At 34.6% G+C, this 144,179-nt stretch overlaps 1 protein-coding gene and 1 pseudogene across 1 annotated transcript; both read left to right on the forward strand.

Annotated features, from left to right (window-relative positions):
• Positions 1-18,500: 18,500 nt before the first annotated feature.
• On the forward strand, positions 18,501-79,886 carry LOC149562468 (isoflavone reductase homolog A622-like). The gene is made up of 2 exons (XM_089827984.1): positions 18,501-18,968; positions 79,710-79,886. Exons 1-2 carry the CDS (start codon positions 18,501-18,503, stop codon positions 79,884-79,886), a joined length of 645 nt encoding a protein of 214 aa, XP_089684110.1.
• A 14,653-nt stretch (positions 79,887-94,539) lies between these two features.
• LOC149562469 (sugar transporter ERD6-like 4) lies at positions 94,540-99,240 on the forward strand (annotated as a pseudogene).
• The last annotated feature ends 44,939 nt before the right edge of the window (positions 99,241-144,179 follow it).

Raw genomic sequence — 144,179 nt, forward strand, 5'->3', positions numbered from 1 at the left:
GAGAGGAGGTGCTAAAAGGAGAAATATTCTCCAGATTTATGCTATTGTAAGCCCACAGGGCATGTTTTGAGTTTATTTTCTCTGCACTGTTTCTACCAGCTTATTTTCTTAGTTAATGTAATTCCCCCTTTCTATTGTGTCTATTCTGGTTGTTGGGTTGTGTCCCCATCAATTGGGAAGGTAGTCCTACTAAATGTAAGATTACTTTTGGATATTGCTTTAGTCTAGGATTTGGTATAGTTTTTTGGTCTAGCAAAAAATAGACTTCAATTGTATTAAGTTCCACTGAAGCAAAATACATTGTATCTTCTTTGGGCGCTAGAGAAGTGGTATGGCTATGGAAGTTGTTAGAAAATTTGTTCAAAAGACCTTTGAAGCCCACTATGATTCATTTTGATAATCAAAGTTGCATCAAGCTTTCAACCAATCTAGTTTTCCACAATCACTCCAAACATATTGAAATTCCTTACCACTACATTCAAGATATGGTGAATTGAGGAATCATTCAACTCGAGTACATCAGTAATAATGAGAAAATAGTTGATATCTTTACCAAGCCTCCTACTAAAGTGAATTTGAAATGCTTCAAAGAAAAAATTGGTATGATTAATTTGTAATATTGAATATTGAATTTAAAAGTTTCAATTCATGTGATTTTATGCTTCTATTGTTGTTTAGTCGCATCATATATGTAATGAAATGTGATGATCTTTCATGGACATATTTATTTAGAAGGTAATTATTTGTAAGGTGACAATCTTGCAAATGATAGACCTGTTATTGTGGACATCTCTAGATATTGCTTCGGACAATTAGAGATCATAGATAATGAACTCATTTGTTACCATGAACATCTCTAGATTTTGTTTCCGACAATTAGAGATCATGAGTAATGAATTTTTATGTTATTACTATGGAAATCTCTAGATATTGCTTTGGCCAATTAGAGATCATACATAACATATTCATTATGATTACTCTAGATATTGTTTCAGACAATTAGAGATCATGATGTACATTATTATAGTGTTCATAGCTTGGTGATTTTTATTATCTCACTAGTCATTGTTTCAAAGTGTTAAGATCAAATAAAGTAATCAGATATTCTATTCTAAAATCTAAGGTATATTAATTCTCCCTTGCTAAGAGGGAGTGTTGATGTATACCTTCTATAGAAGTAGTCATTTGTATGCAAACCAGTATCATATCTATCTAATTATTATTATTGCTCTCTCTCTCTCTCTCTCTCTCTCTCTCTCTCTCTCTCTCTCTCTCTCTCTCTCTCTCTCTCTCTCACACACACACACACACACACACACACACACACACACACACACATATGAGTTGTTAATGATTACCATAAACATGTGATTGATATTCTTATTGGTAGATTATATAATCGACAGACTAATTTATATTGCCATTGTGTTATTACCAATGGAAGTGATATAATATCGATGGCATTGTGTTATTGTCGACTACTTATACTACGCAGTATTACTTTACACAAACTAATGTTTGTTAGTCATGCCACTATAGAGGCATTACTCTTCATGGCCAAAGGCCACGTAGAGTAATGACTCTACAGTGGTCATGACCATTCACCATTGTATATATAGATAGGCAGATCATTGTGGATATACATTAATACATGGCATAATAAGCCCCAGTGATCTGCACTATCATTTCAAGATTATTATAAACTCTCTCCTTCACACTTCTTGCTGAAAGGTAAATATCACAAGCACTCTATAGTACAGACTATTCACAAAAATCTTTGAAGATCATTGTCATATCAACAGTCACAAAATAGCCACCATTTAAGAATCAAATTGAATTTGCAATTATAAAAGTAAGAGTATTCATCTATATTTTTGTAATAGTTTTATCTATCAGAGATCTATAAAACTAACAAATAATTCTTAAATACCTTCATCCAATTAGTTCAAACTAACTCTTGATGGTTATGAATGTTGGAAGGTTAAAAAGGACTTTTATGACAACTTTTCAAAAATTGCATTTTTACGTTTTTTAATTTTCTTGTTAAACATGACAACCTTTGCATTTTTTTATCCTAATTGATGCCAGATGATCCCAAACCTTTAGGAATGGAAGGAAATGTATATTCTAAATTAATGATTTAGAGAACTTTTAGGAGTTTAAAAGTTTTGAACTACTGATTTAACCCTTCCTCCTCTTATTATGCTCTTTAGAGTTAGGTTATGTTTTAAGAGTTTGTCATAGGTTTAATTAGAGTTTTCATTCCCTATTTAGTACATATTGAAGGAAAATCCTTATTGGTGTATCCTGACAAATCTAATTTGTCAATGAAATGCAAGGAATTATATTGTGTGTGTTGGAATTCTTTTAGAATAACTAGGGGGTGAATCAGTTATTCAAGGTCTAGATGTACAAAATAAAACTTTTCACAATTCAGTGAACCCATAAAACTTTTTCAACCATGCATGCATTCATTGTATGTTAACCAAAGCTGATATGCTACTGTAACATTAACATGCAAAAATGTAAAGTATAAAACACAAGACATCCATCAGCACACTTGACACAATGATTTAATGTGGAAACTCAATTTGGGAAAAAACCACCAGTAACATGCTACTCCTTTTTCATTCTTCTAAAGTGATGCCCTATTAAAGGCCAACCCTGTTAAAGGTTACAACACACACTATTAAATGTGACCCTATTAAGGGATTTCAATCACCTTGTTAGAGGACTTTAGGTCATTCACTTGGAATGCCACCATGTTAAAGGATTTTCCAATTGTTATTAAGTCAAACTTTCCCCTAAGGATTTACCCTAATCTGATACAATTGTTAGAAAAGACCTACAAGATGAAATATAAAAACCCATCATAAAATATAGCACACAAAATCAAATTCAAGGGTTATAATCATGAATTTATGTCCTATGACAAATTTAGAAGGGTAATCATTTGAGAAATTTGTCCTAATTTTCTAGGACATTTGGTTTAAATGTTAGGATTTGGACTCAAGAATTTATCTCTCCTCTCTTACCATTGAGATATTGTGATAGGGTACACTCATCCTAGCAATTCAGGGAAGTTGATACTCAGTACCTACAATCTGCATAAAATCCATGCATGTACAAACACATATATTCTAAACTGTATAGGCAATAGTAAGAAGTGGTGCATCCTATAGATCCTAACTAGCAAGTGACTACAACTCCCTTCCTTAACCACTTCAGAAACATCATACATAAAGAAAACATACAGGCACACTACACATGCAGTATGGGGTAAGTATCCATAGAAAACATGTACAAATAATCTATCTAGCTAACATCATCAAATAACTGAAACCATTGTAAATAATCATCATCAAAGTATAATCACACATACATGAAGTAATTAGTATTAAAGTAGTCTCATCATAAAATCAACTGAGTATGAAAAGAATATCTAATAATCTAGAAAAATAATGCTACTAATCATCAAGCATAAGCATAAACTGGCCTAAAAGAGTTCGGCAATAAAATCAAAAAAGTTAACTATGGGTAGGCACTACACAAATGTGAAAAGGAGGTATAAGAAATTTCAAATTGGAGATGACATCATGGTTCATTCGAGAAAGGAGCATTTTCCAATGGGTACATATAATAAGCTGAAGATGAAGAAGTTTGGACCATGCAAGATAGTGAAAAGGCATGATTCTGGAAATGCCTATGAAGTGGAGCTGCCTGCTGAATTGAATATTTCACTAGTGTTTAATATTTTAGATTTAATAGAGTATTATGAAGGAGGTGATGGGGATGAAGTTGCAGAAGTGCAGTGGAGTATTCCAATAGCTAGTTTGGCTACAAAGGAGATTGAGAAGATACTAGACAGTCGTGTTGGAAAAAGTACAAGGAATAGAACTTATAAGGAATACCTAGTCAAATGGAAAGGGAGGCTAGTAGAGGATTCATCATGGCTAGCAAGGGAGGAGATTCACCATCTTGGTTTTCCTTTGAATACCTAAGATGTGATGGAGTCACTTCTCAAATTAGCTTGGGTGTTTGATGCAGGAGCATCCTAGGTGTAAGAGCAATCTTACATCACCCAAAAATATTTTATTTTCAGCCTTTTCTATTTTAATAAGGACTAGTAGATAGGGTGGTTACTATTTATGGGAATTTTCTATTTTTAGTAAGTTTTTCATATGAGCTCGAAATGTCCTCATTTTCTACAGGAAGGTTCATTTTAGAGTTATAAACCTAGCATAAAAATCTCATTGCTCCAGGTTAAGTATCAAAGAAGTTATTGCAGATTTTTGATGGAAAAATTTGTAGAAAAATCTTCAAGATCATCGTTGGAGGCCTTAGAGTGCTTGGATGAGATCTGAAAACTCGATGGTAGGGTGCTCGCACTATTTTGAGCTTGTAGATCAAGAGCTAGCATTTTTTAAAAGTGGTTATAATAGTCAATCAGAGCAAAGGTTTGAGAGTTATGGCCTTCAGAAGTTGGGCTACCCGAAATATCTGAAATAATTGTCAAAGATGTATTTGGCCAACTCTATATGTATTGTTAGGGTCTGTCAACCCTACATATTAAGTTTCATTGTCTAGAACCTTCCTGGGTGGCATAAAATTGCCTATTTAAGAAAGGCTCGAACATTGTTTAGGATAGCTCTAGGTAATAGTTCATAGCTTAGTCTTGCAAATTACTGTAGTGAAGGTGCCCATGTGGGTTTGCATATTGTACTTGTGAATTTTGTAATTTCACATTTGTAGCATAAATAAGAAGTCTGTGTTTTGTTCTCGCATTTGTTGTTGTTTCTTTGTTTCTGTTATGAGTTTATGGTTTTAAGGGGAACACCCTTCATCACATAAACCAAATAATATTTGTTGACATCAATGACAAAATCTTCCATTAATACAACATCTCTGCAACACTCTCAAGTGCCAACAATATCATTTTTCTCTAATATTGCCTTATCCAATCATCATGTCTTGAGTTGTGAGAACCCCATGTAGCTCATCCATTGTGAGCTTATTTAGATCCTTGATCAATTTAATAGAATCAAATTTAACATCAAATTTTAAGGGATGAGACCTCAATATGTTTTGTACAATATTATTTTCTTCTATCATCTTACCAAAACCTCTTATATTATTGACATTTTCATCTACATGAAATAGATATGATGCAATTTTTTCATGTCATCCTTCACTTTTAAGCTTTCAACGGTCTTGCATCCTTTATTTTTAAGCTTTCAACAATCTTCTATATGTTTTGTGGTTGTATTTCTTTATCTTATTGAACCATTCATAGTTTTATTTTAAAAATTCCCAACATTTTTTTCATTGATCCACAATGCATCATTTTGACATATTCCAATTTTGATATCTCAAAAACTTTGCATTTATAACTTTGGCATTATTTTCACTTCTCTTTTTTTAAGCTAAATATTTTAGTGAAGATGATGGAGCTATATACCCAATTGCCACGAATTTCCAAATATCAAATTGAAGTGCCATTGGGTACTATACACTTTGTTAAGATATAAAAAAGAGCAATTTGTTTCATCAAACAATAGAGCCATGTTGGAGGACAATACTTCTTGGTAAACCATGTGTTCTCTTAAGATCTTCAAGAGAATAAGCTATAGTGTAAATGAATGAAATTTGATATGAATTGATGAGCACAAAATTATATTAAGAGCCAGGGTGGGGGGGGGTTGAATTAGACAAGACATAAAATTACTGTTTCAATTGTATTAAAAGTCTAAATACAATAAAATATCTACCGCTAGGATCATAAGGTTTGCAACTCATATGTTCATTTCAATAGATTGTATTCAAACTCAAAACTCCAAATATTACTTTTGTCGACATAGAGTCAACCTAAGTGTTCTCATAGTTTCAAAATTCTCACATCGTGGATATATTTAAAAAGTCAAATTTTGGACACTTGTCATTAGATGTACTAATGTGGCAAGTTGTGTAATGAGTCACACCTTGAAACAATAGATATAGATAGGGGAAGAATATCAATAGCCCTTACAACTAACTTCATCTACCTTGTGCTCCTAAGCAATACATTAGATATTAACTTTTTTAATGTTTAAAATATTATAGTGACTCAAGAGGTTAGAGCTCATGTTTTAGTTTCTAAGTAGTTACAACAAATATGTGAGAATTTGTTATATTTGCAAGGGTCAAAAAATGGTTAGTTGAGGTGACACTCGAGAGAATTTTTTTATTGCCTCATTAACAGTTCACTTTGACCATCATAAAATTTGCATAATTTATCCAATACACACACATGGCCCAGTAATCATGCATTGTATACCCAATAAAGTGGCACAAGCTATCTTATTAGTAATTTATTTCTTAACTTCTAGGTAAGAATTGGCATTTATTATTTACAACACATTAGATAAATATCCAAAAGCTTGTGGTTTACACTATGCATGTTACACAGTTTGGATCCTACTCAACCTTTTCAACCCAATAATCATGTGATGCGGGTGCCAATAAAGTTACACAATTCCTCTATTTAGTAACCTTTGCATTAATTTTCCACAATATGTTAGATTAAGGCTTTAAAAATTTCTAGTTTACATTGTACATGTTGTTTTCTTAACATTTCATATCACACACAATAGAATAGCTATGTAGCCCTTAGCATGCACCAATATACAAGTTATGGTGCATGAGAGCAATTTATGTATTGGTGCATCCTAGGGGTTTGGTGTTTGTTTCCCACACTCAATGGTCCATCATTGAAAAAGATCACACACAACATAAACTACAGGGTTTTTCATCCTAAGTGCTTATAGGTATACAAGTGAGTAGACATTGACCCACTAATTTCTTTGATTGTTAACTTTTGTCTCAACCACTAGAGAGTAGTTGACATTGATTTTCTACAATCCATGTCTTTTTGCCTAGTTGACATTAATTTTCTAGAATGCCTACTTTTTATTGGACATTTCCTATCTCACTCAACCAAACATCTATCCAACCCTTAACATGCACAAATACATTTTGTATATATGTATTGGTACATCATAAAGAATGGCTAACAACTTCTCACACACAATTGATCCATTATCAAAGAGCATGTACACCTCAAGTACTAGCTCTTGCATCTTAACTATTAAATATAAAAAAAAAAATTATTGACCCACTGGAATAGATTAACACATACGACAACGGCAACTAGATCCAAAGATAATCCTAACGATTCATTTCCCTGCTGGAATAGATAATGTACGGCGCACTTCCACCTTGGACCTATCCACGTCAGATCTATCCTCAAACATTCTATTGCACAAACACTGACCTACATGGATATTATTCACATGCCAACTCTCATTTTAGCACATGGCATGCCGAATGAACTGGATGTGATGAATGGTCATGGTCATGTATGCACATGTATGATCGATCATATAACATTTTTAAGGATAAGGACGAATCATATTTATGGCAAGAGGATTGTGCTGACTCAGATTTGATAATCTTACACATAGATTGCCTTAGATTTTCCTCTTACAAGCATCACACTTTCCTGCTGCCCCTTTAACGGCAGAGGAAGTCCACCTCAGCAGCATAAGACTTTTGGCCAACGTGTCAAGGACCGCAACTTGCCAAATGTGAGAAATAAATAATATTGGGAAGTGATCAAAACAATTATAAAAGCAAATTGAGAAACAATTATTATATATTAGTATATTGTAAATATAATATAATAACAGTTCAAACAAACATGTATATATATATATATATATATATATATATATATATAAGCAAATTGAGAAATAATTATTATATATTATTAAATTGAAAATATAATATAATAACATTTCAAACAAGCAAACATAAACAATAGCAAATATCTCTTACATTTCCCTGGTGGAGTTACGAACGGATGTATTCCAGCCAAAAATTACATTGCATCTCCCTCTACAAAGTTGTTATATCATATTTTTTTTGAAACATGCAAAAGCAGCCCTAAATAAAAGTATTCGCAGTATGTTTTGGTGTATTTAATTTGTAGCTATCTTTTCATCACTTTCTAGCAAATTACATTTAATTGCCTCTATCCTCATTAAGTAACGGAGCATCCATGTGTCTTTTTACACAGTTTTTTTCTTATTTTGTTTTCATAAAAAATCTAAAAACCCCAACGAAATTCTCATCAACCAATTGAAAAATAGAAAAAATAGCTCAAAAATCATTTTAAATAATCGCACCTTAAAGCTTAAGCTTACCATAGACTTGGAATTTTACGTCATACCAAAATAAATGGAATTGTGCATTCGAGAACATTAGTTCCCTGGTAGGGACTAATAATAAATGATAAATATTTAATATTCTTTATATGATAAGTGATGAAAACCAATCTCTTGGCCCATTTGTCATGGCTTATTTGTCTTGATCTAATTTACTTAGTTCTAAATAAATAAGACTTAAGTTTAATATTATTAAATTTGATTGGTCAACTTCTAGTTTATATTGTGTAAGAGTTAACCAACACTATGAAAAGATTCAAAAGAGTTTTGAAGATTTAGAAGGGTGCAAGGGTTGGTTATATATATATATATATATATATATATATATATATATATATATATATATATATATATATATATATATAGCCAATTTTCTCATATTATTTGTTGCTATACATTAAAACATTTGATGGGATAATTTTATTTTTATTGTTCCATACATACAAACTAATTTTATTTTATTTTGCTTGTGTCATTTAATTTAGGCAAAATTAATTGTATATGTATTGTTTTGCATATTGGAGTACTTATTGAAAGTGAAAGCAGGTTGAATTTTATATGTTTGGTTCAAAAAGTTTCATAAAAAAAATCAATGCTTGATTGATTATAATTAATACTACAATATGCACATTATTTAAGGGAATGCTTTCCACATAGAACTAACTGTGAACTTCATGATATGCACTAGACGTTTCAAGTAATCTCTAAAACATAAAATAATTTTATAATTATCAGTAAGATTCAAAGTTATTATCAAATAAATAAAATAATGCAAATCACTCCAAAAATAATAAATTACCTTATAGTTTTTCTTAAAATATGAATTAACTCTTCACAAATTTCAAAATTATATGTGAAACGAAAATCTTAAGAGTATATAAAGAGCAAACCATGGATTAAGAACATTGGTTAATGAGAACAGTAAACTTATTATTCAAATGATTTAAAATTTTCACCAAAATGCACTTAAGTAGTGAATAAGAAATCTACAGTATGCCTTCAAATGCCCCACTTTTTATATCACTCTAATAAAAATTATTAAATCATTCCAAGATAAAGAGAAATAAATAAATATATAATTCATTCATTCAAGATAGAAAAATGATTGGTACTTTTAGATAAATAGGCAACTTATTGATAAATACCATTGTAAAACTTAAATTTTTAAATTTTAATTATCAATCCCAACTATGAACTACTCAAAGATTAATTTATATTGTTATATGGGTGAATGAAGCTCTCCCAATTGTATTGGACCAATCTATCAATTTCCCCTACAGTTGTAGCTAGATTCAAGGTAGTAACAATAACTATATGAGATGCAAAATTGTTCCCATTGATAGAATTTTAGGGCTTCCATTAAGGAACCCACATCCCTTATATAGTCAATTGGCACATATCTAACTACACATTAGATAATTCTAAGAAAAAAGACCCTTCCTATAGAATGGTGGGCCCTTTAAAATAGTAGGGCAATCAAGTGAGGGTTAACCTTACATTAACTTATTTCATTCAAGGAGGGATAATCTTAGAATAATAGAGCTAAGGGGACTCTATGCATATTCTTGTGGTTCTTGTAGAATTTTAGGATCAACACCATGTCACTCAGTTTTACCCACAATATTTGAGTCATCACCAGTAAAACAATAATTAGCCTAGGTTGAATCATTACCCAACTCTTAACTGAAAAGTTTATGATCCATACCCATTCATTGTGGATTGAGAGCTAGCACCAAAGCAAAGCTGACATCCAAGGTCTCATTCCCAAATTACATTGGCATCTAGACTTTCATCCTATATAATTTTATAATAATTGTAGGGAATTCACATGGAGAATGGAATAAAGAATTTTTTTCAACTATGATTACTAATGCTACCATCCCCTTTCCACTTATAAAATCACTTTGTTCTTTTGATATGATACATGGAATTAGCTTCATCAATTTTGGAGAAATTATTAGTAAGAATTTTTGTAAATGGTGTTACAAAAACTTATATATATATATATATATATATATGAGTAAACTCTATAAAGCTAGATGGAATCCACTTATTAGATATGTGTGTAATATAGGTGATGTTGAGCTCTTTCATTTCTATGTGATTCCTATAAGGGCACGCAGATATATCTACAAACAAAACACCAATATTTTTATTAGAAGATTATTGTAAAACTATTGGAATCTAAGGCTTTGTTTGGAGAGAGAGGGTAAAATTACACTCTTAACTTCTTCCAAAATGAAAGAAAACAATAACACTTTATTATCCTTGGGCATGACTACCTTTGAAATGATCTATTTAACGCTTTATGCTCTTTCTCTTCCTTACAACCTTCAATTGTCTTTAATTTTTTTTAAATGATACAATATAAAATTTAACAAATAATGTCTCCTAAAATTATGGTGAAATAGTAGGACACCATCTATTTGTGTCCCATTTGAAGGATCTATATTGATATTCAAAGTCCCACACTAACTACAAAATAAAACAATTAATAATTAATAACAATAATATGTCAAATTTGTGTTGCAGCAAATGACCTTAGAAAGAGCTTCATAAAAGTTATAATGGGATTATAAGAGATTAACATCTCAAATAGAAATTATACCAAAAAAGGAATCAATCAACCCAATGTGTGCACAATTATAATACTTATGGATACTTTCTTTTAACAAAGAAAATAGATTGTCCAATATAATATTTGCTTTACTTGAAGAAAAATGTAGATGCTCATTCAGAAACCAAATAAGTTATAAAAATTGACAAACTTCTCATAAGAAACAATTAGGATATTATTATAAAGTATGTTATTTAGATTTGATTTATAGTACCTTTATTCCATAATTTAGATCAATAACACTGATATTTTATGAGCTATAAAATATTTCTTGATATATGTCCTTCAATGCTATTGTATTCAGCTAACACATATAACATTCTTATTTATGAACATGTGGTAGATTGGAGCATTTTTGGTTATGCTACTTCATCCTAATTATCACTTCATTGTAATAACATTGTGTGTGGGTTATGGACACAATTGATGGACTGATGTTGAGCGATGTGAGCTATTAAATCAATTTCCACATTTTCTGGCATCAATTTTCTACACTTCGCAACATAAAATTGTTGGATTATCTGAATATTCTAGTTAAAGTCTTCCAAGGAGAGAAGCTTGCCATCTTTAAAATAATTATATTTGACTAAAAATTATTAACTCCAAAATATTTTTTATTATTTTCAATGTATAGAACTTTTTTTTTTGGGGGGGGGGGGTAGGGGGGGATTTCATTTTTAAATGGCAAGAGTAATCAGGTCCAATGTTGGTTATGCTAAAAGGGTTGGCTAGAGTCTTTACTAATTCATACCCAATCCTCATGCTTCTCTTCAATTTGGAGAATCATTCCATCTAGCACACTATGGGAGATATGGAAATAAAGGAATAGATGAACCTTTCAAGACAAAACTAAGGCTCTTCCAAGATTCCTAGTGAGATTGGAGAAGGCAATTCCTAGTATTGTTTCTAATGTAATAGCCTGACCTTTGCTTCCTTTTAACCAAAAAGACTCCTTCATTTAGAGAAGATGTACTATGATCAAATATAGGCCCATTCATGGACCTTTGAGAGTTAATTATGTATTGAACAAGCAGTGTGTCACATGGTCTCCACCTGACTAGGGGTGGGTGAAGATAAACTTTGATGGAGCATTCAAAGGAAATCTGAGACCCTCCAGAATCAATGTGGTAGCCAGAGAAGAAGATGGGATCATTTTGTATTTCTATAAAAATAAGCTGTGGGATGGAACAAACAACCAAGCAGAGTGTTTGGTTGTGATGGATGCAATACTTTTGGGCCTAAAGATAGGTGCTCGAAAATTGCATCTTGAAGGAGTCTCCCAAATCATGGTTAATGTTATTGGTAAAAGTAGTTTATAAGTGTGGCATATGGGCAAGTATATCAAGAAAATCTAAGTGTTTCTTAATGAAGTGAATGATTTCAAAGTGTCTTGTGTGCTTAGGGAAGCTAACACTATAGCTGATAAACTCTCTAATGTTGGGGTGGCGGGCTCATTAGGATTTAAAAATTTGAAAGGTTTTAGGAATATTTGACATGATGATTTGAATTTAAGTGAGAATGAATAAAGATAAAGGTTTCATTGGGATTAATTTTGAATCATTTTAGGATTCATCTAAAGTGTACCCCCATTAATCTTGCACATAAGGTGTAATCTACCTTCATTCATGTGTGGGATCAAAGCCTCATGGAAATGCATGCAAAGTCATTATGACCAAACACTAGAGGTCTCTTGGTAACCATAGTTCACAATCTTGGGAATTTTTCTTTATGGAATGGGAGGCAGATGAATAGGTGGCAAAAAGCCCAATGCATTTGGAAAGCATGGATTTTGTGTGCTATGAACACTCTCATCATTACATGACACTCTTTCTAAGGGAATTAGGTATTTTTTAATCATGTGGTTCAGACTATTGTTTTGCTTCATCGATATTGGGTTACAAAGTGCAATAACAAGAAATTGGAGGAAATTCTTTTTCTTAAAACTGCTTGTCAAATTTAATCTTTTGAAGGCATCTTCATAGTTAAATGGTTGAGGAATCTGTTTAAGTTGGATGGCAATGAGTTTTGGGAAGCTCTTATTTGGTGAAGAATATTTAAATAATGACCTAAGGTTGAGCTCAAACTTTGAATTTTCATCACTTTTCATGGCCTTGGGATTGATGGTGTCTAGATAAAAAATGGAGGTAAGTATGGTGGCAAGGGAATTCTTTTTTTCTAAATGGGGTGTGGGCTTTGATGATATCATTCGTCAAGATGAGATTCTATTATTGGGTTGCATATGGGAAACCATCCCTAGAGGCTGATTGGTGGTGGACCAGGTGAGCTTCAACCCCAATTGATTTGGTTAACCACTGACCTGCCTGAGGCACACATGCTAGTGGAAAGAACTAGGTGGTGGAGGTTGGTTGCTTTCATTTTTTCCTAGATTCATGCCTATGGTCTTAGTGTTGAGACAAGCTTCAAAAAGAGGAAGAAGACTCCAATCAAGTATGGTGCTCCATAGGATGAAATTTTTGGAAGTCTTTTTGTGAAGTGAGATACTACAAGGGGGGATTGAATCAAGATCTATGAAACTTTTAACTTCTTCAAACAAATAAAACATATTTACCATTTACCCATCTCATAGCTAGATCACTAAACATATAACTATTATGTTGTACTAGATCTAAGTAAGCATCACATCCATAAACATGAAAGAAAATGTACACACATAACACAAGATATTTTTTACCTAGAAACCCTCCAAGGTGAAGGTAAAAATAGGGTGGGGATGACACCCAAAAATCTTCACTATAACTACAATAAAGTGTTTATGTTAAGGCTACAATATTTAATCACTTCTGGTGATCTACCCTGTGAGGGGTATGCCTTGTTAGGAGCTTACAAGACTTATTCAATCTACCTTGATTAAAGGATTTCAACTTAAAACTAAGTAACCATTTTGTTAAGAGTTTTGAATATGCCTGTTAGGACCACTCGATTAAGAGATTTTCCCTAATACATTAGCTAAAACGTTCCAGTGCCTAATACTTTGGTTAGTACTCTATTGCTAGACTATGGATCTTCACTTTTCAATCTTGAGTTGATCTTCTTATCAAATATATTTTGTTCTACTCTTCAATTCTATGTGTGGTTTCTCTACCTAATCTCTTTGCTTCTCATAAACATAGCCTAATTTTCTATCACTTCATCTCATCTCACATCCTTAGCCCATCCTTATGACTTAGGGTTTGTATCCTTCTTTAAATAAATAATTGGTGAACCTTCTAGATAAAGAGAAATGATCTAGATTCATCCATTTTTTCATTTAGTCCTTCCATTTTTTAATTGGTTGATCACCTCACATAGGGATCAATGATCTCTAACAAAACATGTAATTACCTTCTTAGTTGACTCTATAATTCATAAATAGTGTAAAAGTTGGCCAAAAATGGTTTACATAAGCATTTGTGCCATCACAAGCACATATGTAAAAAATAGTTAACTCAACACTTAAATGTCCTAATGCTTGGTCGATACTAATATTCATGTTGTCTCTCATCTTCTGAATGTTCGATGGTAATTGTGTCACTCGGCATAAACTATCTCTTATTCACTCAATGTCAACTAACTTCTGACACGCTTGACATACACTTTCACTTGGTCAAAACTAGAGTACTTAGCAACCAAAGACCTTCTCTTCTCAAACTAAAATGTGAACAATTCTATCATACATTACTCAGCCTATATTGGATGGCTCAGTTGTAGTGATCACTAACCAACACTGTCTAGGAAAAAACTAAGTGTTTAACACTAATGGGCAACATGGCTTACAGATCAACAATCTTTCCCTTTGGCTTTAGTGGCAAAAATACTTTGTAATGACCTATCATTACATCAAAAATTAAAAAATAAGTACTCCCCCTACTCAAAAATTTATTTGCCCCTTGTTCTTGATATGTGATTTGTACTTGTGTTTCCTTCTCAATTTCCCCATTTTTTCATTTCAATTTTTCAATTTCCCACTTGTTTTTGACACTTTTGGCTACTAGGGTGTTGGGTTCAAATTATATTTTTCAAAAACAAAATTATGAACCTAAAAAATAATTGCAAATACATAATCCCAAATAGATATGATTGATTCCAAAACTTGAATCTTTACTTCTAACTAGGAGTAGCTAGATTAACCAAACTATCTATTATAGAGAGATGATGATCTCTCTTAACCAATACTTGTGTAGCTGAAAGTTCCTTTTGCATCACCTCCACATGAGGTAGTAAAATGGACTGAATGGAGAGAAATTTGACTCTCAATTTGTAATCTTTAGCTTGTAACTCAGCTAACCTTCTTGTGCAAAAGTCAATCTATTGAAAGGAAAAAAGCTTGAACTTGCATCCATGTTCAAAGAATTTGTTGATGACTTCAAGTTTTCTTGAATTTGATCAATAGATTTTTTATCCTCCAATGTGAAGAACTCAACATCACTAAGTTTTCTATACAAAGAATAAATACTCTGCAAAACTCCTATACTATGTACAAGATTTGAATGTTCAACCTATTTTATGGCTATTTCTATTGAAACTTTCTCCATAACTTTGTGCTCAATTTTCTGTTCAAACCACTCCATAACTTTTTGCTCAATTTTATTTTCAAACCATTTCATCAATTTCTCATTAGACTCAACATCATCATTGTTTACTTTCTCAAAAATATAAATTAATTGATTGATTATTGGTTTTTGTCCATTCATAGTATGATCTACAAAAATGTCTTTTATTTCATGAAACACATGTCATTGCCGAAGTTCTCTTCTCATCTCTTTTTTTTTTCTATCTCTTCAAGATTTATTTAAAAATTTGTATTTGTTCAAAAGTAATTATGTTTGGGTCATACTTTGGAATAACAATGAGCTCGTCCAATGTCATTTTTTTCCCAAGTGACTTAACCTTTTTCTTCATCTTTTAAGATCTTGGTACGCTAACACTTAGAAATATAATTTGCAATGGTGTAGCTTCAACACTCAAACCTTGTATATGTTGTCATGTAGTAGAAATATCATTCAAAGTGGGTAGGAAATGTTGTTTAGGTGTAGCAAGCAATGTTTTAGTATATATAGGCATAACACTTGGTAGTTGTACTAGAGCTTGTATTGCCTCTTTCTGCTTTTGAGACCCCTTTAGTCTGCTACTGCTCAGCCTCCTTTATTCTATCAATGTGAGGACTTAAGGTATTATTTGTGTATTTATCTATTTTCTCTTTCTCTTCTTCTTCTTCTTTGTGAATAACAAGAGTGGTCACAGGGGTTGGATATTGAATCATAATGAGAGCTTTGCCTTGTTCCTCAACACTTACATCTTGTTGACCTTTGTCCTCAATTATGATTGATATAATTTGAAAACCATCAATTCTAGAGGTCATAGTTTGTGCACTCTCAATCCTTGGGTAATCCTTGATTTGTATCAACATGGGATTGGTGTGTGGCAGAGGATTATCTGAGGTTGTACTTATCAATGCTGCATTTTTTCTTCTTAGTCAAGAAAATTCAATTTTTTTGTGTTTCATCATGAATATCTTCAATGGTGAAAAAATCTTATTATCCACTCTCCACTTCCTTTCTTCTTATATACTCTTTCAGATTGACTAGCTCCATTGATTCAATTTATTTTTCCTCTTCTCTGTTGTTGGTAGAGTCAACAACCCAAATGCCTTTTTCTACACTAATTTACTTTATTCCACAACCTCTTCTATTTAATTTTTCAAAATATTATAGGCTCTTGTTTTGGGCACAAATTTATTTGCAAAATCTTTTAGGGCCATAGACATTTGAGTATTCCCTAAATCTAGCATGGATTGGGCTAGAGTTGTCTCCCTTATTTGTCTTTTTGTAGACAATGCCCATTGCCATTTTGCATCTAATTTGTTATGTACAATTCTTTGGTTATACCTTTACCTATCTCTACAGGTGTGTATTTGAAATTTTTCATCATATTTGTCATTGATTGTTCAATAATGTCTTTATCTAAATATTCATAATCAATATATTTAGATTGACGGAGTGATGGTTGGCGATGAGCATCTGAGACACTGTTCAAGCTAGGGCACTCGTGCCCTAGCTCTATGTGTTTTCTTTCTATGCTGCGAAGGCTAGGTTTTTTTTGTTGCAAGGTGCAGAGTGGGTGGCTCTACTATTAGGTCGCAGATTGGGCTAGATTTCCAGTGGTCAAGCATTCAAATCAGTGCAGGTGGAGGGTTGTGCATGGAGAGTTTTGTCTTTTTTGTGCTGCAGATTGGTCAGTCTGAGGCATGGTGTGTTGGGCCAAGGCTTTGGTCTGCCCCCTTTGCATGGTTCAGGTGGACTACTGGTGTGGGGTGATTTATGGTGGGTAAAGGCCCTTTTCCCATTCTTTGTTTGTAAGAATGGTGGATGCCAAGGTTACGATGGTTGGAAGTAGTTCCCAAATGGATTTTTGGGTGGCTGTAGACCTTAAGGTTCTAAGTCAAGGGATGAAGACCTTTGACAACAATCTATTCATCTCGAAATCCTTGAGGCATTCGATACCCCAAAATCACCAGTGTGGGTTTTCTTGCCGAGATTTTTGGTGGAATGCTGTCGAGAAGATGTGTTACACCTTTTGGCCTTGGTGCTTGGAAAACCTGTTGGGACATCATCACAAACCTTGGGTAAAAAGGTAATGACTTTTGTATGCATTTGTGTTGAAATTGACCTAAGGTTGATCCGTAGCATGCTGCCCTTTCATCCTTGGATTTTGGCTAGAGATTTCAATGCTATTTGTGATTTAGTTGAGAAGCACTGAGGAAATGGGAGGTTGGATCCATCTGCACTATTGCTCTGAGATAATATCAATGCCTTGAACCTCGTGGATATCAAACCCAACAATGGTTAGTTACCTAGAACAACCGTCAGGTGGGAAAGTTTTGTATTGCAGAAAGGTTAGATCAATTTTTAGTCTCTTGTTACTAGGTTGGAGGAATGTGGACTTCTTGCTCTAAAATTTTGGACTGGAGAGGTTCAAACCATTGGCCTATTAAATTATGTATGAAATCAGCTTAGATGCTTCGAAAACCTTCTTTTAGGTTCTAGATTATGTGGTTACGGGACTCATCTTTGTATGACTTGGTTTCTAAGTGGTGGAAGAAAGGTAGACTAGCTTATGGCACCTCAATGTATGTCTTTTCTAAATTACTTCAATATGTTAAATTTGAGCTCAAATAGTGGAATCATTTGCATTTTGGGAACATCTTCCATGAAAAGGCTTTGGCTTAGGCAGAGTTGGATGGTGTCACGCGAAGGATAAGGGAGGAAGGGGTAACTGTTGAATTGCTTCCAGAGGAGGCTCAGGCTAACAAACTGTTGGAAGAGTGGGAGTTATGAGAGGAATTGTATTGGAAATAGAAGGCACGTATTGAATTGCTTTAGGAGGGGGACAAAAATACAGCTTTCTTCTTCAACTTTGTGAAAGCCAAGCACCATGGTAACTCTATTTTTGGATTGGTGAATGATAGGGGAGATTTTCTTTCTTCCTTTCTTTATATGTCTAGGGAGGCAGTGGAGTATTTTGAATCCCTCTTTTGTGAAGACTCACAAGGGGGGTCTCCTAAGGAAGAACAAATTCTTTCTTGTATTCCATCTCTTATATCTGGAGTTTTGAATTAGCAACTCATGAAAGATATCTCGCTGGATGAGCTTGAAGGGGTTGTGTTTAATATGAAGAAAGGGAAAGTGTCGGGGCCAGATGGTTTCCCAATAGATTTTTTCCAAGAATTCTGGGATATAATCAAGCTTGATCTTCTCACAGTGGTTCAGGAGTTGCAACACAATAGGCAGATGTTAAGGGCTCTGAATGCTACCTTTCTTACCCTTGTTCCCAAGAATGAGGGGGCTAATAAGTTAAGCCAATTTTGGTCCATCTCTTTATGCAATGTTATCTATAAAATTATTGCCAAAATTATTGCAGATAGGTTGAAGAAGGGGCTTGTGGAACTGATCTTTGAAGAGCAAGGTGGTTTTGTTGCAGGTAGGCAAATTTTGGACGAAATTGTTATTGCAACTGAGGTTATCCATTCTATGGCTAATTCAAATGAAAAAGCAATTTTTATCAAGCTTGACATGGCTAAGGCTTATGATAGAGTGAGTTGGTCCTTCCTTCATCAAATTTTGAGTGCTTTTGGTTTTGCGGAGCAATGGATTCAGTGGGTTTGGAGCTGTGTAACTTCAGTGTCCTTTTCGATGCTTATTAATGGAAGTCATTCTGAGCTTTTTGAAGCTTCTAGAGGGCTTTGTTAGGGAGATCCTCTTTCCCCTTATCTATTCATTCTTTTGGTAGAAGGCTTGGGGAGGTGGATTAAGCAGAATGTGGAGGATGGCTTCATTCAAGGTTGGAAATGGGGTGGCACCTTACCTACGCAGACTCATCTACAATTTGTAGATGATACTGCTTTGATAGGGATGGCTATTATGCGAGAGGCCTTTAATCTATGAAGGATCTTGGATGTTTATTTGGTTGCTTCTGGGCAGCAGGTTAATGAAGGAAAATCTTCCATTTTCTTATTTAATACTTCGGGCCGCATTCAACAAAGGATTTGATCGTACGTTAAGATTTTCGATCAGCAACCTCCCTCTGACTTACCTTGGTATTCCCATCTTAGTGAGGAGACTTCCTAAGGAGTCTTGGAAGATAATTTTGGATAAGTTTTGGGTTAAAGTTAATCACTGGACTCATCATTAGCTATCCTTTGCTAGTCAGGTCTAGTTGATTAAGTCAGTTGTACAGGCTTTGCCCATTTATGGATGCATGCTTCAAGTTGCCCCTGTTGGATTCCTGAAAGACCTTGATTCTGTGGTGAGACAATTTTTATGGGTGAGTTTCTTGGAGTCTTCCAAATGGAGCTTGGTTATTTGGGAAGTGGTTTGTATCCCGAAACAATATGGTGGGTTAGGTCTGAGGCAATTAGCTATGACTAGGGAGGCCTTGGCTGCTAAACTTTACTGGAGGTGGTGTAATGAGTGGGATAAAAGCTGGTCCAAAATTATCTCCTAGAAGTATCTCCCTGGGATTTCTCAACTTGAAATCTCTAGGTACCCCCTTGTTGGTAATGGATTGGTGATATGGGATACCCTTAAGAAAGGGGCCATGCTTATTAAGGATGGATTATTCTAGATCTGCAAGAGGGGGTCAGAGGCCCAATTTTGGTTTGATTCTTGGGATGGTTTCCCTACCATTGTCTCCCAATTTCCCAACTTAGTGGGTCTTTGTTAGAGATTCCTGGAGGCTGGTTGGTCATGAGTGAGCAATTTTAAATCTTCTGTCCCCTCTGGTCAGCTGGAGGTGGCTAGTTGGAAGTCCCCAGAGGAGTGGCCAGTTGCAGGCTTGCAGGAGGAATGTGCTATGTTGCAGAACATCCTTTAATGTAGAAGATGTTTCTCTCTCACAGAGGATGATGTGCTTGCCTGGTCCCCCAATCCAAAAGGGATCTATACTATTACATCTGGTTATGATAGGTTATTATCTCAGAAGTTGGTTGGGCTTGAAATTCAGTGGTGGAAGAAGGTATGGAACAAGCTTTCCTAGCCAAAATGTAATTGTTTTGCTTGGATGTTGGCTTGGAATAAATGCTTGACTTGGGATAACATTTGGAAGAGAGGTTTTCTCGAGCCTTTTTTTTTTATTATGTGTGGGGCTAGTGAGGAGGATTCTTCCCATTTGTTCTTCCACTGCTCCTTTTCCCTATAGCTTTGGCAACTTTGGTGGGATGTTTGGAAAATGCCTTGTGTTCATGCTTCTTCATTGATTGAGTTTTGGTAGGGGATTGGCCAACTTCCTTCTATGGCACCTTTTTTGTAGGAGGTTTGGTTTGTGGGTCCTATTTCCTTATTGTGGCAGATTGGCTAGAACGCAACCGAAGGATTTTTAAAGGAGAACAAAGACTAGTGCAACAAACTTGGCAAAGGTTATTAGGTATGGTTCAAGAGATAGTGGGAGCTAGATGCAATGTGGAATTCCCTTTGTGGAAAAGGGACACAGAGTTGGTGGAAAGATTGGGGATTATGGGCTCTTCCTTGGCCTTGTCTTGTGCTAAGAGAAGGGCTCGGGAGAAAAATAAAATTAATAGGAATGGTAAATGGCAATTTCCTCCCTATTGCATTTTGAAGATCAATACTAATGGTTCCTCCAAAGGAAACCTGGGGCCGGCTGGTATTGGTGGGATAGGTAGGGATTCCCTGGGTTTAGTGATCTTTCTCTTTTCAAGATATGAAGGAATACAAACTATCAACCTGGTGGAAGGGTTGGCTATCTTGGGCACTCTTGAGAGAGCGTATGCTTTGGGGTGGCAGAGAGTTGTTTGTGAATCTGATTCATAGGTGCTAATCAATTTGCTTATTGAGTAGAAAGTAGCTGATGTGAACTGGCAGTTGGCTAGTGTGGTGCAACAAATTTTATGGGTTGGTTCTTTGATGAACATGGTGACTTTTGTCCATATCCCTAGAGAATGGAATAGGGCAGCTGATTGTCTGGCTAAATGGGCTTCAGAGCGTGTTGAGGGTTGGAGAGTTGAGGAGTGGGAATCATTTCCTAGGAGATCCGCATAGATTTAATGAATATACTTGATGAAGATAAGGCTGAAAATGGCCACAATTGATGTTGTTGGTTCTTTTGCTTTTGCCTTTCTTTGGGACTTCGTTCCCTTGTTTATTTTGTAATGTTTTTCTCTTATATTCAATACATTTTTTACCCCTTTTTTTAAATAATCAATATATTTAAAACCTAAAATTCCTATTGAATTTCATATATTTTAACATACTTGATCAACACTCTTAGGAGATAGTCTGGGAACAATTTGAAGTTTTCTCAAATTACCAAACTCACTTGTCTCTCCTCTATCTTATTCATTATAAGGCATGATAGATAATGTCCTCCTCGATTTCTTTTGTTAACCCTCCTCAATCTCTTTTTTCTCTTTGGTGTGTCTTTTCCCTTAATTGTCTTGGTTGTCTGTTCTATGCTTTTCTTTGGTGCATCTTCAAGGCGTGTTGTTTTGATCCTTTTCTTTTTATCCTTCTTTGAGGTGTAGAGGTAGGAGGTATAATATTTTTATTCAAATCCCTCTTGACCTTAGGATCTACTACCATAGTTTTATATTGTATTGTTTCCTTAGGCTCGACAACTACTGATCTTCTTCTTCTTCTTTCCCTTCACCTTTAGTAATTTGTAAGGGTCCTTCACAAAATTTACCCCCAAGATTAAAATCTTATTCTTCTTCTTTCTGTCCATCTTTGGCAAAAAAAATTGCATCATCATTTTTATCTTTGTTGTCTCAAATGTGTCTAATGGCTTGGCATTTGTGTCAATCTCTTCAAATAGCAAGGTTTTCATAGATGTAGATATTTCATCTATATTTACCTCATATTGCATAGGCCTTATCCATGACACCCTTGGTAGTATAGCTTGTGCATATGTATAGTTAGTGTCCACCATGAAACAAATATCATTAGAATAGTGATCAACAACTAGGGAATTCTCAACCTGTTCCTCATTTTTCCTTTAAACTCCTCAAAGTAATCATCCATAACTACCTCAAAATTTTCTCCCAATCATTCAATACAATAATTGATTTGCTTGATCATTGGTCTTCTCTTGTGCCACACTATAGTACCTACTATTGGAAATGAATTTTGCACATAGAAAAATATGCACATTAGAAGTGACCCAAACTTACATGATTTATTTTTCTCTTTCCTGATAGCTCCAAGTGGTGTTAGGAGGAATGAAGTAACTAGGGCTAAGGGCACACCTAGCTATCCAAACCACCTTGCAGAGGTTACAAAATGGAAGTAAACAATAGAGAAAAACACCAAGGAGAGAGAGAACAAAATACTTTTATTGATTTTTCAAGAAATCAACATACATGCACAACTATAAGGCCTTCTAGGTTATGACCGGATACAAAATACATTCAAGATCCATGATCCAGCTTCAAATTTGCACATTTAAACACATATTCCTCCCACTTTTGAAAACATCTAAGTTCTTCTCTTAACACAAGCCTAAGCACTCTATCTATACTTTCCAAAGAGGCTTATAGAAGATAAGGAGGAATGGAGTAACAAAGTCCAAGGGCACACCTAGCTATCCAAACCTCCTTATAAACTTAACACAATGGAAGGAAACAATAGAAAAAAGCACCAAGGAGAGAGAGAGAGAGAGAGAGAGAGAGAGAGAGAGAGAGAGAGAGAGAGAGAGAGAGAGAGAGTTACTTTTATTGAATTTTCAAGCAATCAATATACATGCCCATCTATAAGGCCTTTTGGGTTATGACCAGATACAAAATACATTCAAGATCCATGACCCAGCTTTAAATTCACACTTCTAGACACATATGCCTCCCACTTTTGAAACCCTCTAAGTTCTTCTCTTAACCTAAGCCTAATAAATTTATTTATACTTGCCAAAATGGCTTACAAAAGATTCTAAAACATTACATCAAAGAAAGACTGACCTCAATATGGTCAATAATCATCCCTAAACAAGATCATATCATTAAATTCATAATCTAAATTAAATAAGAAAGTCAAATTCTATTAAGAACTAAAAGATAGAAAACTTAGACAAAGAAGGAACCAATCATTAGAAAATAACATGTTCACTCAACACATGAAGGAACACTCATCCAGCCCTGGACAACTTGGTAGCAATTGCAACATGACAGTAACTGGCAAAGTGAACAAAAAGTGCATGATTTTAAGGCAACCTAGGATGCTCCTTCATCAAACAACCAGGGTTGAAAGAAATGATTCTCCTTAGATTTCAAATCATATTAATATACATCCTCCACACTTTTCAATTTCATAAAACTTATCACATCTTGAATCCCAAATCTCATTCAATTTTGATATCTAACAATTTTCTCAACATCATCATCCACATGTCCATATTTGATATCCAATCTATAGAATTCCTCGGTATACTCCTTCATAGTCATGTCTCCTTGTCTCAAATTTTGCATCTCTCTAAACAAGAAAACTTGGTAATCAACAAGAAGGAACTTGTTATTTACTTTTTTCACCATCTTTGGCCAAGTCTTAATCGTCTCCTTTCCTCTCCTTTGGTTATCAGTTTGAAAATTCTCCCACCACAGTTAGGCATGTCCTTTCAATCTAGTAACTGCAATTTTCACCTTCCTATTATCAAGAATGTTTTCATACTCAAAGAACTTCTCCATGTCAGAGATCCAATCTAACAGAACATTGCTATCCAATTTTCCATCATAAGGAGCAACTTCTACAGCAAGTTTTGAATTTTCCCTAGATAATACTCTCAAAAATCTTGCCTCATCTTGACCATAGTGAGGCATGTCCTTTAAACCTAGTAACTACAATTTTCACCTTCCTATTATTAGGAGTGTTTTCATACTCAAAGAACATCTCCATGTCAGAGATCCAATCCAACAAAACATTGGTATCCAATTTTCCATCATAAGGAGCAATGTCTACAACATGCTTTGAATTTTCCCTAGATACTACTCTCAAAATTTATCTCATCTTGAATCCTAGATCTCACTCCATTTAGATATCTAGTAATTTTCTCAACATCATCATCTACATGTCCAGATCTAATGTCCAATTTATAGAATTCCTCAGTATACTCCTTCACAGTGTCTCTTTGTCTTAAATTTTGCATCTTTCTCAACAAGCTAACTTGGTTATTAGTAGGAAGGAACATGTTCTTTACCTTTTTAACCATCTTTGGCCAAGTCTTGATCTTCTCCTTTCGTCTCCTTTGTATATCAATTTGAAAATGCTCCCACCATATTGAGGCATGTCCTTTTAACCTAGTAATTGTAATTTTCACCTTCCTATTATCAAGAGTGTTTTCATACTCAAAGATCTTCTCCATGTCAAAGACCCAATCCAAAAAAACATTAGTATCCAATTTTCCATCATAAGGAGCAACTTCTACAGTAGGCTTTGAATTTTCCCTAGATAATACTCTCAACAATCTTACCTCATCTTGATCTTCTTCAGGTTTTGGATTAGGGTTTAGTGTTGCTTCTTCATCATCACTCACATCATCAAGATGTACTCCTCACCTCTACATTATCTCCACAACATTTGATCTTGCTGAAATTTGTCTCAATGTATCCAATATGATATTTTCAACATTCCCTCTACCTCAAACCATCTATACAATCAAGTTCTTACATGATCATAACCCTCTATAAGTTATAGGTCAAATCCCCAGATCTGTAACCCTACAACCAAATTCACTTAGTGTTCTACATAATCCAATCTTTACAAGGATGAACCTCAATCTCTAATACCACCTAGTGCAAAGAGGAATGAATTAACTAGAGCCAAGGGCACACCTTGCTAGCCAAACCACCTTGCAAACTTAACACAATGGAAGGAAAGAATAGAGAACAACACCAAGTAGAGAGAGAAAGAGAGAACAAAATACTTTTATTGATTTTTCAAGCAATCAACATGCATGCCCAGCTATAAGGCTTTTTGGGTTATGGCTAAATACAAAATGCATTCAAGATCCACAATCCAACTTCAAATTCACACTTCCAAACTCATATGCCTCCCACTTTTGAAACCCTCTAAGTTCTTCTCTTAACCTAAGCCTAAGCACTTTATTAATACTTTCCAAAATGACTTATAGAAGATTTTAGAACATTACATTAAAGAAAGGTTGACCCCAAAATGGTCAACACTCATCCCTAAACAAGATCCTATCACTAAATTCACAATCTAAATTAAATACGAATGTTAGCTCCTACTAAGAACTAAAAGATAGATAAATCAACCAAAGAAAGAACTGAGAATCAACAAATAACATGTTCACCGGCACATGAAGGAACACTTAGCCAACCCTTGACAACTTGGCAACAACTGGAACTTGAAAACAACTAGAAGAATGAATAAAAAGTTTAGGATTATAAAGCAACCTAGGATGCTCCTACATCAAACAAACAGGGTTGGAAGAAATGATTCTCCTTAGCTTTCAAGGCATATTGATATGCTTCCTCCACACTTTCCAATTTCACAAAACTTATCTCATTTTGAGTCCCAAGTCCCAATCCATTTAGATATATAGCCATTTTCTCAACATCATCATCTATATGTCTACATCTAATGTCCAATTTATAGAATTCCTCAATATACTCATTCATAGTCAGGTCTCTTTGTCTCAAATTTTGCATCTTTCTCAACAAGCTAACTTGGTAATCAATGGGAAGGAACTTGTTCTTTACCTTGTTCACCATCTTCAGTCAAGTCTCGATCTTCTACTTTCCTCTCCTTTGTCTATCAATTTGCAAATGCTCCCACCACATTGATTCATGTTCTTTCAATCTAGTAACTGCAATTTTCACCTTCCTATTATCAGGAGTGTTTTCATACTCAAAGAACTTCTCCATGTTAGAGATCCAACCCAACACAACATTGGTATTCAATTTTCCATAATCTCTAGGTTGTCTCTACAAAATCTAATCTAACTGCAATTTGTCTCAATGTATCCAATACAACATTGTCAGTATTTCCTCTACCTTGAACCATCTTTACAATTAAGTTCCTACAATATCGTAACCCTCTGCAAGTTATAGGTCAAATCCATAGATTTGTAAACCTACAACTAAATTCACTTAGGTCTCTACATGATCGAATCTCTAAAAGAATGAAACTCAAGCTCTAATACCACCTAGTGCAAGGAGGAATGAAGTAACTAGGGCCAAGGGCACACACAACTATCCAAGCCACCTTGTAGAGTTAACACAATGAAAGAAAACAATAAAGAACAAAGAACAACACCAAGAGGAGAGAGAAGGAGGGAGAGAGAGAGAGAGAGAGAGAGAGGGGGGGGGGGAGAGAGAACAAAATACTTTTATTGATTTTTCAAGCAATCAACTTACATGCCCAGTTGTAGGGCCTTCTAGGTTATGACCAGATATAAAATACATTTAAGATCCATGATACAACTTCAAATTCACACTTCTAGACACATATGCCTCCCACTTTTGAAACCCTCTAAGTTCTTCTCTTAACCTAAGCCTAAGCACTCTATTTATATTTTTCAAAATAGCTTACAGAAGATTCTAGAACATTACATCAAAGAAAGGTTGACCCCAAAATGGTCAACACTCATCCCTAAACAAGATCCTATCATTAAATTCATGATCCAGATTAAATATGAAAGTTGGCTCCTACTAAGAACTAAAAGATAGACAACGTAGCCAAAGAAGGAACCAAGCATCAGCGAATAACATATTCACTCAACACCTGAAGGAACACTTGGCCAACCCTAGACAACTCGGTAGCAACTGGAGCTTGGTAGAAACTAGTAGAATGAACAAAAAGTGAAGGATTACAAGACAACCCACCATGCTCCTACATAAAACAACCAGGGTTGAAAGAAATGATTCTCCTCAGCTTTCAAGGCATATTGATGTGCTTCCTCCACACTTTCCAATTTCACAAAACTTATCTCATCTTGAATCCCAAATCACAATCCATTTAGATATCTGGTAATTTTCTCAACATCATCATCCACATGTCCAAATCTAATGTCCATTCTATAGAATTCCTCAGTATACTCCTTCATATTCATGTCTCTTTATCTCAAATTTTGCATCCCTCTCAACAAGATAACTTGGTAATTAGCAGGAAAGAACTTGTTCTTGTAAGGAAACTTGGCAACAAATAATATAACCATTTCCACATAACCCATAATAGATCTAAAATAAATACGGAATTAAAATCCACATGCAAGAGAATAGACAACATACCCACAAAATTGTGACACAAGATATACCCTGGGAAACCCTCATTGAGAGAAAAACCCAGCCTCCAAAAGCATCCATCACCATGTATTATTCAACAAAAATACCATTGCCATACAACCATGGAAGCCTTCATGGCCATAGCCACAACCAAGCAAACTATGTGAACAAGCATGAATCCACACATCCCATGCCATGCTTTCAACCTTCACAAATGCTCCCTTGGCTAACCTATCAAGCCTTGTCCCGCTCGACTCTTGCCTTTTGTCTTCTTCTTGTCACTCTTTCTCTCTCTATACAACAACTACCCTTGTGGCTGCTTATATAGTAGCAAGTCCCACAAAACCACCAAGTGGCATTACATAAACCATGTGCTAAAACCATGTACTACCTAACCCACTGACCCCACATTTAATATTGGGCATTTAATTCTTTTCCCCAATATTAAATAATTACATCAAATATTTTCACAATGTTACAATACAACTCATCAAGAATATTCCATGGGAATCTTTACATGTTGTACATCCATCTAGGTACAATATTACATAATAAAAATAAAATAATAAAAAAACAATATTATGCAATGTGTGCAACACCCATTATCTCAACAATCTCCCACTTGTTGTATACATTGCATAGGGTCAATCCGTAGCCACATAAATGAACAAGGGAACAATCCCTCCTAGCACATCCACCATCATGGATCAAAATAAACCAAGTGCTCCATCTTGGTACCCACAACAAAATCAAAGTATCCAGCATCTCGAACATGAATGATCTCACCTCCTATTATGCCACTCCCACTGGACATACATAGAAGCCATCCAAAGAGAAAACCACCCAACCTATCGCATTAGAAGATCATAAAATCCTATACCAACTAAAAATTCCAAGCACAAATAACTTGATCCAAAGGTAATCACATGTATCCATAGTTGTCAAAATATCCATAGCTGAAATAGCACCCACAGTAAGTTCCAAACCCATCCAACTATCCATACCTCAAAGGTATAACAAGTGAATTCTCATATCACCAACATATCCAATCTATAACCTGCAATCACAAGCCTCAAGAGCAATACCTGCCACATATATAATAAGAAGCTCCCACTACAAAAGATAATTTCAAATCTATAACCAATCCACTCAACACATCTCAAAGAAGTGAATCCATGTAGTATGAAGGACATCCACAATACATAAACTGATATCCTACAAGAACAACTCTCATAACAAGTCTCCAATGCTCTCCCAAGTTCACCACAACCAACAGAGGAAAGAGATAAAGGAATAACCATGTCATCTCTCACATGACAAACATGAGCACAAACCAGTAATCACAATCTCTAACCAATCTCAAATCCAATGTAGGAAAAACTGAACATCCAAAAAGATAACCAAGACCAAGAAAAACCATGCAAATCATAACCTGTATCATGTCCTTCTACACACACTTCTAGATGTAAACTGTGCAAGTATGATTTCCTCCATAAAACCCCAAAAAGAAGTCTTAACAACACCCAAACCATACCATATAACTAATCATGGATGTAAGCCTCTCAAAAGAAGATCAAACTCAATAAAACCATTCCTAAACCAAGGAATAACCATTTCTAATCCAAGGAAAATGCCCAATATAAAACCATTTCCCAAACTCAACCAGCATAACAACATATGCACATGGAGATAACCAATGCTAAACCATCTCTCAAATGAACCTTCCATAACTAACTCATGTACCATAGCTCAAGATCCATATCCATGAAAGATAAGCATAAATATAATGCAACTGAGAGAAACAATGGGCTATACCTCTCAAGTAGCAAACTACCGAGTAGACCAAGAGTGGGGAATGAGAATGCTCATCAAGATACCCAAGTCTCCAACCAAGACTCATCTAAGAACAATCTCCTCTCAAGTCCATATCAGGTGACTGCCCCACGGACTTCCTGCTGAAACCATCAACCATCCCAACAAATACTTCTCTAATCCAAGAGAAATTAGCGTCACCACCGTCTCTAAGTATCCATGAGCACCTGTAACCAATCAATCCATGCCAACTCCAAATGCAACATAGCAATATCATGAAGTATCCAGCTTATGATCAGTGTACTCAATACCAAGAAACTAAACCAAGATCAATGTCAAAGTTCCAACCATGGCCTCAGGAACATAAACATGACAACATGATCTTACCATCTCAACTAAAGAGATAGCATGTTCCATATGAACACACCATAACATGTCACAACTCTAAATGCGTATCAAGAGTATACCATGACATAATAATGAAACCATCCTCACACCAAGGATAACATGCCAAATAAAAGCATAAACCACACCTTTGCCAAGAACCCTGTGAGTTCTCAAGATGCAACCATCTCCACACACCATGAAGAAAACCATCTCCACATACCATGAAGAACCATCTCCACACACCATGAAGATAACCAAGAAATCCATGAGTCCTCAAGATCTAACTATCTTCACACATCATGAAGATAACAAGTGCACCGTGCAAATGTCAAAGATGCTTCTGTAGCAACAGGATCTAAGACAAACCTCCAACATCTACAAACACTCAATAAATATATCAATGCCAATAACTCCCACTCAACCGTGGTACCAAGTAACCTATGGCATCATAAAATCCATCCTCTCAAAACTAAGAAGATATAAACCAAACTAGGAACTAATCCTGCACTGTCACCCCATCACTGTCACAAGCTCCCACTAAATTGTGTATCCAAGCTATCCATGAAATATGATGAAAAAACTATCTTCTAATCATGAGAATCAACCAAGGTATCAAACCATCAAAGAACTCACAGTGCACATCATGAGCTCGTCAAAAGAAACTAAATAACTATGATCCTCAACCAAGAAGATATACCACCATAACTGAATCAGAAATCCAAGCTAATGAACATCAAGGATGTACCTATATAACCAATCATGTCATGCAAAAATCTATAGTACCATGATCACATCCATGAATCGAGCATCTGCCTCTCAATATGTCCAACCTGTCAGCATAAAATAGTCAACCACAATCCTTCACCATGACTGTCTTTGGTAACAACATCTCATCCCTTCTACATGAAGAAAATAGTAAATCATGTGACTTAGGGCATAGACAACCCAAATCCAAGCCACCAATCTGAATATGCATCAATAATGAAAGATCAATGGGCAAAGACAACCCATAATCAAGTTATAAATGCAACCTGTAAGTATAGACCACTTACAACACTGCACAACTTGTAGATCCAACAAGTCATCATGCATATCCAAACCAAACACTGATAACCATATCATCATGAGACCAATCTAAAATATGAACTGAGTATACAATGACATCAAATCTTAAATCTCCAATGCCATAAGCTCACAATGTTACCATAGTCAAAATATACCTATAAACTTTTCAGATCAATATATCAACAAATAAATCATGCCAAACCTGCACCAAATCTGAACCAATGTGTAGAGCTCTCCAAGAGATTTCTGTTGACTACTCAAAGTCCAAAATCTGACTCCATATGCCCAAGTTATGCCCTAATCCGTGCTCAAAATAAACAACATCTAACTTTAGGGCTCTTAAAACCTGACAAAATCTCAAAATCATAGAACCAAACCTACACCTTGTTGTAGTGCTCTGAATTAGCTTTCCAATGCCTATAAGAACTCTGAAATCTGATATTCTGAGAGAAAGTTATGGTCATTTTACTAAGACAATATTTTTACCATTTTTAGTACGATTTTTCATTTTTAATTTTTTCAGTGACGAAAATTCCGACGGGATTAAATTTGACGGCCATCATGGGCTGAAACTAAAAAACTCTTTCATTTCCTCTGAACATGGCCAAACTAGGGCATATTATATATCAAAATTTATGGAAATGTCGACCCAGATCCAATGGTGAGGTCTATTTTTACCCAAGAGGTCATTTCTGCAAGCTACCCTCCAAAACCCTCATTTAAATGAAACATCCGAAAAAATATTTTTGTCCAACAATTTCACATGCCCAAATCTTTTAACATCCCATCATAACAGAAAACCCAAAACCCTCAGATCTGCAATAAATAATTCATATATCTTGCCCTTTCTTTTTTATCCTCTCATGCATTCCCATGGATTCAATCTAGGTTTACAATAATAAAACCATAGCTCTGATACCACTTGTAAGAAAGCTTGGCAACAAATAATATAACCGTTTCCACATAACCCATAATAGATCTAAAATAAATACGAAATTAAAATCCACATGCAAGAGAATAGACAACATACCCACAAAATTGTGACACAAGATATACCCTAGGAAACCCTCATTGAGGGAAAAACCCAGCCTCCAAAAGCATCCATCACCATGTATTATTCAGCAAAAATACCATTTCCATACAACCATGGAAGCCTTCATGGCCATAGCCACAACCGAGAAAACTATGTGAACAAGCATGAATCCACACATCCCATGCCATGCTTTCAACCTTCACAAATGCTCCCTTGGCTAACCTGTCAAGCCTTGTCCCGCTCGACTCTTGCCTTTTGTCTTCTTCTTGTCACTTTTTCTCTCTCTATACAACAACTACCCTTGTGGCTGCTTATATAGTAGCAAGTCCCACAAAACCATCAAGTGGTATTACATAAACCATGTGCTAAAACCATGTGCTACCTAACCCACTGACCCCACATTTAATATTGGGCATTTAATTCTTTTCCCCAATATTAAATAATTACATCAAATATTTTCACAATGTTACAATACAACTCATCAAGAATATTCCATGGGAATCTTTACATGTTGCACGTCCATCTAGGTACAACATTACATAATAAAAATAAAAAAATAAAATAACAATATTATGCAATGTGTGCAACACCCATTATCTCAACAGTTCTTTACCTCATTCACCATCTTTGGGCAAGTCCTGATCTTCTTTTTTCCTCTCCTTTGTCTATTAGTTTTCAAATGCTCCCACCATAGTGAGGCATGTCCTTTCAATATAGTAACTACAATTTTTTCCTTCCTATTATTAGGAATATTTTCATACTTAAATAACTTCTCCATGTCAAATATCCAATCCAACATAACATTGGCATCCAATTTTTCAACATAAGGAGCAACTTCTACAACAATCTTTGAATTTTCCCTAGATAATACTCTCAAAAGTCTTAACTCATCTTCATCTTCTTTACGTTCTGGATTAGGGTTTGGTTTTTCTACTTCATCATCACTCATATCATCAAGGTGTGCTCCTCCCATCTAGGTTGTCTCCATAGCATCTAATCTGGCTGCAATTTGTCCCAATGTTTCCAATATGACATCTTCAACATTTCCTCTACCTTGAACCATCTTTACAATTAGGCTCCTACAAGATCATAACCCTCTGCAAGTTATAGGTCAAATCTACATATTTGCAACCTTACAAATAAATTCACTTAGGTTTTCTATACAATCTAATCTCCACAAGGATGAACCTCAAGCTCTGATACCACTTGATGTAAGGAGGAAAGAAGTAACTAGAGCCAAGGGCACACCTTGTTATCCAAACCACCTTGCAAACTTAACATAATGGAAGGAAAAAATAGAGAACAACACCAAGGAGAGAGAGAGAGAGAGAGAGAGAGAGAATCTTTTATTAATTTTTCAAGCAATCAATATACATGCCCAACTATAAGGCCTTCTAGGTTATGGCCAGATACAAAATACAAGGTTATGGTTAGATACAAAATACATTCAAGATCCATGATCCAACTTCAAATTTGCACTTCTAGACACATATGCCTCCCAGTTTTAAAACCATCTAAGTTTTTCTCTTAACCTAAGCCTAAGCACTCTATTTATACTTGTCAAAATGGCTTACAAAAGATTCTAGAACATTACATCAAAGAAAGGCCAACTCCAAAATGGTCAATACGCATCCCTAAATAAGATCCTATCATTAAATTCATGATCCAAAATAAATACGAAAGTTGGATCCTACTAAGAACTAAAAGATGAATAACTTGGCCAAAGAAGGAACTAAACATCAACAAATAACATGTTCACTTGGCACATGAAGGAACATTTGGCCAATCCTAAACAACTCAGAAGCAACTAGAACTTGGCAATAACTGGAACTCGGTAGCAACTAGAACTCAACAACAACTAGAACTTAGCAACAAGTAGAATTTTGCAACAACTGGAACTTGGTAGCAACTGCAACTTGACAACAATTGGGACTCTTATTGACAAAAAATCTTATTAAGAATGGATAGGAAAAAAAATCCTTTTTCATATTTATGGTTATTTGGTAGTGATAATTCTGTCTATATACCTAAAAGAAGTGATCTAAATTGGATAAAAAAGCTCCAAGATATATGCTTATAGATTATCATAGAAATTTATAAGATTTGGAGTCTTCTAACTCAAAAAATAGTTTATTTTAAAGGTGTGGTTTATGGAGTTAAAAATACAACTAGGGTTAAATTTAACACAAAATATGATGGCTAAAAAATATGCACTTTGAGATTATGATTAGAAGGAGGAAAATTCATGTATATAGAATACCAAGTATTTGGGTAGTTGAAGAACTTAAGATATTGTTAGCCTTCTAGAGAGGATAAAGTCCACTGCTTGCAATTAAGATTATAAGAAAATGGTATAAGTGGATAGTTAGATTGGTATAAGGCTAGATTGGTTGCCAAGATATACTTTAGAGAAAGGGATTCTATTTTGGAAAATTGTATTTCATGTAATTCTATGTTAAATTGTATTATATACTTGTCGTTTTCTTTTTGGCTTGTCATTTTGAGATTGAGAAAATAGATGTTAAGTTAGTTTTCCTTGATAGATTGATAGTTTTTATTTATTTGAAGCGATAACGAATAATGACTTTAGATGCCAAAATGATTCTTGTATAACCTAAACTAGTCATCTAAGATGTTCTGAATGTTTGATGTTTATGCTTTAATTTGGTTTCATTGGTAAAGGATGTAGGAGCATCTTGGGTTGCCTTGTTATCCTAATCCAAGGTCCAAATATGTCAATTGAACAAACAAATACTTAAATAATTTCATATCTTATCATTGCATTTCTTGTCCTCTACTACAAGCTATTTGCAACATTAACTGGTTGTCCACTGTTCTATAAAATGACAAACTTGTAGAATGTAAACTTAAATCAATACAGCATCACAATAAATTCACACAAGTTTGAAACTAAGATTTTTACAAGGAAACCCATTTGGGAAAAAAAATACTAGCAACATGTCACCAATTTTCAGTCTTCTAAAGTGAGCCCTATTAGGAGCCAACCAAGTTAAAGGATACAATACAAACTATTAAATGTGACCTTGTTAAAGGATTTAATCACCCTAGTAGGAGTGGCTTTGTTAGAGGACTTTAGAACATTCCATCAAAATTTCACCTGGTTAAAGGATTTACATAAACTATTAGGTCCTTATGACTATTAGGTCAACCTTGATTAAAGGATTTCAAATACTATTCACAATGGTTAGAAAGTAACAATAGGTTTGATTTGTTTACTAGAACTCACTTTGCATGCTCATATCTCTATTTAGATCCCAATATTGATTCACTATCTTGCTTCCATTGTCATCTCAATATCATATTTACTTGGTAACCCTTCAAGAAATATCTCTTCACTTCTGCTCATCTAAATTAAGCCTTCTACTCAAAATTTCCAATCAACATTAGTAACAACTCCAACTTATGGAACACTTTCACATGCACATAGTTGCTCTACACTATATTCTCTCTTCCATGCATGCATGACCCTAGAAATTTTGTCTATGTACCTCCTTAAATAGGCATTTTCGATCTTTTTCTACTTAATCAACATCATAGATCTTAGGGTTCAAGATTGGATCCATCATATACATTTTATCTAATCGCCATTATGTTTATCTCTTCTTTTCTAGAAACTTCTCCTTGAATTCATCACTTAGATCATTTACCGAATCCTCTGTTACAATTAAATGGTCCAATTCATCAATCCTTATCTTCAACATGTTTTCCATATCCCAATAACTTAACTTAGTCGGCTAGAAATTATGATTCCTCATAAAAAAATAACATATTTTTCTTTGGCCAACACTAAGTTTCAACACTCGGTCATTACTGAGTTTCTTGGTTTTTGTAAACCTTCTTACTCAACATCAACATTTTTACTCAATTGATAGTGATGCTTAGTCAAAACTCAATTTTCTTGGCACTTACTATGGCTCGGTTGATACTAGCATCACTCAACATGTACATCAAAATTCCTTAGTCTTTTACTCTATTATTCGGCCAAGCCTACATAAGTGATTTATCTTTGTTTACAATTTTAAGACTTAAACGTTACTATCTTCTTCTATATCAATGTGATTTAAACAATCACTTTATCCTATCAAAGTCTAACTAATAAAATGCCCGTTTGTAGCTTCTACTTCATAACTTAACCTTTCCTCTCAATGCTTTTTTTATGAATAAATTCTCAAAACCTCTTCATCAATCAAATAGATATGACATTTAGATCAGATAGAAAGTTGTCTCATTAATAGATTTGACATCAATGACAACACAACAATTGTTGCAATTGTAGTTTCCAACAATATCCCTCTTTGGCATTGATGAAAACACCTCAAAACAAAATTGCAGAAATACTTCAGGTTACCATACAATCCAAGATTTGTATAGACTTCAAGTAACTGTCTCAATATATCAATTTTTTATATTAATATCCTTAGTTTCATTCTAAAATCCCTCTAAGTAATCACTCCCTCTTATAACTTAGCATTTATGTTTTCTATATAAATAATCTCCCCTTTTGAATATAATCTCTCCTTCTTTCATATTTGTAATATTGCAATCTCTCCCTCTAATGTTTTAATCTCCCCCTCTAGTATTTTATGCAATCTCTCCCTATTTAACAAAAATGTCAAAGACACTTTCTCTTTGCTTCACACATCTTGATTATGTAGATAATTGCATGTTAAGTCTAAATTTTTTATTTGTCATCTTCATATGATAGATCTATTGTTATGTTCTTCCTCTTCACTGCTACCTTAGGTAATGATGCAGGAGCATCTAGTGGTGTAAGGGCAATCCTGTATCACCCAAAAAAAATTATGCTTAAAGATAGTTTTTGTTTAATCTGTTTTGATTTTTGGATATCGATTTGGGTCAAATAAATGTTCCAACTCTCACAGTTCCACTATTAGTTTTATGGGTTAGAGTTTTTAAGTACCTTGGGATATGTGTAAATGTAGAAAAGGGTTTATTTTGTAATCGAGCCAAAATTATGATGAGTTAGAGGGTATAATTTGGAGGGACAATTATACTTGTAATTTAAAGTGTTCTAGAAAAAGAATTAGGTCAAAAGGCCTTACGGTTAGAAAGTTATTGTAGTTTTAATTTTCTTGGAGACGTCCTAATAGCACTTCAAAGTTAGGTTTAAGGCACTAAATGGCCTCATATGGGCCCAAAAAATAGGAGATGAGAAAAATTTGTCCATGGGGCTATAGAGCGCTTTAAGAGCTTTCTAGAAACGTAAACAATTTGTTAATCAGAGTCTCGATTCACAAGTTATGCCTCCCAAAAATTAGGCTACCATTTTTGGATTCTTCTAATTTTACACTGACTTCTAATGAGATTTATAGAACCTTTTGTTTTGGTGGTGGATGCCAACTAGCATATTCTAGAATGCATTCCTAACCCTAAACCAATTGGGGTCTATTTAAGAACATTTCTGGCATTGTAAAGGCAGTTCTTAGTGGAGTTTGGGAGAAGGCATTGCGAGGAGAATTTCTCTCCAAATTATGTCTATTGTAAGCCCATAGGGCATGTCTTTGGGTCTATTTTCCTTGTACTAAATGTAGTAGCATATTTTCACTAATAATAATATTTCCCCTTTTCCTGTTGTGTTCATTCTAGTCTTGGGTTGTGTTTCCATTAGGAAACTCCTAAAGTAGAATCATCTGCATCAATATGTAAGATAGCCTAATCAACACATTTGATGCAATGCTTCACTGTAGCTTATGTATCTTTGTCTAGGGAATCACCACCAATTTACCTCTAAGATATACATGAACATCATTAGGTAAAGCTTAAGTGAATATGTTAGAATTTTTCTCTTTTGTGTTCACATATTCCTATTTTACTTCTTTTTCTTGAACTAGCTCTCTCAAGAAATGATACTTGATAGAAATGTATGTTTTCTTTGTGTGCATAACAGGGTTCTTTGATATATTAATATAACTTGTGTTATTACAATAGATAACCAATGGATTAGTAATTTCTTCCTTCATACCTTTCAACAATTGTTTTATCCAAATGATATTTGAACAATTTATTGTTGTTTCCACATACTTAGCTTTAGCTAATGATTGGGAAATGCAGTTTTGCTTCTTGCTTGTCCATGAAAACAGTCTCTTTTATGGAAAGAGTGCATGACCACTTGTTCTCTTCATGTCATCAACATTTCATGCCCAATCAGAATCATTCTTTACCTTCAATTCAAACTAATCATTCTTCTTGTAATGCAATACATAGTCTTATATTCCTTTTAGATATCTTAGTATTCTCTTTACTACCATCATATGATTGTCCTTAGGACTTGCTGAAAATATAGAAACTATACCAACATCTAATGCAATATTTGGTCTTGAATGAACAACATATTGCAGTTTACCAATTATTGATCTGTATTATATTTGATTTACATCAACAAAATTATCATTCTTAAATAGTTTGTGTCTAGCAACCATAGGTGTACTCACTGGTTTAATTTCTTCCATCCCAAAAAAATTAAGTATCCCCTTGATATATTTGGACTCATTCATGAAGATACCTTGCTTCATTTGATATACTTGTAAACCAACAAAGAATTTAATCTCACCAACCATTGAAACTTCAAATTCCTTCTTCATTTCATTAGTAAAATTTTTTCATAATGCTTCCTTTCCTCCAAATATGATCTAGGGGCTTGCTTCAAACCATATAAAGCTTTGTGTACTTTCATACCATGTTCTTCTTGTTAAGATCCACAAATCCTTCAGGGTATTCTATGTATACTTCCTCTTCTAGTATACCATTTAGAAATGCAAATTTGACATCCATTTGATATATTGTGAATCCTTTATAAGTAGAATATGCAAGCAATGTTCTTAATCATTCTAATATTTCTATAGGGAAAATGTTTCCCCATAGTTAATACCTTCCTCTTTTTCACATCCTTTGCATAATAATCTAGCTTTATTCCTTGTCAATTCACCTTTCTCATTCATCTTGTTCCTAAATATGCACTTTGTTCCAATAATTGTTTTGTCTTTAAGTTTGGGTACTAGAGACCATACTTTTTTCTTTTCAATCTATTCAATTTCTTCATTCATAGCTTGTATCCAATCTTCATTCTCCAAAGCATCTTTCACAACTTTGGGCTCAAGCTTACAAAGTAAGCATGTATCACTTCTAAGTCTTTTCCTTGTCATAATACTAGACTCTTTATCTCCAATAATTTATTCACATGCATGATGTCTTCTCACATATTTTTCTAACACATACTCTTTTCTTTCTTTTTCTTCAACAGGTTCATCTTGAAAAATAATTTCAAGCTCATCATCTCTTTCTTTTTTAGGTTCTACACACTTTGCATTGTCTACTTAGATTCCTCTATCTATGAGTTAGCATCATTTAACTATTTCTCAGCACCCACATTTTGTGGCTCGACAGCCAATGATTGCATCTCAACATTCCTAGTCTAGCGAGGATTTGCAGCAATGATTTCTTGTTTAGTTGGAGTGTCTAGAGCACTATCATTCAAATCTATGAATGAGTTGTAATCTTCAGGTTTTATCTCACATTCAACTTCATTTCTCTTTTTGTATTCATCAATTTTCACATTTGCACTTTCCAAAACCTTGTTAGTGTTAGAATTTAAACACTTATAAGATTTTCTTTTGGTGAAATATCCTAGGAATATACCTTCATCAGTTTTAGCATCAATTTTCTCATTCCTATTATCTTTAATTATGTAATATTTTTTTCCATAAACTTTGAAATATTTGACATTAGGTGCATAACCGTACTATAATTCAAAAGGTGTGGCATGTGTACCTTTCTTGACTTTCCCTCTGTTCAAAGTATAAATAGTTGTACTTACAACTTCTCTCTAGTATTTTTGTGACACATTCTTCTCCATCATCATTTCTCTAGCACAATCTATAATTGATCCATTTCTTCTTTCAACTATTCCATTCTAAGGAGGGGTCTTAGATGTAGAATTTGTCTTTTTATTCCTATGTCATTATAGAATATGTTGAGCTTATTCAAAATTAATTCACCTCCTCGGTCAAATCTCAAACACTTTAGAATGTTAGAGTAAATAATAATTATTTACACTTTACTTAAGTTTACTTAGGATAAATACATTATTTTATTATTTCTTAATTTAGACACCTAGGAGTTTTCTTACTCATATGAGTTGTCATGTTGACAACACTAGAGTAAGCAACTCTAATTTAGCACATGGTGTCTACAACATAAATTTATGTGACACACTTTTGTAGGCTTATCCTCTCATCATCGCACTAACTCCTGTGCTTAATGGAGGATAACCCATTCCTAGTGGACATGTGCTTAGTTGTGAGGCTTATCATATTGCTGACTCCTAGACATTCTAGATGCATCTTAGAGGCCTTTATATGTAGGCACCTCTAGTGTACAATTGCATCAATTAAATCAATTAGAATCAATTGAATATCATATTGTTATTTTGATCATACTCTATTAGTCTTTTGTGCTAGTTATTATGCTTCTTGATCTTGGGTGAATTTTTTCCTAAGGAAAATTCTTACATGGTATCAGAGCTATACCAAATTCTTACATGGTATCAGAGCCATAGAGGCGTCATTTCATAGCCATTGGAGACCGATCTTGCTTTACCTCTCTAAAGACACCTTGATTCAGATTCGAAGTATCTACAACTATTGGGAGTGTTTAGAGCCAAAGAGGACCTCACCATTGCATTTAGAGCATCGATTTGGTAAAAATTAATTGTAAATTCGCCTATATTGGGCCATGGTCAAATTTGAGGCAAAAAGAATTTTGCAAACCGGAACCCGAAGGCCCAATTTGTGAATTTCTTATCATCATTTTAGATCTCTGAATTTAATTTTTAGATCTCCATATTTTATTATTTTAGTCTCTACAATTTCTCTACATTATTTTTTGGATCTGAATATTTTTCGAAAAAAAAATTGGCCATCAGGCCAGTAGGAGAAATTTTTTGTAGGTGAAGATTTGAGCTTGCTGGTGCTAATCAAATATTGGCATCATATTTAGAAGGTCAGAAAACCCCCAAATTGACTTTCGTTTCATCAAAATTAGACATTTGAGGTGAAATCTAGAGTCAATTGATTGTTGGAGGTACAACGACAATGATTTAGAAAAAAAAAATAACAGAGGTGATTTTCAAACAATGATATCTCCCTCATATGTACTCTTTTTTTCGAGAATTTTTTTTTTTTTTTAGGGAAGAATTTCATGATCTACACATTGGTGCAGGATGTTTGAGACCTCTATTCTTGAATTTTTCTACAAGTAGAAAATCCCATTTTTTGCAACCTCAAATGCTTAATACAAGCTCATCTGGACACATAATCAGGTTCTATTTTTTTTTAAAGTGCAATTTTTTGTCTACTTTTTAGATTTGCAATTAGATTATAGGCTTGTGTGGAGAGAAATACCACTTTCAGAAATAGGTCCTTTATTTTGGCTTTGTATTACTTTGATCAAACTTCAAAATTGTTGTATTTCTGAGCTACATTATAAAGTTTTAGATTTGAACTATAAGAGGAGGTTGTAAATAGAAAATAAGAAGTCCACTAAGTCCATTTTGACAAAGTGGCCCATTGTAATTGCACTACCTATAAAGTGCCAAATCATACATTAGGGGGGGTTATTGACTGTTTTTGCATTTGGGGGGGTGCATACATACATTAATCTCATGGAGTTTTGTTTCACATCTCAGTGTCGAGTTAGACCCCTATTGACAAAAAGGAACTATCACAAATGGAGTGTTTTAATCATTGATCATCTAAGAAGAGATCATAAGGAAGTATTTCCTTATTTATGCTCTAATGAATTGACCTTTTCCACTAAAGAACAACCACCTATTAACAGACTTTTGGATATCATTATATTCAGTATTAGTTCTGATTGTTGGCATGTCATTAAAAAACTCATTCACTCTTATGATATTTGGATGGCTCTTTGAAAAGAATATGGAGATCCCACAGTTCCTCCATTTCTAGAGGACATTCTATCATTAGTCACTTTAGTAATGGTTCCTCCAACTCTAGATGAGAACCCACCTCCTGATGCTCTTATTGATTTTATTGATCCAATTCCAGTGATAGATGCTCTTGATTTAGTGCAGTAGGACATATCATGTCTTCTACTTTAGCTTCATGGGATGACTTCCTTCAAAACATTGTAGGGCTATTCATGGAGTCTCACATTAAAGATGTGGGAGATATCATAGATGACATCAATCTTCTCTTTATTGAAGAGACTTCTTCACTCGTTACAAGGGCATACTCTGACCCTCAACCACTTGATCATTCTGAAATCATTATGGATTCTTTACAGTAGATGGAGAAGGATTCTTTCCCTTATGAGGAGTCATATCAGTCTTTGGAGATTGTCTTTTAGTTTCCTTGGACATCCTATTTTTTGAGGATTCTTCCTACCATTTGGGGAGCATTCTCTACTACACCTATGACACCATTTCTTCCTACAGGTAGGACCATCATTCAACTTTCATGGTGTAGCTTCTTCAATCATCAAGGAGCTTCTTTCATGGGCATTCATACATTAGTGAAGGGAAGCAACATTTCTTCTCTTCCTACATCCTCCTATAAGGATGCTTCATTTTCTTTGGAGGATGATTCAGCTTCATACATAGACCTGTTCCCTTGCTTGCCACCAACTTTTGGGCATCCACCAGATTAGTTCATGGCATCCTCATTCATAAAGGACTTCTTGACATTTGAGTAGACTTTAGAGGTAGCATCCACTTCATACTACATATGGACCCCTCTTCCATCTTCTTATCTACAGTGGGAAGCATACTTGCACCTATACTTGGTGTATCTTCTTCCTCGTAGGAGAAACATTGTTTTTCAACATTGGATTTTCTTTTGTCTTTAGACACTCGTCATCTAGAGATCCTTCACTAGGGGGGGGGGATTTCATCGAGGGATTCTCTATTGTATATACATGATATATGTCATAATGGGGGGTGCGGGGGGGGGTGGGGTGGGGGTGGGGGGTCTTGATTGCTCCATCCATTCATGCATCTTTCTTTATTATACATATCTCTCTTTTTGGGGGGAGGGTTTTTCCCATGAGGTTTTCCCTCTTTCTCCATTTGTAGAGAGATTTCATTGCCTTTTAGCATTGCATTTGTACTTGGGTACCTAACATGGCCTAGTACTTAGGACCCATTATGCATTTCATCATAGCTTTTGTGAGCTTAAGTGCATTCCCCTAAGTTGCACTTAAGGGGGGGGTATTAGTTTAAATAAGTATTATTTACACTTTACTTTACTTATGATAAATGCATTATTTTATTATTTCCTAGGTTAGACACCTAGGAGTTTGTGTACTCATATGAGTTGTCATGTTGACAACACTAGAGTAAGCAACTCTAATTTAGCACATGGTGTCTACAACACTAGAGTTTGCATAATCAACTAAGTTATCATGTTGACAACACATTTGTTTGCACTCTTCATTAAACACATGGTGTCTACAACATAAATTTACATGACACGCAAGTGTAGGCTTACCCTCTCATCATCGCACTAACTCCTGTGCTTAATGGAGGATAACCCATTCCTAGTAGACATGTGCTTAGTTGTGAGGCTTATCATATTGCTGACTCCTAAATATTCTAGATGCATCTTAGAAGCCTTAATATACACGCACTTGTAGTGTACAATTGCATCAATTAAATCAATTACAATCAATTAAATATCATATTGTTATTATAATCATACTCTATTAGTCTTTTGTGCTAGTTATTGTTTTTCTTGGTCTTGGGTGAATTTTTCCCTAAGGAAAATTCTTACATGGTATCGGAGCTATACCAAATTATTACATAGACTCTTCCTCATCTCTTTTTCAACTTTGGCCAAATACCACTTAAACAAACGAAAAGTGTCATATTTTTCTTTAAGAAACATCACAATCATCATTCTAGAGTAATCATCAACAAATATAATAAAATATTTGTCTCCACAGTAGCTTTGAACTCCAATAGGTCCAATAGTTTGAACCAATTCTAAAATTTCATCAGATGAATACATTTTTCTCTCGAAACTAAACTTTTTCATTTTTCCCAATTGCCATTGTTTACACATAGCATTGTCAAATTTCTTTAGCTTAGGAAAATTTCTTACTCTTTTCATTTTACTAATGCTAACTAAATTGTCAAAGTTTACATGACATAACCTTTTGTGCCATAACCAAATATCTTCATATTGTGCAAAAATAAATGTCTCATTAGATAAGTCTAGATAGAACAAGTTACCTCTTGTTTGATCATTGCTCCCAATCCATTTACCATCAACATCAAATATACTGGCCTTTCTGTGATGGAATTCAACTCTATAGCCTAATTTTTTTAACTATAAAACACTCAATAGATTATAGTTAAGTCCTTCAACCTAGTAAACATTGTCACATTTAATTTTATCAGTTAGTTGAGATGTCACTTTACCTTTGAATGGACATGGAACATCATTACCAAATTTAACACAGCCACCCTTGTATGGTTCAACATCCTCAAATTACTTCTTTCACTAGTCATGCGATTAGAGAAACCACTATCAACTATCCATATATCATTTTTGTTTGGATAAGATATTAAAGAAGGTTTCTCATCTTCATCATAATCTTCTTTCATAGAAACATAAATTGTCTCTTCATCATTACTTTCAAATTTAGTATCAATTTTTTCTTTAGCAATATAACAAGATTTCTTACCTTTGTCCTTGTAGTCATTGTTCTTCTTGAAGTCTTGGTCATATCTTCTTCCTTTGTACTTTCTCTCTTTTATTTTATCATTGGCCTCTCTATTGGGACACCTTTCAGCAATATGACCAACTTTTTTGCATGAAAAATATATTATGGGAAGTTTAACTTTGTATTGTCCTCTACCTCTTCCAAATCAGCTAGCTACCAATTCATCAATTTCATCATCAGAAGTATCACTATCATTTTTCACATGTTTTCTCTTTCCTTTCTTGCTAAGAACTAGTTTTGATTTAAAAGTAGATCCAATAGTAGTAGGAATGTAATTATCAAGATTTGAAATCTCAAAAGCAATAAACCTACCAATTCCACCTTCCAAAGTTAGGTTATTACTTGTTGTATATCTTATTACTTGTATTGCATGAATCTTAATAGCATAAATAGGAAGTAGAGTTCTCAATACCTTGCTAATTATTGTTTCATCTTCAATATTTCCATTAACTCCTCTAATACCATTGACAACTTCTTTGATTCTTGTATAGTATTGCACTATGTTCTCACCTTCTATCATTTTCATTTCATTAAAATTACTCCCATACTTTCTGATTTGGCTCTCAAGACATTATCATATTCTCCATAGATAGTCTTCAATTTATCACACATTTCCTTTGAATTCTTGCATTCCTTTAGGTCAGAAAACTCTACATAGCTTAGGGTTGAAGAAATATCCAATATTGATTGATTCTGTTCTTTCTTTTATTTCAATTTTTGAGTGGTCAAAAGGACTGTTGTTATGTCCACATATGCATTGTACAAAAACTCTAATGCAACATCACTAATACTAGCTATGTGTAATCTCATCAACTTCTGTAATGCATGAAAGTTTTCTTTGTTCAAATTCGGTACCTCTCTTTTATATGCCACAATCTTTAGCTTTGAGTACCTTCAAAATTATTTCTACAAGAACCAATGCTCTGATAGCTATTTTTAGAATATTAATAACTAAGGGGGGGGGGGGGAGGGGAGGGGGTGATTCAGTCATAAAGGTCCAAATGTACCCATTGAACAAAAAAATACTTAAACAATTTTAAATCATATCATTCCATTACACAACCTCTACTATAACCTATTTGAAACATTAACTGGTTGTCCACTGTTTATAAAATAATAGACTTGCAAAATGTAAACTTAAATCAATAGAGCATCCCAATAACATTCACACAAATTTAACACTACAATTGTTACAAGGAAACCCAATTTGGGAAAAACCACTAGCAACATGTCACCAATTTTCACTCTTCTGAAGTGAGCCCTATTAGGAGCTAAACTAGTTAAAGGTTACAATACACACTATTAAATATGACCTTGCTAAAGGATTTAATCACCCTATTAGGAGTGGCCTTGTTAGAGGACTTCAAAACATTCCATTAGAATGTCACCCAGTTAAAGGATTTACATAGACTGTTAGGTCCTTATGACTATTAGGTCAACCTTGATTAAAGGATTTAAATTACTATTTACAATGATTAAAAGGTAACAGTAGATTTGATATGTTTAGTACAACTTACTTTGCATGTTAAGATTTGTGTTCAACTCCCAATATTGATTCATTGTTTGGCTTCCATTGTCATCTCAATATTAGATTCACTTGGAAACACTTCAAGAAATCTCTCTTCACTTATTCTAAACTCAATTAAACCTTCTACTAAGATTCACCAATCAAAAACATCAGTAAAAACTCCAACTTTCTAGAACTCCCTCCCACATGCACAACTACTCTACACTATATTATCTCTTCCACACATGCATGTCCCTTGAAAGTTTTCCACTGTACCTCCTTAAGTAGGCACTCGTGATCTTTTTTCACTTAATCAACATCATGGATCTTAGGGTTCATGATCCAATCCATTAGAATTATATGGTCCAACTCATCGATCCTTAGTGTCATTTTGTTTATCTCTTCTTTTCTAGAAACTTATAATGGATCTAATCATCATTTTATTTATCTCTTCTTTTCTAGAAGCTTCTCCTTTAGTTCATCACTTAGATCATTTACCTGATCCTCTCCTAGAATTATATGATCCAACTCATTGATCCTTATCTTCAATACATTTTCCATATCCCAAGAAATCAACTTACTCAGCTAGAAATTATTATTCTTCACAAACAATTAAAATATTGTTCCTTGGCCAACACTAAGTTTTGACACTTAGTCATCACTAAGTTGCTCAGTATTTGTAAAACTTCTTGATCAGCATCAACATTGCCACTTGGTTGATACTAGTGCTCAGTCAACACTAAATTTTCTCGACACTTATTGTGGCTTGGTTGACAATAGTGTTACTCAACATGTACATCAAAATTCATTAGTCTTTTACTCTATTACTGGGTCAAGCCTACATAAGTTATTTATCTTTATTTACACTTTCAAGACTTAAACATTATTGTCTTCTCCTTTATCAACATGACTTAAAAAAATCACTTTGTCCTGTCAAAGTCTAACTAATCAAATGTCCATTTATAGTTTCCTCTTCATAACTCAACCTTTCATCTAGATGCTTTTGTTATAAATAACTTCTCAGGTCCTCTTCATCAATCAAATAGATATGACATTTAGATCAAATAGAAAATTTTCTCACGAATAGATTTGACATCAATGATAGCACCATAATTGTTCTAATTTTAGTTTCCAATAGTTTGGTGATATCATGTTCTTAACTCACTGAGTTGTCAATCTAGTTCTTATTTGAGAGCTAACTTTTGTATTTAATTATTGGTCACAATTTAATATATGGGATCAATCATTGGGATGTTTTTTGACTATTATATGGTCGACCTTCTTTAATGATATGATCTAGAAACTTTTGTAAGTCATTTTGGGAAAGTTTAAATAGAGGATCTTAGTCTAGGTTTGGAGAAGAGAGGGAAGGAGAGGGAATTAGAGTAAGAGATCATAGCTCTTGCATACTAGAGGATATTTCTCTATGTAATTGAATCCTATTTTGGCCATAACCCAAAATACCTCAAAATTGGGCATGTATGATGAACTCAATGAATAAATGAAATATATCTTGTTCCATCCTTCTTGGTGTTGTCTCTTGGTTGTTTTTCTTCTGAGTTGTGTATCTTAGTGAGGTTGTGTGGTAGACGGGTGAGCCTTTGTCCCTAGTTATCATACCCCTTGTGTCAGGTGGTATCAAAGAAAGGTTTCATCCCTATTGAGATTGGATGATGTGGAACCCTAAGTTGGTTTGGTTATAGGGTGGCAGATATAATATTTGGCCTATAACTAGCAAAGGGTTATGATCTTATAGGAACCTATTGAAATATGGTTTGCAGTAGAGGAAATGTTGATAATGCCATTATGAACAATTGGAAAAAATTGTAGCAAGATTATATATTTTTCAAGTAGCCCAAAGGAGAGAAGTACATCTTGATGATGTTATTGATGATGAAGGAGCACTAGGAGCACCAAACCCTAACCTTGAACCTAAGGTGGAATCTGGTGAGGAAAGATTGTTAAGGGTTTTATCTAGGGAACATTCTAAGCCTACTATTGAAATTACTAGTTATGATGGAAGGTTGGACACCAAAACTCTATTAGACCATATCTCTAATATGGAGAAGCTCTTTTAATTTGAAGGCACCTTTGATAACAAGAAAGAAAAGATAATAGTCACCAAGTTAAAGGGTCATGCTTCACTTTGGTAAAACCATTTGAAATTTGATATATAGAGGAAAGGGAAAGAGAAGATAAATACATGGGTGAAGATGGTGACCAATGTAATGCCCCCCATGTGAGCTAGAAGAAGTTATCCTAAAGTTTTACTAATTTTGACAAACATTTTTTTAAAGATAAATATACAACAAAAGTTATAGAATAGCGGAAGCAATTAACATACACTCATAGATCAACAATACATAAACAAGTTACAACTCTTTATGTCCAGTCCCATGATGATTAATCACATTTAATTTTAATTAACACTAAACCCAAACATATAATAAATCCACATTAAATAATAACATACAAGTATGAATCCATTTAAATAATATACAATCATCTTGAATTCCACTTGGCAATAATCATAATGCACCTTCATCCACTGTATAGGTTACAGGGTATGAAGGACTGAAAGAATATACAACATAAAAATAGATTACAACAAAATCTCATAATATTCATGAAAATAAATACAATAACACATGTATAACCATCCATCATAGTACACAAGAATAGAATGAAACAGATATAGAATAGGGAACTCCAACCATGACAATTGAACTATCATATCTCAATGGTATAAGAAAAAGCACTACCACCCAACCTCATGGAACCCAAAAAAGCTCACTCCCATCATGTTGAGGAGATAAACTCAAGTTGAAAATAGGATAACAAACTCATTAGTCAAAACCAATAGCTAGGTTCAAGGAATCACCTGAAAGAAAACTACCTCAAGGTACAAAGACACAAGTATCAACTAAACCCAAAGGCAACACAAACATGTAGGAAATCTATTATGCATGTGTGAAAGTGTCATCGCATTACCCAACTCTAAGGTTACTTGGCTAGTCTTTTAATCCTTTAGCCCCCTAGTAACTCTATGTAGTACTAGTATTCTTTCATATTGAGAAGGCATACTAACGAGTCAGCTCTAAGCTTACCTGACCCCCCTAGTGACTTTCTATAGTACCAATATCTTGTTGATTCATTTTAAAACCATTTAATGAAATGTTATCACTTATTAACATAACCTACAATGGCTTACCTAGGTAGCCTCTTTAGGGCTCTTACCTCCATTGCAAGCCATTTCCCAACATGACATACAAATAACCTACCCTAAGCTCAGTAAAATCAAAAGATCACAAAAGACCACATACCATACATCAGTTCTTAAACAAGCAACTGACAAGTACTGAAATTCATTGATCATAATCACATATTCCACCAATACAATCATCCTAATAGGACTAATCCCAAAATCCATGTCATAACATGAAATCACTAATAACAAATTTCATACAAACACCTTAGTCCTATACAAGTGACTAAAAAGCAATCCAAATACAACTGCTCAAAGACTCAAAGGTTACAAAAAATAGGTCACACCATTCACCTCAGTTTCACACAAGAACATTGGAAAGCAATAATAATCAATAGATTAAAACACCTCATAGAGCACACAAGACACATTACCATGGTTGAGAATAAAAGATTATGATCAAAACATCATCATGACATCACAAAATAGAACTCCTGAGCCTCTAGTAAACATCTTGATTTGGTCAAAGTACTAAGTTAACCCTGAAATCTAACATCAATAAATCACAAGTCATAAAGAGTACATACCAAAAGTCATTTTCATAATTCATAATGTTTTGAAAACACCAAGGTTTAATTTTCACTTTAGGTTTCCAAGCTTTCATTTTCATTTCTACATATTATAGATTTGCTAAAGTTCTCAAATCCACATGAGTCACAACACTTAACAAAACATAACAAGTTGTTTAAACCTATTTGATAAAAACCATCAATAACATGCTACTCAATTCTCACTCTTCTGAAGTGATGCCCTATTAAAGGCTACAACACGCTGTTAAATGTGACCTTGTTAGAGGATTTATCCACCCTCTTAGAAGTGGGCCTAGTTAGACAACTTTAGAACATTCACTTGGAATGCCACCCTGTTAAAGGATTTACAAATGGCTATTAAACCAACCTAACTCGATAGGATTTAACCCTACTAATACAATTGCTAGAGAGTAACAATAAGGGGTTTTGACCCGATTAAAATTCACAACTTATCTTGGAGATCTCAGATCACTTTTTTGCTCATAACACTTTGCTTGGCTTTTAATCTCTTCAGCTCTGACAGCTTGTCCTCCTCTCAAGCTTTGTCTCCTTGAGTCTCCATGCTCAATGTACCAGTGCAATCATCTCTCTCTGACCACTTATCAAAGAAAAGTCTTTGCACTCTATTCTTCCTTCTCCTAGATGCCTTCTCCTTAACACCCTTCAACCACTTTGCAATCTGGCACACCAACAACTCATGCTTCTTAGTCTGTGGTTCCTTAAATAGAAGTCTAGAATTTCTTTTCCTGTTCGATTTTTCCCTCCTTCAATTTAGGTTCGAAATGGATTAGGTAGGATTCATTGAATCTAACCCACATTTATTTTCTTTTAAAAACATCATGAAGAATCCTCTTGAATTCATTCAAAAATGGTTTACATAGAATTCTATGCCACCGGATCATCATCCTTATCCTCCAACTAGTTCACAAAATTCTAGATAATAGCTCTATCGGCTTAGATCTGGCAAATCTTTGACTTTTAAAATAATGTAGTAGCTCAACACTTTTGAAATTTTGGTTCTTGACACACACTATGTTACTTAGCATCAACTACATTTTACTGATACTCAACACCTACTATGGATTCACTCGGCATCCACTAAGCTTTATGTTTTCTCAGCTCCTTCTATATCACTCGACACTTGAACTTAACTCAGCACCTAAAGTTCACTCAACACCCACTAGATTTTGCATTTGCTCGCCTCCAAATAAAAATTTTCTTGGCTTGAACTAGCTTGCTCAACACTTACTAATGAATTTAGTTAAGCTTTGTAGTCAACCTTATTACAACTTACTTCTCCAATGTTTCTAAGCGTGGCCAACATTTGTATCTTCTAGTATACTATCAATTCATCATCTTACCATTGTCTTAATTAATTCTTGCACTTCATTACACAACCATAACTCAACCTTTCCCTTAGGTGCTCTTGTTACATCTTGTTGATTAAATCCTCTTCATCAATCAGCTAAGTGATAGTTCTTGTATCTTATAAGTAGTTTTCATTCCTACAAATAGTAGGTTTGACATCAATGACAAAACAATGATTGAAAACATTCTTTACCAATCAACTTCCTTCTTTGCAACAATCTCCCTTTTTGATCTTCAACAATGATCTTTTCAATTAGATTTCCAACAATCTCCCTCTTTGGCATTGATGGCAAACCAAATTGATCTACCATCAGACCAAACTATTTAACCATGTTCTTGAAAATGCTAACTAGGTTAAAACAGTAAGTCAAAAGTCAAAAAGAAATATGTGTTATCATCAATTTTCACTTCTCCCTTTGTGATCTGTATCTTGATTACTTTACTTCTACTTCTCCCTCTTAACTATTGTATCCTTTTTCTTTCCTTTCTTCCTTCTTACATTCTCTCCCTTTGTATGCATTTCTCATCTTTTTCTATTGATCAGTTATGCTCACTTCTCCCTCTACTTCTTAATTTTTTTTCCAACTGAATGTTGTTGATATTTCTCCCTCTTTGTGTATTTGATCCTGTAGATTTGACCAGTTTCTTGCTATTTCTCTTCTCTTCTCAAATGATGTTGATTAGTTTTTTCATATGTCTCCATCTCTCTCTAGATTTGACAAGTTTGTTGACAATCTCCCTCTTTGACAACAATGCCAAAGACACATTACTTTAGCATCTTATCATACAAATATAGCATTTCTGAAACTTCCACTTTCTCCCTTTGTCACCTTGCTCATGAATGATTTGTAATTTTTGCACTTTGATTACATTAGGCATGAATCCTAAGGTAAGTATTTTCTGCATCAAGGTAATATTTCAACAATTAACTCATTTGATGTAGGGCAATCCTTGTTGTTTCTTAAGTAGCCTTGGCTAGGGGTATCACCCCTAACTTACCTCTAAGATACTCAAAAACATCTTTAGGTAGTGCTTTGTGAAGATGTCAGCAATCTGTTCCTTTGAACTAACATATTCCATTTTCACTTGCTTTTCTTCCACCAATTCTCTTACATAGTGATACTTAATTGCAATATGCTTGGTTTTGGCACTCATTACCGGATTCTTTGATATTTTGATATTTTGATGGTAGTTGTATTACCATAATAAAGTATCACATGTTCATTACCTCCTCCTTCATACCTTGTAGCAAATGTTTAATCCATACAATATTAGTACAATTGATAGTAGCTACAACATATTCAGCTTCTGCTATTGGCTGTGAGGTACAACTTTGTTTTTTAATAGTGTAGGTAACCAATATTTTCCCTAAGAAAAGTGCTCCTCCACTAGTGCTTATTCTATCATCAATGTTACCTCCCCAATCTGCATTAGTGTAGGTTCTTAGATTAATCTTTTCACTCCTCTTGTAGTACAAAACAAATTCATCAGTTCCTTTTAGGTACCTCAGTATTCTCTTTACTACCACCAGATGATTTTCTCTTGGATTAGCAAAAAATCTTGCCACTATTCAAACAGCTAATGCAATGTCTAGTCTTCTATGCATAACATACTGCAACTTTCCAATCATTGATCTATACATTGTCTGGTTCACTTCAGTAGACTCATCATTGTTGGATAACTTATGTCTTGTTATCATTGGTGTGTTGACTAGTTTTGAATCTTCTAATCCAAATGTCTTGAGTATCTCCTTGATATATTTTGATTGGGTCACAAATATGCCATGCTTCAGTTGATGTACTTGCAATCCAATAAAGAATTTGGTTTCTCCAAACATTGACATTTCAAACTCATGTTTCATTTGATCAGAAAAATCTTTGCATAGGACATCTTTTCCTCCAAATATTATATCATCAACAAAGATTTTAGATATGAAAATTTCTTTACCTTTTTCTGCTTTGATGTATAGGTTGTTGTTGTCATCTGTTCTCTCAAATCCAATCTTCAGAAGATATTTGTGCAGTCTCTCATACCATGCTCTAGGTGCTTTCTTTAGACCATAGAGTGCCTTATGCAATTTGCAAACCATATCCTTGTTCTTGTCATCAACAAATCCCTCTAGTTGTTCTATGTAGACTTCCTCTTCTAGTATTCTATTCAAAAAGTAGACTTTATGTCCATTTGGTAGACTTTGAAGCCTTTGTAAGTAGCACATGCAAGCAGTGTTCTTATTCCTTCCATTCTTGCAATTGGGGCAAATGTTTCCCCATAATCCAATCCTTCTTCTTGTGCATATCCTTTGTAGACTAATCTAGCCTTGTTTCTTGTTATCTCACCATTCTCATCAAGTTTTTTCCTAAATACCCATTTTGAACCTATTACATTCTTATCAGCAGTCTAGGGACTAGGGTCCAGGTTTTGTTCTTTTCAATCTGGTCTATCTCCTCTTTCATGGCTTTATACTAGTCATCATCTTGTGGTGAATCTTTCACTATTTTAGGTTCAATCTTGCTCATCAGACATGATTCATTCCTTAGTTTATTCCTTATCATTGATCTGGCATCCTTGTCACCAATGATTTGTTCTACAAGATGATGTATTCTCACATACTTGGCTAATCTTGGTTCTATCCTTCTTCCCATGTCTATTCTTTTAGCTTTAGAGTCACCTTGTACTTCACCCTCTAGTATTTTGTCATCTCTTCCATGTATACTAATTTCAGAGTTAAAATGTGCAATTTCTTCAGTATGCAAATCGGCTTCTAAATGCAGCTCGACATTCATTGGTTGTGACTCGACTGATACTGAGATTTTTTTTTGATTCCCAACTTGATTGGCAGCTTCGTCTACAATAGGTATTCCTTCATAGAAGTATATAAAAGATCTATAATCTTCTGATTTCCTGGATTCATTAGCTTGGACTTTGGTATGCTCATCAAAATTTACATTTGCACTCTCCACAATCTTGTTAGTGTTAATATTCAAACACTTGTATGCTTTGCTTCTAGTGGAGTATCCAAGGAATATTCCTTCATCGCTCTTTGCATCAAACTTTCCATTTCTAGTATCTTTAAGAATATAGCATTTACAACCAAATACTTTGAAATGTTTTACATTAGTTGAGTGACCATACCATAGTTCAAAAGGTGTTGCATTTGTACCTTTCTTGACTTGGAATCTATTCAGGGTGTAAATAGCAGTGCTTACAACTTCTCTATAGTACTTCAGAGCAACATTTTTCTCCATGAACAATGTTCTGGCACAGTCTATCACTGATCTATTCCTTCTTTTAGCAATACTATTCTGAGGTGGAGTTTTTGGTGTTGATGTTTCTCTCTTGATTCTTTTATCATTGCAGAATATCTCAAATTCTTTTGATGTAAACTCACCTCCTCTATCTAATCTTAGGCACTTCAAACTCTTTCCTATTTCCTTCTCGACCCTAACCAAATACCACTTGAACATTTGAAATGCATTAGATTTTTTCTTCAAAAACATGACGGTCATCATTCTAGAGTAGTCATCCAAAAATAGCATTATGTATCTATCTCCTAGGTAGCTTTGTACTTCTATTGGACCACATACGTCTGTATGGACTAGTTCTAGTACTTCTTTGGAAGTGTAGATTTTGCTTTTGAAACTAGATTTTTCCATCTTTTCTAGTTGGCATTATTTGCACATTGTATTTTTAGGTTTCTTTAGCTTAGGAAAACCTCTGACTTTCTTCTTTTTATTGATGCTAATCAAATTGTCAAAGTTAACATGACAGAGTCTTTTATGCCATAATCACACATCATCAAATCTAACAACAAGACAGGTTGCATCCTCCATATCTAGGTAAAACAAGTTACTCCTAGTTTGTTCACCTTTTCCTACCAAATTTCATTCAATGTCATAGATTTTGGCAGTTTTATTTCCAAATTCTGCTTTACAACCTTTATTTCCTAACTACGATACTCTCAACAAATCGTAGTTCAATCCTTCAACATAGTATGCATTATCACATGAGATTTTTTCTATAAGTTTAATTGAACCTTTTCCTTTGATTTGGAATGGAACATCATTTCCAAATCTAACACTATTTCTATCATATTGAGTAAAGGTAATAAACTTACTTTTATCTCTTGTCATGTGATGTGAGCATCCACTATTTATGATCCACTTGTCATTCTTGTTCACACAGGTTACCAGTGTTTTTGCTTCATCTTCATCTAATTCATCTTTCATGGCCACATAGACTACTTCATCATCATTCTCATCAAAATCTTCTTCAACAATGTAGCATCTTTTTCCTTTATCCTTGTAATCTCTGCTATCATCTTCTCTCTTGTTCTTGTACTTGTTTCCTTCTTTGTAGTTCTTCTTCTATGTACACCTTGCCGAAATATGTCCTACTTCATTGCAATTAAAACAAATTATAGGTAGCTTACCTTTGAATATACCTTTACCTCTATGAAATCTTCCAGCCAATAGTGCTTTCAACTATTTCACATCTTCCTCATTTGTGTTGCTGCCATTGGATGCATGTTTTCTCTTCTTCTTTGATTTCACCTCTTTAGTATCTTTCAATGTCATCTTGGCCTTGAAAGAAGATTCAAGGTTCTTAGGTCTATAGTTATCAAAGTTGGATAGTTCAAATGCAATAAGTCTTCCAACTATTCCTTCAAAGGTTAGTATATTTCCTTGTACACGCCTTAGCTCTTGGATGGTTGAAGCTCTAATAGTATAGATAGGGAGCAATGTTCTCAAGTATTTTCTATTGACATTCTCTTCTTCCAATTGACCACCCAAACTTCTTATTGCACTTACCACTTCTTTCATTCTAGAGCCATATTGAGCAACATTTTCTCCTTCCTCCATTTTCATGTCATCAAACTTTCCTCTGAGGCTTTCTCTTTTTGCTCTTCGAACATTCTGATCTCCTCCATAGATATCTATTAAGGCTTTCCACATCTTGAATGCAATGTCACATCCTTTGATGTCATCAAATTCAACATAGCTAAGTGTAGAGGCAATCTTTAGCATTGCTTGATTGTGCTCCTTCCTTTTGTTCAAATCATCTGCAGAGAGGGGTCCAGTTGGATCTACATGTTCCACTCCAATTGAGGTTTTTGCATAGTCACCTATTGATCTAAGGTAAAAATTCATTAGGCTTTTCCATGCAACAAAGTTTTCTTTGTTGAGCTTAGAAACTTCTCTCTTGGACATCTTCATCCTCCTACTTCTAGTGCCTTTAAACTAAATCAATAGAGGGCTATGATACCAATTGTTAGAAATGCTTTAGAATAACTGAGGAGGGGGGAGGGGGGAGGGGGGGGGGGGGGGGGGGGGGGGGGTGGGGGGGGGGTGAATTAATTATTCACGGTCCAAATGTCCAATTCAAACCTTTTATCATCTAAAGTGTGCCCATAAAACTGTTCATTCATCCAAGCTTTAAACTTTCCTACTTAGCAAGTTACTGTAAATCAACATGCAAGTATAACACATAAAGAATCAACACATAACATAGTGATTTATGTGGAAACCCAATTTGGGAAAAACTACCAGTAACATGCTACTCAATTCTCACTCTTCTGAAGTGATGCCCTGTGAAAGGCTTGTCCTATTAAAGGCTACAACACATTGTTAAATGTGACCTTGTTAGAGGATTTATCCACCCTGTTAGAAGTGGGCCTAGTTAGAGGACTTTAGAACATTCACTTGGAATGCCACCCTATTAAAGGATTTACAAGTGGCTATTAAACCAACCTAAGCCCATAGGATTTAACCCTACTAATACAATTGCTAGAGAGTAACACTAAGGGGTTTAGACCTAATTACAATTCACAACTTATCTTGCAGACCTCAAATCACATTTTTTCTCATAATGCATTGCCTAGCTTTCAATCTCTTCAGCTCTAACAACTTTTCCTCCTCTCAAGCTTTGTCTCCTTGAGTCTTCATGCTAAATGTACCAATGCAATCATCTCTCTCTGACCACTTATCAAGGCAAAGTCTCTACACTCTATTCTTCCTTCTCCTATATGCCTTCTCCTTGACACCCTTCAACCACTTTGCAATTTGGCACACTAGTAGCTGATGCTTCTTGGTTTGTTGCTCCTTAAATAGAAGTCTTGAATTTCTTTTCCTGATTGATTCTTCCCTCCTTTAATTTAGGTTCGAAATGGATTAGGTAGGATTCTTTGAGTCTAACTCACATTTTGTTTCTTCTAGAAACATCATGAAGAATCCTCTTGAATTCATTCAAAAATAGTTTACATAGAATTTTGTGCCACTAGCTCATCCTCCAACTAGTTCACAAAAGTCTAGGTAACAACTTTATTGGCTCAAATCTAGCAAATCATTGACTTTTAAAATAATGCAGCAACTCGACACTATTGAAATTCTGGTGCTTGGCACACACTATGTTACTCAACATCAACTACATTTTACTGATGCTCAACACCTACTATGGATTCACTCGGCATCCACTAAGCTTTCTGTTTGCTTAACTCCTATATCACTTGGCAATTGAACTTCACTTAGCACTTGAAGTTCACTCGACACACACTAGATTTTTCATTTTCTTAGCTCCAACTGAAAATTTGCTTGGCTTGAACTTGCTTGCTCGATACTTACTGATGAACTTAGTTAAACTTTATAGTCAACCTTGTTACAACTTACTTCTCCAATGTTTCTAAGTGTGGACAACATTTGTATCTTCCAGTATACTATCAATTCATCTCTTACCATTGTCTTAATTAATCCTTGCACTTCATTACAAAACCATAACTCAACCTTTTCCTTAGGTGCTCTTGTTACATCTTGTTGATTAAATCCTCTTCATCAATCAGCTAAGTGATAGTTCTTGTATCTTATAAGTAGTTTTCATTCCTACAAATAGCAAGTTTGACATCAATACAAAACAATGATTGAAAATATTCTTTATCAATCAACTTCCTTCTTTGCAACAATCTCCCTCTTTGATCTTCAACAATGATCTTTTCAATTAGATTTCCAACATAGGCAATGGCAGGAAGTGGTGCATCATGTAGATCTCAACTAGTAGGTGACTACGAGTCCCTTCCTAAATAACATTAGAAATGTCAAACATAAAGAAAACATGCACGCACACCATTCACATTCAAGTATAGGGTAAGTATCCATAGAAATGTGTATAAATAATTCACTAACTAACATCAACAACTAACTGAAAGTCACTAAATGAACATATATATCATAATCAAAACAATCATGTGATAATGTAAATAACTAAGTACTAAAGTAACTCAACACATATATTAACTGAATATGAAATACAATTAATCAATTTTGGTAAACCAACACTACTTAATCATAAAACATAATAAAAAAACTGGCCTAAAAGAATCTAGCAATACAAGAAAAAATTCAAGTAGGGGTTGGAATTACAACCAAATTGAAGAAGAAGTTTCTCCTCGTTGATTGCTAGGTCAACTTGTTGAGGAAGATGTTGAATTTGAAGCAAAAGGATATGTGTTTGAAAGAGTATACTAATAAGTTATACATATTAGATATTAGATCTAGACATGTGGATGATGAGGTAGAGAAGGTGGCTAGATATATGAATGGTTTGAGAACTACAATTCAAAATGAGATCAATTTTGTAAAATTGGATAGTGTGGAAGAAGCCTATCAAAATGTCTTGAAAGATGACGAGATCTTGATAAAGAAGTATGAACAAAGACAAAGAGGTAGATAGGGAAGATTTCAAATAGGTAGAGGTTCATCTTATGGATAAAATATGTGCAAGATAAGGGTAAAAGCAAGTGGAAAAGTGGTGAGAAAGAGAAGACCAAGTAGAAAGGTGGTAGTTCTTGCCGAGGAAGAGGTAGTTCTTACTGAGGGGTTATGGAAGAGAATAATTTCATGAAACATGTTTTGAATTGTTAGGAATAAATCGCAGATAGAAATAACAATTACATGCAAATATAAACAATATCAGAAAATAATAGATCACACAGAAAAGAACACAAGACACCAAGATTTAACATGGTTCACCCAATCCTTGGCTACATCCACCAAACAACAAGTCCAATATTATTATGATCTAGTGATTACAACCTAATTACAATTTGTAATCTCTTACAGCTCAATACCACTCCAAGAACCAATTTTCGCATCACAACTATAAAAAAAAAATCCCTAACTCTAAGCTCTTTTATACAAGTATTTTTACTGATTTAGGGTTATAATTAATAATTACATGTTGGCCCAAAATCTTGATAAAATAGGGCCCAAATTTTGTTTTATGGGGCAATGCCCCGAGCCCCAAAGAATTTATGAAGTATGTACAATACTTTTCTGATCAATCACCACAATCTAATATAAATGTGGAGAAGGACATAAAGACTTCAAATGTAATTATTCCAGGAAGAAAGATGAAAGTAGTAGGAGAAGTTCTTTGGTCTAGGGAGAATTTTTGAGTCCATGGGATGGACCTAAAAAGGGGGAAAATTTGATGGTAAGAAAAACTTTTTGTAATGAGAAAATTAATTAATAATCCCTCCTAAGGAGAAGTCTTTTCAAGACCGGATACAAGATTATAGGAAAAAATTTTAAGGTGATCATTAACAATGGTAGTTCAAAAAAATTGGCATCAGAGGAACTAGTTAATAAGCTCTAATTATAGAGGACCAGGCATCCTAAACCCTATTAAGTTGCTTGGATCAAGGATGAGAATAGGTTACAAGTAAGTGAAAAATGTCTTGTGAAATTCAAGATTGAGAATTACTATGATGAAGTTATGTGTGATATTATTCCTATGGATTGTTGTCATATACTTTTGGGTAGACCCTAGTAGTATGAAAGATAGTTGTTGCTTAATGGTAGATTGAATCAATATACAATATGGGGAAATGGGAAAAGATAAGTATTATTAGCTTTGATAGAGGCACCTAATTAAAATCATTTTACCACAAAATAGGTTTGCATGGTTAATGGAAATCAATTTGTGGAAGATGTGAGGAAAGAATAGGTTTGTTTCTTTGTGATTTCTAGTGCATCGAGTAATGCTAGTATTAATCAAGTTCTAGTAGAAGTTGAAAAGTTTTTCACTGAGTATCAAAGGATTATTTTAGTGAATGTACTTAATGGTTTACCACTAGCCTAAAGTATAATTCATTGCATGGACCTAATTCATAGAGTTAGTTTTTTTAACAAAACTTTGTATATATTGACACCTATTGAGAATGAAGAACTTAAAGTGTAGGAATTATCACAAAAAGGTTTGATTAGAGAGATTTTGAGTCCATGTGTTGTACTTGTTGTATTGGCACCTAAGAAAAATGGTGAGTGGAGAAAGTGTACTAATTCCAAAGCTAATGATAAGATAATAGTGAAGTATAGGTTTCCTATGTCAATGATAGATGATATTACGGATTGCTTGACTGGAAAAAGATATATTGAAAAGATTGAATTGAAAAATGGGTATCATCATATCATAATTAGAGAAGGTAATGAGTGGAAGATTACTTTCAAGACAAAATAAGGTGTGTATGAATGGTTGGTTATACCTTTTGGTTTGAGTAATGCACCAAGTATTCTCATGAGGTTGATGAATGAAGTATTGAAGAAATTCTTGGGTCAGTTTGTGATTGTCTATTTGGGTGACATTATGATATTCAATAAGAGTAAGGAAGAACATCTTTCACATATTAAACAAGTGTTACAGAGATTGAAAGATGAAAATTTGTTTATTAACTCAAAGAAATGTCCATTCATAAACGAGGGAATTGTGTATTTGGGACCTTGAGAAGGCTAAATAAATTATTGAGTGGCCTGCACCTGAGAATGTGAGTGAGTTAAGATCATTTCATGCATTGGAAAGTTTCTATACAAAGTTCATTAGAAATTTCAGTTTGGTTTGTAATGTTGTGACTAAAAGATTGAGAGGAGACAAAAAGGATTTCAAGTGGACACATAGAGCTGATAAGATTTTTGAAAGTTTGAAACAAATAGTTATTCAATTACTTGTGTTAGCTTTGTCTGATTTTAATAAAGTATTTCAAGTTGAGTGTGAAGCAAGTGGTAGTCTGATTGGAGTTGTGTTAAGTCAAGAAGGAAAACATGTTACTTTCTTTAGTGGGAAATTGAATTATGCTAAAAAATAAGTAGTATGTGTATAATCAAGAGTTCTATGATATTTTTCAAGTTTTGAAGAAGTGGAGATATTATTTGATTCCTAAGGAGTTTGTGTTGTATATTGATCATAAGGCTTTATTGTATTTGGGGAGTCATCATAAGTTGAATTCGAGACATATGAAGTGGGTTGAGTACTTGTAGAGTTTCACATTTGTGATCAAGCATACGAGTGGAGTATCTAACCAAGTTGCACATACATTAAGAAGAAGAAGATATTTGTTAATTGAAATGAAAGTTGATGTTCTTAGCTTTGATGAGATAAAGAATTTGTATGAAACTGACCCTAATTTTTTTGAGGTGTGGATAGAGTGCAAAGCACTAGTACCTGATCAACCAAGTAAGTATGAAGATTATTCATTCAAGAAGGTATGTTGTTCAAAGTAATTTTATTATGTCTACTGAGGGGATCTATGAGAGTTAATTTGATTAAGGAGAAACATAGTGGTGGATTGGTTGGACATTTTGGTATTGATAAGACATTGGATTTTCTTTAAAAAAAAGTATTATTGGCCATAGTTGTATAAGGATCTTCATAAGTTTTTAAGGAGTTGTGGAGTTTATCAAGTTCTAAAAGGTGTAAGTCATAATGCTGGATTGCATACACCTATTTTAGTTCTTGAGAAATCTTGGAGTGATATTAGTATGGATTTTGTTCTTGGCTTATCGAGGACAACAAGAGGGTATGATTTTGTATTTGTATTTGTTGATAGATTTTCCAAGATGGTACATTTCATACCATGTAAAAATACATCTGATGTAGTAGATTTTGATGCAATTTTCTTTAAAGAGGTTGTTAGATTGCATGGATTATCAAGGAGTATTGTATCTAACCAAGATAGTAAGTTTGTTGGTTATTTTTGGATGCCTTTCTGGAAAAAGATGGACACAAAGTTGAAGTTCAATTCTACATTTCATCCATAGGTAGATGGACAAATAGATATTGTGAAAAAAAGCTTGGCTAATTATTTGAGATGCTTAGTTGGAGGTAAACTGAGTAATTGGGATTTAGTATTGGCATAAGCAGAGTTTGCGTATAATAATTGTGTGAATAGAGGTATTGGAAAGGCACCATTTGATATTGATATAGGAATATCTAGCCTAAAGGAATATCAAATTTGAGGGATATTTTTGGCTAAGAGAAGAGAAGTGTTGAAGTTGATGAATTTTCTAAATTATGAAGTCTTTGCATGAGGAAGTGAAACATAAATTTGAATAGAGTAATAAAAAATACAAGGAGAATGTAGATAAGTAAAGAAGACATATGGTTTTTGAAGTTGATGATGAGGTAATGGTTCATTTGAAGAACCTAGGTAGATTTCATGTTGGCACATGTAGTAAGCTAAAAATGAAGAAATTTGATCCTTGTGAAATCTCGAGGAAATTTGGTAGTGGTAATGCTTATGAAGTTGAGTTGCCTAATGACATGGATATATCTCCTATATTCAATGTTGTTTATTTGTACAAGTAGCATGAATCTAATGATGAGTTGACAATATTCAGTGATAGAGCAGATCTTGCATCAGAAAGTGGGTAAGAGTGTGAGAGGAAAGGATTACTTTGAGTATTTGGTAAAGTAGAAGAATAGGCTAGTTGAAGATGCTATGTGGATTTTTGAATCTGAGTTGGATTCAACTCAGGTTGTGGCACACTCATGATTCAGGAGAATCATTTCTTTTCAACCTCGGTCATCTAATGCAAGAGTATCTTGGGTTGCCTTATTATCTTGCTTGGTAGATATGTGTTCAATTATCACTATGAACTTTCTCGATAACTTCATTTTTTGTGCCTCACTTGTATTCATTCACCAAGTGGCTTAAGTTCCTTATTCACCAAGTGTTTTCTATTTTGTGTTCACTAGGTGCCTTAGTGACCTTTTTGTGGTTGTTATTCAGTGATGTATTATTCTTATTTCATTGAGTTTTTTGTCTAGTTCTTATTTGAGAGCCAACTTTTGTATTTAATTCTTGGTCATAATTTAATGTATGGATCAATCATTGGGATTCTTGTAGATCATCATATGGTCATCCTTCTTCAATGTGATGATCTGGAAACTTGTCTAAGTCATTTTGGGCAAGTATAAATAGAGGATCTTAGTCTAGGTTTGGACAAGAGAGGGAAGGAGAGGTAATTAGAGTAAGAGATCATAGATCTTGCATCCTAGAGGATGTTTTATGTGTAACTTAATCTTGTATTGGTCATAACCTAGAAGGCCTCACAATCGGGCATGTATGATGAATTTGATGAATAAATGAAAGATTTATTATTCCCTCCTTCCTTGTGTTGTCTCTTGGTTGTTTTGCTTCCACATTTTACACCTCAGCGAGATTATGGGATAGTTTGGTGATCTTTTGGCACTAGTTATCATCCTCATTGTGTCAATAAAAGCACAAAATTAATGAAAATATTGTGATAAGCGTACACATATTGCATTATCATAGGTTGGTGTGTCTCAAAGAGAGGTGTATTATTATTTCATGTATTGACTAGAAATATAAATACTTAAGGTATCTTGATCTAATTGTAAATTTGTGATTACATTGGAAGCATTCTTAGTAGCATTATATAGATCTAAGGAGTGGCCTTTAGTTGTGCAATGGTAGATATTAAGCATATAAAAGAGTTTACTATATTCTTGTAGGGTAGATGATATAATAAATATTTTTTTTATCATTAATGGGTCAAAGCCTAGATTAATTTAAGTATTATTATTTATTGGTACTGATTATTATGATGTGTTAAGCTTGAGTAGATTCAAACACAAGACCTCTCATATAAGATGCTCACAAATTATCATTGTGTTGTAAGTTCTTGCTTGATATGGTAAATATTATCAGGAGTATAAAAGAGTTGTCTATATTCTTTGTGAGGTATATGCATGATGGAAAATATATACCACTATAAGTAATCATTTATATTGAGGGTGATGTGACATAAACAACTCTAAGTGTGTTTGATATCAACCATATAGCTAGTTGAAGATAACAAAGCTATGGATAAAAATAGTAATGGATCCTCCTCAAGTGTAGGAGATAAAGAACAAGTTACTTGATGAGTAAATACGAATATGTAACACCCCACTAGCAAACCCAAAATAAATTAACCTAAAATTTCACTAAGTTTTCCAAACAATTTTTTTTAAAAGATAATAACATAACAACTACATATATAATATAGCAGAAGTAATAACATACACATAAACACATAACATAAAACAAATTAAAATTCTTAAGGGTTCCATGACATTGAATCACATTTAAGTTTAATTAAAATTAAATCTAACACATAACCAAAATCCACATCATAGAATTATTACAAGTACAAATCTATTTAAGCAATATACAATTATATAAGATGTCACTTGGCAATAGTTATAAATGTTTAATCATCTAATGTACAAGTCACATGGTATGATAAGCTCAAAGAATATACATCATCAATAATATACAACATCTCATAAGATCTTTGATAATCAAGTACAAAATCTCACAAGATCTTTGATAATCAAGTACAATATAAAAGAGAATAATCATCCAACAAAAATAGAAGGTTAAAAAGAAAGGATCAATTGCACAGATACATCTAGCAATGGCATCCAACGGTCGGATCTCAAAGGTATAAGAAATATGCACTACGACCCAACCTCATGGAACCTAAATGGCCCACTCCCACCGCACTAAGGAGATAAACTCAAGTCCCCTATGGATATCAAAACACAAGTCATAGCCAACATCTAGGTCAAGGAAACACTTGAAAGAAAACTATCTCAAAGGGTACCAAGGCACAAGTATCAACTAATCGCAGAGGCAACAATGAGATGTAGGAAATCTACTATGAAAGTGGGCAAGTGTCATCACATGAGCCAACTCTAAGGTTACCCTTGCAACCACTATGGACTCCGACCCCTTAGTGTCTCTATGCAGCACCAATATCCTTTCGTACAAACAAGACATACTAACAAGTCAACTCTAAGGTTACCCTGATAGTCCCTTCGGACTTTAGACCCCTAGTGACTTTATGTGGCACCTTATCTTATTAATTTATTTTAACCCATTTAATGAAATGTTATCACTTATTATAATAAGCTACAATGGGTTACCCAGGAAACCTCTCTGGGCTTCAGCCTCCATTGCAAGCCACATCCCAACATGACATACATATAACCTACCCTAAGCTCAACAAAAGTAGAAGGTATTATAAGACCAAAAACCACACATCAATTCTTAAACAAGAAAATGGAAAGTACTAAAATATAACTGATCTTAATTATAGATTCCACCAATACAATCATCCTAATAGGACTAATCCAAAATCAACTACACATAAACCAAATCTACATCATAACATGACATCACCAAGAACAAATCACATAATCACCTCAGTCCTATACAAGAAACTAGGAAGCAATCCAAAGATAACTAATTGAAGACTCAAAAGGTTATACTAGAAAAGTCACACCATTCACTTTAGTTCTACACAAGAGATAATGGAAAGCAATAACAGTCATTTGAACAAATTCCTCATAGAACATGCATGACACATTACCATGGGCGGGTATAAAAGATCGTAACAAAAAATAAGCCATATTATCATCACAGAATAAAACCCCCAAGCCTCTGGTAATACAACCTTACTAGTCAAAGATAAGTCAACCCCAAAACCAAACATTAGTAAATCACACATCGCATATGGTACATACAATGTAACTTTCTCGATACATTTGGTTTTGAAAACACAAAGGTTTAATTTTCACTATGGTTTTTAGCTTTCATTTTCATTTCCAAATATCACAGTTCATAATGTTTTCGGTCTCAATCAGAGTTTTAGTTTCCATTTCTCTAGTTGCCAAATTCACTAAGGTTTCTATGTTCACTAGAATCCTAGACAATTCAATAATTCATATAAAGTTGTTTAAACATTGTTTCATAGTTCAATTCATTATCAAAACATAATAGTTTAGTAAACATACACATTACAGTTTTTGTCTTCTCAAAGTATGATAACTACTAAGGTTTTCAAATCATAAAATTTCCCTAGTGTTACAAATCATTTTCATATAAAATTGTACCATTAAGTTTCATAATCCTTTTAGTTTTGAAAACATAATAGTTCAAGGTTCACTAAAGGTTTTTAGGTTTCCATGTCTCGTACTCTATTTAAGAATGTATCCCTAAAATTCATCATGTTCATTTAGATAAATCAACATTAGGTTTAAAACAATTAGTTTAAATTAAACCCAATTGATGTAACTTTGAAACCTCATTTCCAATCCACTTGAAATTATCATCTAAATTTTTTTTTTTATCATTCTAAAATATATATTAATAAAAATAGAAATTAATATTAGTTATTAATATAAAAACTACACCTATTAATAAATAATTTTAAATTTATTAATAATCATAATTAATAATAATAATATAATATTTAACTAAACTATATAATAATAACCGAGAGTAAAGTTGTCGCAGCAACAATACTATGTACTGCAGTAGTACATGTTGTGCAACAACAATAACTAGATCGCCCCTCGGTAAAACACAGGGAGGAGAGAAAGGGGGGTAGGGGGTGGTGGCCCCCACCTGCCTAAAAATATTTTTTTTTTTAATAAAAACCACAAAACGCGATGCCCCTCTCAATTAAATTTGGATTCCTCCTTTTTCAATATTTACTAATGTAATTATATAGTAATTACAAATTACTATGTAATTACATTAGTTTTTTTTTTTTTTTTGATAAATTCTCCAACATAACCCTAGTATAGAAACCCAGATCAAACAAACAAAAAACTTTTTAAAAAATTGATTTTCTTTTCAAAATCCACAACCTGATTTAACAATTCAAAACAACCCTTCAAATCCATTGAATAAGGGTTTCAAAACTAAATTCATTCACCGATTGTTTTCAAGAAATGAAGAGCAAAAATTTCAATACAAGGATTTCAATTTTCTAATTTACATACAGATGATTTCACAATGAAGAACAATAATATCACGAACAAGGGTTTCAGGATCAGTTCATAAATAGAGGTTTCTCAAATGAGGAATGATAAAATCACATTCAAGGGTTTCAAATTCAATTCAATTTTGAAAATAGGTTCACAAACATGGAGAAGGAAAAGAAATCAAGAATGAGCAATACTGCACATACCCACAAGATCCTACCTAAATTTGATGCTAAAACAACAAACACACAAAACACACAAGAATTTCCTTCCTTTCGAAAACCCTCTTCTTAGAAATTAGCTCCTCCAAACTTGTGTATGTAGAAGTGAACTCCAATTTCCTAATAAAGAGCTTTTCCCACAAATCAGGGCTTTGGTTGTGCAATCATATGAAAAGCCTTTATCCTTTATTATTTTAATTTCATGCACAAGATTTATGCAATTTAATTAAAATAAGCTTTATTAAATTAATGTTTTATCTCTCTTATTAAATCATGAGATGTTTTAAGTAATATATTTATTAATTTAACTGATAATATTATTTAGAGTTTATTATTTAAATAAAACTCTTAAATAATAATTATTAAATTAAATAAATATAAATACGCCAAAATTAGAACTTTAATAAAATATTTAAATTTAATTCTTTTATTTAATTAATTTCTTGATTAATTAAATATTAAATTTTCTTTATAAAAATTCCATTAAATTAAATCATTAAATTATCTTTTAACTTGATTTGATTATAACTGAAAAAATCACACCAGACCCACAAAACTAAATACGACAACTCAACTGAAACAAAGAACATAATCAAACTTCAAGGTCAAAATCACGAATTCACATCACTTGATAAATTCAAATGGGTAAAAACTCAGATACTTGTCCTACTTTCTAGGACAATTGGCTTAGGTTAGGATCTGGACTCAAGAGTTATCTCCCCACTTATACCATTGAGATACTGCAATAGGGTATGCTCATCCTAAAAATTTAGGGAAGTTGGTACCCAGTACCTAAAATTTGCATTAAATCCATGTACATACTCATATATTACAAACTAACTAGGTAATAGCAGAGAGTGGTACATTACGTAGACCTTGAAGGTGATTACGACTCCATCCCTCAACCACATTAGGAACATCAATCATAAAATAAAACATATATGTACACCATACACATGCAAGTATGGGGTAAGTAACCATAGAAACCACATATAAATAATCCATCTAACTATCATCATGCAATAATCAAAATCAATGTATGAACATGCATATATCATCATAGAAATAATCATGAACACATGAAATAACTAAGTAACTCATCACATAAATCAAATGAGCATGAAATAAAATTTAATCAAATTCGGTAGCCAAGCACCGATGATCATAAAACATAATCATAAAATAGGCCTACTGGAATTTGATAATCCAATAGGAAAAGTCTACTAGGGTTAGGCATTATATCCACTCCTCCTAGACTTAGGTTTACTCTTGGAAGCCTACAAGAAAGATAAACTAAACTACAAATAGGCATTACAGAATAAATAGTTTATTTTCCAAAGATTTATTTGGATTGACTAATAATATGATTAATAGGAGACTAGAGGTAGTTGAAATGCATCAAGGACACTACATGGTGTATATGGGAACATAAGGCTGTATTGTATCAGTCTTGTTTAAAGATGGAGATAAAATAGTTAAAAGTTATACTAGTAAAATTTTCATACCCACTATTTTAATAGAGTTTTAGGATCAAATTATTAATAAGGGAGGTTTGGTTGCCACACTTTAAACTATAAGCATTAATTAATAATGATAGCTTAGAGGGTGCAGGATTATTGAAAGTTCGAGATCAATTTGACATTAACAAAAAATATTTTATTTTGTATTTATCTATTTTTTTTTATATTTATTATTTATAGCAGCTTTTGTAGGTTCAATGTATCTTGTGGTGTAATATTTGGCCATGAAGTTGGCCACCCAAGATGCAAAACATAAAAATGAAAGAGAGTAAATATGACAAGAATAAACTACATTCTCGCCACTTTAATGTAATAGATTAATTAACTTCGTTGACTTCAATGAATCTATTGAAATGATATTACAAAGGAGGCCTTATGATTAAATAAACCAAGGTGAGAACATAGGAGTGCATAAGATTATGAAAAGTAATGATAGTATATTTCAGCAATCCATTACAATGTAAATGATATGCTTTTGGAATCATATCGTACACAACTCTTTTGCATCAAGTGTAAAACTATTTTGTACACAATTTGATTCTATAAAGCATATCATTTATATTATGACATGTGTCTTAATCACTTATCATCTACATAAGATGAAATAAAGAAGGTTTCACATATCCATTAGAGGGGGTCACTCTCCAAAGTGGAATGATGTTTGTGCCACACATCTAGTAAAGGTGGATCATGGTCAAAGGTGGAAAGGTGTTTGTGCGACACAATAAAAAAAAGGGTTAAAATTGGATAAATTGATAAGCCCATTAAAGATGGAAGTGAAACTTTAGGTGGAAAACTTACCACCATCAAAAGTGAGAAATTTCATATGTGGTCTCCAAGTAAAATTAAGTAATATGAATGTCTAGAACCTAGGTGAATGACTTACTATGTACATCAAATAAAAACATCAACATGTGATTATCATTGAAAAATATAGATTCCAATTCATTCACTAACCCATTAGAGTTTTATTCCAATTTTTTTTTCTAGTTTATGGTGATTAATTGATAATTACAGCAATAGTTGGTTATATTATGGTCTTTTTGGTCCTTGAAATGAAGTAAGCATTTGAAATATCCTTCCTATATCAATATATGAGAAGAAGTGGAAAAAATGGATATATAATTACCACATAGTTATAAGCAAATAAACTTGATAGTAATATAATACGTTACAACAATTTGATTTGACAAACATTTCAATTGAACGGTACTCCATACAATGCTTAAATTGATCATCATGTTATTTGTTAACATAATAAACTAATTGCCTAACATAAGATATTAATTTAATAGGGCATTATCTTGTTTACTACTAAATTTTCACCTAATAGAGTCCCACCTGAAAGATTATATATTCATGAAAGAAGTTCAAAATACCACATAATATCTTAGAACTACCAATTATAAGGATGGGCTAGAAATTGAGATCCTAAGACAATGACAAGAATTTTAGGTATAAAAATAACATCGCCTATCCAAATAAACTAAAATTCAAATTAATAATCATTGAACTTGGCATGCTTATCATGACGAGCCTTTTACGATATCTACTCTTGACCACCCGGCCCTCTCTAGTAATAGACCTGAAAACTCAAATTAAATGTCAAATAAACCCATTTAAAGGTTGAATGATTTCCTATTTCCATCTGCACTTCAAAATGCTTAGTAATTTAGATCACATGAGCCCTTAGTGTAAATCTAGAAACACATCCCACTTACACTAAGTTGTGTGATCTTATTCCAACATCTAAAATATTTTTCCTTTGACCACACCTAAAAATTTAACTACTTGTAAATTAAGGCAACTTGATCTCTTCTCCATGAAAAAACAACAATAATATCAACATCAGTGTTAGGTTCCAAGCCCAAAGCCAAGAGCTACGAGACAAAGAAAGTGGTAGACAAAAATGAGGTAAACCCAAATCATTTATGGTGTGGAAATCTAACTAAAATTTATATTCCCAAGGTGGTGAAAATCATCAATCCTTCCAAGTTATAGTCAAGATCTATGCTTTCTTCCACTTGTGTATTAGCAAATATTTAATGGAAGAGAGAAAACTAAGAAAGGGTCCCTTTCATTCACTTTACAATGCTATGTCAAAAGGTTATAGCTCGTCTTTATTGTCCTTACCTTCTTTGGAAGCTTCTCTTTACAATATATCCTATTGTGAATTTCAGCTGATCCAATTATAAAAAGCTCAAAAGTGGGTATGTATTTGAAGATGTCTTTGTTTTATCCTGACCTTCAATCCACCATTACCCACCTACTATATTTCAAAGGTTTTGTAAATATAACACGCTAAACGTGCTTTGGAATGGAAATGGAATTTTAAAGGATTTTGTTGACCATAGCCAAACATGTCATCTAATGTATATGTTTCCCTTGTTTTTGTTTGTTGATTAATCCAAGCTAATCAATATAAATTAATTTAGATTAAATGTGTGACAAGGATAGATTAACATAAATTTGTGTTTAATTTTAATTAAATAAATGTAAAATATGTGTATATCGATGTATGATGAGAGAATAAAATTGCACACATATCTTATGCCTCATTTCTCACCATAAAAAAGATGTATCCTAGAGACTCATTTCTACTACCTTTGGTGTGATGAATTTTGTATTAGAATAACTTCTATTGGTTTGAGATTAAAAAAAATTGTTTACACACACAGTCATTGAAGTAGTTTTGTTTCCAATTTTCTCTTTTGCAATGCCAAATGATTAATTCATGGCTTTGTTGTGAAGATTTCTCTATTGGAATAAATTTTATTGGTTTGAGAATTTTTTTTTGGTCATATATATAGCCATTGTAGTACTTTTATTGCCACTTTGATCTTTTACAATGTTAGATGGTTTTCTTATAATGATCATGGTGAGTTTTTCTTGGTGGTAGTTATTTTCCTCAACAAATATCCCAAGAAAACTTATGGAAAAGATGTTTGGTGTGCAACAGTGTTTAGTTCCTTGATGGTTCTCATACAAAAGTGTTTGTAAAGAAGTTAGGCTAACATATCAACTTCCTATAATAATCTTGAGATAGAGCTTAAGAAAAACTCTTTAAATAGTTACAAGAGTTATAGAACTTTAAAATAAATAAACATAAATACCACAATATAGTGATTTATGCAGTGAAACCAATTTCACAAAAAGTCCCACAATTCAGAAATTATCCAATATATTATTTTAAAATAAATAAGACAATAAAATATAATTGTAGAGAAAACTTCTCACAAGAGTATCAACACTTAGAGATGTTGGGGCAACTCTATAGATATAGTACTCTTATACTCAACTTCCATCACATACACCTAATATATAAGAGATATAATGCATGAAACCATCTGTAGGACTAGAAAAATGGGTTAAATGCATAACATACTATGAGAAAATCACAAACTCAATCAACATATATTAGCAGCCACTAGTCTACCATGAAAGCCAAACTAAACAAAAGAAAGCAAACATAATCAAAAACTCCCTTTTCCGTTTGTAGCTCCCATGTTCTTCTTTCTTCTCCAAATGATTGTAGCTCCAATTTGCCTATAGTGCACACAAGATTGAAGCCAAAAGCTATGATGTGGATAATGCCATGAGAATACTTGAAGTGTGATTTTATGTGAGAGAGAGAATGCAAAATGCAAATTAGTAGAGACTCAAAAACTCAAAGATTCAAGGACTCAAGACTTCAGCATTCTAGCTTTCAAGGACCCAAAATGAGAGAAAGAGTGTTCATTTTATAATTTTCATGTAGGTTGAGAATATGCAAAATGTAAGATTCTATGACACATGAGAGTCAAATTTGGCTAAATGTGGAAGAGAATCTATGACGCGTCATAAGATTCCTCAACCCACTTAAAGCAAAGAATCTATGACGAATAAGCCAAATAGGGACATGCGTAAGAGGTAATAATAATTTCTATGACGCAGATGATAGAATATGCCAAAAGTAAGATTCTATGACACACGAGAGTCAAATTTGGAAGAGAATCTATGACGCGTCATAAGATTCCTCAACCCACTTAAAATCAAGAATCTATGACGAATAAGCCAAATAATTACGTGCGTAAGAGGTAAGAATATTTGATTATGACAAATCTCAGCCAAGTGTCAAAGGAGAATCCACAAGGTGTCACATCCAAGTGTCATGATGATGAAATATTTTATGGAATATTTGAATTAAAAATTCTTTTATTCCACAAAATAAGAATTAGTAGAGAATCGAATTAATGATGGAAAATGGAACTTAGGAAATTGTAAATTTCCATGGTTTGCAGATAATGAATCAATTAATTAATAAAATTAATTAATTGAGGATGATAATCAGGAAGAATAATTAGTGAGAATAATAGAATTAAATTATGGGTTATTTAATCCTATAGAGAAAATTAGTAGATGATTGGCCAAATTGATTAAATGAATGCGACCGTATCCTTTGATAAAAATGTGACGATGATGGATATCGAATAAGATGATGAAAAGGTAGACCAAATCCATGGTCAAATTAATTAATAGATCAAAATTGATAACATGCCAAGGACACATGACATGAATTAATTGATATGTAACATTTAACCGACATTGTAAATGCTACAGGATTGAAATTGATTGATAAGGTTTGATCATAATAACATTGACGGACACTGTCAATATTATTAAAATGGTTGATGATTCCATGATCTGACATTGAAAGCCTCAACAATGTCAAAGATTGAATGACATGAATGATATTTTGACCTAGCATTGAGAGCCATGACAGTACTAAGGTCAGATTGATAAGATTGATAAGTTGATAGGTTTCCAAGGCACTGAAAGCCACAACAATGCCTAGGAGCAGATAAATGATGATTGATTTGAGATGTTTGATATGTTTCAGATTGATTAGGACTGATTTCAAGTGATTTTGAGTTGATTTGGGGTGATTTCAAGTTGATTTGGGGTGATTCCGAGTTGATTTGGGGTGATTCCGAGTTGATTTGATATGATTCTGAGTTGATATGAAAATTATACAAAAGGGGATACAAATGACAAAATATGGTCAATCTGGCCAAACGATCAAAGTTAGTAGAATGAGAAAATGGGATGAATTAGTATGAAGAGGTGATAAGGTCGTAGATGCGAACCATTTTTTAGTGTCTACACCATCCAAAAAAGTTGTGCCTAATTTATCTCCCATCCAAGATGCCCTGTAATTTTTCAAAACATACACCAACATATGTAACTTCCTTTTACAACTCATTTAAATGTGTCCAACACATCTTTTATGTTTCTAGTACTAGAAGACCTAATCACTAGATGCCATAAGTTTTGATCCACGTGTCCATGACAAATCATTTGAAGCACCACAAAGCTCTTGAAGTGCTCTATCAAGATTCAACCCAACTAATCATCATTTAGGTGATGATTCACTTTACCATACATATATTCAAATTGAATGAGAATCAATGATAGGCTTATTGTGTCGAGAACATTTAATCAAATTAGTCAATTATTATAAAATAATTAAAATAAAGTTGTAGATAGATAATAAAAGAATGGATAGAACATAGCTAAATAGTAGAAAACTTTTGATGACATAATATCTTAAGGGTTTCATAAATAATTTAGTTAAGCCTCTATCATTATATGAGAAATTTAGGAATGTGTCATTGAAATCTTGCAAATGAACATTATGATCTTCTTTTCTATAGTAAAATTCAAATCTTAATGCCATAAAGTCAATGGGAAGTTGGATAAAAAACCATTACAAATGAGATGTGTATAATTTGGAGGATTGTATATAATATCTACCCATCCACATATTCTAAAGTTGATCAAATTCCTTTGACGGTGTATCCAAGATAGAGATCAGAATATTTGTGTTGTGCAGAGTGTGGAAAATAATGGATGAAATATAAAGGGGGTGAGTTGTAATATGTAAAGAGATTATGGTAGAAAAAGAAACCATGTTGGAATCATACAATAATTAAGCGGTCTTAAGATGAGAAGGAATAGTGGTATGAGAAACATAGGTGTATGAAATGGTTCTAGTAGGTATATGCCTATGAGTGGGTGTTGGAGGATGAGAGGTAAGTAGAATAATAGTGGATAATAGTGTTTGGGTAATTTTGGGAGAGGATAATCTTTGGTAAAATTCATAAGAATGCCACCATTATGTAGAATATATGTGCTATCAAGAGCACCCAACAATTCTATTTAAGAGCATTCACTCATTCATTTGAAATCATACATGTTTCATCAACGAATGATAAGGTTATAAAAATAATAATTATATAAGTTACATGAACATGCATCGCCCTAAGTCCACTACAAATTTGATTGGCTTTGATCTTTGTTCTAAAATTATTAAATAAGTCAAACTAGGGATTTTCTAAGAACATAACTCTTATGGTTCAATAGATTTTTCCAAAGGTGTTTGTAACAACAAAATTTAGAAGCTCAAGGAAAGTCAACACCACTAATAATATTTATATTAGTTCCACTCCAATGTCTTAAAACTCAATTTCACACATTAGGCTGAATTTGCCACTTCTAAAGATTAATTCTACATCTGCATATGTAAAGCAGAGAAGAGTCCAATTAATTGATGAATCATAAGACATTTTTTTCATTATCCAAAAAATCAAAGATTACATGGTTAATTAGTTTCATGTGTGATCAACAACACTTTCATTTTTCTAAGTTGATTGTTTACATAATTGATTACATTATTTAAATAATCTAGATGCCTAATGTAAATGGTTTATATTTCCTATACTAGTGAACTCAAATTTGTTATATGACCTAATGTTTTGGCCTTGAAAATTCATCCTTTCTTCGCTGGGGCTTTCAAAATCTATTTTTTTGAGATTTAGTCAAAATTTAAACTGTAAAAGCTTAAGATTCAAATCAACATTTTCAAATATGAATCTTGTCAAAGTTTTGAGCAAGATTGGGATCATTCTGAAAGGATGGATAATAATAATATTGGGATGATAATAATATTGGGATCGTATTAAAGACACACTAATCAAAATATAAGAAATATGTCCAAGGTGTTGACATCAATTGCTTAAAATATTAAATTATCCCTGTGAGACCCAAGTTCACTTCTAAAAGGGATGACTTATATGGAATTTTAAGTTCAACTCATGTGTTATTCTCATTGCAGATTCATGTTGGACCATTAGTGCCAAAAAGATAGAGAAGAGAAGAACAAATGATATTGCCCAGTAGACATAGTTACCAAGCCATGCTATTCTGCCTGAGCAAAGGAGAAGAAATATGTATAAGTATGATAGTAATAACCAAGCTCAATATACTTTGAGAAATCCAATACTCACTGAGAAGAGACATCACCAAGAAGATCAAGCTTAACCAAGCAGGGAGGTCACTGAGTGACAACAAAGTTATAGAGCCTTACAAAGGATACATAAATCTTTAAAATGACACAAGATCTTATGAACAACAATCTCACTGAGCAAAAAACTACATTTACAAAGATCAAGAAAATGACTTGATAAGATTTATTGGTAAATGTGATTTGATTGTTTATGATTCCAACACAGAATGGAAGCCAATGAAATAAAAGGAAAGAAAATAATGGAACAATGGTGATTCTAGATCATTGATTTAGATCAAGTGTGATTTCTAGAACATTCCTAAACCCTAATGTGGTCAAGGATCAAAGGAGGCAAAAGATAAATATTTAAGGACCTATAGGGAACAATTTATAGATTGATGTTGGTGTTATTCCTGCTAAAATATTGTTGTTGTTGAAGATGTTTTCTATTAGAGGGTTATACTAGAAGTTCAAGGAGGAAGTTCTATTGCAAACCAAAGATTCAAGTAGCATAAGGAAGGATTTGAAACATCCATCATAGGAGGTGAATAATTGAGAAGAAGAGTGATTTGATCAAGCAAAGTAAGTTGCAATTATATAGATCATTTTCATTGCTATTTTCTAATCATTGTGTTGGTGTTTGAAAACGTTACCCATTTCCAATTACCCTGGTGAGAACAAGATGCATCTAGGGGCAGCTAACTCCCATTATCAACACATCCATTCAGACACCAAGCCAACTATAAGGCTATACTCCTACACTTCAGGCTGTGCAAAACCTAGGCGGGTGAACCTCTAGATTCCTTATATGGTACCAGTTGTCAAAGCATACACTAAATCTAATACAAAGCAGATAGAAACCCTTATTTCTCATAATAACTTATGAAATAACATATATCTGCAGTAGCTAAATGCAAAACAATGAAATTCATAAGCTGAGTGAGGGCATTCTGTTTATAGCTCTTCAACATGAAAGGGAAATTCATTTGATTAAAGATGTTGATTCAACAAAACCTCAAAAATGCAATAGTATAACCAGTGATCCTATAACTGATCAGTGCCTAATCCATTGGACAATTCCATGAATTCAAAACATACATCTGTGACATCAGGGCGTATCTTATATACCCAGACATCAGATCTGTCCAACCACCTTGTGATTCAGACATCAGTGTTCATTCAGGTCTCATTCTCACAAAATATCCTTCTCAAACAACCAATAACCTTGTTTAAACATATTGAGCATTTACTTGGCCCTTTGGTCCAACAGCAAAATACATCAAACATACAACCTGAAAGGGATGCAAATGGGTCTCAAATCTTTGTTCCAAAACCACATAAGCCTTACAGATTGCTGAGACAAGAGACAAGAACCAGAGCAAAACTAGTGAAATTGTTGCTCATATGTATTCCTTTCCTTGAAACTATACATTCAGATGCATAAGATTAAAACATGAAACAACCTAATATCTCAGAACTATCTATATTATCTCTACAATGCTGTTCACATGAGAGTTCTGCTGAAGAAAATGGTGTCACAGTCATGGAAACATGTCAAAATACTGGAACCAATGGTCTCACAGTGCAAAAACTGGAATCCCCAATGGTATCACAACAATGAACTTTTTCTTCCCAGAAACTGAAAACAACTAGTTTCTCAGTGACAAAAATTGGAACCCTTACAAATGAAAAAAGAAAGAAAGATATAGCAAGAAATGAATTCTCGAATCTGATATGCAATTGCCAGGTGTCCACTTGAAATCCAATCCTCTATAACTGAAAAACCTCTTTCTTCTTTCATCCCTTCTGATCTGATTTTGTTTCATCATTAATCTGTAACAAACTTGCAAAATATCCTTGCCTGATGATGAAAACCCTTTACTTGCCAAAAAATCTGATTGCCCCATGAAAAAGCCAGTGAAAATGAGTTTTTACTGAGTAAATTAGAACAAATTCAACCCTAACTACATTTCCATTGCCTTCTACTGATATCCAGGTCATTATCTTGACAAAAAAGAAATCTGAATTTCCTGGTATGAATATGGTTGCGCTTTAGGTACCTGATAGAAAACCTCGTGTAGCTCAAACTGACTGATACCTATGCAAAAACTGACTCCAGATTTGGAAATTTCATCTTCTCCCGATTTCGGCGATATATAACATTGCCTATTTTGCCTCCAGGAAACCCCCGAAAAAATCATTTTGAAAATGACTCCTCTGACTGAAAGAAAGCTTAGGTCTGTAACTCGTTAAAATACTCTAAAGTCCAAACTTTAGAATATATCCTTTATTTGATTTCAAAAGCCTGAACGTGACTTCAAAAAAATGGGAAATAATAAAAATTATTATTTTTATTTGCCTTCATATTTCCCTCTCCTTCCATCCGGGTCAACCAGCTTCTGCCACATGGCGCCCTTTGATTCGCTCATGCTATGTCGCTATGGTAACTAGTGAGAAACTTTCAATAGCGACATAGCACCTAGCATCAGATCTGTGCCACATGGCATGATCTGGTGCGATCTTGAGACCTGCTCGCCGCATGACCTTCTATTCTCTGCCACGCGTCCAAATTTGATTGGCTTGTACTGCCACCTCAACATGCTGAAAGAGTCACCATGTCATCACCCGACCTGGGCCTGTTGCCATGTGTCGTGAGGTCGCTATCTCGCTATGGTAACCGGTGTGCATCTTCGCGTGGCAAGATAGTGCCTGCCACAAGATCAAGACACGTGTCAAAATTCGGCGCTCATCGCCACATCAGCAACTTTGTATATCCGTTTAAAATTTATTCTAGATGACCCACCTGCTGACATCATCCTACAACTGGCATGGACCCACGCACTTTACATTGCTTTCAAAAAGCCGCTTTCCTTAAGACATCATGTTATAGTCTTAAAATGGTATTTAAAGATTTCAAAAATTATTATTCCCACTAATGTGGGATATAAGCCCAGTGAAGAGCTGAGCTCTTTCAATGTGTGTGCATTTTTCTTTTTAATCTACTGCACACTAGATCAAAATCTAAATGGGATGGGATGCCCATTTTAATCTCTATCATTTCCTTCATGCTAGCGTGGTCTTCTTTGGCACAATCCATATCTATGATTTAACCCACGTTCACGACTAGGGTTTCCAAGTTCAGTTCTCCTGAATTGAATGTACGTGCATCTTTTGCAGAGGTTTTTTCCATCAGAATTTGGGATTGATGTGGACAGACACCATGCAACAGAGCCAATGAAGAGTATGTTTGACTTGAAAGTTAAACTACGCCGGACTATTGAAGCAGAGGGCATTCCATATACATACGTTGTTCCCAACAGTTTTGCAGGCTACTTTCTTTCTACTTTCTGCTAGCTTGGCCTTACAGCTCCTCCAAGAGACAAATTTGTTATCTATGGAGATGGAACAGCCAAAGATATTGTACTATTTTCAGTTTTGGTGATCAATGAAAAGCATTCGCTTGCTGGTGTTTCTTGATCTAGATTAATCTTGGGTTGTAGGACTCCTTTTTGTTAATCCACCATTGGAAATCTTTAAATGTGATGATTGTGATTTTTTACTACTCATGTGGGCTCCTTTCAAGTAGGCGGCTTCCTCCAATGTGTGCAGAATTCTTTCTAATTTCCTCAGACTTCCCCAAACAATGGTTGTCCTTTTCAGAAACAGCAAGTTCTTCTTGTAAGGCGGCTCTTTACACTGCTACATGGGCTTCATTTGTTTTAGAATCTACTCTTCATTTAGTATGGAGCTGTCTCTTCATCATGCACGCATGTGTTCTTTCTAAACTATGCAGCTTCTTTTTTGATGCTGGAGATTGCTTCCCTATTAGACTAATTAAAATCTTGCTTGGCAGTGGCTTCCTTTCTACATGAGTGGCTTTTCTTTTAAAACTCTCTCCCTTTTGGATAACAAGTAGAAAGACTGAGTACCTTTGCCTTAGTCGTAGTAATCAATTACAGGAAAAGTTGATGCCATAAGCATTATAAAGCATTTTCTTATATTGTCTCTATATTGTCATCATCTCAACCTTGATTAAATTACTTGTCACCTTATTTTTGAATTCATCATATTTGTTCTCATCTAATTTTATCCCTTGGCAGGTAAATGTTGTCATCCATGCAATGCAACAATGCTGATAAAACCATATCCTGCTCACACGGGTCGGGTCACATAGTGGCCTAGCTAAATAAATTTATATTCAAACAACTGATATTCTCAAACCGATCTGTTGACCTTTTAATATCCACTAGAATTTATTTCGATCATCAATTGATCATTAAAATCTTATTTTATCATTTTCTACTGACTGTCAACTTCTGCGCAAGAAGGTCTGTTGAGTGGCTTTCAAAACTGACCAAATCAACTGATCGGGCTCTGAAATCTAGCACATTGAATCTCTGTTCTGCACTCTTGCATCCTGTCGAGTGTCGACTCATGACGAATTTTCAGTCAAAAGGTATTGACTGTCAAAGTTGCCTTCTCAGATTTACCTGCAAGAAAACATGTCAGAAAGCAATAAATTGGTTTTGGATTTGGCTCAAAAAATAGGCAGATGGGCACACGGGAAGACGACAACTGGGGCGTTAAATCTCTATCATGAGGACATTATGGATATGCGATTTGGGCTCATGATGAATCACAAGACACAAATGGCGGACACTCAAAGTGGGCTACTTAGAATTTTGCAATTAGGAACACTGACTGAAAGCGATTTTTGCAAATGGAATTGACCCGAAAAAGTGTGTAAATGGATTCTTCATGGCTTGCAAACTGACACACTTGGAATATTTTCAGAGGAAAACACAGGGGTATAATCCATTTGATCTCACCAATCACAGATCAGGAGTTATGACATCTCGAACAGGGCTACCAATCAATCTGTAAATACTGACACCAGTGAAAAGTTAGAAATTCCATTTGGAATCGCGTTTGAAAACCACTCAAATGGATTCATCAAGAGTTGAAACTTGAAACATAACAATTCTCTGATGTCTACAATATAAAGCAATAGGAATTTCAACATTTTGGTCAACTGGTCAAAAGTTATAGCACGTCAAACAGGCCTACCCAAAAATATGCGCAAAGTGCAAAATCATGAAAACAGGAACTGACCAACTTCGAGGGATTCAAAACCTAATCAAATGGATTTGAAATGATTCAAAATCTGGAATATAGGTTCTTAGGTATGGACACTAGACACTCTCAAAGTGGAAAGTCACAAAACCTTTTTTGCGTGCGAAATATTCAATGGCAAACACAGCCTCCTGTCGCTGTTTGACACGGGGTAAAATGCAGATTTGAAATGCACTCAAAACAAGACTTCGCAGAATGGTTCAAAATGATGCTTTAACTTCATGGAACACTTAGACATACTAAATGAAAGTTTCTAGAAGCATAAAATGCCTCATGGGGTTCAAAGGTACAGCTAGGTACATAGGCTTCACAAAGCATTTATAGGCCTCAAACTGATCGATAGTGCTCAAAATTTGGACTACAATTTTGAGCGCCAACACATTGTAATAGTAAAATTTTTTCACAAGGTAGACCTAACAATATTATTGTAAATCTCTTAATAGAGTACACACTCAATATAGTGTTGTAAAATCTTTGCAAAAGGTAGATCTTTATAGATTTGATTGTATTACTCCTAGTAGAGTAAGTCACTAGAAGTGATACCCCATTGCAGCCTTAATAAGGCAACCTCTTACTGCAGTAGTGATGGATTTTTGGGTACCATCCCCACAAAAGTTTTCCCTCTAACTACCTTGGGTTTCTACGTGACCAAATCACCTTTTTATGTTTCATGTTATTGATTTATGTTTACATGCATATGTCAAGATATATTAGCTATATTTACTTTCATATCAATATTGAAGTAATGTATGTGTATGTTTACAAAGTGGATAAAAATACAAAGGGGTTACCAAATTTGAAAAGGCATAAAAGTTTTAGAGGATATTGATTCACACCTCTCCCCCTCCTCTTAGCATCCTTCCTTTCCTAATTAATCCAACTTTTTGGTCTTCCATAATTGGCTTCTAGTGTGACAATGGTTTCTAATTAAGTGGATTTCTAAGTTGTGACCATTGGTCTCCATAAGTGATTTCTAGTTTGGTTTCCCTTAAAGAAAATAGTATTGATCTCATTGTTGTACTCATAAGAGCTTGTATTGATCTCATATTGATGCTTAAATGGTCCAAGCTATTTAGAATGATGGTTTAATGACATCCACATTACTGGTAATGGAGAAAAATAAGGCTTCAATCATGAGCTGTTTCTTTCTAAGTAGATTATTTTCCTTGCAGTCCAATTACTTATTGTTCAACTTTTGTGGATGATTGTTTCTCCTACTAGTCTATGTAATACATTACTAGGTGATCTTGATAGCACCTATAATCTATAGAATTATAGAACTCTATTCTACCAAAGTGTATCCTCTCCTAAACCTACCCAAATTGGTGGCCAACCTATAGAGACTAGCATTGAGCTTCTGATTCATTTACTCCCCAAAATATAGAAAAACAATTATTATTCATTATTAAAAAAAACATAATCTTAATGCACAATATATGTAACCAATGCTCGATTTGGCAAAGATCCTTAGAGGTAATTTATATTCTTTTCAATTAAATTTTATTTAATTAGTCAATAGGCTTTTAGTTGCAGGCTTGCCTTTGTACTTTTATGTCCAAAAACTTGTCTTACATTATAAAACTACTCCACCAGAAACAAGTTTTCCCAAAGTGCCAAACCTCTTAAGAGCACTTGACAAATCTCCTTATGACAGAAATGCACTGGATTTGACATTCTATTTTATTTATTAACTAAATAATAAATCGCAAAACCTGATTCTATGAATTTTTAATTAATTAATAAATAAAAATAAAACAACAAATCTGATACATATATTCTGCTAAATAGACGTCGCCTTTTGCACACCCAGCTACCAGCCACCAGCTACCATGACACCTCAACATACCCATTCAAAACACTACAGAGAATAAGAAAAATACATAGCCCTATTATGCAAAATGAGCATGTAGGCCAGACACTACCTCCTCCTATCGCTTTTCCTTGAATCCCCATTTCGCCAGCATCTCTTCAAGGGTCTCGCTCAGCATAACCCCATCCACAATCTCGGTCCTAAACTTGGGCGTGTGCTTCATCTTCGGGGGTCTCGAGAAAAAAATTCACTTCCAATTTTATTGCAAGCTGCAACTCCTATGTGCTTTCAACAAACTAGATCGCTCACTAGTTGTGGCCAAAAATGCAAAAACCATCCAGTTAAAAAGCTCTGATGCCTCTAGATAGTTCTACAACACACCACCTAGAATCATGAAGGCAATGTACATTATGTGAGAAAATATTAAAAAAAAATTCAATCACAAAAAACAACCTAACCCTAAGATTTGCTCGAGAACAACTATTACCGAGTGATAAATTTTGCTCGGTAACCAAAGAAAAATAGGTGGCAGGAGAGGTTATCGAGTGAGCTTGGTAAACACACAACTCGGTAACCAAATGATACCAAATGAGCTCGGTAAATGAAGAGCTCACAACTCGGTAACCAAAGACGGTGTGATTACCGAGTGAACTCACTAGGCAAAGCGATTATCGAGTGAACTCGGTAGCCACAGGAGTGTGGAGCTCAGTAGATGAAGACACCGAGTGAACTCAGTAGACACTGCAGAGAGGAGCTCGGTAGATGAAGGCACTGATTAAACTTGGTAATGACTATAAAATTAAAACTCAAGCTAAAGAGCAAACCGAGTGACAGACTTCCAGGGTGAATGATTTCACCATTAAAACCAGAAACTCAAAGCTTGAAACTTCAAAATAAACTTTCCAAAATGTAACAAATAGAAGAAGGACAATAATGGATTCAAGTATGCCTACTTACTTTCTATTCAAATCTGATTCAAACTATTACAAATCTGGGAGCATTCGGCTCCAACCAAAAAACCCTAAAAATAACCCTAAAATTTTAAAACTTCAAAAACTTCAAGCTTCAAACTTTAAACATTAAACTTGTAGCTCTAATGGCTGCATACAAAAATTCTTGGAGCAATCACTGCTTCAATAGGACGAATGAAAAAAAATAAGCTATAAACTTACAGAATGACACAAAGGAGCAGGTGCTACTACAGGGACGAATAACACTCTCTCCTGTCTCTGCACCAATGGATCTACTAATCACTTTTCCTTCTTTCTTCTCTGCAACTTCTGAGCTCTTTCTCTTTCTTAACTAACTAATCGAAATGAATGATAAAACATTCCTTTTGTCTTCAGCAAAATTATTTTCCCTCTCATTTTCGATTTCAAAATCTCACCTGCTTGTTCTAAATTTTTTGAACGTTTAGGGTGGTAGGTGGGCGTTTGGCTCCAGGGAGAAACAACCAACCACAATTAATATTCCAACACTCCCCCTTTATCCTGAGCCAAACAAATAAGGATCACTACTGATCCAAATCAACTACACCAAGACACTCTCTTAGGTGTACAAAAATTTCAATACCTATTGGCTTTGTAAAAATATCTGCTAGCTACTGCTCAGACTTGCAATATTCAATTTTGATATCCCCATTCTCCACCAACTCTCTGATAAAGTCATATCTGATCTCTATGTGTTTGTTTCTCCCATGGAATACTGGATTCTTAGACAAAGCAATAGATGAGATGTTGTCACAATAAATTGTGGCTCCATCTCCTTGCCTTTCATTCAAATCTATCAAGATCCTCCTTAGGCAAATAGCCTGACATGCTATTGCATTTGCTGCTATGTATTCAACCTCTGTTGTAGATTGAGCAAAAATAGGTTGCTTCTTAGATGCCCATGAAATAGCACCTAAACCCATATGAAACATATATCCAGAAGTACTCTTCCTATCATCTAAACTTCCAGCCCAATCACTATCTGTGTAACCCACCAACTTAAAATCATCATTTGCAGTATACAAAATTCCAAATCCCTTGGTACGTTTCACATACATTAGGATCCTCTTTCTCACTTGCCAATGGGAATCCCTTGGTGTTTCCATAAATTTGGAAATCAAACTTACTGCATGCATTAGGTCTGGCCGAGTTGCAATCAAATACATTAGGCTTCCAACCATACTCTTGTATAGTGTTAGATCCACTCTCTTGCTAGTGTCTTCTTTGCTCAACTTCAGACCTACTGCTATTGGTGTGGGGGCTACCTTGTTGTTCTACATTTTGAATCTCTCCAAGATCTACCTTGCATATTTTTCTTGAGAGATGAAGATGCCATCATGCATTTGTTTTACTTCTATGCCTAGAAAGTACTTCAAGAGACCTAGGTTTGTCATTTAAAATTCACTTTTCATGACCTCTTTGAACTCACCAATTAGAGCCTTGTTATTTCCAGCAAAAATTAAATCATCTACATACATAACAACAATCAAAACATTTCCATTTACTGCTTTGATGTAGAGAGTGGGCTCACCATTGCTTTTGCTAAAGCCATTGCTCATCAAATATGAGTCAATCCTGTTGTACCATGCTCTTGGAGCTTGCTTGAGCCCATAAAGAGCTCTCTTCAATCTATATACCTTGTTCTCTTCACCTGGAACTTCATAACTAGGTGGCTGCTCCACATACACTTCTTCTTTCAATACACCATTAAGGAAGGCAGACTTCACACCCATTTGAAATACCTTCCACTTGTGTTGAGCTACAATTGCTATGATAGCATGCACGGTTTCCATTCTTGCAATAGGGGCATAGGTCTCATCATAATCTCTTCCATACTACTGTTTGTAGCCCTTGACTACTAGCCTTGCCTTATGCCTATCAATCTTGCCTTCAACATTGCATTTGGTCTTGTAGACCCATTTCACTCCAATCACTTGCTTCTTGGGAGGCAAATTAGTTAGCTCCCATGTCTCATTCCTTTCTATGGCATCTATTTCCTCATCCATGGCCTTAGACCATTTCTTCTCCTTAATAGCTTCTTCAAAATATATTAGATCACTATGAGAAAATAATGCAAAATTAACACTCTCATCATAATCTTCATACCTTTCATCTTGGTATATCTCCCTAAGACTCTTGGTCTTTCTTGGTAACAGGGAGGAGAGTGTGGGATTAGAATCTTCGCTACTACTGCTTGGCCCTGACACTCGGTCATGCCTAGAGGAGCTCGATAATGACTGAGGCTGCTTGCCTTTCCTTCTATCTACTCCTTCTTCTTGTTGTTCATCAGCATCCTCTTCACTCATGATTGGCACTTTACTTGAAGTGCTTGGTGATTCATCAATTGAACCATACCAAGACTGATTTTCAAAAAATTCCACATCTTTTGAAAGCATCATCTTGTTGTTCAATGGGTCATACAATTTGTATGCCTTTGATTCTAGACTGTACCCTGTGAAAATGTATTTCACACTTTGTTATCAAATTTCTACCTTTGCTCTTTAGGCACATGTGCATATGCAACACATCCAAATACCCTTAAGTGTTCAACTATCCATCTTCTTCGTGACCATGCTTCCATTTGAATTCTGTCACGGACTGCCTTTGTGGGACACCTATTGATTAGGTAAACTGCTGTTGCCACAACCTCTCCCCAAAATTTTGTTGTGAGACCTTTCTCTTTCATCATGCTCCTTGCCATTTCAACAATGGTCCTATTCTTTCTTTCAGCCACTCCATTCTGATATGGTGTATAGCTAGCTGTGAGCTCTTTCTTTATGCCATGTTTCTTGCAAAAATTTACAAAAGAACTGGAGGTATACTCCCCTCCTCTATTTGATCTGAGGACCTTGATGTAATGTCCACATTCTCTTTCAGCCTGGGCTTTAAATTTTACAAATTTATAAAATGCTTCAGATTTATTCTTTAAAAAATACACCCATGTCCTACGACTGAAATCATTTATGAATGTCATAAAATAAGTATTCCCCCCAATGGAAGTAACTTGCATAGGACCAACTAGGTCAGTATGCACTAATTCTAATGGATATCTAGCCCTCCTAGAATTTCCAGAATTAAAGAGAAGCCTATGTTACTTACCCAAGATACAAGCCTCACACTTGTCACATGAATTTTCTATTCGTGGAAAACCTTCTACCATTCTTTTATTTGATAATAAATTTAAACCAACATAGCCAAGATGACCATACCTGAGGTACCATAGCTGTGAGGGGTCTTCAATCACACTCCTTAGAGCTGACTGTGTGGGAGGTGCAACACAAACTTGAAATGAGAAACATATCTCAATCCTCAAGGGAAACATTATATTCTTGGTCATTTGAACTGTTGCAAGTAGGTTCTTGCTCCCATCCTTTTCTTGAATGACACACATGTCATTCTCCATCAGCACTTTGTATTTATTTTGAATGAGTTGACCAATTCTCATCAAATTGTGCTTCATACTAGGGGCGAAATACACATTTTGTATTTCTCTTTTCTCACCTTTCTTGGTGCGGACCATAATAGATCCTTTTCCCACAACTGGTAGGGTTCCATTGTTACCCATTTTAATTTCTAATTTGAAACTCTTGTCAATAAATGAAAACAAGGTTTCATTACCACTCATGTGGTTGCTACATCCACTGTCAAGGTACCAAACCTTAGGGCTTCCTTCTTCAGCAACATTACACATGATGAAGGCAGTGTTTTCACTTCCCATATTCACATCAGCCACATTTGCTTGTCCTGACTGATCTTTCTACTTCTTCCATCATTCATTTGCATAATGCCCATATTTATGACAGTAGTAGCATTCTACATTACTCTTATTTGAGTTGTATTTTTTCTTACCTCCTCTTGAAGTATTTTGTGAACTACTTGCTCCATCTGCTCTTCCTGAGCTTTCTACTGCAGCATTTCTTTGTCCTCCATTACCTCAGCCTCTGCCTCTAGAGTTTCTGTCTGAGCCATTTCTTCCTCTCCCCCTTCCTCTTGGATTTGATTGAGCTTTGAATTCTTTCTCTTGGGTAGAAGAAGATGTGGATCTATTGATCCTATACTCATGGGTTTGAAGAGAACCCATCAACTCATCCATTGTCAAAGTAGTGAGGTCTTTTGCCTCTTCTATTGTCATGACCAAATGGTCATATTTATGAGGTAAACTCCTCAATATATTTTCCACTATCCTCTGCTCTTGATAGTCTTCTCCATTTGACTTTAGTTGGTTAATTACATTGGAGGTTCTTGAACTGAAGTCAGCAACTGATTCATTTTCCTTCATCTGAAGATTCTCAAACTCCCCCCTAATGTTCTATAGCTTTACTGTACGAACTTTATCAATCCCCTTGAAGTTCATCTCAAGGATATCCCATGCTTCCTTTGCATAATTTGCTGCTGCAATCTTTGGGAATACTATCTCTATCATTACTACTTCAATCAAACTTAATGCCTTTGCATCTTGCCTCCTTGACTCTTTCAAATGAGTCTTCTGTGCATTTGTGAGGGCAGCATACTGAGTTGGATCAGTCACATCATTGAATCCATTGACCACAAACTCCCACAAATCATTTGCAACCATAATGGTTTTCATCTTCTTTGCAAATGTATCATAATTCTGTCCATTAAATGATGGTGGTTGCTGCCAAATCTTTCCTGCATCTCCTTCCATGATAAATATCCCAAGACAACAAATGCCCTAACTCACTTTGGATATGGGGCCTCAAAGCTCTGATACCATGTGAGAAAATATTTTAAAAAAATTCAATCACAAAAAATAACCTAATCCTAAGATTTTCTCCGGAACAACTATTACCGAGTGATAAATTTTGCTCGGTAACCAAAGAAAAATAGGTGGCAGGAGAGGTTACCGAGTGAGCTCAGTAAACACACAACTCAGTAACCAAAGGATACCAAGTGAGCTCGGTAAATGAAGAGCTCACAACTTGGTAACCAAAGAGGGTATAATTACCGAGTGAACTCGGTAGGTAAAGCGATTACCGAGTGAACTCGGTAGCCACAAGAGAGTGGAGCTCGGTAGATGAAGACACCGAGTGAACTTGGTAGACACTGCAGAGAGGAGCCCGGTAGATGAAGGCACTGATTGAACTCGGTAATGTCTATAAAATTAAAACTCAAGCTAAAGAGCAAACCGAGTGATAGACTTCCAGGGTGAATGATTTCACCATTAAAACTAGAAACTCAAAGCCTGAAACTTCCAAATAAACTTTCCAAAATGCAATGAATAGAAGAAGGACAATAATGGATTCAAGTATGCCTACTTACTTTCTATTCAAATCTAATTCAAACTATTACAAATCTGGGAGCATTCGGCTTCAACCAGAAAACCCTAAAAATAACCCTAAAATTTTAAAACTTCAAAAACTTCAGGCTTCAAACTTTAAACATTAAACTTGCAGCTCTAATGGCTACATACAAAAACGCCTGGAGCAATCACTACTTCAATAGGACAAATGAAAAATAATAAGCTATAAACTTACAGAATGACACAAAGGAGCACGTATTACTACAGGGATGAATAACACTTCCTCCTGTCTCTGCACCAATGGATCTGCTGATCACTTTTCCTTCTTTCTTCTTTGCAACTTCTGAGCTCTTTCTCTTTCTTAACTAACTGATCGAAATGAATGATAAAACATTCCTTTTGTCTTCAGCAAAATTATTTTCCCTCTCATTTTCGATTTCAAAATCTCACTTGCCCGTAATAAATTTTCTGAACGTTCAAGGTGGTAGGTGGGTGTTTGGCTCCAGGGAGAAACAACCAAGCACAATTAATATTCCAACAGAACCACCCCTGAGCATTTCCTGGCCTCATTGCATCCATTTTCCATTTAATGAGTACCATTCATTATAATCAATTCATCCGCCTAAATGTAGGGATAAAGCCAACCCATGAAAAGTGGGTGAATTCCTCAGTTGTTTCTGAGTTGGAATGGCTTAAATATCACACACTAAGTTTAATTCTTAGATCAAAAGTGTTAAATAGTCAAAGTTGACTTTTTTTTTCCGAAACTTAATTCTTCCCTTAGTGTGTAATGTTTTAGCTAGATATCATCCTAACTCATAAGGGCCCGTTTGATGAGCGGAATAGGAATACGTATTCCAAAAAATTTGAATTCCTTGTTTGGATGCACCAAAATGAGATTGGAATACGAAGTAAAAATGGAATACATATTCCATTTTTGGCCCAAAAATGGGGTTTTGCAATTCCACCAAAATAGCTATTATTGGAATATGTATTCCTATTCTATTTTTTAAAATTTTAGAAAACATTAATTTTTGGGTCCGCAAATTTTTATCAAATATTGGCTGAACCAAACAGAGAACAGGAATGCATTCTATTCCGGAATACATATTCCTATTTCGCTCACCAAACGGACCCTAAGTTTGTCGTTTTGCAATTTGATTTCCTTTGCATAATGTTTGTGAGATTTTGAAATCTTTGAAACTATCCAATAACCTTTCAATGCAACAAATATGTTTGTGAAGAAACCATGTTTCCATCTTACCTTCACAATACCAGTGACTATGACTTGAGAGTCACGCTATATATGCATTTTCTTGAAACTATTACACTTTGCCACTTGGATAGAAAAGATGGTAGCTTGACACTTTGCAACATTCTTGGTTCCATCCGGAAGAAATTTTGCTCCTATGAATAGAATATTCTCCTCTACATCAAGGAGAATATGAGCATCATCATAACATGAGCATCATCATCATGACACAAGAAGATTCTCTAAAAGAACATGAGCATCATCATCGCCCCCATCACAAGAATCAACCCTTAGGAGCCCTTAAACAAACCTTATTTTATTAATATTTTAATTACCATAATTTTTAAAAAATTAAATCTTATTTTTCTAAAAATTTATATTTAGATTCAAACTATATTTTTCTATTGACTTATCTCTTTAATCTTGTTCTAGTATAATTTAACAATTCCCTTATCAAAAAAAGTGCAAAAGTGCTATATATGAAGAGTGTCCCCACAATAAAATTTAAAAGATAAGTGATATTCACCAATGACAATGATCTTTATCCTATTATTTAATATAATATTTAAAAATAAAAGTAAATTAACAAAAACATTTATTGATGAAATTCCCTTAAACAAACCTTATTTTATTAATATTTTGATTACCATAAAAGAATGTTTTTTATATTAAATCTTATTTTTCTGAAAATTTATATTTATATTCAAACTATAGTTTTCTATTGACTTATCCCTTTAATCTTGTACTAGTGTAATTTAACAATTCCCTTAAAAAAAGTGCAAAAGTACTATATATCAAGAGAGTGTCCCCACAATAAAACTTAAAAGGTAAGTGATATTTAGCAATGACAGTGATCTTTATCCTATTATTTAATATAATATTTAAAATTAAAAAGAAATAAAAAAAACATTTATTGATGAAATTTCCTTATCCCATAACGATCATGTTATTCTGTCCTCCAAGTTCCAACCATTACTTCTAAACAATCCTACCTTAGGATGGAGACATTTTTTCACGCAAACTATTTATCCAAAAACTCCTACAATTTTAGAAATTGACGACATTTAATAGTTAAAAAATTCCCTCCAAAATTATTCTTCAAGAATCTACAAATTGGACTCAAATCTTCATTTAAAAAATCTCAAAATTCGGCCAACGGAAAACACGAGGGAACTTTTGTATCATCATTGAGCGAGAAGCATCCTGCATTACCATGATGTATGACATTCATGACATGGTTCAGCAAACCTAATCATCCTTATCCTGAAACACAGAGAAAGTTTGTTCCTATGTTCTTGCATTCCATTATTAAAGCCTCCATTTTGGAATGCCATCTGTCTCATCTCACTCCATTTGTCTTGAGTCTCATCAATGCATAAATTATCTATATTTTTTTCATTAAGATCAGCAATTTTATTTCCCCTCCTACTGAATTTCTAGCTCTACATTCAGGATTGTCAAAGCAGCAGCAACCATTTTCTTCAATTTCAGAATTGTCAAAGCAGCAGCTGTTATTCTGTCAAACAACCATATTGCTGGTGCGTAGCCTGCAACTCTAAATCAAAAGATTGTTACAATTGAGAATTTTTTGATTATAGACTTATGCTGGCCTTGTTTGGTAATGTTGATTTGTTTTGTGGATCTCGGTGTCTGAAATTTGGTCACGTGAGAGACCGTATAGCTTCAACAAATTTAGAATTCAGAGTTTGTGGTGTTTCAATTGTTTGGGTTCTTGCTGGTGTGTTTTCAATGCAAAACTCATCCCTTCCGTTCAAAGGTTGCGCCATTGCAGGGCTTCACGAATAATTGAAATAGATGTTCTTTTGAAGAAAACTCCCTGTATCTATTGGAAACTAGTGTTATTGCAGGAGTGGTAGCTTTGGTGCTTGTGTCAAGATGCCTATGAAATTGTTGCAAAGGAGAAGCCATTAGGAAAAATTTAATGAAGCTCTGGATTTGACTCTCTATAACAATCATCTGGGTGTAGTTGAATTTATTTTGTGTGGTCACTTTTAGGCATCCGTGTCTTCAATTATTGGAACTGCCCTTTGTCGGAAAAGAAATTCGATTTGACCATTAATGTTTTGTTTCTAAGGATAGTTTTTACAGAGCAACTTAAACTCTAACGCATGGAGAAGAAAGGTAGGGCGGGCTTCTATTGATTTCAATGAATGATCAAAAAGAGCCCAATGGACTATTAATGGATTTATCTTAGAACAGAGAAGAGGTATCCTTTCCAATGAGCTATCTAGGAAACGCAAGAAAAAATAGAAAAACCTTTCGGACATAGCACAAATATGTAATCTAGAAAACGGTCACAGGCTAAGAGGAGCCTTTGTCAGTATCCTTGTGGTTGGGTACTGGTATGTGGTGTCTTCTTTATACCTAAAGCTGTTGAGCCACTAATAGAGTTGGCCAAACTAGTATAATAGGTTTCGTAAAGGAATCGATTATAATGAATACATGATCCATCATAAGGATGTAGTATGATCCAAAACATTGAAGGTAAAAGACTTTTTCAATCGAATCTAGAAGTAAGAATTCATTGTCATGGATTGTGGAAATATGATATCACTTATAATGAATACTTGTTTGGAACTGTTAGTAATATATTCCATTGTAGTATGATCCAAAACATTGATGGTAAAAGACTGTTTCAATCGAACCTAGAAGTAAGAATTCATTGTCATGGATTGTGGAAATCTGATATCACTTATAATGAATAATTGTTTGCAACTGTTAGTAATATATTCCATCTTTGTAAAAGTTCTAGACATATCATGTTTTAGGAGTTTTGGATTGTTTTGCTTGTGGGAATTTTTTGGATGGAGTTATATATTTCAAATAGGAAGCGTCTACCTAGTTGACGGAATTACCATTTTTAGAAATTAAAATGGATGATTGCCACTATGTTTGGGTTTACCGTAGCTTGTTCCAAATTGGACTTTTCCTTAAGGATCACAAACTTTAGCAGGAGATGTGCTCATTTGGTCCTTCTGATGCTGGTTATACATTATTCTTGGTCCTTGGAGTATCTTGATTTTCCTAATTTCTGCTATATTAGTTGAGAAGAGTTATATATGTTTCTGCTTGATGAAGGGGTTAACAAATTCCTGATATATGTTACAGGTAACTTATTAGATTTAAAAATGCATCTGGTCGGTAAATCTTTTAATCATTTTATGATATTAATGGTGTGTTTTTTTTTCATATGACCTCCATAAATATTTTTCTTGAATATACATTGGATTTATCCTATGCTTGCTTATGCTTTAATTTTTATTATCCTCCTTTTTGGCAGTGACAGATCTCATCATTCTATGTTGGAATTGTAAGCATTATTGAAAGAGTGAACTTGGATTTGTTAGTGGGGTTGCCATTGTACCAAAAGACTGATCTATCAGTGTCCGATACAACCACTCAACTTATAGAGGGGAGTGCTGGACATTTTGCCAACAATCTCCCCTCAACGTTACCTAAGCATTACCCGACAATCTAAGGATTCAAACTTGGACCACTTGTTAGAGTGGAGTTGCCGTTGCACCAAAAGATCGATCTGTCAGTGCCCAATACAACTACTCAACTTATGGTACACAAGAGGTAGTTAAGCCCTTGTCACGAGTCCTGAGGGGAGCGCTGAATATTTTGCCAGCAGGATTTTGGTTGTGCAAGCCTGTAAGTTTGCAGAAAATTTGGTCACTGGGGATTTTACCCTGTAAAAACAATGGGGTACATGGATGATTTGGAAAAGGGAAGCATGGGTGGCAATGGAGATATTAAAAAGGCTCTCTTAGAGAAAGGAAGCACACGTCTAACCATATCCAAATCTGGTCCTCATGGCGGTAAAGGTGCTAGAAAGGCAGATAATGTTGAAATCTTCTGTGGAAGTGTTATAACTACAATATTATGTACATTAATAGTTTCCCTGGGGCCTGTACAGTTTGGTTTCTGTGTAAGTTATAGTTTCTTATTTGAATAGATTGATTTTTAATCCATGTGTCCATTACAAGAGGCGACCTGAATAAAAAAAGGAAGTTTCTGACAGCAACATTATTGCAGATTGGATACTCTTCGCCCACACAAAGTGGGATCATCAATGATCTTGGGTTAACTGTTTCCCAGGTACTGTTATTTGATGAATGCATTTTTGCAACAGGATATAATATAGTTTATGTGGTAGATCCTAATATAGTCTTGTTGTTTCTGTCAGTTCTCCTTATTTGGATCTTTAACTAATGTTGGAGCCATGGTGGGTGCAATAATTAGTGGACAAGTTGCTGATTATATTGGATGGAAAGGGGTAAGTGCCTTCAATGTTTTTCTTTCTTTACTAAAATAAATTTATATGTTAGACCTAATATGCTACTGCTAAAGGGATACATTGCAAGATTTTGTTTTGTATTACTGGTAGCAACGATGGTCATATAAATTCTTTTTTGTACCCAGTCTTTAAAGATGAGTGAAATTAACACACATTTAGATTTGCATAACCTCTTCTTTGTTTGCATGCAGGTATTACTAGTAGCTTCCATTCCCAACATTCTTGGGTGGCTTGCTATTTCTTTTGCCAAGGCAAGCTAATTTTCCTTTGATAAAATGATAGCTAAACGAATAAGAAGTTTGATAGTGATTTTCCTTTCGAGCATAAGGAAATTCCTCTTTTTGATGTCATCACCCTATGGTTATAGGATTCTTCATTTTTGTACTTGGGAAGAGTGCTCACAGGCTTTGGAGTGGGAGTCATCTCATTCACTGTAAGTCAATTTTTTTTCACAATCTAGAACAAGCCTATTGTCGTCATTTTTATGGCATAAATTATTAAACTTAATAAATTAAAGAGCATAAAGGTACGTGGACAGCTATGAATCTAACTATATCATGGTTCTTTTAGGTACCAGTATACATATCTGAGATTGCACCAAAGCATTTGCGAGGAGGTCTTGGGGTAGTAAATCAGGTCTGTTTTGTAAACTCAAAATTCTTTCGTATATTAATCATGATAATAGTCCTAATATATAGTGTAATTTGATACAATTTTGAATCTTATACTTAATTGATTTTTCAACAGCTTTATGTGACAATTGGTATTATGCTGGCATATCTATTTGGACTGTTCCTTTCATGGCGTCCTCTTGCAGTTGCAGGTACCTTTTATTATGCTTTTTCTGGGTGAATTTAAAAAAATAAATTAGATTTTTAACTTTTATGAAAGAAATGATAGGTTGACAACTTTAGCTGGGCAGGTATGATCCCTTGTGCCCTTTTGGTATTCGGCCTCTTCTTCATACCAGAATCCCCAAGATGGCTGGTGAGCATATTTCACATACAGATACATTTTGAAATGATATTATTCAATTATCGCTAACAATTTTAAAATGACATATACTATACAAAGAAACTTATTTGGCAAATTTATGATTACTTGAGTGCAGGCAAAAGTTGGTAATGATAGTTTTGAAGCTTCACTACAAGCACTCCGAGGATCTGATATTGATGTCTCCCTTGAAGCAGTTGAAATCAAGGTGCTACAATTTCTCCAAAATGAACTGCATTTTTTTGCCTGTTCCATTAATTGCATCATCAAACTTCTTAGTGTGTTTTCAATATTTTACCAGTTTGAGGAGTCATCTACTTTTGTATAGATTTTTCTTGTTTTTTAAGCTTTTCCTATTGTGAATGGGATTTAATTGTCTATTAGTTAACATCACCTTTGTAATGGTAGAAGCTTGTCTAACTAATGGAAATATTCCGAGGTCCAGAGCGTCATGGAGATGAATAGTCAGCAAAGTAGAATCAAATTCTGTGAGATCTTTGAATGGAGATATGCCCTTCCTCTCACTGTAAGTTACATCTTAAGATTTCCCCATTTGGCCAATTTACACAAGTAGTTTTATCAGTCAACAACTACTTCATTCTTCCAAAATGGACACAACTCACAATTTTGTATGCTGATATTGTCTTGAAATGGGAGACTGTAGATTGGTATTGGGCTGCTACTTTTGCAGCAATTAAGTGGAGTTAATGGTATTATGTTTTACAGCACTTCCATTTTCAAATCTGCTGGTGAGTTCTAGCCTATAGGTATCTAAAGTTGAGGTTCTATATCATGTCTTTATTCATGTTCAATTTTATCATATTATAAACTATGGAATCTGTAGCATGCTTTGCAATAGCCTTTGGCAGCAGAGAATTATCTTAGAAATTTAAAGTCAACGATATAAAAGGTTGTTGGAAGTGATTTTTAGTTCATAATGTCTATGTCAATCTTGTTTCTTAAACAAAGCACTGAGCTACAATTTGTGCTATCCACAAATTTGCAGGGATTTCATCTGCTAGTGTTGCATCACTTGGACTTGGTACCATTCAGGTTTAGTTATTTTCTTGAAGTCCTGCATGAATTTGTCTTTCATGATTTAGTCTCATGTTGCTTATGAATAAAGGATAATGTTACAGGTGCTCACGACTGGGCTTATTGTATGCCTAATGGACAAAGCTGGTCGACATCTTCTCGTTATGGTGAGAAAAACCTTGCAGTTATCACGATTTTGTATTGTGTCATTTGGGAGCGTAGATTCAATGGTGGAGAGAACTAACATGTTTTATTGTTTTGTCAATAGGTCTCATCAGGAGGCATGGCCATATGTCATTTTCTTGTTGGCCTCTCATTTTACTTGAAGGTAGTGTCACTAAAAGCCATATGTTGTTTCCTTCTTGGTCTCTCATCTTACTTGAATGCAGCATCTCTAAAAAGCCTAATAGTTGATTTGAAGCTCTATGAAAAACACGCCTTCACTTTCTACTGAACACTTATTTGGTGGTGTTATTTGGTGCCTGATGGTATGGAATTTCTTGGCTGTCCAAAGCTAATTTCTAGTTTGCTCTTATTGCAGAGCCATATGGAAGGAGCTTCTCAATATGAAACATTCTTCAGTGTATTATCTTTAACAAGTTTGCTGGTAAGTTGGGAATGAAAACTCAAATATGAATATAAAAATAAAAAATGGTAGAACGCTCGAGTAACATAGCTCTTAGGATTTGTAACACATACCAAAACTTCTATGCATTAACTAGACATTCTCTGTCACACCGTTCTCTTGTCATATTGATATATATCATTTGCTGTTTGCTGATTTGATTACAGATTTTCATCGTTTCCTTCTCACTTGGTATGGGTGCCATCCCATGGATTATCATGTCTGAGGTAACACACTTGTAACATTGACTAGGTCACATTATTGCACCCTTTACAGAAACACCGGGAAGAATCTCCTGGTCCTTTAATCACTTAAAGTGATGCTACTAATAATCCGTGTCTCTATTATCTAACTCTTCCTATGCTACTGTAGATACTTCCACTCAATGTCAAGGGTCTTGCTGGCAGTGTAGCAACCCTGGCAAATTGGATGACATCATGGGTGGTGACAATGACTATCAATTTACTAATGCAATGGAGCTATGCTGGTGAGCTTTTAGCCTTAAGCTGTGCATCACTTAAGCATACCAAAATTGCCCACTAAATCATTGCCAAATGGAAGAGTTTCGCTATAACAAACATGATGGAATGTGCACCGCTTCTCTATATGGTATACACTTTTAGTAAAGAAATTAGACCAGACGACAATATTTTTGGTCTCTCCTAGATTCCTATATTGGTACATTAAGCCTTCAGGGCATGCCATGTCCCCTGATACTAAATGTTGGAAGATTGGAACTAGGCTGAGTTCTAAAATGTCTATTAGCCTTGTCTGGCCTATTTGTGTGGGAAAATTTTTAATCTTTAAACAAGTAAAAATATATCCTTGAAAGAGAGGTAGCATGTTCAAATCCAGCAGGGGTAAGGAATGTATGCCCCGTTTGTAGATCTGAAAATAGATTGCAGCAAGAATGTGGACTATGAAATGAGACACCTATATCCATTTGATAGATCTTGCGAACCATTTTTACTCTAGAGTAGGCTAGAAAACATATTGTCAAAAAATGAGAAAATAATTGCTCATTATGAACAGTTTTCTGAAGTTCCATTATTACCGTCTTATTGTTGCAGGGACATTCACGCTATATTCTGTTATGTGCACCTTCACACTGGCCTTTGTGGTATTGTGTGTTCTGAAAACCAAAGGATGAACTCTGGAAGAGAGCCAAGCATCCTTTAGATGAGCCGCTACGATGAATTCATCCATTAGCAGATGACGAAGTGGGTTCAATTCAGGATGCACCATTTCATCATCTGCGACTGCATATTACATTGTTGATTCTTTAACCGTGGGGGCAAAGTAATGATTTTTAATTGGGAGCAGTAATCTAATCCGTCATTATTCCATTAAAAGGTTGCTTCCCAACCTCGAATTCTTTGATTTCAATTACTATTCCCACGTGTATTCGGAATAAAGTTTTCTTTCTTATTGTTATGTTATGTAATGTATAACAACTGTTTTTATACAGGGTTTCACATATGATTTACAATGCAATTAGATCAGCAAACCTACTAGATAATTACAAATATACTTAAACAAGTAGAATGTAACAAACAAACATCTCAAAAAGAAAGATGAGGTTATAACTTTTTTGTGGGCTTAATGGGAAGGCACAAGCTGGTTCTTATTATGTTTTCTTGTTTTCACAAGTTTTTACAGTGGCAAGTTACAATGGTAAGGGATAAATTATGTTTTCATGTTTTCACAAATTTTTACAGTGGCAAGTTACAATGTTAAGGAATAAATTAGGAAGAAAATTTATGAAGTTTATGAGGAACATAGCCAATTTCAGTAACTCCTTGTGCAAGTTTATGATGGGCACTTTCAACTTTTGAATGCACTATAGCCATTAACTTGGTCATCTTATTATGTTTCCGTGTTTCCATGAGGTGTCATTACAATGGCAAGGGATGAATTAAGAAAGAAATTTTATAAAGTTTGAGGTTAAACATAGCCAATTTTAGTGAGCTTCTTGTGCAAGTTTATGATGAGCACTTTTAACTTTTCAATGCACTATATCGAGTAACTTGGTCCTCTTGTCCTTGTATGCAACACATTCTAAAATAAAGTGTTGTTCAACACAGGCAAACTCTCTCTTCCCAAGCCTCTTTTGCATTCTTCCGTACATTTTGAAGTTAGTCACATTTGAGATTGAATTCATTGATATAATGTATATCCTTCCAAACCCATTCCCCCAATTTGCTTCTAAAATTTATCCATAAAAAAGACATTTATTGTTTGTGGGACACATTGAAATGAATATTCTATTTACTCATCAACTTTATGTTGTGTTGCATCCATGTCCTTTTTTGGATTCTTTTTAGAAAAATTTTTAGATGCACCATAGCAAGTGCTTTGATAGGGGTAGCCCCCATTTCACTTAGCATTATATCAAATGGGATAGTGCTTTTTATTCTAAACTTTTTTGTGATCCTATGCTTTTGGATTCCCTTGATTTGTTTCCATTGTGAGGCTTAAGTGTTGATGGTCAATGACTCACACCCATAAAAACAATTGGTAGACCAATCCCAAACGCTTGCCTCTCAACACTTGTTTTGGAGAGCATAAAATGTCTTCCATCTTTCTAACGTTCTTTTCTTTTTGCAACCATTCCATCTTAGTTTTTTGTTGAAGTCAATCCTACGATATAAGGGTATTTTTTCAAAATAAAACTTATGTTGATACTATTTTTTACAATTAGAGAAAATCAAGACTTTAGTCTTTTTGATATTGACCTATAGTTCCAATATTTTGCAAAAGTTCTCAAGGGAAAAAGAGAGTAGTTGTCCGCATAAAGCAGCAACCTTACTAAATATTCTCTCAACTTGATACACTTAGTATTTTGCATGTTTAACCACTCTTCAAGTTTGTCAATGTATAAGCCAAACAAACATAGTAGGTGATAGTGGGAAACCTTGTTTGACCCCAATATCACTCATGAAACATTTTAAAATGTCGATTAAAGTTTTGATTTTGAAATGTTAGCTAAATTTTTGAATTTAAAATGTTGACTCAAAGTTCTGATTTTGAAATGTTAGCTAAAATTTTGAATTAAAAATGCGGACTCAAGTTTTGATTTTGAAATGTCAACTGAAGTTTTGTATAGGGATCCTTAATTCTTCCATTTTGAGCTAATGCTTGTCCTTAGGGATAGTGTAGAGAGCCTTTCTAAAGTCAATAAAAAAACAAAAATACCTCATCCTTTTTCTCCCACTCTTTTTGATAATGTGCCTTAAAGCGATACAATGATCAATTGTTGAGTGTTTTGGCCTAAAACTAGCTTGACTTTTTATACGTTTATGTTTTTCTTCAAAGTCAACAAAACAACAAAAATGCCTCATCCTTTTTCTCCCACTCTTTTTGATAATGTGCCTTAAAGTGATACAATGATCAATTGTTGAGTGTTTTGGCCTAAAACTAGCTGACTTTTTATACGTTTATGTTTTTCTTCAACCTATTTGCTGATTCTATTTGCTATTACATTTCCAAACAAGTTTATAAATTGAGGATTGATCATTCCTATAGTTGGAGGGGTTATTGACATCATCACTCTTAAAACAGGGCATTCCAGGCTGATGTCCAATCTTTAGGAAACCTATGCCGACTAATATTATTGAAGATATTCGTAATGTGGTGCAAGAGTTTTTTTGCCTCACTTGAGATGCTTTTCTTGAAGTTCAACCATGTCATTAGCCTTACCACCTCCTAGTTTCTTAATACCCATCTTCACCTCTTTCACGGTGATCTTTTTCCATGTTGTTGACCAACGGTGGTGGGTCCACCTCACCTTCTTGTTCATACAACTTTCTAGCATAATCAAACCACTAAGTGGCTATAATATTGTTTTTAGTTTGTTTCCTTTTAGACTAAGGTTCCTTCCGAAATAGTTTGGGTTATTTTTACTAAGGAAAATTAGTTCCTCTTTCCTTGTGACCATAAAATCTACTCATTTCATCTTTAGAATCTTCTTGTAAACTTTAATGTCAAGGTTTATTTAATTTGATTCTCGTATATTCCTACCCATTTTAAATTTCTTATCTAACTATACTTTGTTTAAAGATTTTTGTTAATGCATAGCTATTAACATTGTGCACTTGCATGTCCTCCCCCCTTATAGAGTCTCATTGTAGCCCTAAAGATGTTTACCATTTTTTTTAGTCAAAAGATTTTTTCCCTTGTGAAAGTGATCGTTGAGGAAATTGAGATTTTGTCCCAAATAGCTTATCATTTGCCCACAACAAATTTATGTACAATAGTCCATGATCATATTTGAGATATGATATGTGTTCCCCAATCACAACACCCTCAATCTCTCATATAAATTATGAGAATAGGTTGCATAATATACCACACATGCACCATTGCAAGTATTGCAAGTGAACTTGTTTGACTTTCACCATCTAGACAAGCCATTGCAAAATATTAAATCTTAATTTCCACATAATGTTATCAAGTCTTTCCCAAAGTGATTGGATCCCTTATGCAACTCTAAAGATCTTGTATTTTTGTAAGGAGGGATGCTCTCCTTGTCATAGATTTGAATACTAGAAAGGAAAATGGGAAAGCTAGTAATATCAATTACAAAGAAAGTCACAATCTTATTTAGGCAGAAGTTTCTAAATTGTATGTCAGACTCTTTTTCCATCAACTTTTTCTCTTTTTTTGTAGCCAAAGAAAATCGTAACTTTCTTTGTAGCTAGAAATACTAGCCCAACTATTTTCCTTTCTAACTTTGAAGTATCTAACAAGGACCTCTCATTGCAAAAACATAATATCCTTCTTTAGAGTTACATAAGGATCTTTGTGATCTAATCTATGATTTTTATACATTTTAGAAACTTGTGGGGTAAAGTGACATGTTGCGATCTTGTGAACACTATTGTTTTCACAACTTTGAACCACATAAATGCATATTAGAGTCTTCCATTTTCAATTGAATGACATATCATTTTCTTTTACTAGAACCATTATGCTTCCATGGCCTTTACCATTTCTCGTTACCACATTCCACACTACATGTAGTGCCTACCCCATAGTTTTCTTTTTAGTTCATATTGCCAAACTCTTTTAGATCACTTTCATGTATGTGTTGGTTATGTTAGTGATGTTGGAGGTTATTGATATATGATATTATATAGTGATTTTATTTATATTAGGAGCTATTGGATAGTGTGAGATATCATATGTGGATGATAATGTGTCCACAATTACTTTTACATTATTTATTTACAAATAATGATGATGCTTTATGTTTATGATCATGGATTACTTACTCCATACTTGCATGTGTATGTTGTGTGTGTTTATTTTATGTCTCTATTAACATGCCTAATGTGGTTGAGGGAGGGAGTTGTAGTTTCCTATGAATCAGGATCTACATGATGTACTACTCTCTTCTATTGTTTGTTAAATAAATATATATTTGTACATGGTCATCTTTATGTAGGTTTGCAAGTACTAGAAATTGACTTCCTCTAATTGCCAAGATAAGCATGCCCTATTGCAATATCTCAATTGTAAGAGGGGAGATAATATATAGATTTGAATCAAAGATATAGCCTAATTAGGAGGTGATTTTATGATACAAGAATGTTGGGCATGTCCAACTAAAGGTGTCTCAACTTTCATTTGAGTCCTCGAGTGAATTTTGGTCAGAAAACCAAAAGGCCCTAATTTTTGGCACAATTTGGTGAGGTTCTGGTGTTTGGGGAACTTAGAGTTTGTGGCTAAACAAACTAGTGCCAAAATCATTAGTTTGGAAAAAAAGTTGTTGTACCAAGTTTGGGGTGTTAGTTCAATGTTTGAAGCATAGTTGTTTTGGAAAAATGACCTAATGAACCCTAAAACAATGATCACCCATTTTCATACAGGTGGTCCAAAGGAAGGGCGTTGGAGTTTTTGATATGTTATATTACTCCCAAAATGGTATTTTAATCAAGCATTTATTTGTTTAATATTTTGGAAGGTTTGGAGAAAAGAGGGAAATATGTTATTTTGAGACCTAATTGAAGAATAGGTCTAGTTGAGGGCTAAAAGTGGGTTTGTGAACAAAATATCTATTTGGGGTTTGGAAACCTATTGAATCGAGTTTTTTGTGTATATTTAAACTTTCCAAGGTGTTGGAATTAGTGGTCTAGCATAAGATCAAGTTTTGAACCTTTGAGCGTATTTGGAATCATTTGTAAACTAGGTGTACTTTTAAGGTTATTCGGTGTTTGAGTTCGAAACCCTATTGGCTCCCTATCTTATTGGTATCAAAGCCACAAGTAGATAGCAGGATAAGGAAACATGAAGGTATGAAGTGAAGTGTGGTAAGGGTCAAGATGCCACCAAAATAATTGGATAGGAAAAACCAAGAACTAATGGAAACCTTAGAATCTAAGAGAAGAGAAAGAAGAGAGAAATGAGGCAAATGAGGAGAGAATGCTTCTTTTCTTGCAACATTGGAAGCCTTGGAAAGAGGGGATAGAAAGGTACAATAAGAAAATAATGAAGAAGAAGTAGAAGGGATTAATGTTGACCAACATGAGGGAAATGAAAATGAAACAATTGATCTTGAGGAAGGAGGATAAAAAGGTTTTTGAAAGAAATGCAAGGAAATAGGGGTATCAAAGGACATATTATCTACCTACCTATCAAGGAAAGATGGATAGTGAAGATGTCTTGGGGTGGTTAGATGCCCTTGATAATTACTTTCCATTTGAAGACATGAAGAGAAGAGGGTAAAGTTTGCAAAAAAAAAGTTAGGAGGGACTGTATTGGCATGGTGGTCTAGTAGTTCAGAATAAAAGAGTGGCAAGAGGTATGAACAAGATCGCTACTTGAGGAAGAATGCAGACCATGATAAGGGAGAAATTTATTCCTTAAATTATAATATACACGTAAAGATGATGAGACAAAACTTGAAATAGAAGGACATGAATATGATGTCATATATTAAGAATTTCCACAAGCTTAGTATTAGAGGATGAACATGAAAAAGTATCAAGATACCTTTAATGGTTTAGATATAACCTTGAAGATGAAATTGGGTTGAAGATGCCAATAAACTTGGGAGAATGTTTTTGATAGAGTAATAAGATATTGTATTATTTAATTATTAAGTCACTTATTATCTCTAATTTTCTTAAGCTAAACTTTAGGCATATAATAAATAACTATTTTAATTATTATTATCATGCAACCTAGGTTTTACCTTCTTAGGATTTTGATCTCCTTCGCAAGGATGGATATCTCTTTGTAATTCATACACTTTTTAATTAATAGTTATTTCTCTTTTTACTCATCGAGAATGTCTCATCTTTTGTGGATCTGAGAATTCTAGCATCCATAGCTTTTGCTCCTCTCTTTCTATGACAAGTGCTTTCACGTAGTGATTCTTGAGAGCTATGTGGTTGATCTTTCATCAATTTCAACATGGTAAGTTAGAGCTCTAGATCTTCATGGTTATGAGAGGTTTGGCTTGGGTTTTAGATCTATTTTTTTCTCTTCTTTTGGAGGGTTTAAGTTTTCAAAGGAGTCTTTGTATTTGATCTTGGGGTCACTTTTTTTGTGCACTTTGAGTCCAAAGAGACCTCACAGCTAGATTTGTAGCACCCAAAAACCTCTATTTTCATATAAAATTTGTCTAATTCGGACATAGTTGTAATTTGAAGCAAAACAAAATTGCCTCTAGATCTGACATGCTTTTGAAGGAAGTGATTTATTCTTTTATTAAAAAACCACTTTATTAAAAAAAATCAAAGGCATGCCTTTTACAAAATAAATAAAGTTTCAACAAGACACTTTATCTTTTGTAAAAATTCATGCAAAGGCAAGCCTCACAAAGTGACATCTGCAGGGTATGTCTACAAAGAGCTGACAATAGTGGTACAATAGGAGTAGTGATGATGTCATCAATTTCAATGCCTAAATTTGACGGCCTCACTACAACATTTGGGGTCAAATTGCAATGACAATTTGTGACAGTGCTGTAATTTGTGGTGATTTTCAATTTTTTTTACAATTGTCCCTGTAAGAATTTGCCTTAGGGCAGAATTCATCCGAGACCAAGGAACTCAAACACAAGCACAATAGTAGACCAAAGAGAGAGTATGATCACAATGATTATATATTCAATCAATATGCCATATGAAAGTGCACTAGGAGTGCCTGTATATAAAGGCCTCTTGAGAGCTTCTAGAATGCATAGAAGTCAGCAACATGATAAGTCATACAACTAGGCACATGTCCACTAGATATGGGTTATCCTTCATTAAGAACATAAATAAGTGTGATGATGTGAGGATAAGCATACAATGGTGCAATATGCAAATTTATGTTGTAGACAACTTGTGCTAAAAAGGGAGTGCGGATAACTGTGTTGTCTACATGACAACTTAGTGAATGATGCAAACTCCAGTGTTGTAGACACTATGTGTTGAAATAGAGTTGAATACTTTTGTGTTGTCAACATGACAACTCTTGAGATTACACAAACTCCTAAGTGTCTCACCTAAATAAATAATAAAATAATGCAATATAATAAAATAATGCATTAACCTAAGTAAACTTAAGTAAAGTGTAAATAGTAAATACTTATTTACACCAACACCCCCCCTTAAGTGCAACTTAGGGGAATGCCCTTAAGCTTATGAAATCTAGGATGCAATGCATGATGGGTCCTAGCTACTAGGTTAGGTACCCATGTACATAATGAAATGCAATCTCTCATAAAGCAGAGAAAGAGGGAAGATCTCATGGGAAAAACCCTTCCCCAAAAAGAGAGATGAAAAACCCATATGATCTATGGATGGATGGGAGTAATTAAGACCTCCCCATTACGACATACATCCAGTATATACATAAGAGAATAATGAGAAGAGGAAGAGAGACAGGATAGGCTCCCCCCCAAAAGAAGAATGCTGACCAGTGATTGCTTCGATGAAGAAGCTGATCCAAGACTATAGAATGGTGTTCCTCTCCTTAGGAAGAAATAATGCCAAAGGTACAGATGAGACGCTTCCGCTATGTGTGGAAAGAATCTCATAGGTAAGTGATGTTTTTGAAACCTACTCAACTGGCTGAAGAACCTATCTCAAAGAACTATTTGTCTGCTCAACTGATGAAGAACCCCTCTTCAATTGTTGATCATAAGTATCCATAATCACTTCAACTAGTAATGATCGATCATGTAGAGAATGAATAAGAGGGTCAGATGGAGCCCTCATGACAATTGAAGAAGGTGCTCTGCATCAAGAAGAAGAGGCAGACCATCAATATTGTCTCCCAAATCTATCACTGAAGCTAGACCTGGAAGATTGGATGTATGCTGCTATGCTAGACCTATCACTGTGGCAATATATGCATGTGGATTGGAGTGACGTAGTGACCTCTCGCTGTAATTGTTGATAGAACTCCACGTGTTTGAATTTGTTGAAGCATGATTGATGGGGTCACTATCAGTTTCCACATGGTATGATGTGCGGAGAGGATTAGAGGACAAGTTGGGTGAACTTTCCTCAAAGTGTACATCCTTCTCCACAAAGATTTGATGTGTCTCTAGATCCATGAATTTGTGTGCCTTCACACCATCTTCATAACAAATGAAAGTACAAGGCTGAGGTGACTGTGCCTTGCATCCCCTAGAATATGTGTTTACCCATGCAGGACAACCGAAGACTCTGAAGTGTGTCACAATAGGTTTTCTACCACACCATGCCTCAAAAGGAGTCTTGCCATCTAAGGTTGGATGAAGAGACTTGTTAAGAATGTGAGTGGCACTACTAATTGCTTCAACTTCAATTGATGGATCTAGAGACTTGGCTTGTATCATGCAACTTGCCATGGACTTAAGAGTGTGAATCCTCAAAGCTACAACATCTGTCTTATGGAGACTGAATGCTGGTGGATTCTGAATTCCCTCAAGTCTACCAAAGTCTTTTAGTCTTCTATTCACATACATTCTTCCATTGTCCATTCATAGAACTTCGATGGCTTTTCTTGAATTTTGTTCAACATGATTCTTGAAGGCTAGAAACTTGTCCAACACTTCATTCTTATGACAAAGAAAGTAGACCCAAGTGTATCTTGAAAAGTCATCAATGGAAGTAAGTATATAGCGACCCTAGCTGACTGATGTCACTAAAAAAGGTCCTGCTAATACCATGTGAACCATTTGTAGAACACCCGGTGCTCGTGAAGATTTCCCTCTCTGTAACTTCCCCTCTGGATGCATATCCACTGAATCTATTGAGCATTAACTTTGGGAAAAGTTAATTTGAGGTAGACCTTTGACCTTTTCTTTGTGCAAAGTTGCTAAAGATAGCAGAAGGAAAGATGCCTATACCGCTCATGCCATAATTGAATTTGATAATTGGATTGTGTTAACAAGGCATGTGAAAGAGACTTGGGCACAAAATGGGAGAAAGAATGCAACCTTTTGTCATGATTCACTTTCCCCACTGCAACCAAGGAGTCATCTTTTAGACTATGCAGCTATACTGAGTCACAAAAGAACTCAACTTTATGTCCATCTATGAGGTGAGAGATTTGGTAGATTGATAGGAGATTTGAACTTAGTTTTGGAACATAGAGAACATCTTGAAACTCTCCATTTTCCATTTCCACATTTCCTTTCCCTTCAACTTTCATTTTGGTATCATCTCCCACAAAGATGTGTAGTACCTTTGACTGCTTCATTGAAGAAAAAACCTCCTTTGAAAAATCCATGTGATAAGAGGCACCTGAGTCAAGTATCCATTCCTTTGAAGAGTTTGAATTTTCCATGAGTACTTTCCCTTTGCCCTTTGAATCTGAAGAAGACCCTATATCCTCATAAGCATTAGGCAGTGGAACATTATGTTTCTTCATGATATTAGTACTCATCAATCCTTTTATGATATCACTCATGTTCTTCATGACCCATTTTATTGCAATTGGCACACTTTTTCTTCTTATTGTTGTCCCCCTTCTTGTTGGAATTTGAGGAAGACTTGCCCTATTGATTGGATTGTGGTGTTTTCTTTTCTACATCCTCTGATTTTTTCTTCTTCCACTTCTTATTCTTACACTTCTGTTTATTTGAAGACTGTCCAGTTGAATTTTGAGAACCCTCAGTGTTGTCCACCAATGCTGTAGACTTAGGTGAATTGAGAATCCCCATTGATTTCAACTTCTTTTCTTCTATATCCAATAGATCAGCATATTCACCAAAATAGACTTTCTTATTGGCAGACCCTAATGTAGTCTTTGAGGTGTTAAAAGAAGAAACAAATGTGGAATACTCTGATGGCAGCTTATTATGAATAAGATAGATCAACCTACCATTTTTGATAGGACTCCCATTGTCCTTAATTCATTCACCTTAATGATGAATTCCTATATAGAATCAAATGACTTAGGATCTAAGGAGACAAGCTCATCTTCAATTTTGAAAACATCCTCTTTAGACACTTTACCATATAGGTTTTCAAGGTATCCCAAGCTTCCTTGGATGTAGAAGACTTCTTAATTTGATACATGATCTTGTCATCAACCCCCAAACATATATAACTTAGGGCTTTCCTATCCATTGCTACCCAAGCTGAAATATCACTTGCTAATACATTATCACCTACTGGTTTAGGAAGGGTAGCATCTACATATTGAGAAACTCCATTGTACATTAAATGATACCACATTTTGATGGACCATGTAGCATAGTTATGTGGAGTTAATTTTGGAAACTTAAAATTTCCCATAATGCAAAAAATTAAAGAAAATTACATAAAAGAAAGAACACAACACCAAGAACACCCCCCTTTTCACTAAATCAAGAAATCCTCCCAAAAGAGATGCTTTTGGCACTTTATAAGTAGTTCAATTACAATGGCCACTTGCCACTTTTGGCCTTCATGGACTTTTGATTTTTCTTGTTACAACCTCTTGAAAGATTAGAAATCTGGAACTTTACAATGTATAACAATTTGAAGTAATACAAAGCAAAGAAAGACCCTATTTTTGAAAGTGACACTTTTGTCCACACAACCCTAGAATCTGACTACAGATCTGGGAAGTAGATGAAAAATAATGCACTTTCAAAAAAAATGAAACCTATTTTTGAGTCCAGATGTGCCCATATGGAGCGTTTGAAGTTGCAAAATGTAGGATTAAGCAGGTACAGTCACCAAAAGATGCAATTTTTGACAAATCCATGCACCAAAACTAGAAAAGAGCTAGACCACCAAAATTTTTTTAAAATTCTAACCAATTTCAAAATAAAATTGCACTTGATTTGGAGTTTAGATGACTGAGATATGGCCTCCCAAAGTCAGATTGCAAAATTAAAAATCAATCTGGAGAGAGGTTGCATCAGCAAAAGACAGGGTTAAATTTGATAGTCATATGACCATCGTAGTAGTTCAAATTTTCCCTAGAATGATGGTCAGATGGCCGTCAAATTCGAGCTCGTAAAATGATGACATCAACAACCTTCAAGCTTGTGATTATGTCAGCATGATGTCAGCATTGCATAGATGGTATCGATAGGTACGATTGATGTATCCTACAAGAAAATGTGTGCTGCATACTCAATATATAGGTCTATTGACATGGAGCTGATGTGGCATAACAACGGTGATTGTGCTAACTGGGCAAGTATGCCACGTGTTAGACTGTTATTGGTTGTACAATCTACTAATTCAGATTACACCGTGGTAGATGATGTGTGCAACCATGTGTTGAGGATGACATGACTATATAGGCTTGCTATGCATAGGTAGCCATGTGGCAAACTTTGGTTCATTGTTCGTGTGGGCAACTAGAACATTTTTGCATGGCATTGTGGTGGACTAGACAAGTGTAGTAGGGAGCGTGGCCGATGTTGATTGTAGCGACTGCTAGGAATATTGTTTTCGAACTAGATTTACTTTAACAATGCCATATTTCCTTGTTATTTATCCCACATTGGTGGGAATGGGGATTGTGATAGCAGTTAAAATGAAGGGGCCATGAGGCTTTATTCAAAGAAGTCCGCTGGGAGTTTGGTGGAACTGCCAATTTTTGGATGTGATTGCTGAAAATTGGATGCAGCTGATGGATGTAGTACCACTCGCTAATTTTTGTGGTACATCCTATTGATTAAAATGATTCCTTACCAAATAAAGAATATTCCTCCTTGCAGGGCTAGGGTGTGACTGCCCAGTTCTGCAAAAAAAAATTTCTTTGATAACCCGACTAGGTGTAAATTTTTTTTGAAAATGAAATTTGAAAAAAATTTGCAGAGAATTAAAATTAAATTTAGATCTAAAATAAATGTGCAAATCAAATTAGATCATACCTATTTCCAAATTGGTGCCTTCGGGTGCTAGTTTGCAAATTTTTTTGCCTCATGATCAACTTTAGCCCAGCATAGGCAAATTTACAGTCGATCTTCACTGAATTGACATTTTGAATGAAATGGCGAGGTCAGATCTGGCTCTAGATGCTCCCAATTTCTGTAGATACTCTAACTTTGGGTCGAGGTGCTGAAGCATAAATAGTCTCAAATGACTATGTGTAGAGAATCTCCCCAAGCTCTGATACCATGTAAGAATTTGCCTTAGGGCAGAATTCACTCAAGACCAAGGAACTCAAACATAAGCGCAACAATAGACCAAAGAGAGAGTATGATCAGAATGATGATATATTCAATCAATATGCCATATGAAAGTACACTAGGAGTGCTTGTATATAAAGGCCTCTAGAGAGCTTCTAGAATGCATAGAAGTCAACAACATGATAAGTCATACAACTAGGCACATGTCCACTAGATATGTGTTATCTTTCATTAAGCATAGAAATAAGTGTGATGATGTGGGGATAAGCCTACAATGGTGTAGCACACAAATTGTTGTAGACAACATGTGCTAAAAAGGGAGCATGAATAACTGTGTTGTCTACATGACAACTCAGTGAATGATGCAAACTCCAGTGTTGTAGACACCATGTGTTGAAATAGAGTTGTGTACTTCTGTGTTGTCAACATGAAAACTCATGAGAGTACACAAACTCCTAAGTGTCTCACCTAAATAAATAATAAAATAATGCATTAACCTAAGTAAACTTAAGTGTAAATAGTAAATACTTATTTACATCAATAGTCCCCAATGCCGTCACAATACTGATGTTGGCATTGTAATTACAACGCTTGCATGAGTATATAAAAAAGAATAAAATATGACATTAATCATTCCCCATTTGTTTTGATTGTGGAGAGATGCATGTGAAAGAGTGTGGAGAGCTCCAAACAAGGGTGGCGATCTATGAACGTTGTCATGCCCTTGTACCGCAATTTCGTTGTTGTGCCCTTGTGATCTCTGCATTTCATTGTGTTAGTAAATAGATTGTCTTCTATGAAAATACATACAAATTAACTCTAAAAGCCCAGATAAAAAGACTAAAATCAGCACTAATAGTTGGATAGATTATCATTGGATTGATAACCTTCCTTTGAATTCTATCAGGTACAACTCCCTATGTAAGATATACAATGAATCAACTGCACTACAATTGATAATGCTTTTAACCTAAAAGCAAGAAAGGTTTACAAACATCTATCGGTAAAAACAATATAGATGCAAAGAGATTAACTAATTGAATGGAAATAAATAGAAAATGACACCAAGTTCGTTTGCCCAATCATTACATTATAGCAGAAAAGAAGAAATAAAAATGAATTGTTCTTTCCATATATATGAATAACTGAAGCCCAAAGCCTATAGATAATTGTGGCAATAATTACATGTATCAAAACTGTATTTAAAGGTAATCAAGATAACTCAAAGATTAAAATTGATCAGAAAGTCAACATGCAAACACAAAGTATTGATATACTAAATTCTCCTCCTCTAAACACAACAAAACAACATAGACTTGTTGTTTGATATACATAAAATACTACAATTTGAAAATGTATCTACCATCTCTGCATTACAATTGCAAGAAGATGGAACCCCCTTTTTCTGTAGCATAAAGTCCACTAGAAAAATACAACTCCCCTAGCTACTACTTGTCTATTTACCATCTCAAGCTTTACCCTACAGCACAAAGTCTGCAATCTCTACCCAAAAAGAAAGATTAGAACCCCCCTTTCACATCTGCTTTACATGTTTATCTCTTTCCCATTGATAACCAATTCTTGGAAGATGCCTTCATTTACTCTTTGTTCTTTAACATATAGATAATATTTTGACTTCAAATAAACTTCAAAAAATATATGGCTGGGATTTGGGTATTATGAAATCATTAACTTCCTTCTTTATAGTTTGGGAAAATAATCTTTAAAGTTTGGGGAATGGTATAACTGAATCTAGACAGGTATCAATTGAAGTGATAATTCACATCCTTAATGCCCCCTCTCGGTTTGGCCACAAGAGTGCTTTAGAATTCGTGACCACTTGTCATTTCTTGACACGTCAATATATATTTAAAGTTATTAATACTTTAGGCTCGACTAGATGTACATGAGAAAACAAACTCAAATGACATAAACATTGAGTAATTAATAAGAGAGCCTAGGTCAATTCTTTAATGTCGATGCTCCAATTTATGGTTCTATCACCAGGTTCGAGTCTTCTTTTTATTTCTCTTTAGTTAGGCTCAAGTGACCTACTCTCACTCTCAACATCTATGTTGAATTACACCCACGGCATGAGGTTCGAGATTCCACCTGTGAGAATTAACATATTTACTCGGGTTGTGTTTTTGTTGAACCATTAACATGCATTGTCGCTCCTCTTCTTCAATATGTTCCCAGGCTACGTCCATGATCTACGCACACCCGCAGTGTGATGACACTTGCATTTTGTTGAATAGTTTATATGAATGGTTTTCTGCAATGAAGATTCTTGTTGTGTGAGAGCCCGTGACATTTATATGTGCTGGAGCTATTGGCAGTGTTGATCTTCTTTATTGGAGTAGAGATCTTGGAGGGGCCTATTCAGTCTCCCATGACATCTATGCATGATCCTCCCCTATACATGTTAATGCCCAACACCTCTCCTTTCAACTGTTATATTCTATCGAACATCTCGCATAATATGTGGACACTCTGTATCTTTAGGCGTGACCACAAGCCTTCCTCATCCCTTCACCCTCTTGTTGTCGTGATATGAGGCTCGGGTCATATCATATATCTTTCCACATTATCGCCTGGGCTTCCAAATTAGATTCATGAGATGAGCAAGGACGTCGCATCAAACCATTGATGATTTACTTCATCTGCTTTGTGAGATACCTTAAACTATCGGACCTTCTGTCAAATGGTTTGCATGCATCGAACCAACCCTGTACACTCGGGTTCCACACCCATTATCAAATCTCTCGCCCACTGTTTATAAGAATCCACAATTTGAACACTAGTGAGATATTGCAGTGTGATATTCATGGGATTATGCGAACTCCAAAAGTTAGGATTGAAATTTGACCAAGCATTTCCTATTCGATTTCTGCCATCTCTTGAGCTTCCATTCCGAATTATGGGATTGACTATTGAAATGACATCTGCAATTCTTAACACATGTCAATGGGAGTTTGAAACACAAAATATCATGGACAGTTTACCCAATAATGAGAAAAATGTTCAACAACATGTCGTTACCCCTCACTGTCTGGCATCGGTGACTGTCGTCGCAGCAGTGTTGATGCATTCATGTATAAATACAAACCTGACACTCTTCTTAAAGAATCCAACCCAAGTACATGTGTCTAAGTTGAAGAATTTGATTTGGTGATTGCACCGAATAGGCTCAAAAAAAATTAGTGAAAAACCACAAACAAATGGCAACATGACAACTTTTGGTCTCCAGTGGTGAAGACGACCTCGATTTGTCAGGGAAGATAATTTATAACCCCATTAATGTCATCTTAGTCCGAGCATGAGTCGAGATAACTATATCCCAAACAAGAACATGCCCTCGGTTTTGTTTATTTGTATTGACTAAAGTAGCTTCCCATTTTGACCATGCTTCTGCAAGAATATATATCTGTTATCAGCATGAACTAACTCTTCATTCTCTTGATTTGAGGATATCACTCCATACACCCACAATGACTCTAATGTTTTAATGAATCTTTGTTCTTTATAGAAGCTTGCTAACACATACTGAATATGTCATCCATGTAGCTTCAAACCCATTCATTAGTTAGGATTCTCATTTATCCATACAACTTTCTAATTCATTTCTTAAGTTCATGAATCATAAGCTTTTAACTTCCAAATCATATGTAGTACTCTGTCAAAAATGACATATATTTCCCAAGTCATATCATATGCACAATCCCCATATGTGTGCCCTATCCTTTATAGATTAACTTTCATTAAAAATATGATGATAGACATCGTTCTTACACAAAAAGACTTATAGTCCTTTGTTTCATGTTGCTCTACTCCAACACTGACCCCTACCATGCAACATTTCTTACATGGATCTCATGCATATATTTGACATTTTCATATTGATATTTTCTTAATCTAACTTGTTTAATGACTGCACGACTCATATTACAATATGGAGGTAGGAAGATTGACTTCTACAATAAGATTCAAGGAGCATGTACCAACAACTTTAGATCACATCATTTGCATTCATTATGATTGAACTTTAGAACCAATGGATTTGACCTTGAAATGAAATCACATGAACCTAGATTGTTGCATTTCTTACCACACCTCTGAACTATTTGACTTATCACGACCATGATCTTTGAATCTAGACCATGAAGTAGGGCCATTAGAGTGTCTTTGATGTTGAAATTGTTGAACCGAGAAGAATTAAAATTCCATTGAACCTACATTGACAATTTCAAGTCACTTCAAATTGCTTCGAACCTTAGTTCGAAGAGGTTCAAAACCATAAATTGAAAATTTGAAACACTTGGTCCACATTCGATACCAACATGTTGTCATGCCCTTGCTCTACGATTTCATTTTCATGCCCTTTCTCCATGATTTTGTTGTCATGTTGTGCCCTTGTGATCTTTGTGCCCTTACTTTGCGATTCCATTGTTGTGTCCTTGCTCTGTGATTTTTTTCAAGAGCTATGTAAATGTTCTTTTCTTTTCCTTCTAAAGAGGTATCTCTTTATATTTCCTTCTAAACATGCATGTCTTAGAGATCTTTTTAAAGGTGATTATTACATCTTATCACAACAAAAAAATTGATCCAACATCCTACGCAAAAAAATACAAACCAGGAAAAATGGGCAGAGTTCACCATAAATTTTATAAAAACATATCATAGTAGATATTTTTAAAAATAAAGTAGCCATAACCCAATTAAATGGGTCTAGTTTCTGATTAGCTAGGTTGATTAAAAATTCCCATAGAATAGTCATCATATTAGGTACAATAAAATGAACAATCAGTTGTTCCTAGCTAGTAGGATCAAATATAGTTTTCCAAACTGATAAAATTGCATGTGTAGATGCATCACTTGCATGCTAGGAATGAAGCACATTCCCCAATTTATAAAAAATAGTTGGATATAAATGCTTCATACATTGGCCCAACAATGGAAGCTAAGGATGTAACCCTACGAGGATCCCAAGTATCTAGTGATGCTGTTAATTTGAGCATCATTATATGATCCAAAATGTTATGAAGTAGTGAAGCCAGTAGTAACTTCTCTCATGTCTCTAAAAAACATAGCATAGGTTTAGGGTCCATTAGCTCCCAAGAATTTTTAGCAGCTATTCTTACTACTTGAAAAATAACTTCAGTGAAGAGTTGAGTGTTAGGAGTTCAAGAAGCAAGTTCTACTTTTGTGTAAATGCCATAATCACGAGGCTCATTCCCTTGCAGAAGCCTCTGCCACATTGACATAACTTCTAAACCATGCAAAGGATGTTGAAGTGGTTCCCAACCTTGAAACACTCTTATAAGAAATGATAAAGCAAATGCAGATGCAATACATATATTACTATTATTTATGTACATGTATATGTATGTATATGTGTGTGTGTATGTGTGTGTGTGTGTGTGTGCACGTAAATATGTATATACATATATACATATGTATATGTATATACATGTGCATATATACATACACACACATATGTGTGTGCCTATGTATGCATATATATAGAGAGATCTTGGCACAACAAAAAAGTTGATCCAACTACATATAGATTCCATAATCAAAATAATAAAATAATAAAACTAACTCAACCCATGCTAAGTGGCTTAGCTCAAGATCCTAAAAAATAATAATGTAGACCAAGAAAAATGGGAAGAGTTTGCAAGAAATTTTACAAAAACATATCATAGTAGGAACAGTCAATTGTTCCCAACTAGCAGGATCAAATACAATTTTTCAAGGTGATAAAATTACATATGCATATGTATGTATGTATGTATGTGTATATGTATGTATGTACATATGTATGTATGTATGTATGTATACATATGTATGTATATATACAAAGAGATGTTGTGGATTGTGGAGATCTATAATTTTGTTGACATGCCCTTGTGATCCTTGTATTTCATTGTCATGCCCTTGTGATCTTTGCATCTTGTTTTCCTACATCTTTGTATATGTATGTATGTATGTACACACACACACACACACATGTATATGTATATATATGTGTGTGTGTCTATGTATGTATGTATCACTAGTACATTTGAGGCCATTTTTAGACCAAAATTTTTGACCATCTATTAGATTGGTTAGACTATGGAAAGGAAAAATGTGTTTTTTTAAAAATCCATGCCTGTGTTGGTCAAAATTTTGACCAATACGAGCTTAATATGTAAAAAGGGAAAATTTCATCCATTTCATTGTATTCTATTCAACTTCAATGCATGCGTGAGAGTTGAAGTTTAGGGCATCTCTTCTAAATCGGTTAGTTGTTCTCAAAATCTGAAGTGGGTGGCTCACTTTTTTGCATTTTTTGCATTATAAATTGAAGTTTGATCAAATTTCAACATCTCTATTGTTTTTTCCCCATGGAATCTCATTTCTAAAGAAGTTTATTCTTCAAACGTGTCTTGGGTGGTTAGTTTTATGGTGAGAGATCGTAGCTGAATAAAGACATTTTCTTACACCATCCTCCATTTTTAACATTAGTTATCTTTCACCCACTTAGACACCTTTCATTAAAAACCATATATTGAGGGCATTTGGTAATGGGGCTGCCATTGAAAGGCTTACAAAGTGTAGAATTTGACAATTAAGTAAGACAGACATGAATTTCATGAAAGTTACTATATAGTTTTTAAAGAGACTATGTAATGATTTAGGGTTTTCTAGAATTGAGTAGTATGTGGTGAAGTTAGGATTTGAGGCAGCAAGAAGATAAGAAAGAAATGATTGAATTAAAAAGGGTGACTTTGAAGTATTCGAGTTAGAGCCTTCAAAGCAGGAGACATGGCTCACGTTGTTGCAAAGATTCATAATTATAAGCTTCCCAAAGTGTCCCAACCAATACATTGTAGTAGTCATGTCAAAGATATGGCAAAAAGGAAGTTTGTTGGGGCACTCTAAGCACTAGTATCAGTCAATTCTAATCCACTAAGATATTTACTTGTGTCCACATTAAAGAGGATAATGAATTATGTATTTCTGATTGTACAGAAAGGAAAAAGAATGATTCCTCCTTACTCTTAGCTATGTAGAGTGAGGACCACTGAGAGTGCATATTAAAATGCAATTAAATAAGGACATGAGCATGGGCATGGTAGGTGGGTAGGGAAGATAGTGAACAATGGAAATGTGAAGACCACCATTAGTGGCTTTAGGTATAACTAAACAAGCCCACATGGCGAATGTGACTCTTTCATCCCCCCTCACCCTTCACGTCTACGCATTACCTTCCTCAAAATATCTCCCATGGGAGGTTTCTTTAATAATTACTTGCTTATCCCTATGCAATTTCCATAACTAAGTGGCATTTTGCAGCCCATGGCCCACCCTCAAGAGCTAGCCCTATATGTTTTGACTTGTTTGTCATAATTCTTGTACAACTATTTTTTATGTCTATACTTTCAACCATATGGTGAGATATTGGGATATATTGTTTCTAAAGTTTAGTCTACATTTGATTGAATGTCATTGGCATTCTCTTTCTCTAGCATTCATCTATAATTCCATCTTGGACCACTTAAACATCACATGCCAAAGTTTGATTCATAGAGTAAAAGTGTTAAATAGTTAAATTTGACTTATTCATTTTCAAGTTCAACTTTTTCCTTAGTGTGTGATGTTTAAGGGTGGTTGTTCCATCCATCCATCTATCAGGATGCATTCTTTCTAAAGTTTAGTCTTTGAATTTCTCAAACAATTTAAAAAAATAGTTAAAGGATAGGACATTTCTTTCAATGTCATTAGTGTTCTCATCTTATTGCATTCATCTATACTTCCACCCATTTGGTGACATTATTTATAATTAGTACGTTCTTTCTAATATTTAGACTTGTTTTCTTAAATGGTTCAATAACTAGATTTGAAGATGGAGGGGCATTACATAAGGTCAATGGCATTCTCATTCTCTAACATTGATCATATTACCTATGTATCTTTTTATATCCTTTTGTATGGAAGGATTATAATGCTCAATTAGAAGGATTTATATCTTTCTAAATTTCATTCTTCAGAATCAAAGTTCAATCAAAATAATAAAGTCTTGATTTCTCTAATGACTTAAGAACTTGTTGATGATGAAGGGGTGTTTCACTAGAGGTCATTAATGACTTCATCTTCTAGCATTTGTCATATTAGTTGAGATGTATTTCTATATCATTGTGTATGGAATGCAAATAATTCTCTTGATTTTGAGGATTTTATGTCACTCTAAACCTTGGTCTTTAGGATTGTGGGTCAATCAAGCTATAATAAAGTTCATTCTTTGTCTCTCAAATGGTTTAAGAGCTAGCTGAGGATAAAGAGACATTTCACTAGAGGGTATTGATGTTATCATCCTCTAGTATGCATCACATTACTTTATGCATCTTTTTATATCTTTGTGGGATTTTTTCACTTTCATATGTCTTTATTAATAGTATAGTAAAATGCATTAATAATATATCACTATATTACTATATTACTATATTATTAATAATAAAGTATTATTTTTGTTTCCTTTTAAAAATCAAATATTGTAATTTAACAGTTACTAATTTTTATGAATGTTATATTTATCAATTGATAGTTGTTAAAGGATTTTAAGGAAACATAATAATGATGCATTTTCTTAAATGGAAAAGATGTATTCATGAGCACAAAGACTTCTTGGAATCTAACCAATTTGGAGACATTAAGAGAGAATATAAGGAAGTCAAATTTGACTTTTTCATAGAGTTTGGAGGTTATTTATGAGTAGTTGGAGCACTTCTTGGGGTGGTTTTAGGGAGTCATAAATGTTTCAATGACTTGGAGGGAGTTTTTTTTATGTTTTAGACTTCATTTCAGAGAGTGGGGTGTCCTATTTTGGAGCTATTTTCTTGCATCTTACCCTAGGAGGTTGTGGGTAGTTTGTAGTTATTGGGTTTTTCAACTCATTTTGGAGTTAGTTCTTCTTCATGTATCTAGATCTATTGAAGGTTTTCGTGTAGAGATTTTATTGAGTCCTTTTCTCTTCATGTAATTATAACTCACTATTGGATATGTTGACAACAATACTCTTTTGATTTGAATGAAAATGCATAATTTTTGAAGAACAAACTTGTGTCCACTGTATTGTATACTTTCATTCTAGTTTGATTTATTACTTGGTGTGAATCATACTTATCTAAATCCTACAATTTTATGTCTTAGATTTTGTCTATAAGTAAATAGCACTGTATCTTGCATAGGTCACAACTTTTTAGATTCAGCCCATTACATAGAATAAGTCAAGCTTGTTCATTAGGTTACAGAAATTATCCTCAACAAGCTCAATGGTAATTTCTATGTCATCAACAAATTGGACATTAGATATATCTCCCCCATTAGGAAGCTCTATATCCTTAACTCTTGGAGATAGAGAGTTGTCCCTAGGTCTATAGTATAGAGCATCTGCAATAATGACAAAAAGTGTTGGTGCCAATGGGAAACCTTGCCTTATTGACCTTGAAAGATCAAAAGCTTTAGATCTCACTTCATTCACCTACACCCTTGCATTAGCTTCATTCAAGAGAGTTAGGACCATCTGAAAGAAGAAGTTAGGAAACCCAAACCATTGACTATCATGGCAATAAAATTCCATTCAATTATGTGGTATGCTTTCTCATAGCCCAGGAGCAACATGAAGGCTTGCTGGTTAGATTCCCTACCCTAATCCATAGTCTATAGAAAGTGATAATAATTTTTGAGATATATTTGCCATTCACAAACCTAGTCTAGGAAGGGTTGATGATACAAGGAAGAACATTCTCCAACCTTAACGCCAGGATCTTTGCAAACATTTGGTAAGATACATTCAACAGTGTAATAGGTCTCCAGGTTTTGATGAATGTTCTATCTCCTTCCTTGGGGATAAGTTTGATGAGACTGGAGTTGATGTCCACCCTAAGAGACATGTTAATGGCTTATGTATAAATCTGGAGGAATTCATTAACCATCCAACTAATATTGTTTTCATAGAGCTCCACTGGGATTCCATTTAGCCCAAGGGCCTTTTCATTACTCAAATTCTGAATAGCATTGTTTTCATCCACAGTTATATAGGTTTGTTAAGCATAGCTGTCTCTTTAGTAGGCACCTTTTTAGGAATGATTCGACTAAGTTTTGTCCTAGCATTTTACATTTCCTATCCAACATCTTCAGAAATGAAGAGTTTCTTATATTAATGTGCAAAGGCCAAAAGAATTTCATCTTGGGAGTTAATTTCTTTCCCTTCATTCCAAATAGACTCAATCCTCTAGTTTTGACACCTTGATTCTTGAAATATTGCAACCTCCAGAAGGAGTCTCTTGACTAGGCCGTAGACTCTTGTTTAGTAGCAATATTGACCAGGTTACTCTACAGGAACTCTAGCATTATATAGGTTTTTGGAGTTTAGATTCCATTCTTCTCTTATCTTGGCTTTCTTTATGTCACTACCTGAAAAAGGGTTTAGTAGCTATTGATGTTTTGGGATCATCTCTCAGTAGCAGGTTGGTGCTTCACCACCACTTCATTAAACCATCTAATAATATTAATAGTAGTATTAATATCTTCATCTTTTAGCTGGGTAAGTTTCAAAATTAATCCATCTTTCCCCCCTTCTCCAAACAAGCCCTACCAATTTGAAAAATATCAGCAATAACAGGGTGGGGATTTAATAGGGTATAGGGGCTGACTTGAATACTAACACTTGTGCCATCCTTCCTAAAATTGAAAACATCCCTATGAACATAAAATCTCTTAAGTTCTCTTATTTCCATTTTATGAAATTGTACCAGGTATGCCAAAGTGCCTTTATAACTCTACTTGCAACCAGGTAAGGGGTCAAAAATTTTATGCTTATTAATCATATTGTACCAAAAGATCATTTCACATCCTTTCCATTCAAACTTGTCACCTCCAATCTTGTCTTGAGGAGCCTCAACCATGTTAAAGTCATTGTTAGTGATCTATGGAATTCTATTTAATTAAAACATCCATTTCCACAATTCAATTCTATCTCTATGATCATTGCCAACATACACATTAGAGATATCCATCTCTTTATCATCAATTTTATGTGTGTTCCAAACCAGTCAATGGCAAGGGGAAAAATTCCAATTTGGAATGTGTTTGGTTCATTTAGGCCCTACTAAATTAGTATCCCCTCCCTATCCTTTTTGGTGAGAAGAGGTGAATGCTCTCACATCTTTCCATTTACATTTCAAGCTAATATCCAGAGAGAACCCAATAGCCTTAAACTCTTGAAGCATTAGTATGTCTATTTATTTTTGATCATATCTTGTCCTTATATATTATTGTTGAGTACACAATTTAATGAGCTGCTATGATTTAAGGGTGCAAAATGTGGGGAATTTAAGGGTTCACGCCAAGTGTTTGAAAAAATGTGTTAAAGAGAAGTGTTTCCACAATATTTCCAATCTAGACATATCCATTCAAACTAGAGATGTCACTTTAGGGAAACATCCATCTAATTTATCTACTCTCATATGGGACAGCAAAAGCCTGGCATTTTAAAAAAAAGTATTTTGAGCCATTTCTTGTAGTTTTGAGTCTTATTTCGATGAAGCATTACCTAGAATTCACTATTAATGGAAGTTATAAAATCAGGAGCATTTGGAAAAATAATGGTCTATAACTTCTTCTTTGTGAATGGATTTATCTATTTAGAGACATAGTCTTTGGTAGACTGAGTTAGTAAACGTCAAATTTTAGATCTTTAATCAATTAGTAAATGTCAAATTTTAGATCTTTTAACAGGAAAGAGAAAAAAATATTGATTCCTTCAAAATTTATACTCAATCATAGTTGTGACCTCTCACTACTAACACACCCACAACGTACTCAGATTGGTGGTAAATGGAATATCATTTAGAAAGAGCCTTTGTTAATCATAATATTTTCAAAGAGGGTAGAGCCAACATTAAAAACTTAAGAAAAAATGACAGAGTGATGTCAAAAGCCTTTTATCATGCTTCAAAAACATCATTATCTATTTGTTAAAGTTGATCACAAGGAAAAATACAACATAATCAAGAAATGGGGGACTAAGGCTCCATCTTTGAGCCATCCTCACAATAAGCTAAACATACTCTTACTTAGTACACTCTCAAGAGTCTATATATCATACTAAAAGTAGCTAACCTAACTCTATTACCATACTAATATTGATAGAGAAAATGTAGTATGTTTTAAGAGCGAGTGGAGTGGGCCAAATAAGCGAGAGAGCCAACTAGTGGAGCATTGATATAGGTAGAAGGTTCAGACTGTTCATAATCATTTCTGTCATTAGAAACGTGATCATTGCAATCTGTAACACCCACAACTACTCCAATTAGAAGATTTGGATTTGGGGGAATTGCTATTCAGGGCTTGGAAGCCTACACTCCACCTAATGGTCTGTGGGTGCTAAGTAGCTGAAGGCAATGATGAGCCTTTGTGGTGAACTCTCTTTTGGTACTTTGATCCATACCCAACCATGTATGACATCTTCATGGGATTCGAACCCAGGATGTAGTCCACCTGCCCAAATAGAGAAACAATGTCAATCAAAATTCCTTCAGAATAAGACCTAAAAAGTAGGGGCCACTTGAATATTTAGAAAGAAAGGATAAAAGAAAGAAAAAGACCTTTTTACACCCTTTTTTGACTGTTAGTCCCATCATTATAGTTTTGACATCTAGTCAATGAGTTTTCTTCATACCTGGCGCTTTGCTATTGCTCTAAGCTTGTGAGGAGTCATTGCCATCCATCCACAAGACACAAGATGTTTGGAGGTGGTGAGGTATTTTGCATAGGTTAGAAGTATGAAAGATGTAGATGTAACATTGGCTCTACCCTCTTTATTTGTGTTGGCCAAGTTATTGAGAGGAGAAATAAGACCTCTTCCTGCTGTGCTTGGCTTATTTTGGTCCCTCTATAGGTATATTGTGGTCTTGTCCATAAACTAATAGTTGGACAACATAGAATGTTTCCATATTTCATATTCTTCTTAGTGTAAAGAATTTATTTGTGCTACAATAAATAAATGTCAGGCCAATATATTTGCATCTTTATCTTAGTTATCTTCTTTCTTAGTTTAAATCCCAATCATTTCAAACTTGTGTATGCTTGTAAATAATTTATTTGTGCTACAATAAATAAATGTCAGGCCAATATATTTTCTTCTTTATCTCAGTTATGTTCTTGCTTAGTTTAAATCCCAATTATTAGATATTTTTCCACATTGGAGTTAGTTTGGCATAGAAACCTACATATTTTATTGTATATATTCCTACACATGAATCCTCTAACAAATTAGAAAACAATCAAACAATAAAAAAAAATTAATCACTACACACCAAGGAAGTTTGAATATTTGAGTGCACTTGGCTAGAGTTCACTACATACCTTGCATTTGTTCAGTATAAACCTCAGGTTCATATTGATGTCTGTGCTAGTCTGTGTTACAAAAAATGAGACAATAGAGCACTACTAGTGTTATGATGGGAAAAATATGTTTTTCATTGTGATAGACTATTTCTAAGTCATTTGTTTTGTTTCTTTCTATTGTTAAGCAATCTTTGTTTTCCTTGAGGTTAAAACTTAAAACTATGTTAAGAACACTAACACGTTGTTATAATAATATATCAGAACACTAACACTACCAAATTTTTATGTTAATGTATTATTTATAATAACTTTTAACTTAAGCATTGTCCTGATGACATTTTGGGAAAATTGTGTACAAAAGTTTTGAAATTGATAATGAGATGCAAAGTTTTCCTATGATGCTAAACTTGAGACATCTAATGTATACATGCCTACTTGGCTCAGTTGTGGCTTGTGGCTATACACATATGATACTATTCAATTAAATCTCACAACTTTCATGGAATCATGTCTATATAATTGTATTGTTTAAGGAATAGTGGTGGTGGATTTGTGGAGTTGTGATGTAGGCTGGTCCAATACTGAGATTCTTCTTTCAAATTTGAGTGCTACATTATTATATAGTCAACTCAAAGCTTAACATGTGATTTAATTGATCCCATTTGACATGAATTATCATGGGATGGATATATTTTATTGTTATAGCCTACCATATGTTCTATATTTTGTCATTACAGCCTACCAAATTTCTTGACCTATTGATACTAGTCATCTACACAGGTATGCTTTTAGATAGCAAAGCAACTGAAACATATAAATGCAAGTCTCTAAAATTCATCCCATGTAATGAATTTGAAAGCAGGGAGAATCAAACTAAAGGAATATTGTAACTGCCTCTTGAACTGTGCCTAACTTTAGCGAGCTAGTTAAACATAATCCTTTTCTATTACACCTGTTTGGGGATCATTAAATGTGCTCCTGTCTTTTAAAAAAAATAAAAGCTATATTATGTAAATTAGCTTTTACCTTCCCAAGAGTTAATACTTATTACCAATAATGTTTTCTGAATGTGACTTTGTATAGGTTTATGCTTGTATAGTGGCATAGTATGGTTTAAATAGTATGACTCACTACCAGACTTTAATGGCTTCAATGGTTCTTGTAAAGTATGAGAGCGAAAGGAATCAATGACTATTTTTCTTTATGGTTCATGGGTTCAATGGTTCCATAGCTGCATAGGCATAAGGTTCATTTAAAGTGATCCAGTGTTTCACTCTATCTCCAAACTCTTGAAAGCAAACTTTAGTGTAAGCTACAAAATCCTTCTTGCATTGTTAGGAAAACAATCTCTTTTATGCAAGTACGATGACCAAGAAAATAAATTAAAGTTTAATGATTTACAAGTGTTTCTTACACAATGCGTTGAAGCATCTTTTTTTAGGAGGGCTATAGATATTGTGTTTCAAAGAGGCCTCGATCTTGTAGCTTTGAAGAGCACATATGTTACCACTTACATATGAATGATAGTTAAAAGTATTTGTCCTCACAAGTCCTCTCAAAGGATGACTACATAATATTTCTCAAGGTTTTTTCATATTGACACAAGGGGTAGGTAGATTTCTCAACCCAAATTTAATTTTCTTCAAACTAAAGCAATGCAATTGGGATTATTTGAGACTTTTTCTACATACTAACATCTTGGGTCCTCTATTCCCATGGGATGATCAAAACCACAAGCTATTTTTGCAAAGGGCATCTAGGTTCCCAAATGGAAGAGCACAATACTCACTTCAAGAACCTCATTTGAAGGTATAGATTTAACATCTCTGAACAATTTATTACACTTAACTGTTTAAAAGACTTATTCCCGCATTAGCCATCTCCAATACTAAATCACTATGTAAACAGGCTAGAAGGATGTTTTGTGCTTTGATACCATTGTAGGATGCTGTGCTATTTCATATTGAAATTTTTGTAACCTAAACTTAGATAAATTTTGTCAAACAGTTTGCTTTATTTTACCACTATGAAAACCCAACTAATTTGTCCTTCAAATAAAATCTGAGGATTACCTTCTATACTTTGCACAAGCTCTATCTTTTGCTACATGAGAGTTAGGAGTCATACTGGGCTGGTTACTTGTATAGGTTCTTTGTGAAAAACATTTGATTATTTTAAAATAAAGCATGGAGTAATTTTGAAAGTAAATAACAAACAAATTTTCCTTTTATATCTTACTGAAGACCATATATTTCCTCAAGAAAAATATTGCTATACATTAATATGTTTTGATGTTTTAGTCATCTTCATTACTTGATGGATTAATCACATTAGTCATTGCTATTAGGATTAGTCAAGGCATGCTGCTAATAGCACCTAAGTAACTTTCACCTTGTGACATCTCTTTGAGGCATTTTGCAAATGATTAAGATGCATTGTCTATAAATCCACATTTTGCAAACATCTAGGCCTTCTAAAAATTATAGGATCATTTTAGTTACATCTGAAAACATGAATCAACAATTTCCATATGTGCAGATATAAACATTAACTACAACATGTCCAATTTATTTGTAAATATATTTTCTTGTGAAGAAGGACCACGCTTGACAATATGAACCCATAAAAAAATAATGAGATAATGGCTACATTATGGGCTCAATTATGAAGAAAACTTGATAAATATTATTGTCCTTGCAAAAAGTGTAAGGGCTTAAAGAATCAAAGAATTCTAATCACAACAATCTATAGTCATTGTAGGCAACATGGTCATGTTGAAGGGGGCCATGATTTTAGTCCATTGCTAAATGTGGATTTCCTACTAGAGGAACATGGAGGTGTGAATATCCAAGCTGAGGATAACACTTCCATAGAAGAAGATGATCATGTGCCAGAGGACATGATTGAAGAAGATGGTATTGGGGTAGGTGATGAAGAGGCTCAGAATGATGGTACTAGAAAATTTGATAATGATGATGAAGATGGTCTTGATATACCTTTACTTGAGAAGGCACACGAGCCCTTATATGAAGGCTCCCAAACAACTCTACTCTCGACTATAGTGTTGTTGGTGAACTTAAAAGTTATGAATGGTATATCCAATGTAACAATGTCACGTATGCTAAGGTATGCCATTTTTTTCATCTTCAATGTTAGCATACAATTACTATTCATTTTATTAACAATCCATATTTGTTGTTGTAGGTTGATTAGTGAGTTTTTCTTACCACCATCAAATATTTTGCCTCGTTCATACCGAGAATTATCTAACATTATGAATCAGATTGGAATGACGTATCAAACAATACATGTATGTCCCAATGATCACATTCTATATCATAAACAACATGAATTTGCATCAGAATGCCCTGATTATCATATTAGTAGATATTGGTCAGAATAAATAAAAAAAAGAGTGCCTCACAAGGTTCTTCGATACATTCCCATTATTCCACATCTTCAATGATTATTCAGGTGTGCTAGCTTGGCACAATTTATGGATTACCATGCAAGCAATAGAAGTCAAGATGACATTATGCAAATGCATATTGATGGTTCTACATTTGAAGAGATAGAAGAAACATGGTCACACTTTAAAGAAGAGCCTCATAATCTAAAGCTTTCATTGGCAGCGGATAGTGTCAATCCATATATAGATATGAGATCTGTTTACTCAGTATGGCCCATTTTTGTTATTAACAATAACATTCCTCCTTGGATGTCCATAAAGAGGGAGCACATGATGTTGTCAATGATTGTGCTAGGTATTTTCTCATTTTATAGTTATCTAAATTAATTTATAAATAGTGCATGAAAATGGTCATAATAATGTTCATTCAATTACTAGGTAAGTACTAATTTAAAGATATGAACATGTATATTGATCTCCTAATTGATGAGTTGTTGAAGTTATAGAATGGCATCACTATGTATGATAAAATGTCCCTTTTCTGATTTTACATGATATTTCAAGCCTCAAATCACATTTTTAAAACCAAACAACCAATATTACAAAGATCCACCAATTTCTCAATAAACCCAAATCGGGTATGTCCAAAATAGTGCCAAAAAAACTTCACAACTTCACAAATTATTAATAAATCTGAAAATGAAATTTTTTACAGAAATTTCAGCAGCATAACAGCCTAAAAAATGACATTTCCATATCTATATAGCCTTTACACAATAGCTCACAAATGTAGGACAAAAACTATGCTCATCGGGCTCTCGAAATTAACACAAAAATGCCCGAAAACACCACAAAAACACTAATAATCTATCTCAGAAGTTTAATCATGTCCCAATAAAAATATTCAGCTCTATTTTAACATCTTAAAGTCTGAAATACAGCAGAAACCCAAACTAATATGAAATACTCAACTGAAAACACCAAACTCATACCAAAAAACACACCCGAAAACCCATAAATCTGCACTGTTCAACACAAAGGCAAACTCTGTATGAGCATGCACATGGAATGGATTCAAACTCCCATACTTAGCCTTCCTCAAAACCTACAAACTCCCATTCTTGGGTCTCCCTGGAAACCTATAAACTCCCGTTCTTGGGTCTCCTTCTCCACAGGTTTGGTAGCCTCTGAAGAATAACAAAGAAATGAGCAAAAATCAAGTTCTGGAATGAGCCCAAAATGCCTCCAAACCCCTTAAAAGAGGGCATAACCCTAACTCATGTCCAAGAGGGGTTAATAAAACATATTTTAATAATAATTTTCATTTATTAGTCCATTCGTTTCCAAAGATTATCCCCCTTTGCTGAAACTTCACCTTTTTGGGCCTGCTTGCCTTAGCAAAGATTATTATTTTTAATTATTTGAAAAGGGGACATGACAAGTCCTCCCCTCCCAAATGTTACTTGTCCTCAAGCAATGGCTGAACAATAAACCAATCAATCCACCTGGATCCCAAATGTAGTCATGAACTATACTACTGCCAATTAACACAGGCTCCTGCAATATCCTCTGCAATATGACCAAGAGGAATCCATAATCAAACTGACAATGAAAGCTCAACCAAACTCCAAAATCACCACTGCCACAGTCAGAAACCCATGAGACACAAACTCTTAGAACATCAAAACCTAAGTAAAGTGGACAAATCAAACTACCAACACAATAAATACCATCAACGCATCCCACTGGCCTATACGGAATGTACAATCCAACTCTGCAACAATGGTGAATGCTCTCAAATAAAACTGTACCAAGTATGGAGAATCCACACACTGCACAACTCTGCAAATCACCGGCCACTATCTCATAACCATAACTCCCATGCACTACTGATGGTGAAAAGAAATTACAAGATAAAGAGTAAGAAATGGACCCTAAACCAAATTTTCCATGAACAAGTGATATAGCCCATTGTGACTGGCTACCAGCTAAGCTAGGGGATTCCATAGCCAAAGGAGTAGAATTAGTAACAACAATTGCTGAAGCATCACTCCCAAACTCCTGCTCTAAGTCATGTATTATCAAGCTGTCAACTGCAGAACCTATCACCATGTCATGCCCATCACAACTCTCATTCTGAGGCGTCAAACTATCCCATAACTGATGACAAGCACTAGGAACCAAAGTACATCTTTGTATCATCATCTCATCAACATGGTCATCAAAGGTAAATTGATGAGCGTACCTCATAGTGTAATGCCGATAGAATGCGTCAATCTCAATCAGTGGCTCAGACTATAATCCAGATGAAACTAACTGCAATTGATCATTAACCATATTGGAACTAACTACTACCTCCAAAGATATCACCAAGGGAGTAGTATTACTAGTAGGAACCATGCCAACTGTCGACTCACCAACATCACACATGATCTTTGATACATCTCTAGTCTCCGTGCCATCAATACCAAAGGCCACCACCATGTCAGGCATACAACGATCTACTACAACACCCAACTCAATTGAACCTAACTCTAGTGGGAATGAACCTGATATGCCAATGTTAGTATCAAGGATGGATGCATCCCCATCTCCACTGTCTCTGACAATCTCGGCCATGGACATCCTCAGATCACCAAATACCATAGCTTGTGACTATATAGAATAAGGTAAAGACTATAGTTGCTCTAACTCCATGGTCACCTTAGCCAAATGAAACTGTGACTCCTTGAAAGCCAACTGTGTACTCTTAAGAATCTCAGAAGTCACCTCAAGTTGCTCAGTAAGCTCACTCACCTCATCTTCCTTGGCCAACAATGCATCATATTCTGTACTACCCCACTCCATAAGATAATCTCTATTGGCTACCAACTACATATAATTCTATCTCAAAATCCAAATAGCCTCCCATAAAGAGTGGATCTTTGTCAAGGAAAGATAACTTCCTTCCTACTCATCACTAGTAGGAGAACCCCATCCATAAACTTCTAACAACTGATGAGCAGCATCAAAATGCTGGCAAGTGATAGCAATGTCTCTATCACTAACTCTCAACTGATTAGACACATGATGGCACTGGCTTGACTGTCTCCCACAAACCTCCTCTGATGCACTGTCTAAAGGAGTATCCTCAAAGTCACTAGTCTCTAGAGTATTACAATCCATATCCTGTGAATCAAATCTAAAGCTCATATCAACATGCAGAGTATCAAAAACATTAGCACTACTGTCCAACTCCTCTGTACCCAAGGAAACTAAGTCTTCAAAACTGCCCACTGCATCCTCCTGGATGTCATCAATGCCAATATGATCCTAGGACTCATCTGTACACATTGCCAAATATAAAATATCATCAACACATTCCAGCAAGTATGGTCGACTGGATATATGAAAAAAGCCCAACGCTGGTGTATAAAAACTAATACCAACATCGGATAAGCTCCTGGCACAAGAAAAGACAACACCGTGCAATCTGCTAATCAAATCCATGATAGCACCCAAACAATCACTACTGCCAAAAAGTGTTAAAGATTTCTAGTCAACTGAATCCCAAATTCCAATATAACAATCTTGAGTCCATATCCATAAACTATAATTAGCTAGTAATTGAAGCAAAATCATCACCTAAGTAATATGACCAATACCAACTAATTCCACATACCTGTCTGACATTATACCTATATCCTGGATGTGAATGCAAGATGAACTTGCAAAATTATCAATTTCCACATATGATCTACCATTCGCAGAAAGCTGAGTATTAGGAGTGCAAGATGAAACTAAACTCAATTCCATGCCATGCTTATCCCCATGTCTCTCCTAGTCTTGTAATGCTAATGGAGTATTCACCAAAGAAGCTTGAGTGTCCTCAAGCTCATGAGAAAGCCTGTCAACTTCCTCCTCCTTCCTCCTCAAGCCATCTGAATAGTCTCTGACAAGGCTAAGAAGATGGTCATGATCTGATAGAAGATGTAAATAACTCAACTTCATCGTTCCCATTCCTTCCCTAATCGCTTGTAAGTCAACACAAGGAGACTTTGCCTGAACTCCCTTATGTCTACCCTGTAACTGAATCATCTGAATGTGATCCTCTATCATATCTTGCATATTGTCATGATGAGATGATGAAGTCAAAATACTATCTTTGTTCACCTTCAGCTGCCTGGACAAATCATGTGGAGTACTACCCACCTCAACCTCATGTGATGAAGCATCTAACTGTGCCTGGTACTCTTTCTCAGCAAAGTCATGAATGCTCAATGTCTACTCATCTCTACCAAGTATCTCACCATCATGCACAACAACATCCTCATAATCATCATCTAAACCCACTACCTCTTGTGGTAGAGTAGAATCTAAGACCTTTGCCTGGCTATAAGCTAGTTTCTCAAAATCCTCATGCAAGTTCTTGGTAATTGTCTCATCTGCCCTGTGAAATTTTTTTCCAAATAGAAATCCAGTCAACTTATCCACCTTAGCTGGGTTGAACAACATGTCATTCATTATACAGTGGTGCTTAACCAACTATTTAGACATGTCATGGCTTATTTTCTTAAGTTTATCTCGAATGTCTAAATAACCATCCTTTCTACTGTTCTGACTCTGGATATCAATTGTCTAAGATCGTGTCCTTTGAGACTCTGTACTATACCTGTCCATTCTGGATAAAGTAGAGTGTAACCCCAATAGGTTATAACTTCTTCAAACACCAAGAACTAACATGCAATTGATTAGAAGTAGCATGCAACCATAGATTTCAACATGCAGCTGATTAGAAGCAACATGCAACCACCAAATTCACCAAGAACTGACATGCAAATGATTAGAAGTAGCATGCAACCATAGATTTTGACATGCAACTGATTAGAAGCAACATGCAACCATAAATTATTATATGCAATATCTAGGTAGTTGTAAAAATTGACATGCAAGATCTGGGTAGTTGTCAAAACTGACATGCAAACTTCTACAAACCCTCAGGCTGGCAAGATCATGGCTCTGATACCACTGAAATGTACCTTTTCTGATTTTACATTATATTTCAAGCCTCAAATCATATTTTTAAAACCAAACAACCAATATTAGAAAGATCCACCAATTTCTCAATAAACCCAAATCGGGTATGTCCAAAATAGTGCCAAAAAAACTTCACAACTTCACAAATTATTAATAAATCTGAAAATGGACATTTTTATAGAAATTTCAGCAGCATAACAGCCTAAAAAATGAAATTTACAGATCTGTATAGCCTTTACACAACAGCTCACAAATGTAGGACAAAAACTATGCTCATCGGGCTCTCGAAATTAACACAAAAATGCCTGGAAACACCACAAAAACACTAATAATCTATCTCAAAAGTTTAATCATGTCCCAATACATATATTCAACTCTATTTTAACATATTAAAGTCTAAAATACAGTAGTAACCCAAACTGATATGAAATACTCAACTGAAAACACCAAACTCATACCAAAAAACACACCCGGAAACCCATAAATCTGCACTGTTCAGCACAAAGGCAAACTCTATATGAGCATGCACATGGAATGGCTTCAAAATCCCATCCTTAGCCTTCCTATAAACCTACAAAATCCCATTTTTGGGTCTCCTTGGAAACCTGCAAACTCCCGTTCTTGGGTCTCCTTCTCCACAGGTTTGGCAGCCTCTAAAGAATAACAAAGAAATGAGCAAAAATCAAGTTCTGAAATGAGCCCAAAATGCCTCCAAACCCCTTAAAAGAGGGCATAACCCTAACTCATGTCAAAGAGGGGTTAATGAAACATATTTTAATAATAATTTTCATTTATTAGTCCATTTGCTTCCAAAGATTATCCCCCTTTGCTGAAACTTCACCTTTTTGGGCTTGCTTGCCTTAGCAAAGATTATTATTTTTAATTATTTGAAAAGGGGACATGACATATGACATCTCTAGAATGATAGGACATCGATAATTTTAATTCCGTAAAATGCTTGTATGGACAATACATGATACCCCTGGGCTAACTCATTTTTACAGTATGTTATATTGTTAAGATCACATATTTTTGGTCTGTTATAGTGCTTACACATTACTATTGTATGCTTAAGTTACACATGATAATTGTACATGTTTCATGCCCAAACTACGAGGGAAAAACACAAATTTTTTTTTTTAATAATTAAAATGCTCTAAGTTTTAATCTGATCTCTTTCAAGAGAAGTGCAGGTTCGCTATGATTCACCTTAAGTTTAAAACTCTCGTGGAAGGGTACATCGCTAAAATTTTGAAAATTTTGTTATTAGATTTATATTGATAAAGTTATGTTCTTACATTTCTTATACAACATTTTAGTAAAAGTTATTTAAAAAATGATGTAGATGACCTCAAGATTTGTTTACTGAAACATCTAAGAAAATAACATCTACATTTTAACTTATTTTAAATAGACAATAACCTTAAATTTAAAACCAATTAATACTCAAAAATTCAAACTAACTTCAATACTAAAACTAAATACATTTAACTAATTTAACATCAATATAAAAACTAACACTACTAAAAAAATTATATTAATTTAAGTTTACAACTTAACTAATTACAATTAATAAAAAATTAGCAATAACATAAAGTCACTATAAAACATAATATATGCTACTAACTAAAAACAATTTTAAAATAAATAATTTAAAACAATTAACAAAATGAATAACTAACTTAAACATAAATAAGTTGACTATCAACTAATATCAATTAACAAATTTAATTTACATTTAAAGCTTACTTAATTACAAGTATATAACAAAAGAAATTAACAAAAGTAACTACTAATTAAAACATATTCTAAACTTACTTAAAACTTTTACAAATATCTACTAACACAACTTATAACTAATCAACATAACAAAATAAAGTGAATCATAAACTAACTTACTTACTAATAACACCTAACTATCCTAAACTAACCCCTACAACACCTACCCCCCTACACCCCCTACATCTCCTACTCTCCCTACTCCAAGGGTCGAATCGACCCTACATCCCAAAACCCCAACACATAGCATGTTGCACTTCCCAAGTGCTGTACTTGGGATAGCGCACTGGCAGTGGGGGTATGTGCTGACAATACTCCTTTCCCCCTCCAAACACATGCATCCAACAAGGAAAAAGGGTACAAGAAAAGAAAGGAAGATCTCCTTGTTGACTTTGTTTTAAAACAAATACAAACTTAAATGCTTTCCTTTCAAGCTGAGCCCTTAAACTGGTGAGGGAGATGGTGATGTGACAAGGGGGAAAAAATGTAAAGTTTTAAACATAAAGTTATCTCTTCATCCCAAAGCCCCACATTTTCTAAGAAGTTATGACAAGTACAAAGTCAAGGTGGTGTAGAATAGAGGTGACATCATTGTTATGATGGCACAAAGACTATGTTAGAAAATAAATCATTTTAAAACCTCCTTCCAAACTAACGTCCAAGAAGAAGTGAAAGACATTTAAGTCATAAAGTTTTCTAGGTAGAATAGATATTTAAAAGGATATTTAGTTATATAATTTACATTGATTTCTTTTCTTTTTTCTACTTGATGTTTATTTTATTATTTTTTTAAAAAAAAAAATCTAATTTCTCAATAAAGGAAAATGGATCTTTTTAGGGAATCTTTTGATTCTCTGTTACCAAAAGGATTTAATTTGATCTCCCATACAAAAGGCAGAGAGTTTTTACTCTCTTGTAACACATTTTTGTTTTGTTTTAAAATTTCTAAGTATAGATTTTTAAAGTTGATATATTTACCAAGAGGGGGTAAATTTTTTTTAAAAAGCAAATCTAAAAGGATTGATGCAACTTAATATACCAAGGATTTGAATTATCCATTTTATTCAATAATGTAAGAATTGTTTGATTCTAATAATCATGAATGCTGAATCTACATCCATAATATGATTTTTTTTTTTTTTTTTGATGGATTTAAAACATAGATTTAATCATTGTGACACATTCATACAAGATTCATTGATATCTCAAACAACTTAAATTGAACCATCAACCATAATCATTTTTCTTTTCTCAACATAGTTTTCATATTTAACATATAAGGAAACTTAAAAATTTTGCTTAGTTAAACCATCATCATAACATCTTATTTTTGATATGCATCCATCTAATTTAAAATTACGATTGAATCACATGATGAACAATTGTACTCAAACACATATTTTATTGGCAAATCTGATTCAAAGGCTCAGCTAAGAAAGAGCCAGGAAGAAAACCCAGCTTCGTTGCCATAATAAAAAAGTTTAAAATACAAATTACATAGGATATCAATCCCAAATTACAACAATTTAATTGAATTTTCTTCATGACCCTCATCAAGGGAATTCATAACAATTTTTGCAACCCATTTCTAAAAGCATGGAGGGAACAAAATCTGATTAGGTGACTAAAAGCATGACCAAGAACAATTCAAACATGCATATTCATACAAGGTTTTCACAATATGATTCACTATGAATCAACACTAGGGAAATGTGGATTCTTCCAACAGGAGAAGTCAAGCACAACACCAAATCAGATGCCCAATCAGGGCTATTAACCAAGAACTTTTGTTCTTCCATTTAAACATGCCATACTCATACGAGGTTTGTGCTGACGGGTAGGGGCCCATAACACCCTACCCTCTCTCCCTCTTCTCATCTTGAGAAGAGACTCTACACTGGTTGGAGTCCAACTAAACAGACTTTTCCCAAAATTGGTCACTTCTGCCCTATCCAAGGGTGAGTAATACCAAAAAACCCATGCAAGAAAAATCTCAAAATTGCAAACATAAACATGAAAGGAAATCATTCAAAATAATATGGTTTTCAAATCTTCCTAACATACCCACAATCATACAAACATTCACATAACAACAAGGTAGAATAAGCATGAAACAAACATAAAAATATACACAAGGGAGATGAGAATTCCTACCTTTACAAAGAGGTAATGACAATGAGCAAGTTTGAGTAGAGCTTTTCCCTTCCTTGCTCCAATCTTCCAAGACTCCTCTCTAAATGTAGAGATTGGGTAACAACCTCCACTAGTCCAAGAAGGGGCTCTAAATAAGCCTCCAACTCAACTACCAAAGGGATCAATAACTTCACCCACCCACCTACAAATCTAGAAGCTCCTAACTCAACCCACACTATGGTTAAACACTAAATGGAGGTGAGGTGAGGCAACTCATGGTAGCCATAGTCAATTTTCGCACAAAGGAAAAAAGAGACTTTTTGAGTGGCCTCAAAAGTCAATAAAAGGGGCTTAGGGGTTGGAAAAGACCCCCAACCCATACCCATACGCTTTGGGTATAATAATTTCATGTTTTAAGCCTTAGGAATAGGTTTAGAGCCAAACAAAAGCTAGGAATAAAATAGGACCATCTAACAACTCTAACAATGCAGAATAAGCACTAATTTGGATTAAGGGATGACTAACCTTGATTAAGAACCAAATAGAAAATTGAAACTAACTTAAACCAGCTTAGATCCAAAGGTTACACAACTAACCCTAATCAACACACTGAAGAACATAAATAATTTATGAGTGTCAAGCGACACTAAAAGAACATAGTTACAAACACTAACATTCACTAAACACAGAAAGATACATACATACATCTCACAATACAATACTTGAATTATGAACAACAAGGTTTCTAAAATTAGTACATAGAGATCAGTTATGTTCCTCTATAGGGTTTCTTGGCTAAAATATCTGCACACTCATTGCACACATCAGTAGTCTCATAAAATCACATGTACATATATGTATACGTATCAGAAATTCACATAAATTGAAACATACATCAATAAGTGTTTCTTCATCCTACTTAATTCTTAACCATTTAAAATCTCTTAAATCAAAGTCTCAATCCTACATTTACTAATTTCATCAACATACATATACATGAATCATTAAATGACAAAAATCAAATATATCTAAAAGTAACATCACACAACATAAAATAATATAGTATATTCTAAGCATCAGATAATGTCTTGACATCTCGAGTCGTGAATATCAAAATAATAGTAATGTATCACTATGCTATGATGGGTTGGGGTGAGGCCTCACATCCTCCCCCACTAGGCATGAACTTCCTCCTGGAGTTCATAAAAAAGATAAGGGTATTGAGATTGCATCTATGCTGCATCCTCCCATGAAGTCATGACCTCATTGTAACAATTCCACTGTACCCTAACTTGGTCCAGCTCTTGGCCTCGAAGTGCTAGGGTCTGTCGGGCAATAATGCGGATAGGCTTCAATGCTAGTTGTCCGTCTGACTCCACCTGTAAAGCATCCCAATCTATAATATGAGACTCATCATAAATGTATCCTCTAAGTACTAAAATATGAAACACATCATGGATGCGTGATAGGATAGGTGGCAAAGCTAAACAGTGTGCAACAGGTCCTAACCTCTCTAGGATCTCGAACGGCCCAACAAAATGGGGTGCCAACTTAGAGCCCTTTTCGAATCGAATCAGACTCTTATGTGGTCGCACCCTCAAGAACACTCTATCACCAACTTGATACTCTTGATCCATCATTTTTGCATCAACATACTTCTTTTGTCTATCCTGTGCCTCTCTCAGACGCTATCTAATCAAGGTCACCTGCTACTCCATCTCCTTTACTAATTAGGGACCAATAGATACTCGATCCTCAATGCTATCCCAACTCAAGGGTGTCTTGCACGATCTCCCATACAAGGCCTCATAAGGCGGCATACCTATGGAAGAATGGTGCCCGTTGTTATAGGAAAACTTGACAAGATGTAAGTATTCCTCCCATTTGACCTAATGGTCCATCACGTACATATGTAGCATGTCCTCCAAAACTTGATTTACTCGCTCAGTCTAGCCATCAGTTTGAGGATGGTATGCTATACTAAAATTGAGCCTAGTGCCCAAACTTGATTGCAACTCTCTCCAAAATGAAGAAGTGAACAATGAGTCTCTATTAGAAATGATATTACGGGGAACACCATGAAGTCTAAAAATGTCCCATAAGAACACCTGAGCTATGTCTCATGCTGTGAATGCAGTATGCACGAGTGAGAAATGGGAAACCTTGGTCAACATGTTAACTATCACCAAAATGGCATCATGGTGACGAGATGACATAGGAAGACCAACAATGAAATCCATAGATATAGTGTCCCATTTCCACACTGCAATCTCATGCGGCTGAAGAAGCCCACTAGGATGACAATGCTCTGCCTTCACCCTCTAGCACTCAAGGCATCTCGCAACTATGCTAGCAATCTACACTCTCATGCCTGGCCAATGATGCAACTGCCTCAAATCTGCATGCAACTTCTTAACACCAGGGTGCGTTGCATAAGGTGTTATGTGAGCCTCAAGTACAATGAGCTTGCGCAAACCCCCAATGGAGGGTATATACATACATCCCCTATGATGCAAAAGTCCATCAAATTCCAAGGAATATTCTAAAAAATTCCCTTCCAAGGGTCTCTGAGAATGTACTAACTAACTAACTTTTGCATAAAGCTCATTGGCTGGTAACTGCTGTAAGACTCGCTCTCTCAAGTCAGTGCAAGTAGTCACAAATGAAAGCTCATGACGCCTTCTACTTAAGGCATCTGCAACCACATTCTCCTTTCCCTTGATGTAATGAACATCAAAATCATACTCACACAGAAACTCCATCCACCTTCTTTGCCTAGCATTAAGGTTTGGCTGAGAAAATATGTACTGCAAGCTCTGGTGATCAGAATGGAGCTCAAATCTATGGCCCAAAAGGAAATGTAGCCATCTCACCAAGTCATGAACTACTGCCATAAGTTCTAGGTCGTGAGTAGGATAATTGAGTTCATGAATCTTCAACTTCCTAGACTCAAAAGAAATAGGTCATCCTTCCTGCATAAGGACTGCCCCTAAACCATCTAAAGATGCATCGGTGCACACCACAAAATTTGCAACAGGATATGGTACTGCAAGAATTGGTGCATTCATGAGGGCTCTCTTGAACTCTTGAAAAGCTCTACCACACTTCTCTATCCACTTGTAATTCTTCCCCTTTTTTTGAAGAGATGTGATGGGGTGTGCCAATCTAGAGAATCCTGAAATGAAGCATCGGTAATATCCTGCTAGCTCCATAAAGCTCCTCACTTCAATAACGCTGGTGGGTGTTGGCCAATCCATGATGGCCTTAATCTTTGATGGGTCTACAGAGACTCCATCACATATATGACATGACCCAAATAATGTATCTCAGGTCTGAAGAATACACACTTCGACAAACTGCCAAACAACTGATTCTCTCTCAGCTTCTGCAATACTTGGCTCAAGTGCTCTTCATGCTCTCTCTCATCATGAGAATAAATCAGAATGTCATCAAGAAAAACAACCACAAACTTATCCAAAAAGGCATGGAATACTCCATCCATGAGGCTCATGAATATAGCTAGAGCATTTGTGAGGCCAAATGGTACTATGGTGAACTTGTAGTGACCATACCTAGTACAAAAAGCTATTTTGGAGATATTACTATCCACAATCCTCAACTGATGATAACTCAACTTCAAATCAATCTTTGAAAATATTTGGGCACCATGCAACTGATCAAAGAGATCATCAATTTTGGGAAGAGGATATCGATTCTTGATGGTCACTTTGTTCAATTGTCGATAATCAATACACAACCTAAGTGATCCATCCTTCTTCTCGACGAAGATCACAGGTGCACCCCAAGGTGACATACTAGGTTGAATATGCCCCTTCTCTAAGAGTTCCTCCAACTGAGCATTTAGCTCACTAAGCTCATGAGTAGTCATCCTATATGGTGCTCTCGAAACTAGCTCGGCTCCTGGTACAGGGTCTATGTGAAAATCCACTACTCTAGGTGGAGGCATACTGGGAAGCTCTAAAGGAAACACATTTGCAAACTCCTGCAGGATTGGAAAATCATTGAGGGATGGCTCCCACTCTAAATCTTTCTCTCTATCACTAATGGTGATAGCAAACAACTGACAACCCTTTCGCATGCACTACCTAAGCTACATAGCAGAAATCATACGAAGGGACACATGCCTCTTCACTCCAAAGATCTACCTAGAGATACCATCATCATCCACACATTGCAGCCTCTTTTGTTAAAAATCCATCTTGGTGCTGTGGGCATAAAGCCAATCCATGCCAAGAAAAAAATCATAAGAACCTAGAGAGGTAATGTGTAGATCAGTCCTAGTGGACATGTCTCCAATCTGCATCTAACAACTCTGCACCATGGAACTAACTGACACTCTGGCTCCTGAGGCTAACTCTACTTCCCAACTAACATCCTATCTAATTGCCACTAGCCCGCAATGCTCCACCACAAATGGAGATATAAAAGAGTCAGTAGCCCCAGAATCAAATAAAACTGCAACCATATGGCCCTATATAATACCTGTAGCCTCGATAACTGTGGCCTGATGCTCAGCCTAGCAATTTTCAACCGCTGCAAAAACTCTATGGGATCTACCCATGTCACCAACTGTTAGCTCTAAAAAAGCCCTGCTCTGACCACTAGATGCCTATCCCTGCAGACACTCCCTAGCTATATGACCCATGCCACCACAAGTGTAGCATGGTCCGTAAGTATAAGATTGTGCACCCTATGATCCAAACTGCTGTGGGCCTCCTGACCTGCTAGATCCGTTGTATCCACCCCTAGAAGATTACTGAGTCTTCACTGACTGTGACTGTGGGGCCTGTACTTTCTGATCCTGCCTGGGACCCTGTGACTGCCACTGCTTGGGCTTGGAGCCCTGATAAGCCTGAGAAGGTTTCTACTACTGCTGCTGCTAGGGTTTTGGCTGCTAAGACTGTTGGCCCTTAGAGGACCCTGTTGTATAGTTCTGATTCCCTTTCCAAGGGAGTTTCTGCTAGGAAGAGTTTCAATTCTGAGATCGATTCCATGACTCCTGCCTACCTCGAGTATCCTCAGCAACTAGTGCTATCTCCACTACCTATCTGAAGGTGGTAGGGAAGGCCATCCAAATTAGGCCTTGAAGTGAGCAATTCAAACCCATGACAAAGTGATGCACCCATAGTTTCTCATCCTTCATATATTCCACATAAGGAAGGAGCTCGAGAAACCTACTCTCATACTGAGCCACTGTAAGGCCTCTCTGATAAAGAGAATGGACCTCCTCTATCTGTTTCTATCAAAAATGCTCTTACAAGTACCTCTCTCAGAATCTTTCTAGGAAAGACTCCCATGTGAGGGTGTCCATCCTCACTCCACCTATGATCTCCTCCTGATGCCACTAGTTGGAGGCATCCCCTCTCAACTAATGAACTGCTAGGCATGCCTTTAGATTACTCCCATGAGGGCATAATCCAAAGCACTGCTACAGGTTCTGTAACCATGCCTCTGCTACTAACCCCTCAGTGGAACTAGTATACAATGGTGGTCCGAGTCGAATCAATTCCCTAATGTCATCTCCTATATGTCTAAGAGGTCTGTCAAAAGGGGGTCCTCTCTCATGTATGGACTCTTCCTTGTGCTCACCCTGAACCTCTATCTGTCTTGGTGGGGGACTCCTAGTCCTCTCTCTAACTACGGGTCCGCCTCCTCTGGGTACTACTCTCTAATTACAGGTACTACTCTCTGCTGAACTACATAGATCAAAGTCTAAAGTGCATCTATAATGTCCTGGTTTGGGTTCGGTGGTGGTGGAGGTGGAGGAGGTGGTGGTGGAGGTGGTCCATCCTTCTGTCCCGCTCTACCACCCCTAGACCTACGACCTCTACCTCGCCGGTTGCTTCGAGTAACAGGAGGCATCTACACAATTAAAAGTTTGAGTTAAGTTTAGGAAGCACAATGGTTTAACGTTCCTAGTGTTGAAACACAGGCTCTGATACCAAAATCTCATGCCCAAACTATGAGGAAAAAACACTAGTTTTTTTTTAAATAATTAAAATGCTCTAATTTTTAATCTGATCTCTTTCAAGAGAAGTGAAGGTTCGCTACGAATCACCTTAAGTTTAAAACTCTCGTGGAAGGATACATCGCTAAAATTTTGAAAATTTTGTTATTAGATTTATATTGAAAAGTTATGTTCTTACATTTCTTATACAACATTTTAGTAAAAGTTATTTAAATAATGATGTAGATGACCTCAAGATTTGTTTATTGAAACATCTAAGAAAATAACATCTACCTTTTGACTTATTTTAAATAGACAATAACCTTAAATTTAAAACCAATTAATGCTCAAAAATTCAAACTAACTTCAATACTAAAACTAAATACATTTAACTAATTTAACATCAATATAAAAACTAACACTACTAAAAAAATTATATTAGTTTACGTTTACAACTTAACTAATTAGAAGTAATAACAAATTAGCAATAACATAAAGTCACTATAAAACATAATATATGGTACTAACTAAAAACAATTTTAAAACAAATAATTTAAAACAATTAACAAAATGAATGACTAACTTAAACTTAAATAAGCTGACTATCTACTAATATCAATTAACAAATTTAATTTACATTTAAAGCTTACTTAATTACAAGTATATAACAAAAGAAATTAACAAAAGTGACTACTAATTAAAACATATTCTAAACTTACTTAAAAAATTTACAAATATCTACTAACACAACTTATAACTAATCAACATAACAAAATAAAGTGAATCATAACCTAACTTACTTACTAATAACACCTAACTATCCTAAACTAACCCCTACAACACCTACCCCCCTACACCCCCTATATGTCCTACTCTCCCTACTCCAAGGGTTAAATCGACCTTACATCCCAAAACCTCAACACATAGCATGCTGCGCTTCCCAAGCACTGTACTTGGGATAACACACTACC

Source organism: Cupressus sempervirens, chromosome 4 (assembly GCF_028749045.1).
Source record: "Cupressus sempervirens isolate cs-2001-9-10 chromosome 4, ASM2874904v1, whole genome shotgun sequence".
NCBI lineage: Eukaryota > Viridiplantae > Streptophyta > Pinopsida > Cupressales > Cupressaceae > Cupressus > Cupressus sempervirens.

What these genes read in the sequence shown, in the direction of transcription:
- LOC149562468 (XM_089827984.1), top strand. Translation starts at nt 18,501, where the DNA reads ATGAAAGATATCTCGCTGGATGAGCTTGAAGGGGTTGTGTTTAATATG. An exon ending in TGGCTAAGGCTTATGATAGA is followed by an intron (nt 18,969 to 79,709) that starts GTGAGTTGGTCC and finishes CATCTTTTGCAG; the next exon opens with AGGTTTTTTCCATCAGAATT.